Source organism: Protopterus annectens, chromosome 10.part0 (genome assembly GCF_019279795.1).
Source record: "Protopterus annectens isolate FY-2018-M chromosome 10.part0, PAN1.0, whole genome shotgun sequence".
Lineage (NCBI taxonomy): Eukaryota > Metazoa > Chordata > Ceratodontiformes > Protopteridae > Protopterus > Protopterus annectens.
This window is the reverse complement of record NC_056744.1, coordinates 892,784,086-892,928,264: the sequence shown is the minus strand read 5'-3', so window position 1 is coordinate 892,928,264 and position 144,179 is coordinate 892,784,086. Positions and strand designations below refer to the sequence as shown.

Sequence of the window (144,179 nt, the reverse complement as noted above, 5' to 3'; positions counted from 1 at the left end):
ATTTAATATGAGTTGGTTATCTGAGAGTCAGGTTTCGACAGAGGAAAAGGTTTGTTGAGTGAGAGCTAGTAGATCAGGAATGTTGTGGGCAGAGATAATGAGGGTGGAGTCGTCAGCGTACTGTAGAAGTGTAGAGAGGTTAGTAGCAGAGTGAAGTTTATTAGTGAACATATTAAACAAAAGGGGGCCTAGAATTGATCCTTGGAGAGCTCCAGTATTAACAGGGAGGAATGGAGAGAAAACAGTTTGTCAGCGAATGGATTGCTACCTGCCGGAGAGATAGCTACAGAACCAGTTGATGGAGGACGTAGAGAGATGTAGGTTTGAGAGTTTAGTTAGAAGTTTAGAATGAGAGACATTATCAAAGGCCTTTGAAAGATCAAGGAAAAGACTGGAGACGAGGAGGTTATTGTCACGGGCTTCAGCTATTATTTGGGTAAATGACAGTAATGCAGTAGAAGTGCTATGGTGGGGCCTAAACCATGTTGGTAGGAGTGAGGAGATTGTTATCGAGAAGGTGTTTGAGTAACTGAACATGGATGCACTTTTCCAAGATTTTGGATAGGGGGACAGGATAATAAATGGTCCAAAGCTAGAGGGATCTGTACAGTTGCCGCCTTTGTGAAGAGGGATAGTATAGAAGGATTTCCAAATGTCAGGGACCAGGGCTTCTGAGATGGAATGGATAATAAGAATAGAGACAGGGCAGGCAATGGATTGTGCAGCTATTTTTAGGAAATTATGGGGTAGTTGGTCTGCTGAGGGAGAGCAGGGTTTAACTTTGTTAAGGAGAGATTTAATTGTAGCAATTGGGACTGGTTAGAAAGAAAAAGCATCAGGGAGAGTTTTGTTATGGGGTAGTGGAGGTGTTGAGTGAGATGTACTGTTTTGTGTATTAAGTGTGAGGTTTTGAAAAGTTTCTTTGAAATAGTTGTTAAGGAGGGAGGCAGTTTTAGAAGCAGTGTTGCTTCAGTTGCGGCTGTTTTAACATGTCAGGAAAGTATTCATACTGTAACTATAGATTTAAAGTACGTTCAGCCCACAACATCAGCTTGCTCAAAGCATCCAGCTGTACAACAAATTCTTTGCTGTAATCTGGACTGGCTAACACAGGGGGTCCTCCCAAAGCTTCTTTAAGCTCCTGGAATGACTGCGCACATGCTGGGGTCCACACTACCTTATCTGGCCTGTTCTTCCTTGTCATGTCTGTGAGGGGAGCAGCTATGGTACTATAACTGGGGATGAACTTTCTGTAGTACCCTGCTGTCCCTAAGAATGCCCTCACCTGCTTTTTGGTAACAGGTGCAGGCCATGCTTGAATGGCTTCTACTTTGGCAGGTTCTGGCCTGATCTTACCACTCCCCACTCAATGTCCCAGATAGGAGACCTCTGCCATACCCATCTGATATTTATTCGGCTTAATGGTCAACCTTCCCTCTGTCATCTGCCCAGCACCTCCCTGACATGTTGAAGGTGCTCTGTCCAGTAATGGCTGTAGATGGCAGTATCATCTAGGTAAGCAAGGGCAAACTCTCCCGCTAGGTTATGATCTACCAGCCTCTGGAAAGTCACTGGGGCATTTTTCATCCCAAAGGGCATCTTTGTGAACTCATACAAGCCAAAAGGAGTCGCAAAGGCTGACCTCTATCTAGCACTGGTAGTCAAGGGCACCTGCCAGTAACCCTTGGTAAGATCAATGGTTGTAAGATACTTAGCCCCACCCAGCTGCTCTAGGGCCTCATCTGTCCTAGGCACAGGGTAAGCATCTGACTCTGTGTGACTATTTAATTTTCTGTAGTCCACACAGAACCTGGTGCTGCCATCCTTCTTTGGCACCAGCACCACTGGGGAGGCCCATGGACTGTTGAATTACCCCTAGTTCCAACATTTCCTGTATCTCCTCCCTCAGAGTCTGTTTGACTCTCTCAGACACCCTATATTGGGCCTGCCTAATGAACATGTCCCCAAACTCCTGTAACACTGCTCAGATTTCTCGAACCTGGGTAGGAGATAGCTGCCGGGGCATTGCTACCCCTTCCACTGAGGTGTCAGTCTGAGCCTCACTGAGGAGATCAGTCACCAGATCTCCCTCAGACTCCTCCTGCAATCCACTGCAAATGCTCAGCACAAGGGCCTCCCTATTATGGTAAGGTTTCATGTTAACATGATACAATTTGTGCCCCTGCCTCCTGCCTAGCAGTTCCACCATGTAGTTAACAGCACTTACATTTCTTACCACCTTGTAGGTCCCTCCCAAGCTGCTTGCAGCTTATGTCTGACAGAACTGAGAACCATTACCTGCTGCCTCACAGCATACTCTATAGCTCAAGCATTCCTGTCATACCATACCTCTTTCTGTTGTTGAGCTTCTGCCAGGTTCTCCTGGGCCAAGCCCATGAATTCTCTGAGCCTTGCCCTGAGGTTTAGGACATATGCTACAACAGACTCCTTGTGAGGTTCAGACTCACCTTCCCACTCATCACAAATTAAATCTAGAGATCCCCTCACCCTATGCCCATACAGCAACTCAAAGGGTAAAAAACCTGTGGATTCCTGGGGAACCTCTCTGTAAGCAAACAACAGATGGGCCAAATATTTGTCTCACTCCCTCTTAAACTGATCTGCAAATGCCCATAGCATGGACTTGATTGTAGAGTTTAACCTCTCAACAAGACCATTAGTCTGGGGATAGTAGGGGGTAGTCCTCATGTGCTTCACCCCACAGTACTTCTACAGACAATCCGGTCTGACATGAAATTGGCACCTCTATCAGTCAGTATTTCTTTTGGGAAATCTACCCTGCTGAAAATCTCTAACAAAGCATTTGCCACCTTTTCTACCTCAATGGTGGACAGAGACACTGCCTAAGGGTATCGTGTAGAATAATTCACTACCACTAGGATATACTTTTTCCCTGTGGGACTTGGGGTACTCAGAAGCCCCACAATATCCATTGCTATCCTCTGAAATGGCTCCTCAATCACAGGCAAAGGCATCACAGGAGCTCTCACCTTGTCAACTGCCTTGCCTACCTTTTGCCACTGCTTACAGGTCCTGCGGTACCCTGCTACAGCTCTGGAAATTTCAGGCCAATAGAAGTTCTGCATAATATGTCTCTTTGTATTTTTTATGCCCATATGACCTGCAAATCGAATATCATGGGCTATGGCTAGTAGTGCCAGACAGTAAGCTCTAGGTACTACCAACTGCTGTACCCTCTCACCTTCTAGCCCTCCCTCAGGGGTCCATGCTCTATACAGTAACCCTTTGTCCCAGTATACAGATCCCCCTTCCCTTGAGAATCAGATGCCTCACTAGCTACCTGCCTCAGGCCTTGCAATTTAGGGTCTGAGAGCTGAGCCTGTCTCAACTCTCTCTTTGTAACCCTTCCACAGGAAGTCTGGCATCCTCTGACAGTGGTGCCTCACTGTCAGCTTGGGTACTACTACTCACCTCTACCTTTGCAGTCCCTCTGTCCAAGGGAACATCAGTATCCACAAGCAGCTGTGGCTCACCTTCAGTTTCACTGCTACAGAGTAGCTCCCTCCCTGAAGTAACCACCTCACCAGTCCTGGCTGCAAGTATACAGTCTGTCTGGGTCTTCCCCAGGCTACCAGACCCACATGCTTGTCTCCTAGCCTGACTGCGTGAAACTGCATAAGCACATGTTACTGCCTCATCCAAATCCTTCCCTATCTGGATATCTGCAGGATGGTAGTTTGGTACCCTTGTTGTCTCAAGACAACCTACTATTGGCATTTTGTCTTTCCCACTTACTGGCTCTCTCACCTTGTGTTCCCCACCTTGCCTTTGTGGAAATCTGTATGCCATATGGCCCCACTGGTTGCATTCAAAACATTTAACCCTAGGTCCTGGATGTGTACCTGGACTAGTGGCGTCTCTGCTAATGGCAGATTCTATTGGGGCAGTCTGTGATGCCCACCATGGGTTCCTTTAGACCCATGAGAAGTATTGGGAGCTCCTTTCCTGTGCAGGGATGCCCTACTTGTTAGGTATAGGTCTCCCTTCTTCCCCAACTCATCTGAAGTAGAACATTGTCTATTAACTAACCAGATCCTCATGTCCTCAGGCAAAGTGATAAAGGCTTGTTCCCTCACCAAAAGGTATGCCAGCCCTTCAAAAGTGGTGACCTGACATCCACTCACCCACCTATGAAAATAAGTGCTCAGTTTTGCAACATATTCATACACATTTTCATCTGCCTTGTGTCTATGCTCACGAAACATTTTCCTATATGTTTCAGGTGTTAGCTTAAAACATTCTAACAAGTGATTTTTAACAGCAGTATAATCAAAATTTTCACAGCCAGCAAGTTTAGACAACACAGTTACAGCTTTACCATATAGTAAGGGGGTCAGCAGCCATACCCAGAGCCTTTGGTCAACACCATACTGCTTACATACCCTCTCAAACATATGAATGAAACTATCAAAATTATTCCCCTCTTTAAACCGTGGAAGAAATTTACTGACCTTTTGTCCTTCTGGGGTCCAGTTACTCCCTTCCCCATTACTTCCATGACTCTGGGGAAAAGTCAGCATCTCCTTCTCATGCTGCCTCTGCCTCTCCTTTTCTTCAGCTTCCAGGCGTAGCAGTTTCTCATTCTCCTCAGCCTGCAACCGTCGCAGTTTCTCATTGTCCTCACTCTCTAGATGCCTCAGTCTCAGCTGTTTCTATTTCCAAACGCCTGGCCTCCAACACAAGTCTCTTTAGCTTCAGATGGATTTTTAAGTCCTCTGCAGAAAGGTTGAGCTGTCCATTATCTGAGTGTGGTACGTCTCCACTGCCAGTCTGATCGTCCTCCTGGTTGCTGTTTTCTGATACAGCTGTGACCAAAGCTGCAATCATGTCTGCCTTAGTCAGGTTTCCATGTACCAGTCCCCTAGCCTGGCACATCTCAGTCAGCTGGCTCCTTGTCAGCTTTCCGTACTCCACTGCTGACATGCTGCCTGGTCTCCCTGACTAACTAAGCTAACAAAAGAAATAAAACAATTGTGATCTGAACTCTGAGTATGCACTGTGTGGCTGGTTTAGAGTACAAAACACCTTCAGTGATCACTGTACACAAGCTACAGGAATTCACTCTACCCACACCACTACAAGCCAAGTAGTATTTGCCAACCAATTAATATGTGGTGTGGATATCCCACCACTGCCAAACAATTAATATGTGATGCCTGTGCACTGGCCCAGCAATCAAGGAGCCTCAACCCTCACCACTAACACCAGTGAGGGGGGCCCATATAGGGAAAGGATAATGAATATACACACACACAGTAAAGTACAATTTCCCTTAAGAGCACACAGAGTTCACAGTCAGTCTGGGGCTGGTTGCTCCCTTTCTCTCCAGGTCCCCAATAAGACTCCCCACTGGCACAGCTATAGGATCCAGATCTCAGCCTAGTGGGCAAGCTAAAACCTCCAGCACCCTCTCTGTCCAACCAGTGCTTCGTGTCCCTGCCCAAGTAGCTGACAAACACACACTTTGAGATAAGAGTTTATACAACCACACAGACACACCTGGGGAAGGCTGGCACAGGTTGTCCATCTTTTCTGCCCAGTCTAAAAGGTAGTACCAGCTGCCACCACCCACTGATATCAGCTACTCAAAGGCCCTTCTGAAAGGGTGTCCAATTATTACTGTGCAATATTATTATCCAAATGGTAAGTGTGACTGAACAGTCAAGCCTTATTAGAGTGACTTGGTACAGTATCAATATATGCATACAATGTACTCTAGAGCTTAAATGAACTCTATATAAAACAGCCACAGTTGAAAGGTTTAAAAATATTTAATAATAATAAAAACCCAAGACAATACTTCTTACTATACAGTGCTTGTCAAAAGTTCAGAGATCACAGAGAAATACTTAAACAATACCATAGAAAAGTTCTGACATCAACACAGAAAAACACTTAGTCTGATCTTCCTATTTCCTAGCTATACCTAAGAGAAACACTAAAGTCTAAGATCCTACTTACATATAGAAAACAAGCAGAGTGGTGAGTTGGATGTTCTCAAGACAAATGCTCTCATGCTCTCATTCTTTCTCTCCTTAAATTGATAACACAGTACCACTGATTCATTTCAGATGACATAATTTCTTTCTGGTGCCCAGGCTAACAGACTCTCAGAGGTTAATAGTCCCTTTGATCTTGCAGCTGGTCAGGAACCAGGGCAATAAAAGAAACTATACATGCAAATTCTAGCCATTAACTCTGGCCTCAAAACAATAGGCAGAATTCCTTCATCCAGACATATCGGCTCCGAGTTTTGACATCAAAGAATTGATTGGTCAGCTTTGTTACAGCAGAGTGCACTGTTGTTACATTTTTGCAATTCCATATTTAACACCATTTATTCCCATTTAAGAGAACAAGCCTGTGGCTTATACTAATATTTACAAATGACAGAATTATCTACAAAATTCTATCTGGCTAGGCTGGCAGCCTTTACCTATCTTCACACAGCCCACAACATTGGATTTTTTTAATGCACTTCATTATCTCCAGTTTGCTATGTATTTCATTGTTATTTGTTTTAAAAGCCTATTGTAATTGTTTTATTAAACAGTTATGTCAAATACAGAATTCAACAGTCTTCAGTTTGCAATACCTCTACTAAAGTGAAACAGTATTCACTTACACTGTGTGGCCTTTTAACCTTAAATTGATAATAGCGTAGCTCTTAATCAATCAGTGACAAATCTGAACAAAATCTAGCAGCTTACCTCTCTAACCTGTCCAGATTTTCGCATGTCCAGACTTTTAACTCATATTTTTGGTCTGCTCCTCATAATATTTGTGAATTTTTTTTTTGAGGCATATCAGTGAGGATTGAATTCACTAATGACAGGTATTTGAGTTTGAGACTTTATATCCTTCAGAAAATGCATGATAACACAATTTTATTCTAAAAACTTTCTAGGTTTATAAGAGCAATATTTAAAATTTGTCCGTATTTTGGGAGCACTTTCCCTCATTACTTTCTGCTTTGTCCAAATTTTTTCTTCTAAGAGGTTGAGAATTATGCCTGGGAGAAATCCATAGAAAATCATCAGGAACAAGTTTGTTTATTTATTTGCAGTTTGTTAACCGGGAAAGTCCACTGGGCCGTACAGAGCCCATTTTCAGTGGAGGCCCGGCAAGAAAAGCTCCTCAATGCAATAAGAGCATTCAAATAAAACTATATACATTGCTAGTATACCATAATGTAACCATATTGGGTTCTAAAGTTGAAAGACACATTCTGTACAATAAGCAAAACAATTAACTAAAATTACGTACTTGGTAGTATGCCATTATCCAATTATATTGCTATATTATAATATAATATATTGAAAGCAGATTTAGCAAATTCAGAGGCTAGACAATTACTATTGTTTATAGTTATTAATGTAAACTATAGTTTACAGTACTGCTACCCTGATACATTGACATATTAAGAGACAAATAATTAATACACATTTCATGAAGAAAAGGAAGTTTATAACTCGGTTATTGTCATTATTAAGTGTAGTGTAGCTCATCACCATTTTTCCCTCGGAAGTCAGAAGTTATAGGAGGGATTAAGAAGGACTGTGCTAAAACGTGATTTATAATAACAAGGGACAGTCAAGAGGTATGGCTAACAGCTTAAAAAAAGAATGCACACCGTAAACTCTGGAATGCAGAAAACTGTACCAACCTAAATGCGCATTGTGACAGGGACATCCTTTGTCTAATTGTAAAATTAATATTAATAAAAATAATAATAAATAAAATTTTCGACTCCGCCGGGACTCGAACCCGGAACCTTTGAATTACTTATGCATTCACTAGAAGTCCAATGCGCTATCCATTGCGCCACGGAGCCACCTGTTGGACATTTTGTTTTTCTTGTATCTATCATAAGAAAACGTGATGACGTATCACTATTGTAATGGTGTACTTCTATAACGATTGGTGCCGTCCACTGAAAGTACAACAGCGTTTCAAAAACCACTAAGAAAAGGGCTTACAGAAGTTGTTTTACTAGCAACAGTTCATTCTAATCAAAAACTTTCTGCAACCAATTCGTGAAAAATACCTAAACACAAATATTTACTCCTGATGAAAGTTAATAGTTATGTACTAACCTCGATGGATGTGTATGCTACAGCGGCGGGTAGTAAAGTCACAAATATGTCGCTGTTTGTGTAAAGTAAAACTAATGTATAGTGTTAAATCAAAGTTATTTAGGTCAATGAATACATGGTAAAAAGAGAAGGCTGTTGAGCAATGAGTGCGTTTCACGGGTTGGGTGAGCATGTATAAAGCGCAGCTTCTGAATTGACTGGAGAACAGTGCTACTTTGTTAGTTACGCCGATTTAATTCTCCTTGTATGATCGCATTTAAAATAGTCATGTTCGTCCTTAGTGAAAACGATTAACAGAGATTAGACATTAACGTTAAACAGAGATGCCCAAGTGTTTAACGCGTTTCTCGGAATGGCTTCACACACACAGACACACACACACATTTTCCTTACGCTTCCTCACCATTAATATGCGGTTTGCTGTAGTAAGCGGGGTATATATACCATTTTCTGTCATAGCTCTGAAGTGTCGACCTTTTGCTTCCTGAATTGCAACCAAAACAAAAATAAGACGCGGAAGGCACTTTAAATACTGCACGCACTAAATCAGTCTTTAAATACTGCTCATCTTGGTCCTGGTTTTGTCTGGTATCTTTGCCCTGTACCTGGTAAAGTACAGTTTTTGTTAAGTCACTGAGGATTACAATCAGTGATTGCAGACATAGTGTACTTCTTCAGAAAATGCACGTTGATGCAAAGCGTGCCATTCTACGTGCATTTTCTGAAGAATGATTCTATTGACTTTATAAGTGCGTAAGAGCAGTGTTTGAAATTTATCCTTGATTTGGGGCCTTTGTCCTTCATTATTTTTGTCTTTGTACCCAATTCTTGAGCAAATAAGTTCAAAGGTATTGCATTAACGATTGCTGCAAAACGAAGATGTGAATTAAATATAGATGTATCCCACCTGTGCGTGTACAGCATAATATGTCAGTGATCTATACGTATACCTGTATGAAAAGTCAAAGCAATAGTGCTATATTTCTAACCACTGTAAAAATGTTACAATTCTAATTGCTGTAAAAATGCTTTTAAAAAATGTTGCAATCTGAATTTCAAAAACTGTGTGTGCGCGCGTGTGGAGCTTTTCTCTCCGGTTCTCTGCGGAACTGAAAAATCAAAGTAATAGTGTTACATTTCTAACCTCTGTAAAATGCTTCAGTTCTACTTGCTATAAAATGTTTAAAAATGTTGCAATTATACTTTTCAACCTGTTAGTGCAGAAAGTCTGGACGAAGAATGGCATAGTGGGGGAACAAAGGTCCAAAAATAGGGACACATTTTAAATGTTGCTTTTATAAACTTAAAAAGTTGCCTGAATAACTGGATCTGTCTTAGCATGCACTTTTTCTGAAGGATATGAAGTCTGAAACTCGAATGTGTTGTTATTTAGTAACTTTATTCCCCAATGATTTGCCAGAAAACCACACATTTTTAAGAGGAACAGGCAAAAAATATCAGTCAAAAATCTGGACAGCTGAGATGTATAGATGCAATCTGAATTTCAAAAACGCTGTGGGGGTGCTTTCCTTCCTGGATCTCTGTGGAAAAATGGAACTGTTCCAGTTAGACTTTCCCGGTAAACATTTTTTAAGTAACAATGGTTGCGTTTAGTGAGTGTAATCCATTATATTTTCTTTTTTTTTTGAATATAGGAGGGATGGAACACATTTTTCGGTTATTATTAGGGACATCTCAGAAAAGTAAAAAAAAATGCTGAGATGATTTGCATAACCAACGTTGCATGAACTATACTTGTTCTCGTTTTGTATAAACCCCAAAAAGATACTAAGTATAATGTAATGCAGTAGCGCCTGTTTTTTTTCGGATATGACGTAATCGGATACAATTAGTAAGTTTTTTGCATAGATTAGCAGCGCTTTAACTTTAGTGGTTTTACGAAACGGGCTAATTTACATACATGTCGTTTTGGGAAAGGGAAATATGACAGAATCTATAGAAATTACGTTAAAAGAATCCCGACTCCGCCGGGACTCGAACCCGGAACCTTTGAATCACTTCATGATTTGTCTAGAAGTCCAATGCGCTATCCATTGCGCCACGGAGCCACCTGTTGGTTGTTCACGTGATGTTGTATATCTTTCTGAATTTATGCCATTCCACTGTGAATGTATGTGTTTATTTTAGTAAGTTAATGGCTATGTCCTGTTTTGCTCAGCGTCTTACCAGAGCTGTAAACTATCTAAAAGTCCCCACTCTGGAGTTCGGCTGCTTTTCAAACTATGGCGATTTTCATTTCATTGTAATTCATTTCATTGTAACCGTTATAAGCGCAAAAAGGCGACGCACAGCTGAACTGTCAATACTTTCGTTACTAAGGCTTTTCTGTGGGTTTTTTGTATAGGTTGCTGCGCGTTATAACGGTATCTGGCAACAATCACAGCACTGCATTGCGTCTTCTACTACTAAGACGGTTTCGTTATCTTTAAACTGGGTTATGGGTACAGTTTATTAAAATGGTTGTGGGAGAGTGGGTTGTATGGAAGTAGAAATTAGATTGACGGGTGTATCAAGTGAGTTCTGTCTTGTGTTCGCTGCGGACAGGTTTCCATGCTGTTTGGTAGTGCACAAAAGTACAGTACACCACAAAGTGAAATGTAAATCCAAGCTGTTTACGCGACGAAAACGGCAAATTTGCATCCTTCCTTATTATTGTATCGGTACATTAGCTGCAGATACAATCATGTATGTATTGTTAGTTGCTTTTGAACCATTTACGCATAACTCTGTTACCTGGTCAAGAAAGAAATACAGATAACTCAGTTTCTAATGTTTTGACCTTGTATTGTTCACTTTTTGTATCACAGGTTCAGGATAATCACTAATATGTATACATTTCCAAAATTAGGGACACATTCAGATAATAATCAGGACACATGTTCCTGGGACACTGTGTAAATACTAGTGCCACTGACTTAGAAGGGTGATACAATTAGAGAAAGTGAATTGACAAGCATTTTGTGAAACAAAATTACTAATGACTGCCATAATTTTTATGTAGGCCACAACATTTTGCTGCACAAACTTGAGCCAAAATCAGGGACATCCCTTGATTTTAAGGTATAGTTTAGGGTTGCCACCTTTTCAAATGCCCAAAGTGGGACATTGTTTGTAGAAACGTGCAATTTTGCAGGACTGACATGCCCACGGGGAGTGCAAAGGACAGAACTTCACAGTTTTTGTCCAAATAAAAGCTTTTTCTTGTAGTATACAAGTTGCTTATGCTATTTCATATAATGTTTAGATGTTTCAGATACAAAATAACTGTTTTATGCAATTATTAAAGAAAACTTAGTAAATTTTTTTTGGCTTAATATCTCAGGACATTTGTCATTTTTTAGATTTTTTCTCAGGACAAAACTACCCAAAGTGGGACTGTCCCTCACAAAGAGGGACAGGTGGCAACCCTAGTATAGTTCCATATGCATACATGTGTGAAGCTAGGAAACCGACTATAGTCCTAGACTTAACTAACCAGCTCTTACTGTCCTGCAGATGATGGTAATTTTTAATTAAGCAGTATATAATGAAAGAAAGTGGGTAATGCATCATTAAACTGTAATAGTATGGGTACATTTTTGGCCTGTGGTCTTGCATGCCTCTATTCTCATTCCTAAACTGTACCAGTCACTTCCAGACCACTTTAAAGACATGCAGGTAGGTGCGTGCGTGAATGGGTGTGCCATCTTTGAAGGTTGGGCATTGGGCTGGCAACTCGGTACTGTAAAAACAACTGCCAATCATTAGCGGACAGGAGTTCCGATGTGGCAACCCCTAACCGGGAATAGTCGAAAGACTTTTTATGGACTACAACCACTTCGGACCTCAGTTCAAATGGTATCTGTTGGAGAAAATGTCAGACTGCAGGCCAGATCACCTAACTCTATTCGTCCAGTAAATCATTTACTGTTCACTGTTTCATTTCATCACACAGTCTTTTCTTCTTTGGTTTCAGTTTTAATATTTCGCACCTTCTTTCCAACATCCCCTCCTCTAAGCTTTACTTCTTTTACCCATTCTATACTTTACTTTTTACTACGCTTCACACTTTATTGTAACTCGCCTTCAAACCCTTCCCACTTCACTTCACTTGCTAAATTTCTACTTACTCTTTGGGTCAACATTTCAAAATATACAACGTAACAATTTTTTTTTTATCTATTAAATACATTGATTAAATATGAAATCCTGTGCCATGGCATTTAAATGAGTGTACTTCAGTTACACTCCTTTGCAAGCATTGTGATCATTACTAGTAAATGTGCAGTTAAACTTTTTTACTAATAGTAAATGACCACAGGTCCACAGCATGACTTTCTTGTTTGTAACATGGGCTGAGTTTTCAGTTGGACAGATGTGATCAGTTGTCCACACATGTAACCAATATTAAAATAAATAAAAATAAATTGTGATTAAGCAGACAGATAATTATGTATTAGTATTGTGCTGGTTTATTTTGATGTATTATATATTTTTATTTTTGTGGCTTTCTGAAATAAGTGTTTTCACTGCACACTTGAGAATCCTTGAAAAAGCTAAAGAGAGGATAAGATAAAGGCCCAAATCAGGGATACTATCAGTCAGAAATGAACATTGGCTTGGATATACGTTTTAATTTTGATAATGCTTATGCTTATTTTTTAGGAGTTGCTTCTTGTTGAAAGACTTACAACTTAACATTGGAGTTAAATCAGATTTCAATGTGTTTGGCTAAGCTGGCGAAATCTTTGTATAATGAGGTACAAGCAACATAGAGCATTATCTGTTTTTATTTATTTATTTTGCAGAATGTCTGCAGTTACTGCATACCTCCCATCTGGATGCCCCCCCCCCCCCATTCTTTTCTTCTCTTCTACCCATTATCAAATATACCACCTTTACTGAAAAGGTAAAGATATTATGAAGGGAATGCCATGATACTTTCAATGCTTGACAAATATCTTTGCTTTTTTTGGCATCAACTATACTCCAGTTAAGTTAGTTAATTACATATTAGAATGTTGATATATTTCAGGTGGCATGTTGAGACTGAGGAGTTGCAAGAGTTCCTTGATATCCTTAAAACGTGTGTTCGAATTCCTGTGTTTCTTCTGTGCTTCAGTAGAGGTCTAGAACTCTTCACCTTGACTATGGTGCTCATACATCCTGACACTATTTTACCCAAGACCTGTCTGTAGGCTGTCACCTTTTCTCAGTCTGGTTTTCTGACCTATACATCTTTGATCTTAGTCATAAAAACATCCCCGTCTGAACCAGGAACATCATTTTGCATCCCTTTTTGATGGGGATGTGAGCCATCTTGACTCTGTGGGATCCAATAGTTTCTTATCTATGGTCCACAAAGGTTGCCTGTTGAAGCTACCTGAGGTTGGTGTATAATTGCTTAATGGAAAACCGTCCCAGAGGTCTGTTGTAGTTCTAGCTTTGCACTGTTGGTGGTGATATCTGTATGTAGTTTCCTTAAAGCCCTTTTGTGAAAACTAAGGATTTGGTTTTGAAGGCCATCTGATTTCCATAGTTTAGGCTGTCATTAGCCAAGGCGAGGATTAAGGGTGAGTTGATTAACCTCTGTTTTCCTAAAGTTTTAGGCAGTTTAATCATCTCTCTGCTGAGACTGATGAACCTGTAATTGACATCATTGTCATTTCCCCATGTGTTTGCAAACTTTTCCTATGCCTGGGGCATGAACTAGCTTTTCATTTACCATTTGGTGGTCAACAAAGGTAGTAAGTGGAGGACAGCATGGACATCATCCTCTGGTACATTGACATTTGGGACTTCTCACTGCAACCTGATGCATCTATTTGTGCTTGCCTTCTTGGACTATCAGGATGGTTTTGGGGCCTCCTCTCCCCACTCAAGCAAGACTGTTGTAGAAATTACCAAAATTGATGTTCTGAGTGATATCCATATGAAACCTATTAACTTCTTTTGCTGCTTTGACATAGATGATAATACAGACTTTCAGAGTGCAGTCTTACCAGCTGTAACAATGTGCTGCTTGTATCTTGGCTGTTCTTTGATTCATGTCAGTTGTGCACATAGGCAAAACACTGTTGTACAGATCATCTCACTTGTCCATTGATAAGGCAAGCATAATAATGTCTAGGACAGCCTGTATAGCTCATACTCCTCTACTGGGCATGTGGATGAGTAAATCTTGTCTATCCCATGTAGCTTACAAGATAGAGATGTGTGGAAAGAGGATTTTATAATTTCATTTCTCAAACAATAAAGAGGTTGCACAAGGGGCACTACTGTTTAGCTAAAATTGTAAGACCATCTCTCTTTCTTTTCTTCCTGTGAAGCCCCTCAAAAAGACTGTTAAGACACATAAAATGCCATTTTTAATACCCCTACCCCTCAAAAAAAATCTGTTGTATTCTGCCTTTTTGTTGCAGTCATCACCTATTTCCTCCTTCTTAAACTGGCGTAGCACTCCCAGCGGATATACACCAAAGCATAGCCTCACAACCTATTGCAGGTTTCCAACACCTTTTTGGTAAAAAGATGTTTCAGTTATTCTTGAATATCGTCTTACAGCTGTCACCATGCATTCTTCTGCTCATTTCTGTATTATTTCCTCATTTGAACTCTTGTTTGCAATGAAGTAAGTTCTAGGCAGATCCTTCATCAAAAGTACATACAAGCAGAGCTTGTTTTCCTTATTCTGGAACCTCCTTTATTACTCTTGCCTTAGTTGCTTACTTACTTTGCACCCTGTTTTCTAATAAAGTTGAATGCACCTTATAAAATACCGAGAACTAAACATAATTAGTGTAGAAAATATGTCCGTATCATCGGGTTCAAGATATTAATAACTTAATCTCTATAACTAGATCTGTATCCCACCAAGTCATTGACCTTACTTGCCAAGTGCTTCCTGCTTCAGTACAGAAGTGAATGCAACTACATTTTCTTCCCTTCCTATTTACCAGTAGAGTCGCTCTCCAGCCTAATTTCCTATCATAGCTGTGCTCTTACTAAGGTGTATTTATTATGTTGCACCACTGTACATTAACCCCCTATCAGCTGCCATTTTTCCTGCCCATATTTTAATACCATACCAATGCAGTCTTTAAAAAAATCTACAGAAACATTAATTCATTATTCAAAATTGTTTGTAATATCAGGCATAAATGCTGAAACATGAAATAGCTGCAGGAGAGAGGCCTGAGGTATCTTTGTAGCAATGCATCTTTTGCTAGTAACTGCACTGATTTTAACCGGGGCCACTGGAAATTCTGAACAGTTTTACCAAAAATGCAGAAGTATTTTTAAAAAAGGAGAAAATTGAGGGCTTTAATAACTAACCTTGCTACCCATACCTCTCAGCCTCTTACCTCCAGAATCATGGACAAATCCAGAAATAATCAGAAGCACTACTTTAAAACATATGTCTCAGTTGTCCGTGATTTCCTGAAATTTTGACTGAAATTTTACCTCTGTCCTTCATCATCTTCTCCTTTCGGCTTTTCCCTTTAGGGGTTGCCACAGTGGAACAATGGTCTGCAGAATGATTGGCAGTGACGTTTTTCGGTGTCGAGTTGCCAGCCAGGCGCCCACCCTTCCACAGAAGGCACACATGCGCGAGCACACACACAGCAAGGGTTAATTTAGTGACCGATCCACCTGCAGCATTTCTGTCCCTCATAATCTCTCTTAAAATTTGTGAAATCTGGAGAATTACCCCTAATACATAATGACATTAATTAGAGTTGCAGACTTCTTTTACTTCAGAAAATGTATTTCAAATCCACACCATCTTATTCTGTCAATGCTTCCAGTTAACAATAATAAAGCGTCCCTTAATATTTCTGAATTTGTCCCTGGTTCTGTTGAGATTTGTCCCTGATTGGTTGAGAGGTGTGCTTTAAAATATTAGTGTTATTAATCTGAAAAGTGACAGAATGAGATGGTATGGGTTTATATGCATTTTCTGAAGTAAAAGAAGTCTAATTCTTGTCATTATTAGCTAAGTGTAAACTACCAGCTTTTCTCTCCAAATTGCCAGTTTCAAGAAGAATTAAGATGGAGAGAACAAATGTTTGTATCCCAAACTCAGGGCCAGGAATGGTATGTTGCTTCCCTCTAATGGTTTGTTATATTCTGCAGCTTTTTATATACTGCAGCTTGTATTACTTAAATGAATTACTACACTGATGTGCTGTCATGCCTAGGTGCTTTCATTTTGTTTTCCTTAAATGCAGTGTAGACTTCACAACATGCCTTTAAGGCCTCTAAAAGTCACAAGCTGTGCAACCCATGTATAATAGTCATTAAAGTACTCCCATCTAGAACAGATTATATTGGAAACCTAATTACCTGTGCCTGTTTGTTGAAATGCATTTATAAATCGGTCAGTGAGCTCAAACACCCCCCTCCATAATACATGTAGCAGTGAAATTGAATCCCCAAACCTCTTAAATATTGACAAAAAATGTGATAAGGACACTCTTCATAAATATGGTCATTTGTAAAAATGTTAGTATCTGTTTCTTTAAATTTTATAATTGTGCATTTAGGGCACTTAAAACACCATGGAATCACTGAATTCAACTCCCTTGAACATATTCAGCATTCTAAACAGCCAAGTCATTTAACTTCTCATATGTTTAAAGTAACATTTAGGATGAAACATTAATAGAGAACCTCAGCCTAAAACTTGGTAGTCACTGTCTTGTCCATCTGAATGGGGACATTTTCACAGTTTCTTAACTTGCTGTTTAATTTTCTTTATTGCCAAAAAGTTCTTTCCTCCTGTTTTAACTCTGGGTTCATGTGGTCAAGCTCTAAAACATTGCTTAATAGGTTCATAGGTAGGTACTAGGCTATCTACCCGAAGGCATTTATAAGCCTAGCCGGAATTGTGTTGGCTTTCGCTGCCCCCTTAGATTAGTTCCCTGTGCCTCTGTCCAGCAGAGCTATTGAAGTGATCCCTGGGGTAAACTTTCTATTTCCCATCCACTCGTCGAAGTTTCACTTGAAGAGGGTTAGCGAGGAGCTCTGCCTAATGTAGATTGAAATCTTGTTCCAGAGCATGGGAAGTCTCTGGGACAGGAATCTATCCCTCCAGCATGTCCTATTTATTGTTTTGGTGAGGTTTACATCCCTAGAGCGTGTGGCTCGAGGGGATATGGTTTTCTTTAGGTGGAGCATGTCCATCAATTCTGGGTTGGACATGGCCTTGTATGTCAGGCATAGATCACCTTTGAGTAGGCAGTATGCAACCAAGTACAGCTGGAGTTTCTTCAGTTGAGCTGCATAGGGCATCTGTTTGAGGCCAGTGATCCTCTTCATGAGGTACTTCTGTGGTCTTTCCAGCTGTTGCAGGTGTCTTGTAAGGTACATCCCAAATGGGGCGTTGTACTCTATGATAGGTCTGATGAGTGATGCGTCGAGGGGCACAATGACCTCTTTTGATCTGGATGCAAACCCTTTTGTGATTAGGTGGGCCACATAGAAGGATTTTCTAACCACTTTGGCAATGTGATTATCAAAGGAGAGATTACTATCCACTTGGGTCCCAATGATGATGGAATCTCTACTATACATCCTTACATTTCCAAACTAAAACCAAAGGGTGGTTTGTGGTGCTGATACACCAAGCAAAGTCTGTTTTTCAATGCAGTTTTAAACCATGAAATAAAATCTGCTCTAAAAATACAATCACAATAAAACGTTCAACTAACAGATTTAGTCTTCTACAATATTATATAGCAGTGCAGTACATGTATATCTTACATACATACATTTTTCATCTATTTTATTGTAGAATAGGTTCTTATTTAATCATATATTTTATATTTAATGGTATAGTATTGCATATAGGTATTTATTTTTATTAGGCAGCTGCGTGTATAGTTGTATACAAAATGCTGTTTGTTTCTTTCTGTAGATACAATGTATCTTTAAGAGTTCAAATGATCACATGACTGGAAAAGTTATAAAAGAGTTTAGCGGCATTGTATCTGAAGAAAGTACAGTTGTGTGAAATCTTACCATGATGGTAAAGGTATGCACAGAAGTCCGGGTAGCAGCTTCAAGAATAGTGCCTTCACCACTGCAGTATTCATTACAAATGGGGATTCCTTGCCATAAAACCCACCGTCCAGCCAGTTTACCAAAGTCTACCATTACTTTAAGGTACGCAGAACATCACTTGCACTCTCCTTGTGTAGCGTAACTCATAAAGGTGACGTTCAGCATACCAAACTTAGAACTGATTGCCCCAGTAGGAACAGCAGTCCAAGGAAAACCAAGGAGAACCTGCACATCCAGGAAGGAAAAATGACTAGGGGGATGGAGGGATGGAGTGAATACTGCAGCGGTGAAGGCAACCACATCTATCGTTATGGTAAGATTTTACACAACTGTACTTACTGCAGTGGGGAAGGTAAGGACATCTACCGTTATGGTAAGATTTTACACAACTGTACTATGTCCTTGCATTCATTGCTGCAGTAGTCATTACAAACGGGAGAGGCCAAAGCTCAAGAAGAAATTGGGAGGAGGAGGCAGCAGCAGAGCCCTCTAAGAAGCCATGGAGAATGGCAGCAGCAAAACCAGCTCTGTCTCTGGAGATACCATCCAGCTGGTAATGTTTGGTAAAGGTATGCACAGAAGTCCAGGTAGCAGCTTCAAGAATAGAAATAGTGTCTAAGCCTTTGAAAAAAAACACCAGAAGAAGCCACAGCTCTAGTAGAATGAGTCTTTACAGAAGAAAGAATGTTCTCACCATGAAAAGTGTAACAAAAGGCAATAGCCTTTGAAATCCAAGTGGAAATAGTTTGCTTGGAAACAGCCCAACCTAAAGACCTAGGATGAAATGAAACAAACAACTGGTCAGATTTCCTGATAGCTTTAGTTTTATCAAAATAAAATCTGAGGTGTCTGTGTACATCTAAGGTATGCAGCACCCTCTCACTATCAGATTCCAGAGAGGGGGAAAAAAGTAGGCAAATTAATAGACTGATTAAGTGACAACTCATTAACCACCTTGGGCATGAAAGAAAGATTAGCATGGAAGGACACCCTGTCCTCATGAAATATCAAAAAAGGTGGACAAGCCATAAGGGCTTGCAACTCAGACACCTGTCTGGCAAGAGTAAGAGCTAACAAAAGAACTGTCTTCCAAGAACAATGTTGCAAAGAAGCTGGAACAGCAGGCTCAAAAGGAGCCTGAGTCAATTTTTTTCAGAATGAAATTAAGATCCCAGGGAGGAGGAACAGGCTTCCTGGGAAGTCTAATATTAAGGACACCTTTAAGAAATTGCTTAGCCCCAAATGTAGAAGCTAATGGAGGAGATAAAGGCAGACAAGCAGAAAAAGCAGATAAGTGGACCTTAGTAGAAGAATAGGCCAAACCAGTATTGAGCAACTCACACAAATAAGAAAGAACCAAAGGAACATCCACAGAAAGTGGGTCCAGGTCACAAGAAAGACACCAAATAGAAAACCTCTTCCATTTAGACAAGTAGGATTTCCTAGTAGTAGGTTTTCTGGCCTCCTGCAGCATGTCCTCAGAAAAAAGGTGTCTATGAGGAATCAAAACCCTATCACCCACAGTGTCAGTTGAAGTGTGGACAGGTGGGGATGGATAAGAGGCCCCTTGTCTTATGTGAGGAGGTCCACCCTCTGAGGTAACATGTGATGATTGCCCTTGCCTAGATGCAGAAGTAGAGGGAACCAGTACTGTCGCGATCAAAAGGGAGTCACCAACAAGATTTTGGGAGTATCCTGTTGAATCTTCAACAGGACTCTCAGAATGAGAGGAAGGAGAGGGAATGCATAAAGAAACATCCCCTTCCAAGAAAATGAGAGGGCATCCACCTTCCATACCAGAGGACCTGGGACTCTGGCTCAAAACAGAGAAAGTTGTCAGTTCAGAGGATAGGCAAAGAGATCTACTTGAGGAGTACCCTACTGGTGAACAATGTCCAGAAACACATCCCTGTAAAGCATCCATTCATGGGATCGAGTGAAGGACCTGCTCAGATTGTCTGCCACGATGTTCTGATCTGAAGAGTCACTTGATACTTGATAGCCAGATTCCATACCAGAAGTGCCAGCCGGCAAAGACGGTAAGATCTTGTACCTTCCCTGTTTGTTGATATACCATATAACCGTGGTATTATTTGTGAATACCTTGAGAGGCCCTGGAGAGAAGAGAGGAGAGGATGAAAGGCCTGAAAAGCCAGCATAAGAGCTCTCATCTCTTTGATGTCGATGTGGTCCTTCTGCTGATGAGGCAGCCACACTCCCTGAACCCTCAGGGAGCCAAACATTGCTCCTCATCCCCATCCCACATCTGAAACATGTGTGAACAGATCCTGAGAGGGAAGAGGAGGTTGAAAAGGGAGCACTGGATTCAGAGACAACTGCTGAATCCACTACAGAAGTTCTTTCTTGAGACATGAGAGAAGATGAACTGTAAAGACTAGAGGATGTGCATGCTGGAGCCACTCTGACTTCAGAAACTACTTGAACTTCCTCACATAGATTTTGGCCAGAGGGAGCATTGGAATGGTGGAAGCTATGAACCCCAGAGCTCTTAGAAACTCCCTGGCTATAATGCAGGCCTGAGAAAGAAGAGTTTGAAGGAAATAAATGAGAGTTAAGACCTTTGGAGGAGGCAGGGATGCCAGCATTGGCACCATTTGAATCTTGCAACCAAGAAAGACATAATCCTGAGAAGGAGTCAGGGAAGACTTTTTGAGGTTTATCGTGAACCCTAGGCTCTGAAGAAGAGAAATGGTAAAACAAAGATTTTGCAAAAGGACTTCTGGAGAGGATGCCTGAATTAGCAGGTCATCCAAATAAGGAAATATTTAGATCCCTTGCAGCCTGCAAAAAGCAATCACAGGAGCAAGGCATTTGGTGAATACCCTTGGGAAGTAGAAAAGCCAAAGGGTAAAGCACAGAACTGAAAATGCCAGGAAGCAAGAAAGAAAAGCAAAAATCTCCTGAAAAGAGGATGGATCGGAATATGAAGATAAGCATCCTTGAGAGCCAGAGACACCAGAAAGGCCTGAGGGAGCAAGAGAGAAAAAAGGGACTGAAGGGACAACATCCGAAAGGAAGGAACCTTCAGAAAGGTGTTTAGATAAGAGAGGTCTAGAATAGGTCTCCAAGTACTTTCTTTTCTGGACACAAGAAACATTCTTGAATAAAACCCTTTCCCCCTTTGGGACACAGGCACCTCTTGAATAGTACCCTGAGACAAGAGGTCCCGAAGAACCTCTGGGAAAAAGGAAGTTGTTCCCAAGTAGGTTCAGGAATGCCCATAAAAGAAGGGTGGGAAATCCAGACCATGAAGTACCCCTGCCAAATGATTGACAGAACCCAAGAATCCTAGGTGATTCGGAGCCAAACAGGAAGAGAAAGAGAAAGGCAAAGAGAAAGAGGAATGTGGCTGGAAACAGGTTGATAGTCAGACAGCACATGGTTTGTCAGGAAAGGAAGGCTTTAGAATCCCTGCAGTCTGAGTGGACTTAGCAGGAGTCTGTTTATCACCCTTCTTACCTTTAGAAGGATGGCGAGATTGCCTGTGAACAAAGTCTGGCTTAGAAAGGTAGTTTCACTGAAATTTAGGCACAGAAGAAACAAAGACATATTTAAGCCCTGTAAAGCCTTTCCCTTGTCCTAAAGAGACTTAAATAAACCAGCAGCCACTTCCCCAAAAGAAAGTTTATTATCCAGAGGAGCACATCCATCAACTTAGCCTTAATATCATCAGGTAAAGGTTGAAGCATAAGCCAAGAATACCTCCTCAGAACTGAACCAAAAGCAGCAGCCTTAGAAGAGGCATCTGCTGCATCATAACTACATTTGATAGAATGATGAACTACTTGAGAAGAAGTCACTAGCAAGGAAAGAGGAGAAGATTTACTCTGAGTCTGGAAGATCAGAAAAATGCTGACAAGCCTGAGAAAGAAGAGCCAACACATACCTAGAGATATGAGTCTGGTAATTAATAGCCCTAAAAGCTAGGATAGCTGAAGTATAAACCTTCTTACCCAGCCTATCCATAGTTCTACTGTCCTTGTCAGAAGGCAGTAACTTGGACGAAGGAAGCAATTGAGATGGCTTATTAGAGGCAACAGACACCACAGTGGGGTCAGCAGCAGGATATTTAACCAAAAAGGAACAATCCTCAGGCACCCTATGAAACCTATCAGACTTCTTGGGTGCAGAGGGCAGAGAATCCAGCGCTTTAGAGGCATTGGAAAAAAAACATATCCAATAAAGCAGCTAAGACAGGAGGAATGGACGCAAGTTTAGGAGATTTCATCTGTAGTAACTCATAGTACCTCTTATGAATATCTGAAACCTGGGCACAATCCCACTTAAAAAAATTCCATCATCCTAGAGTTTGTGTCCCCAAAGTAAATTTCCTCAGAAGGATTACCTAGAGTATGAGAGTCCTCCTCCTCAGACCGTCTAAAGGAGAAGAAATCTGAGTGGAATAAGCAAGGGATTCTTCATCAGAATCCAGCTCTTTCTCAGGAAAATTCAATTCTTGGGGCCTTTTAGGGGAAGAAGAGGACCAAGGTGGAGCAGGAACCAAAAACCCTTGAGGATTTAATGACAGTAAAGCGTTAAATAATCCCTGAATAAAGGCCTGCCACTCACTTTGTGGATCTCTAGGAGCAGAAGAAACATGACCAGTTTTCTGTTTCTTTTTTAAGGGGACTTCCGTCCTAGAAACCTGAGAAAGCCCTGACTCAGGATGGCATTCCACAACTGTAGTAGGAACATCTTCCCTAAAGAGAAACTGTGGAACCCCTCTAGACTCCCCAGAAACAATCAACTGTGGTTCCCCCTGAACACCAGAAATGGATGCCTGCAAAGCCTTGTCAGACATGCTGCCCACCAGATCCTCATCGGCCTCCAACCCAGATACGGTAGAGGAATCTGACAACACAACCAGGCAAGTCTCCGGGTTTGTAATAATCTCAGGAGAAACTCCCGGCAGAGGCTAGACAGCAGAAGATTTCAGTCTTACCTTATGCACCATCTTCTTCCTTGTTGGCTGACACTTGGAATAGAAAGTTCCATCCATAGTGTCTTTAGCAAAAAGCTTAACATGCTGGTTCTCAAGATACAATGAAAGGGCCTACTACGAAGAGTTTTAGGGACAAACGCCTGACCAATTGAACAAGAAATATGGTAGTGAGCAGCACCTAGACAAAAAAGACACTTTTCATGGCAGTTTTTATGGGGAATCAGTCTCCCACACTGGTATTGTATTTACCCTTCCTGGATGACATTAATCCCCCAAACAGCACAAAACAATCGGAAAAAGAATAAAAAAAAACAACTGAATACTTATCTGCAAAGGTGAAGACTTCAGCAAACAGGAGTAATCACTGGAATGCCAACAAACAGAAAAAACGCAAAAAAAAAAATGGACGGAGGTAACAGACCAGTTAAAAACAGCATTCGGACTGGCTGCAAACAAGTTCTGAGGTTGGTACGCCTGAACGTCACCTTTATGCCCTGTGCTATGCAAGGAGTGTGTAGGTGATATTCACTGTACCTTAAAGAAATGGTAGACTTTGGTAAACTAGTGGATGGTGGGCTTCATGGCAAGGAATCCCCATTTGTAATGAATACTGCAGTGGTGAATGTAAGGACATGTATGAATATATTAGGAAGAAAATGCTTATCAGCGCGATTTACTCATGTACGTTAATTGAATGTTTTACCGGCATTGTGTTATCAGCACGATTCATTTATGTATGTTATTTGAATGTCTTATTGGTATTGTGTTTTTAGATTAGATTTTTATTTCCCGGATTAAAATTGTGTTTAACTAACGGACTTTGCTTGGTGTATTCGTACTGTAAACCATCTGGTGTATTTGTTTGAATGATGAAACCTGACATAAATTAAAACACTTGAAAAATTACTTGCCCTGGCTTTCCTTGCATTTTACATTTAACATTTTAACATTTTGTTAAACTGTTGCAGTAGTTTGCTCCATATAATTGAATATGTAAATAGTTTCAGCATTAATAGTCAAAATATGTCTTAACTTAAAGTTAAAATTGAAGAAATTGAGGAACATTGTGGGTGTAATTTTCCAGTGGCCCTGATTATAGCACCTTTCTTCCTGCTTGTCAAAAAACTTCTTGCCCCACAGTAGTATTGTTGGCCCACTGCCATACCTCTGACTCTTTGTTTGATCCCATACCATGTCCTTGTATGTTTCCACTACTCTTTCAGGCACTCTGCCAGATGTCATTTTAAAATTCAATTAAAAAACATCTGCTGAATCTCCTGTACCTATCTCATGAATAAATCAGATCTAGAATTATTTCATATTGTACATGCCCAATATCTGTGACCCCATGCTGATGTTCGTTCACCAAATGAATCACTTTGTGGAACTCAACCAGCTTAGCTTCAATTTTTTAACTAACGCTCCAGAAAATAAATAAAGGGTTTGTGATCCCAGTCTGTGCTGTTACTGTAAAATAAATACTATGTGGAGTCATCCACAAAAACCCTATACATTTATGTACATAGCTACAAAGAGGCAGTGATACCTACCCAGAATAAGCCCAGGACTAACTCTTAAAAAACAAACAGGTCACCCAGGTGGAATTCCAACATTAACAGGTTGTATAACAAAAGGAAGAAAATCATGGACAAAAACTGAAAATGCAATGTCCAGCAAGGATAAGAGCTCACTTATCAAACTAAACAACTTAGGGGACTAATTAAGTCTACTAAAGCTGAATGTGAGGTAAAAGTAGCTGCCCATGCTATGGACAACCACAAGTCATTCTTTTGTTATGTCTGACACCTTACAGGCAATACACATAACTGTGTTGAGCTAATTGTAAATAGAGTCACTTGTACTGAGCCAGATATAGTGGTCCATGAAAAGAAGGCAAAAGTAGCATTGATCATTGAAATCACCACACCCAGTGACTACAGTGTCTTGCATACAGAGAGACACAAAGTCATACAATATCAGGATCTATAGGCAGAAATGAGGGCAATGTAGAAGAAAGATACCCAGACAGGTCCAATAGTAATAGGAGCAACAGGCCTTATAAAAAAAGAATCTACAATTGTATTTAGATATGTTATGATATCAACAATAAATTAGAACAGAAGGAGACTTTGTGGCAGTTAATATTAGGGGCTGATTCTTCCCCAGGGCTAAACGACACTATAAACATAAAATGTTTTCTATTATATAGGTAGTTTCAACAAATATAATAGATTATGTACATGATTAATTATTTTTCGCATTCATTATGTCCATAGGTTGGTCGTTTAGGCTCCATTTGGAGTCATGAACTCATAGATCCATTAGTTGATAGTAGAAGGGGCATTAGAAAATCAAATGTTTGTGTATTTTCCAAGTTTGGACAATTTGGCAATTATGAAATTTATAAGTTCATAATTTATACATGTAGGATTAGGAACATTTGATAAATTCAAATTAATTTTATATCATTATTCATAGTGAATGTATTCTGGTAGTTTGTACATTTAATTATTCATTTAAAATAAGTATATATATGTTTGCATCTAGATTTCTAATAGATAGATACAAGTTTAATTTGGTCATGAGTGGAAATTCACAACATTCATTATATAAAGATGAATGAATTAGTCTCACACAGGTGTTGTAGATTTATATATATAAAAACATACATCTTGTAAACAAGGTCAAAACATAATAATTTTTATAGCAATGTTTTCATTATGAGAGAACATAAGTAATGGTTTGTATTATTTTAACGACGTTTTTATGACATATTGTATCAATGATGGTTCAAAAATAATTCAATTTTTTTTGAAAAAATAATAACTATTAATTTTATTCATTAGTCATTTTACATCATTTCCTGTCTCGTATAAAAACGGGAACATGGGAGAGTTCCCATTTTTCTGATGAAGTCCATGTTTTTAAATAAAGTGGAAGAAAGCGCTAAAATTACATCTACTTGGTAGTCATCTTTTTGCAAAGCCCGAGCCTTCTGTTCTTTTGTTTGTGGTTCTGTCATTTAGATATGTTATCAACACATGTAGCTCCGTACAAACTGTAGGAGGAATCATTACAGGGCACATTGCAAGTGCTGCAAAGAGCACTTTTGGCTGACATCAAAGATTGAAACAATACTAGTTTCATGAACTTTAATCGTACTTTGACTTAGGAATGGGGTCCATTCCTGTCATGGTATTAGAAACCCAAAAGATTTGGAGAAATTAAAAAAAGCCAGAGACTATAGCAAATCTACTGGGCAATAAATTCAACTCCAGTATTACCCCTATTCAACAACTCTCAGGAAATGCTGCTCAACACAGCTTCCCCAACTGCCCCTAGGGAACAAGTCCATTGTGCCCTCCAAAGCCAAGAATAAGTATCAATGGGACCTAATAACATCACAGGATGCTTCATTAATAGCACAAAACATGACTTATTGGGCCCATTAGAAGCACTATTCACTCATGGCCTCCAAACGGCTTATTGCCAATTAAATGGAGGACTGCACTTGTTATCTCTCTACACAAGGGCAGGACATCATGGACCCAGAAAACCATTGGCTCATAAATCTGACTAGTTTCATATTTAAGACCATCATTGACATGCTAAAAAAAAAAAAACAGCATAGGAAATCTTCAGACATTGGATCCAACCCAGTTTAGTTTTGTCGGGGATAGGTCATGCCTACTCAGTCTGTTAAATTTCATAGAGAAGGTCACCAAAACAATGGACAAGGGCAAAACGTTTCATGCTTCCTATCTCAACCTAGCCAAAGTATTCAAAACAGTATCTCACTTGGCATTGCAGGTACGCTCATGAAACTAGGTACAAACCTCTGTCACCCACTGGATAGCAAGCTCACTCACAGATAAGACACAGGAGGTCAGGATAGGTGTGCCTATGTCCACAAAAAGGGCAGTCACTAGTAGTCCTCTAGGGCTCGGTACTGGGGCCATTCCTTTTTGGCATGTACTTCTCTGCAGTCAGTGCCAGCATCTTAAGTCCTTGGACCGATCAAGTCTACAGATGATTGCATACCCGGCACAGTCAAAGAATCCCCTAAAGATGCAAACATCTTCCAAGAAGTCCAGAGACAGACTAATAACTGGTGCCAGAGCCACAGTCTAAAACTCAGTTCCCAAAAACATGATAACATCTTTTGGAAAGATTGTATTGGGAAATTACTGCATTGATAATACATTCCTAAGAGATGACCCTGTGGTTAGGGATTTGGGAATGCATGTAGACAGTGACTTGGCCTTTGACCATGTGTTTGCTGTAGTAGGAAATCATTCTACATTGTGTATTATATAAGCGAGAGTATGACATCTAAGTCCAAATATGTCATTGTTCTATGCATTCTGCAATCATTAAGTACAGTGCCCCTTTCAGTATGTACCTGACCAGGCGTATGCAACAACTGGAGCATCCTCGGAGGATCCTCATAAAGAGAATAAATGGACTAGAAAACATGTCCTATGTGGACCACCTCAAAGCTTTATTCTTGCACTCAGTCAAATACAGACTGCTGAGGGATAATCTATGCCTCACCTTCAAAGCAGCCTCTGATCCAGCCGTATGGACCTGTTGCACATCCATAAAACAAATATCATCAAAAACACCCAGTTTAGGGACCCGAACCTGTTCTGCAACATAACTAAGATGTTGGAGGGACAGGTGTGTGTCAGAGACTATCCCTTCCCTGAAACAGGCTTCCCATCTATGTGAAGCATAGTTCCTCCCTGTAGATGTTCAAATGTAACTTGTATCAGTGGATGGATAATCGTAAGTTTACACCTGGTCTTCTACCCATATCCCTGTTAGAAAGAGGAAATGCACGACCACTCATACCCAAATTGTAACCCGTTTAAAATGAGTGGTATCATAAGCTGTCAAATACAGTTTGGAAGCATGGCTAGACTTCAAAAGACCCTTTAGGGTTATTAGCCTAATAATCACTTATGAGCAAAGGCAGAGAATATTGGTGTAAGCCGTTTACTGACTGCAGCTCTACATCTGTCGTAATTTAGTACAGTGACTGTATGATGCATTTAATTTTAAAAAGGCAGGTGGTATGTCTGACATCCACATTCTGGAACACACAAAGAATGTTAGGAATCACAGGCATTGTCATGTGTACACACTATAAACTACCATGTTAAAGTTTCTTTCAAGTAGGAGCATCAAGGTCTCGCATCACGAGAAGCTCCTTACTACTTCGGTAATCCTGTTAATATACTAGTAGACCTAATTGCCTGGACTGGAGCTACTACTTTTTGCTTTGCAATTATTACAGGAAACACCCATATTGACACTTTTTACAGAGTATAGTGCATAAGTGCTATAACCGAAATAGCTGTCAAATATCAGGATTTACAGCTATTAAATCTGTCAAACTGTAAAGCTATAAAATGCAGTTTCAGCAATGTGTACATAACATCTGTTTTTCCACTTAAGTGTCTGCTGTCCTTTGCTTTTAACTTAAGTGCAATGCAGATGTCACAACTTCAACCTGCCCTCCACCCCATGTCATAGCTGTAAAAGAAATGCAGAAGTATAATTCAGTTATACTACTAGTACCGAGAACAGCATTCTAACCATGAATGTATGTGTGTTCTGTGTCTGTGTTACATCAGTAAGATGCAAAACAGAAAGTCTCGGCTTCAGACAAGATTGAAAAGTATGCCAATGCCAAATGCTCCTTTACAGAATTATTTTCATATGCCCTATGTTACATGTGCCTTGTTATAAGGAAATGTCAGCTTCCTCTGGGCATGCCCACTGTGTCAGATCCAGTTTAAGTTTTGGGTGTTTCAGACTGGGGTTTATTTAAAATGCAAAACTGCATGTCTACCACCAGTCAGGTTAGATACTGTAGTACGCTGCTTATAGGGATAAGGCAGAACACACATAGCCCCCCCCCCCACAATCAAACGTACATATACAGGTACAGGTTCTGATTCTTTCCACCTCCATTTGCCTACTTCATGACTTGGAGCAAGTCACTTAATCAGATAGTGCTTCCATGTCATCCCTTAAAATTGGCATTTGTGGCCAGTGGCCTTGTATTACCTGGATAAGAGATTTTGTGTCTTTTAAATTTTAAAGATATTACCTGCACACAAGTAGTAGCTTTGGTTCCATAGCCATGGAAATTGCTATGGTATGTATCTGTCACATTTTTTCTGTTATTTGTACTGTATAAGTGTTAGCTAACACCATTCAGGGAATCTGCCTCCTAGCAGTACATTCCAGCCATAGGGTGGTATTCATAGCCCCAAGCTTTGTACTTGCACAGTGGCTGTAGATGAACTGAGCACCGGCTAAATGCAAAAGCCTGTGTGAAGGAATGCCTACTTTCTACAACTGCTTAAAATGGGGAAATTGTTTAGTTATGTGTGCACTAATCTGTATATGTGTAAGTCTCAATTAATTTGAGATATTTTTGAAGGTTGTGGTCCAGATCAGCACTGCGCATGCCTGATTAAGTACTGGAGGTAGTTAAGGTAAGCTGTGCTCAACATGGCCATTCAGAATAAATTTTAAAAAAGATAAAGGGGTTATGTGTTGACAGTAGGGTTGTTCTTCTGTGAACACCCTGATGGGTTGTTTGAAAAGAGTGAAAGGGGAAGCTAGGAAAGCTAAAAAATGGGGAGAAATAACATAAGGTACGCGGAGAATGAAGACATTGAGATGGTTAAGCTGGAGGAGGGAAGATATGAGAGATGCTATCTTTTTGCCAGTTGTAGCCCTCTTTTTTTTCCAATTTTTTTTTTTATTTGAGAGGGAAGTTGGGGAGGAAATTAGGAAAGAGGGTGTAGGAGAGAGGATTATGAAGGAAGGAGGTGAAGAGCTGGAGCAGTGCTCACCCTGGTCCAGAGGACCTCAAATGTTTCCAGTGCCTGATGACATGGGGGAGGACAACTCTAGAGGCTTGGTTGTTGGAGCCATCTAGGACAGCGAGTGTTGCACCCCCAAAGAAGGCCTTGCATGGGCCAAAGGTGCCTCTCCACAGCCCACTCAACAACATCCTTGACCAGCTCCCAAAATGCACACCTTCCATGCCTTTCCAGGCTGTGCCATGTCAGGATGACTATAGGGCAGGAGTAACTTCCCTGACCCTGTGAGGATGCCCCTGAGTGGGCAAAAGGTGATCTTGCCTGTTCCATGACTTGAGAGGAACTTGTTTAGGCTACTCCTGGGATCTTGGGAACATTAAGGCAAGAGAGAGAGAGAGAGAATACAAAATAAAGCATAATTAAAATAGAACTAAAACATAGAGGGGGAAGGAGAAAGGCACATACACTGGAAACAAATACATTTGTACATAATGAAGTGTTCCATCACTATATACGGTTGGTGTAGCAGTTAATGTTGTGAGCTGTAGTTCCTATGGTACAGGGTTTGATTCCCACTTAACCAGGCATTGCTCTTGGGTCACCCATGATAAGGATTTGTGTGTCCAGTGGACCTACTGGGTTAAACATACAACGTAATTATAGCAGATAGAAAACGCAAAAAAGGAGGAATTGTAGTCTTTTACCCTAATTACACCTTATTCTAAACTATTTGCTAGTGCAGAAGTACTCATCTCATTTCTAAAACTAAACAGTACAAAAACCTATGTATTTCAGTCCTGTATATCCCTTCTGCCCAAAATATTCCCATCCAAGAACATTTATTTTCATGGATAGCCAATGACACACACACACACAGAAACAATCATATTAGGTGATGTTAACATTAACTGGCTACATTTCTCCTCAGACTTCCCAACAGCTAGTATAAACCTATTTGGATTCTCTCAACTCATCTCAATCTCAACCATTTATGACAAAAATACTAACCAAGGTTCCACTCTAGATTGGATTATTGTCTCCGATCCTAATAAATACTTAAAAACTGGAACTCTTCTTTAATTTTTAAGAGATAACCCTGTAGAATAAGTCCCTACATACAGAAACAACACCAATATAAAATCATCCTTAACCTATTTTAATCAAAATACCTTTGTTGACATGTTGAAATCAGTTATATCTCTTGATGAAGCAGTCAATTACTTTAATATTACTTTTCTAGACACTCTGAACAGTGTAGCCTTCTGTACGTAGAAAAAGAATCAACACTAAACATGCCCCTTGGTTAACTAAACACTGTAAACAAATCATGATCACCAGAGACAGGGCATGGAAAGAATGGTTAAGATGCAAACCAATACTCTCATACATTTAGATACCTGTGCAATCAAGTCAAAAGCCAATTAAAAAAAAGATAAAAAAGAGTTTTATACACTGTTCCAGAATAAACATACAAATAATCCCAAAGAGTTCTGGTCAACTATTATCTCACTACTTAGTGTTGGCTCCAAATGTGATCCCTGTCTACATCCAAATAAATCCCCACTTCATATAGCTACCTTATTTAATAACTATTTTATTGACTTCATAGCCAGCATAACCAGTAACATAAATCATTCATCCCCCACTCTCCATATAAACCATCAGAGTACCAGCTCCTTCCAACTTACCCCTCACTTTTCACTTGACCCTGGACAAGCTACCACAACATACCATTCGATTTTTTTCCCTAAAACCTCTGCATACCAACCAATATAATAAAGAAAAATGATCTCTAAACTTAAAATTAGCTCTCCCTCGGCAAATAATCTCCCTGCAGAGTACTTAAAACTTGTAACAGAAGCAGTAGCATATTCTGTCAGTATACTTAAAAGTAAATCCATCAGTGAATTCTGTGTTCCATACATATGGAAAGAATCTTATGTTATCCTTCTACACAAAGGAGGTAATTTAGTTGATACATCTAATTTTAGGCCTGCTGCCATCTTGTCTGCACTTGCCAAATTACTTGAAAAATGTGTCCACAACCGACGACTTCAATACCTCTTAGCTACCCAACATGGCTTTAGGCCTACACATAGCACTACAACTACATTGCTTTGGTTTACTGAAACTATCAACAATGCCAGAAACTCTGGAAAACCTGTCTCGTCACTATTTTTGGATCTCTCAAAGGCTTTTTGATACCGTTTCTCATAAAAAAAGAAAAAAAAAAACTTTTGCAGTGTCTCTCTGACCTAGGCTTATCACTTCCATCAGGCCAATGGTTTACTAGCTACTTGTCTAATAGGTGACAGTTTGTAAAAATGGCAAGTCTCCAATTCATCATATCTACCTAATACTACTGGTATACCACAAGATTGCATTCTTGGTCCTGTCTTGTTTAATGTCTTTATTACAGATCTTCATATGTTTTGTCATCCAGTCTCCCTTATACAATATGCTGATGATTCTATTCTCATCTGCTCATCCAACAGTCTTACCCACAGATTACCCAGAAGCTTTCTCTTCTGTTAAACTCCCGCTTTCCAACTTGCAGCTCCTGCTCAGACCTAAAAAGACTAAAGTTCTCCTTTTTACCCACACAATGCTTACTGATAAAAACACAATAGTTAAAGATCAATTCACAGAATAATGGTACAATTGAAGTAGTTCCCCATACTAAACCCTTAGGAGTAACAATTAATGAAAATCTTAAATTTGATCTACACATACAGGATAGTATAAAAAACATCAGATATTAGGACTGCTGCATAGACATAAATCCTATCTAAATACAGCCACAAAAAAACAATGTCCCTCAACACCTACCTTCTGCCATCACTATTATATGGTGCTGCTATTCTTACAAATCTGAACATCTCCCAGAAATTAAACTAGACTCACGCTACAGCAAATAGCAAATGTTGCCACAAATTCAGCCTGCCATAGCCATCACTCTAAGCTGGTTAGAAGTTCCACAACATCTTAAATACTTGCAGCTGTTAATTGTACACAAAATAATTTATAAATCCAACAACTGCCCCACTTTTCCTTGCATATTTCTCAACTGTATACCCAATAGATCCCTTAGGTCAGAGACTCAGTATGTGCTTGCTGTACATAAACCTAGTAGAACTGCATGCCAGAGCCTGTACTCATGTTCATTAGCCAAGATGTGGAATAACTTGCCTATAAATATCAGAACTAACCCAAACCTTCCTTCAAACAATCACTAAAGGAATATCTCACCAAATCTTGGAACTGCTCTTGCTGTCAACCTGGCTAAAGCTGTATATGACTTCAGCTAATTACCTGCTGTTAAGCACTTCTGACAATTCTTTTTCACTGCTCCTGTCTCCCACCCCAGTAACATTTCTTTACTATTTCAAGTCACTCTTCTATCTTCCATCTGCTCTTCTCCTTCTCTCAAATTACCCCTACCATCTCTACCTATCTCTCATAATTTTTTCTAATAATTCTCAACTAATCTGCTCTTCCTCCCTTAGTTAACTTAAACCTAACTTCTCTGACAACATCCTTCCTTGCTAATAATATTTTAATATCGGTCCTTTACTGATAAAAATGTAAACAATTAAAACAAACATCAGGTATACCTGTCATTATGTTGTGTCTTTCGTCTTTTCCCAGTTAGGGGTCGCCACAGCGGAACTCCGGACCGCTAATGATTGGCAGTAGATTTTTACCTGCTGGCTTGCCAGCCTAACGCACAACCTTCAATGAAGGAACGCCCATTCATGCATGTTGCCACACAGAAGACGATCTAACTGAGAATCGAATGGGCAATGTCTAACTGTGAGGCGACAACACTACAGCTGCACCACCACCACAGTATACCTGTCATTATGTACTGTTCTCAAATAACAACTGTTCATTTTCATATATTGAACTGCAGTGCTTATACTTTTGCAATTTTCCTGTGTAAATTACTTGTGTAAATTTTTTTACTGTCTTTATTTTTCTGGAACTCTTCTCCACAGGTTTCCACTGAAAATGGGTACCTTTGGACCAAGTTGGACATTCTGGAAAACAAATGGAAAATAAATAAAAATAAAATAAAAATAAATTTGTCTGCATAGCTGTGTAAGACAGTTGTTTTTTAAACCAGATATAAAACTGTTAATAAACAGTTCATTTGGCCTTCATAACCTAAGTGTAAATTGCTAACAATGATGACTGATTTCTGTGTATTTACTGACAAGTTTTTACTTCATGTTACTGGTTTTTCTTAACTTTATTATGACCAAATGCTGCAGAATGTAATGTCTTCCTCAACGTTGATAAATTTGTACTGACACCAGCTTGTATCTTTAGGGGTGAGATACAGCTTACAACTGTTGCATTGATATATTTATATATTTTACTTTTAACTGTGTACCCTGCAGTATACTTTGCATAAAACACCTGTGTTTTCCTGATTTAATATCAGGGAAACTAGCTGTAAAGAAGGCAGTATTATTAATTTGTGCAGAAAAAAAAAAAAAGAACAGTTCAGCCTGCAGTAAATTGTACTTAGGTCATTCAATTGCTAGTTTGTCCCAACACCCACTCTGCTTTGGGTACGGTGGCTAACTCTGATCAGCATACCTCTTAACTGCTATGATTTTGGCCCTCAAATGTAGCCATTCTCCTCCTAGATTTACGATGTTCCTCGTAAACTCATACCTATTTATGGTTACATACTTATTAAATACATAATGCAAAGGTACGCCACCAATTACTGTATAACGTCTAGCAAAAAGAGATCTTTTATTGTGAAAAATAAAAAGAGTTTCTGACCCTGTGCTATCACTTTAGCATGTCAGTGCTATGATTTTTAATGCTTGGAGGTTGGGAGGCATGCTGGTCAGCCATCTTGTATGTGGATGAACTATTATAGAAATAATGACTGTCTTGCAAAAAAAAAAAAACAGCAAAAAAATGAATTCCTGTCATCTATCCATCCATATGCACATTCCTTTCCGTAATAAGTATTACAACCACCCGTCGGTATAAACTTTGGCTGATGATGACACGTCATGCCTAATCCCTAATGCTAAAATGGGGAAAAGGGGATTGAGGATGGATGTGTGTGTGTGTGTGTGTGTGTGTGTGTGTGTGTGTGTGTGTGTGTGTGTGTGTGTAAATACATAACATCTAAATAAGTGTGTGTACTGGAATGCACTAAAACTGTCAAATGTCGATGTTTGTTTAAAAGTGACAGTTGTGATGTTGACACCCAGTATGCATGCTCAAAGTATAATCTGGGAACATGCAGAGACAACAACATTTTTTTTTTGCAGGAGGGCAAACCTTTCCACAAACTGTGCCAATTATATATATTAGCTCAGCAGTTGTGTAATCCCTAGGGAAGTAGCATATCCCTGAACCCTGTAAACTTTCAATCTTGCATACCTATTGGCTCATCTGTTTAGTTGACCAAAGTGTGTCAGAAAAACATATGTTGACACTTAAGATTTTCACTTCTGTCTCTCTCTCTATGTGTATGTATGTATGTATATATATATATATATATATATATATATATATATATATATATATATGTATATATATATATACACACACACACAGACACACGTGTGTGTGTGTGTGTGTGTGTGTGTATATGCAATTATACATATATCAATTTATCTCTATATCTATATTTATACACAGATAAATATGTGTGTGTGTGTGTGTGTGTGTGTGTGTGTGTGTGTATATATATATATATATATATATATATATATATATATATATATATATATATATATATATATGTATATGTGTGTGTATAGATCATATATTGAAATATCTGAAGATATGATCTGATGTTCGTAGGATCATAGGAAGTTACTAGGCTAACAGCCCTAGGGCCCTTACAAGCCTAGCCAAGTTCTTACCCTTATTTCCTCGATCAGCACCTATTGCCCTTGTCCAAGAGGGACACAGGTGGAACCCCCGGGGAGAATATACGGTCACCCATCCAACGTTGTCAGTTTTCATTCTATCCTCAACTGTTGGGTTTGGATCCGATCCTTGGATCTGACTCGGCCGTTACTTTAACTTGTGGCCGCCAAAAAGCTCTTGACCTCCTCCCTTACCCATAATACACCAACCCCTAACATACTTCAGATCTTGTTTGCTGCTTTTTGCAAAAAGACATGGTCAGGCTGAGCTGTCGAGTCTTCTAACAATAAGTGTTTTCTTTTCATAGTTTCTCTCTCTTAAATCTTATTATTATATTACTCCCTTACCTTTTACATTTGGTGTAATACTTTACTACCATCATTGGTAACTATTCTTTCTCTTTCTGCTATTTTTTACACGTTAGTGTATTCTTTGATACCATTGCTGGTATCCTTTTCCTTTATTCTCTTATCTTAAAAAAATACATTTCCTTTCTTTTTGTTGCTGGTATGTCTGATAAAGGGCTTTCTGGTTTTAAAAAATGCCAAAAGTGCGGGCACAAATTGCCCTTTTCCAATGCCCATGCTTTATGTGTTTACTGTTTGGGCTTGGGTCATCTCCAAGGAGATTTTTTGTTATGCAAAAACCTCAACCCTAGAGCCATATTGGACAGAAATAATAAACTGATATTAAAACCGTTGCTTTCTTCATCCATTTCTGGGGCTCAATCAACCAAGACTAAATCTAAGGAGTCTTTGACTAAGTCTCCAAGACCTTCTGCTTCATTGACTCCATCTTTGGAGCCTCTTAAAAAAAAAAAGCCAAGGCCAGATCCAAAGCCAGTTCCAATCCACTCTCCTTTGGATATGACCAAAAAATCTACAGATCCAAGCAATTTGGATCTGAAGATCCTACCCACGACAAGGTACTCATGATCATTGGACCCGGTACCTTCCAGGGTTCCCTCTCCTTTTTTGGAGAGATCGTGTTCCAGGTCACCACTCCTGGCCTCATCTCATTCTTCCAGAAGTTTGACTGAAGAAGACATGGACAGAATGATGAGGAGATTTCTCCTGGCACAGGTTCAGATAGTTGTTCTTACTGCTCCTACCCCCTCGGGTCAGGATGCCCATCCATCTACCATACCCCCTTTAGCTGCTTGTTCTCTGATCCAACCAGCTGTTTCAGTGTCCCCAGATCTGAACCTTCCAGGTACATCTGGTTTGAATCTGAAAATACTTTTATCTTCAAATCTTAAGCTTTCTCTGAGTGTACTAGCTCCAACATCTTTGGATCTGGATGACTCTCAGTGCTGAAGCGTTCTTGTTGGATCTGTGGCATTGCAGGCCACTCAGAAGATTTTGGAGCCTTGGCATTGGACAGCTCAGCTCCGAATTCTGCCTCCTAGAGATTGCTCTTGGGGCACAGGGAAGCAATGGTCCAGAAGCTTGCCTTCTTGGATCCATTGTCTTCTTTCTCCCTGGAGCGATCTGCCTTTGATGTAGTGAAGAGAGTGTTTCCTGCTCTGGCAGGATGGACAAATCCAACCTCCTTGAATTTCCCATCTGGTTCCCAGATGTCTATGCACTTAGAGCCACATCATTCTATGGGGTCTATATTATAACATCGAATTTTATAAAGTTTGAATGTTATAATAGCGAAACAGTTTTGTCGAATGCTAAAAACAGCAAAGGTGCAGGACACCAAATTCTTTCCCAGGGAAAGAATTTGGTGGGCCGTTGCTATGGCTTCGCTGTTTTCAGCATTCGATATGTTGGAATGTTACGAGTCGGGTTCAGGTAAGTGTGCGATTGTGTGTAGGTTAGGGTTTGGGGGCGGGTTAGGTGAGTTAGGGTTAGGGAGTGGGTCAGGAAAGTGTGCGGTTGTGTGTCGGTTAGGGTTGTGAGCGGTTTAGGGTTAGGGCGCGGGCGAGGTGAGTGTGTGTTAGTGACGGACCTTAGGGTTAGGGTTGGGTTAAGGTAAGTGGATAGCTAGTAGTGTATGTAAAGTTTAGTTTAGGTGTAGGTTTTTAAGTGTATGTGTGTGGATTGCTGTTTTTTGTGTCTGTTTGTGTTGTGTGTATGTTTCTCGGAATAGCGATTTTTTTCCCCTGAGAAAAAAAATCGCTATTCTGACTGTTTGATGTTTGCAGATTTTGGTGTTTAGGGTTCGATATTATAACATTTGAGCTTTGTAGATTTCGATGTTATAATATAGACCCCATTCTATGCCACAGGGGCAGCCAGCTCAAAGCCCCCCAGACCACCTAGCAGGGTTTTACGATCTCTTCTGATAATTTCCCAGAACATCCAACTGAGAAGGAGCCTAGGAAGAGGAAGTGCAAGAGGAGGCACTTGGACTCACTGCAAGAGTCAGTCACTGAGGATACTGATTTTGATGAAGAAGAGCCCCCATGATCACCTCTGGGAGACATCTCACTTGGAGACTTTCTTGGGATTCTTAAGCAAAGAAGTGGTTGGTCCTCCAACAAGCCTTCACCAGAAGAATCTGTGGTTCTGGAAGCCTTTGCTGCTGACCCTTCTACCTCCTAGGTTACTCTGCCTGTTGATGAGCTCATTGGTGTAGTCTCTAGGCGGGCGTGGAAGGAACCTGATTAAGTTGAGCCAATCCCTAAGAGGCCAGATCGGATTCCACCTCCACCTATCGGGAAAGAATTCTGGAGTAAGGGGGTTCCCATGGATTCTATGGTCATGGCAGCAGCCACCAAGAAGGAAATTGCTGAACAAAGTTCCTCTGTCCATCCCCGTAACAGGGAGTCTAGGGCAATGGACAGATTTGGGAAGCATGTGGATACTTCAGCTACCTTTACCTTTAGGTTGCTGAACTATTTGGCACACTTTACCAGACTACAAATGGACTTGACCAAGGAACTTTCAAAATCCCTTTCGGGGACCACTATTGCTGACACTTAGTCTTCTGTGGCCTCACAGTTGGCTACCCTTCAATCTGTTTCAAATTTGTCCATGAGGCTTATCTTGCATGCAGTTGAAGGTGCCTCAAAGGCAGCAAATTCAGGCATTTCCATTAGGAGGCATGCCTGGATGCGCTTATGTGATATTGTGGAGCCTTTCAAGTCCTTTGATGGCAGTTCATTGCTTGGCCCAAAAGTGAAGGATACACTCTCCTTTCTGCAGTGGGTGTATATTTTTCCACCCCCCCCCCCAAAGATCTTTTTCTAGGAATCAATGGGGTGGATGAAAGATGTGGTTCAGGAAGTCTCAGGGTCCTTTCCAGGATTCACATGGAGATACTTCCTGTAGGGGCAGAGGCTCAAATGGATTATGATGCCCACGGGGCAGAGGAGGCCATCAGAACCAAGTGTCCAGAGATTCTTTCTCTTATAGACCCTATCAGTGCTGCTGAAAGGAGGCCCAATTGTCCTCTGTAGGCAATTGGGGTTCAACTATCCTTGCCCCAGAGGACCTGGCTAGATATAACAAAAGATATTGGGTGCAGGAGATTATTTCCAGAGGTTATTTATTCTCTCTTCCCTTCTACCTCCATCTGTGAACAAATTTCCCAGTGTTCCACCCAGTCAGAAGAAAACATCAGCATTAGAAATCCAAAAGCTGCAAGTCATCCAAGAGGTCCCACCAAGCCGGGTCTATATCAGAACATTGAAGTTTCAAAACTTCGAATGTTCTAATATCGACCCCTATTCAGCGAATGCTTACAACATCGAACATGCAGAACAGCAAATTTTTTCCTAGGGAAAAAATTTGCTGTTCCAAAACACGTGCACACAGCACAGGCACACCAAACAAACAGAAATCCGCACACATACACCTAAAATCTTACATATAACCCTACACTAAACTGTGCATACACCACTAACTATCCACTTACCTTAACCCAAACCCTAACCCTAAGGTCTGTCACTATTGCACACTCACCTCACCCGTGCCCTAACCCTAACTCACCTACCCTGCCCTAACCCTCACATCCACACAATCGCACACTTACCTGACCCGTGCCCTAACCCTAACTTACCTAACCCGCCCTAACCCTCATGTCCACACAATCGCACACATACCTAACCCACACCCTAACCCTAACTCACCTAACCTGCACCCAATCGCACACTTACCTGAACCTGACCTGTAACCTTCCACCACAGCACTGAAATAGCGAAGCGACAGAAACAGACAACCAAATTCTTTCCCTAGGAAAAAATTCAGTTTTCTGTAGCTTCGCTATTTTCAGTGTTCACTGAATAGGGGTCGATATCGAAGTTTTGAAACTTCGATGTTCTAATATAGATCCCACCAGACCAGATAGAGTCCTTAACATACTCAAGATTCTTTTTGGTGCCAATGAAAATAGGGGATTGGAGACAGATTTTGGATCTCAGACACTTTAACAAGTCAGTTCAACACACAGAGTTTCGGATGGAAACGATTCAATCCATTCTGCCCTTTTTGGGCAAGGATGACTGGATATGGTCGATAGACCTTCAAGATGTGTACTATCACATATAAATGAACAGAGAATCCAGAAGGTATTTACACTTCTGGCTGGGAGCCAGTCATTATCAGTACAGAGTACAGCTCTTTGGCCTCACAACAACCCCCAGGGTGTACACCAAGTGCATGGCAGTGGTAGCAGTTCATTTGAGACTCCAGGGATTCCGAGTGTTTGCATACTTACATGACTGGCTCATTACCTCTCTAATCAGGCATCTACTCATAAGAGCAAGAGATTATGTACTCCAAACTTGTTCTCATCTGTGGATATCCATAAATTACAACAAATCTCAGTTGCAACTGACTCAAACATTGGAATTTATAGGGGCAGTGTTCGACATGGTATCAGTGACAGCTTCTCTTCCTCTAGCAAGTGTGCAAACTATCAGATTCCAGGTCACGAAAATAGTTTACAGTACCAAAATTTCAGCCTGGTTGATTCTTAAAGCCTTGGGGTCAATGTCAGCTGCCATAATTTTGGTTCCCGTAGCAAGATTTCATATGAGAATTCTTCAACGGATGCTAGTGACACAATGGTTGATTCTTTATCATCGAATGTCAGCCCAAATAAGAATCACACAGGCATGCAAGAAATACCTTTGGTGGTGGATTTGATCAGATCATGTTCTACAAGATTGTCCTTTCATTCTCCCTCAACCCAAGGCCATGGTGACCATGGGGGCATGCCAGATTGGGTGATGGGATCAATTCCTGAGGAAAACAGTTCAAGGCACTTTGCCCCCTGAAGAGGCTAACACACATATTGATGTTTTCAAAATGAGAGCAGTGCTCTTAGAGTTACAGGCCTTCCAAGCCTCTCTCCCTTTTGGGACAGTTGTGATTCAAACAGACAATATGTCAGTAGTTTAGCACATCAATAAATAAGGAGGAACTAAGTCTTACCCCTTGTGTTGAGAAGCCCTTAGACTGTGGCAATGGAAGATCTCATCCAACCACTTTCTGATACCAATTCACATTCTGGGGAAGTCCAACGTGATAGCAGACAAATTGAGCAGGTCCATTCTACTACCTCATGAATATTCTCTCAACATGAACATGACAGAAATTATTTTCTGTCAATGGGACAGCCTTGCTGCAATCTTTTTGCTTCTCCCCTAAACAACAAGTGCAGTATCTTCTTTGCCCTGATCCACCCTCCAGGGGAATCACCAAGGGACACTCTACTCCACGACTGGCTCCCCGGTCTCCTCTCTGCTTATCGTCTGACTTCCTTGAGCCCCAAATTTCTGCAGAAAGCTGCCAGGTTGAAGAGCAGAGTCATATTTGTTACACTTTACTGGCCTCAAAAGATTTGATTCCCTTTCCTTTGGCCTCATCTGCTTTACCCACCTTGGATTCTGGATCCGATTCCAGATCTCCTGTCTCACTCGAGAGTCATGATTTATCCGGATATCTCAAACCTCAAGCTAACAGCATGGTTTCTCCAATTCCTTTAATAGCTAGACAACCGGTGCTCTCTTCTCCTGTCTGTCACATACTTTTATCTTCCCATAAGGCTTCTACAAGAAAACTTTACAGAAGTAAATGGAAAAGGTTTGTTGGGCACAGCAGAAACACATTGACCACTACATAGCTCCTGTACAAAGTGTTCTTAAATTTTTGGCAACAGTGTAACTGTTGAGCTAGTTTCCTCATTAAAGAGTTCACTTAGCAGCAATCCCTAATTTTCATATTGGATTTGAAAATTCTTCCTTGGCTTCATTTAAGCTTTGTAAAGCCTTTTTGCAAACACCCTCCTGCTGAGACCTCCATTTAAAGATCTACTCCACCATGGGATTTAAATTTGGTGGTGCTGCAGGCCTTCATTCATTCTCCGTTTGAACCAGCAGCTAAATGTGATCGTAAATTTCTGACCTGGAAGAATATCTTTTTAGTGGCCATTACCTCTGCTAGAAGAATTTCAGAACTTCAAGCATTGTCCTGTAAACTTCCCTGCTTGATTTTTCTTAAGGATAGAGTAACATTATATACCAATGCTTCTTTCTTAAGCTGGTATCAGAATCCAATATTGACCAGTCCATTAATCTGCCATTTTTTTCCCCTTAAAGTTGCAAACAAAGGTGAATATATGATGTGATGTTGTCCTATCTTGCCTTCATTCTTACAAGGTTGCGGGTTTGGATCCAATCCTCGGATCCATCTTGGCCTTTACTTTCAAGCTCGAGGTCCTCTGCCAACTCATTGCTAACTCCCTATCTCAGCATGCACCAGAACTATCTCCAGATCTCGTTTGCCACTATACAAGATTGAGTGTTCGCCTGCTAGCTCTGGCTAAGTACAATTCTTTTTGATTACCTTTTGGTCTATAATTCTCAGAATTTTTGTAGAATTGGATATTTTAACCTTTATAGCCGAGTGTGTCTACTTGTGACTAGATAATTCTCGTATTTGAGCTGTTTCTGATTTTGGCCATTGTTTATTCGCTAGGCCTTGCATTTTCCCTTCCCAGCTTGTGTTAATGTGTAGTTGCCCTGTTAGTGGAACAGTTTGTGTAACTCGGAGAACTGTTACAGAGCCCGTTCTTAGTTAGGGGCCTTTGGACCTGCTGTTCTTGCCTTTCCTTCCCAGTTTGTTATTAGTGCAGTTGCCATTGTTCTTTACCTTAAAAATGTCTGGCAAGGAATCAAAGCCAATTGGTTTTAAAAAATGTGACAAGTGTAGCAAAAAGATGCCCCTTAGCAATAAACACACTGTTTGTGTTTATTGTCTTGGAGCTGTCCATCTCCAGGAGTCATACTCCATTTGCCATTCGTTTAATCATAGAGCCCTTCTGGAGAGGAAAATTAAGTTGATCCTAAAATGTCTTCTTAAAACCCCCTTCTCAGAGGCATCGGAAGAAGGTCTGGGTTAATCTAGATTGGATATGTCTCCTTTTGCTAAATCTGACAAATCTGGAAAAAGACCTTCCTCTTCTACATCATTGGATCCGGCATACAAAATATCTAGAATGTCCTACTTGGATCTGAAGGCTACTGGATCAGACAAAGATCCATCAGTTCCAATACCTTCTTGCTCAGTGCCAGTGGAGTTTGAACTTAGGAGCTGGTCTCCCCTATTTTGAGATCTCCCATACTACAAAAGACTAAATCTCCCACTCTCTCGACCCAGTCTTCTAGGAGCCTTTCCAATGATGACATGGATCGGGTGGTACAGAAGCTCTTACAGACACCAATGCTGGCCAAATTACTGTTAGATCCGACCCCCAGGGCTTCAGATCCCTTGACATCTACCTCCTCTGTTCCAAGTCCTCCTCCAATCCAACCTCTGGCTTCGAAGTCGGAAGGTCCAGAGTTGGTATTAGTGGAATTGTCGGATCCGAGACCCACACGGGCTCCTCAGATCTGACCTTGGCTCGGACATCCTCAGCTCCATTGGAGCTGGAGGAGTCTAGGAGCTGACACTATCTGGTTGGGTCCAGGGAGGGGGCGAGTCAGATCAGACAGCTGTCAGATCTGACTTTGCCTCTCAGGGGGTCAGCACAGGTGAGTTTGGGTACTACCTCAGCCTCAGATCCGTCGTGTTTGGTTCCAGGGGGTCCTTCAGCTTCTTCAGATCCATGGATATCCTCAGATTAGAGATGGGGGTGGCTTTTGAGGTAATGATGAGGGTGCTGTGTCCACAGACAGGTCTACCGACCTCTCCGGATATTCCGTCCTCCAAAGCATCAGTGCCTGCCTCTTTACCCCTGCATCCACAGGGATGCAGAGAACCTAGGCTTCAGGATGTCCCACAGGGCACCCCCTACTCTTCCAAAACCTCCCCAGAGTACCCTTCTAGGGAGATCCCTCTTAAGAGACTGTGCAAGAGGAAGCATTTAGACTCCCTAGAGGAGTCCATCACTTCCGATATGGACCTCGGTGAGGCAGAAGGGTCCCCACGGTCACCTCCTGATGATCTCTCCTTTGGAGACATCCTGGAAATACTAAAGCAGAGAGGTGGGTAGAAGTCCACTAACCCTTCGGTGGTGGATTCCATATACCTGTAGGCCTTTGGGTCTCACCCTTCCACCTCTTGGATGTCTTCATCTTTCGATGAGCTCCTTGAGCTGGTTTCTCGAAAGGTGTGGGAGTCCTCAGATTCCATGGAGCCTTTTCTAGGAGGCCAAACAAATTTATTACATCCCCCTCAGGCAAATCCTTTTTAACAAAAGGAGTCACAGTTGATGCCATGGTCATAGCGGCGGCCACTAAGAAGGAACTCTCAGAGACATCTTCTTCTGTCCACCCCAAACAAGGAATCCAGGACTGTGGACAGGTAGGGAAAGTGCATGTTTTCCTCAGTGACTTTTTCTCTCAGATCGCTGAACTATCTTACCCATTTTACAAGACTACATAGAGATCTCCTGAAAGAGTTAGGCGATACCCTGCAAAGTTCAGTAGTTGAAGGGGTTGCTGACAAAGTATCTTCTCAGCTCGCTACCTTAAACTCAGTTGTTAACACATCCATGAAGCTCATATCCTATGCAGCTGATGGAGTGGGTAGAGCAGTGTGTTCTGGAATTTTCCTAAAGAGACATTCTTGGATGCGCTTATGTGACTTTGCTGAACCCTTTAAGTCTTCCTTCATAAATGCCCCATTTGATGGCTTGTCCTTATTCGGGCCTAACGTAAAGGACACACTCACCAGGTGTGAACAGGAAGGAAAGACTCTGTCTGCCATAGCAGTCCATTTTTCCATGCCTACTAGACCTTATCCCAAGGGTCAGAGAGGTAGTGCTAAGATGTAATTCCGAAAATCACATAGATCTTTTCAGGACACATGTGCTGAAACTTCTCCCAGAGGCAGAGGTGGAAGTAATAATGGAAGACGCTGACCTCATGGCAGAGGGGGTCTGCAAAATCAGGGTGATAGATAATTCTTTTTAGGTAGGCTCTTTCAGTAGTACTGAAAGGAGGCTCATCTGTCCAGCTCTGGAGGCAGTCAGGGGTCTCTTATCTTTGTACCCAGAGGCCTGGTGACAATTAACAATAGACAAATGGGTACAAAGCATCATATCCAGAGGTTACATCATCCTGTTTTCCCATCTCTCCACCAAAGATGACAAAAGTTCCGGACGTTCCACCAAGTCAAAAGGAACAGGCAATGCTAGAAATTCAAAAATTGCTAGACAAAAGAGTAATCCAAGAAGCCCCTGCAACCAATTAGGATCCAAAACTTACTCAAGATTCATTTTAGTTGCAAAGAAAACAGGAGACTGGAGATCAATTCTGGATTTTAGCATTCTAAACAAGTTAGTAAAAAAGAACAAGTTCTGGATGGTGGCACTGCAGTCGATGCTCTCATTCCTGGGAAAAGAAGATTGGATGTGTTCTTTAGATCTTCAGGATGCATACTACCACATATAAATGGAAAGGTGATCCAGGAGACACTTGCACTTTTGGCTGGGAGTCAGTCACTACCAGTTTCGACCTCTGCCCTTTGGCCTCACTACAGACCCCAGACTGTTCACCAAATGTATGGCAGTAGTAATGGCTCACTTGAGACGTCTAGGATTCTGGCTGTTTCCATATCTGGATGACTGGCTCATAACCACCATGACCAGGCATCTGCTAATCAAGGCCAGAAATACAACCTTGCAACTCTGCTCCCACCTAGGGATTATCATAAACTACGAAAAATCTGCCTTAGTGCCTTCTCAGCATGTAGTTTTCATAGGGGAAGAATTAGACTCAACACAAAATATGGTGAGACTGCCACCAGAAAGGGTCGAATCTCTAAAGTACCAGGTGAGATATCTTTTAAGAAGAAAGAAATCTCCAGCACAGATAGTCCTCAAAGCTATGGGGATCATGGCAACAGCAAAAGTTTTGGTCCTCCTGACACATCTGCATATGAGGATTCTTCAGTGGTTGCTATCCACTCAGTGGTCGATGCAAAAACTGCCAATATCTCACAATATAGTCATAACAAAAACTTGCAAGAAGGATCTTCGATGGTGGCTAAACTCCACTCAGGTGACTCTAGGTCGACCATTTGTTCATTCCCAACCAGTGGCTATGGTGACCACGGACACCTCTCAGGTAGGGTGGGGGGAGGCATTATCTGGGAATGACAGTCCAAGGCACCTAGCAGAATCACGAGGCTCGCTTGCACATCAGTGTCCTAGAGATGAGAGCGGTGCTTTTAGCATTGCAAGCATTCGAGGACTCTCACCCCCTGGGAACCATTGCAATCCAGACAGTCAACATGTCAGTTGTATGGTAAATAAACAAACAAGGAGAAACCAGATCTTACCCTCTTTGTCGAGAGGCCCTGAGAATATGGCAATGGGCAACCTCCTCCCAACATTTTCTGATAGCAATGCACATCCGGTGAAATCCAACGTGATAGCAGACAGACTCAGCAGAGTGATTCTGATGCCTCACATGTGGTCCCTGAAAAAGGAAGTAGCAGAAAAAAATTTCTGAAAAGGGGACCGGCCTTGCTGTGACCTCTTTGCAATATCCACGGATGCCAAATGCAGCAGCTACTTTGCCATCATCCCTCCTTGGGGGGAGTCACCAAGGGATGCACTTGTACACAATTGGCCCCCGGGCCTCCTCTCCCCCCTTCCACTAATTCCCAAAGTCCTGCAGAAAGCCAGTTGTTTGGGATAGGACTTGATACTCATCACTTCATACTGGCCTCGCCAAATTTGGTTCCCCTTCCTGTGGCCTCATCTTCAGGAGGAGTCATGGATTCTGGACCTGGTTCCGGACATTCTGACTCAGGTGTCAGGAATGCTCCACCCATCCCTTCAGGCCATCAAACTGACAGTGTGGCTGCTCCAATTCCAATCGTAGTCAGGTTTCCAACCCTCTCCTCTTGAATTAAACACATTCTAATTTCTTCTCATAAAGCTTCAACGAGAAAGATTTATAAAAGCAAATGGAAGAGATTCTGTTTATGGGCTGCCTATAATGATATTGATCCCTTTTCTGCTCCTATTAGTTTCATTCTGGACTTCCTAGCAAAACATTTCAATGAGGGTGCAGCTGCAGCTACGATTAAGGTTCAGCTAGCAGCAATCTCAAACTTTAATTTCAGGAGAGTATGGCTCTAATGTAATGTCTCATAAGCTATATAAGGCTTTTCTCAAAGGTACTGTGTTATTAAGACTGCCTATCATAAACCCTCCAGCGCCATGGGACATGAATTTTGTTCTGTCTCGCATAGTTTTTTCCTCCCTCCGAACCAGCATCATCTTGCAAATTAAAGTTTTTAACATGGAAAACTATTTTTTTAATAGCAATCACCTCTGCTAGAAGGGTGTCAGAGTTGCAAGCATTGCCCATAAAGCCACCATTTTGCTTTTCCATAGTGACAGGGTATCTGTGAACAACCCCCTCCTTTTTACCTAAGGTGGTTTCAGAAACAAATCTGAATCAAAGTATTGAGTTACCTGTTTTCTTCCCAAATTATGAAAATAAAGCAGAGTACATGTTACTTCAACTGGGTGTACATAGACAGTTATACTTTTACCTACACAGAACTGCAAAATTCAAAAAATCTGATCAGTTTTGTTTATTTTTCAGATTCAAAGAAAGGATCCTCTGTCTATCAGATTGTATAAAGTTTACAAGTCTCAAAATAACAAACTTCCGAAAAAAGTTAAGGCCCATTTTACAAAAGCCATTGCTACTTCGTCAGCATTTCTGGCTAAGGTACCAATTGGCACTATTTGTGCTGCAGCAACATGGGCTAAACTACATACTTTTATCACTCATTACAAAGTTGATTTGGCCTCCAGGAATAGGGCCTCATTTTGATCTATGGTTCTGAGGAATATTCTCCCATGAGCCACCCAAGAATCAATGTGCTAGGGATGCTGTCCCAACCTAGTAAGAATGAAGGTGAGATAGGACAACATCACATAAAGAAGTTATGTATTCACCATAACATTCCGTGTGTGTTGTCCATCTTCGCCTTCATTCTTACATCCCACTGTCCTTCACCCTTTCCTTTCTTTCACTCTTATAAGACTGGGTCTAGCCAAATTGGATCCCCTTGACCTCTGTCCTTCTTCAGCAGCCTCTGAATCCTTCCTTGGAGTTAGGCATGCCTGTATAAATTTAGGGCAAACAAGATTTGGGGACAGTTCCAGTGCATGCTGGGATAGGAACTTAGCCACGAGCTGGCAGTGGACCTCTAGTTTGAAAATAAAGGCCGAGATGGATCCGAGGATTGGATCCAAACCCCCAACCTAGAAAGAATTAAGGCGAAGCTGGACAATGCACATACAACATTATGGTGAGTACATAATTTCTTTTTACATTTATTGGATGGCCACAGACAATTATGCATTTACCTACATAGAATGAAAGAAATTAGAAAGACAGACCAATTACTTGTGTCCTTAGCAGATTATAAATTGGAAAAATCAGTTGCAAAGGTAACTTTAGCCAGATGGCTAATGGATAGCATATGATTTATCTACAACAGATTGGGTTTATCCTTACCAAAACCTCTTAAGAGCTCATTCAACAAGGTCCATGACAGCTTTTTCATTGTCACTTTTCTAGGGCTTCCATGGCCGATATCTGCAGCTGCAACCTGGGCCATTCCTCATACTTTTATTACTCATTATAAACTAGATCTGGTCTCGAAGGGAAGAGCAGCCTTTGGCTCAGCTGTGCTCAGGAATAATTTTCCGTAGAGTCCATCCAGGAATTTAGGTAGCTGGAACCTCTGTCCCAACAGTTGAGGATAGAATAAAAATTGACAACATTGGATAAAGAAGTTATGTACTCACCATAACATTTCATCTGTGTTGTCCATTTTTATTCTTCCTCAACTCTCCACCCACCAGCCCTCAACCTTTTTTCACAGTGGATTTCTGGAATAACAAGCATTAATAAGAACACAGCTGTCCTTCATGTTGAGCTCCAGATATAGCTACTTCTGTTAAGAATTTTATAGTAGTACTTCCTACTTTATGTCAAACAGCAAACAAGATCTGAGGTATGTTAGGGGTTGGTCCATTGTGGTAAGGGAGGAGCTTGAAAGCTTTTAGGTAGTCATGAGCTAAAGTAGCGGCCAGGTCGGATCCAAGGATTGGATCGAAACCCAACAGTTGAAGAAGAATAAAAATGGACAACATAGATGGAATTTTATGGTGAGTACATAACTTCTTTTTTATGAATGTATTTACTTTTATATTTATACATATATGTTTGCATGAAAAGATACACTTCTAGGTGCACATGCCTGCATTTATTTAATATACTTCACACTGTTATCCTAACATTAGTTACAAACCTATTTAGAAACATAAGGAAATGAAGAGGTAAAAAGAGCAAGTGAAAATAGTTGCTGTAGAATTCTGGTCTTCTCTCCTGAACCTGAAATACCCACTGGACCGACTGGTTGCCCCTCTGTCCTGCTGGTGTTCATACCTTTGTCCAGAGTATGGGATCCCTATTGGGGATGATGGATGGTTCCCCAACTCCTCTCTGATGCCAGTTTTCTTCTTCTCAGTGCTGGTGTCTGTATGTTCAAGCTTCTGCAGGTATGAGTCTTGCAAGAAGCAGACAGTGGTTTTGGTCTCCTTATCTGACGAGCTTAGAGAGTGAACCCAGGCCTTTATAGCTGCTGCCGCCATCCTATGAAGTGCCAAAGCAAAAGTGAGGAATGCAAGTTCAAGGCAGAGAATCTGAAGGTGTCATACCCTTAGCTGTGTGACATCAGAATACCCAACCCATGCAGTTATATAGGGGTATTGCTCATGGAAGTGATAACCATGTCAAGTTTGGGTTACTAATTGTATTGAATCAGTCGCACAGACTTCCACTTTTTTTTTCTTTTAGATATACCTTATTTTGCTCTGTGAAGAGATATTGATGTCAGTCCATTCATTTAACATGTGTTTCATTGTGTATTTCTTTATATGAGGAATGTTCTGATCCAGATTCTAACAGTGTCACTATGGTGACTTATTAATAGGTTATGGCAGCATGACTGTAAATGTATAGCTATTGGTATTGCTTTCATAACTGCTGTTTTGTAACCACATTACATTAATGACATATATAAATTGTGTTTCTGGTTTCATTCAAATTAAGTGACTGTTAGAAAGTGAAAAGGTGCAGCGTAGTTCGAAAGTGCTAAGGTGAGGCGTAGTTAGAAGATGCTAAGGTGTGGCATAGTTAGAAGGTGCTAAAGTGCAGTGTAGTTAGAGGCGTAGGTCTCAACCTGCTAAGGGGCCAATGTGAATACAGACCATATCAATGTGTGACAGTCAAACTGTGAACACCCTATTTTCGCACTGAGCGAAAAGCGCACCTGGAACATGGCTATGGTCTTTCAACCAAAATATACATGTGGACCACACACACCTTGTTATACCTCTCAACTGCCCAGAATTTTGCAGAATGCTCAAATTTTTCCGTCATATTTTTGGTCTGTTCCTCATGAAGTATGTAGTTTTCTGACAAATCACAGAGGAATGAAATAAAGTAATGAAAGAAATTTGAGTTTCAGACATCATATCCTTCAGAACATGTATAGTTACACAAAGCCAGCCTGTTATTTTGGCAACTTTTTAATATTTAAAAATCAGTTCCTTTTTTGGGCCTTTGTCTCCCCCTCCCTATTAATTAAGGTTATGTCCAGTTTTCTTGTGCTAAGAGATTGAGAGCTATGGCAATGACAAGTCTGAGAAAACATCTGTAGTTGGAATGTGCCTTAGGCATGTGTAAGTGTAGGAAAACTCAGCATGTTTTTGATTCCTTTATTGAGATTTTAAGCACAGAAATGGTTGTAAATGGTTTTGGTTTTTGTTCTTGTATCCTCATCAGCTTTTGGCTTATTCATTCCAGTTTTTGAATAATATCCCTTCCTGCACTCAGAAACCCCCCAACACACACACACACACACACACACACACACACACACACACACACACACACACACACACACACACACACACACACACACACACATATTGGTTTAAAGAGAGGGGAAAAAATAAAACAGAAGCAAAACAGTATCAAAGTAAATAACTGCAATACCAGCAAAAGGATTCCTTTTAACTGGTGGTACTGCAGTTATTTACTTTGGTGTTGTTTTGCTTCTAATTTATTTTTTCTTCATCTCTTTAAATACGATTTTCACAACCATTCGTACACGAATGGTCACGTGTTTGGGAACTATCATTGGCTGCTGTCTGCAGGAACAGTTATTTGATTGATTCCCATACTGCAATGGCAATTCACTGTAATTGCCGAATACTAGCCAATCAAAAACTGCGCAGCACAGCCAATGCTGTTCAATGCGGAACAGCAGAGTAGCTATTTGATTGGTTTGTATACCTCAATGCTGATTGGCAGTAATTGTGGTATACAAAACAAAGACCAGGTAGCAGAGCCAAAGCTGTTCAGTACAGAATAGCGGAACAGTGGGTTTGCTCATGGTCATGCACAGATATAACCATTGTAGACAATGCATCAATAAGCCCAATGTATTGTTTACATTTTCAAGTAATATGCAGCAATTTTGTGAAGTTATTAGAAGGTAAAGTCAAAAGAAACACTGCTGAGGTTGGATTCACCACTGACACTTTATTTGAAAAAACAATAAAAATGATTGAGCGCTTTCTTCCCTTTCATAGGGATTTCATCATCAATGCACAATCCCATCATCCTTCTTTTATACCTTGTGGCTATGACATCATAATTAATTCATATTTAAAATTCAAAATCCTAAACCAACAATGTAAAATGAAAACACTTTAACTTAATTTACCATGTGTACAACCATAAAATACATTATAAAAAACATCTAAAAATATTACAAAGTGTGTTTTCTACCTCTAAAAATCATTTTCCAGTTATGGCTTTTTTATTTAAAATAGGTTTAATTGAAATTACTTCATTCAACCCTGGCAGTTGACAAGCTTGTAGTTTAATTTGCCACCGTGTTTCCCTCTCTTCTAAGTTATTAGAAGGAATTGGCCTATTCTGACAGCTGACAATAAAGTGGGGCGGATTGTAGGTGAATGCCCAGGTTTTGTTTTTAGGAGCAGTATGAACATTAAGATGCTGTTATGTTATGGACCTAAACGTCTGGGGTACTTTTCCTTGTGGTACCTGTAAAGCCTGTTCCTCCATTTCCTTAAATATTCAGTTCACTCATCCAGTGACTGAACGTGTCTTCTCGATTAGATTTATGGCTACATGCAGGAGTAAGAACTTAAGTTTATTCAGCCAACTGCTATGCATGTAAGTGTTTTCACGTGGGAAAACTGCACGACAGTTAAGAGAACGTATTTTAGAACATCCAGGTAATATTCGTAATAGGGTTCTTACTAATGCATTGGCTAGTCATGCAGCTTCAACAGGACATAATGTTTTTCATTTTAGGGTCTTGCAACTAGCAGTACTTAGCAATAAGAGAGGTAATGTTAATAATGAAGTGGAAATGCTTGAAGCTAAATGGATTATATCTCTACAGGCACATAGGCCTTCAGGTTTAAACTCTGGTATTCCTCTCAGACCAGCCTTAATTAAGAGGCGGTGATCTTTCCTAATTGTTTTATTAATGCAAATTGTTGATTGGTTGCATTCTCTTTTTTCTCCTTTTATATAGAATGTGTTTTGTGATTTTATCATTCTTGTTTTGGATCTGATGAAGCGGTAACCCCTCAAAAGCACTAATCCTTGGAATAAAAACACCTTTTGGACTCTTGGACTAATTGTTTCTTGGCTGGCTATGTTGGTGTGCTCACATTTGCATTTTTTCTAAGTGTAGGCAAACTCAGCATGATTTTGATTCCTTTATTGAGATTTTAAGCACAGAAATGGTTGTAAATGGTTTTGTTTTTTGTTATTTTATCCTCATCAGCTTTTGGTTTATTCACTCATAATCCAGAGCACTTGGCTGCTCAGGTTAAAGGGATGTATGAGGTCTACTGTTCAGTATACTCCTACCACTGCAGGTATATATTCCAATGCTCTGGCATACTTATGCTTGATGGATATGCACTGTTGCCCAATCCTGTGTGTTCAGCATAATGTGTCCATAACTAATCAAAGTCATTTAATGCCAGTGAATCCACATACGCCAACTTGGCTGAGCTTCATTTGTATAAGAATTGCATCAATGGGACACAGTTTTCACCAATAGTTATACAGCTGCCATTATTTAACTGCACTCAACTAAGCTCAGTGGCAACTGCTTTGGGATAGTACAGAATTGTTAAAGTAAGCTAACAAGTACTTTAAACTTAATTATTGTAGAAGTATGAAATTTCAATTTAGTGGACAATTTTTACTCTGCAGAAACTCATTGGTTTTAGGGTAAAGTGAGGTTAATATGTAATGTCTGAACACTGATGTCAGTAGCAGGAGACTGGAGCTGTACATGTGAAGTGTTATTTATTAGTTGTGGATACATGGCTGTGTAATGTGTTCAGGAAAGTTAAAGGGAGAGAACATTGAACATTTTATTCTGTGTTGATCAGGTTATGACAAATACATGCTGTTACTAGAAATGTTTACAGTAGTGCTTTCATTTATGGATGATGCTATAGTGGGTACTTGAGGAAAAGGTTAACAGTACATAAAATAAGTATGTGTGGAAGTCTGCTTTACTTTACTTCATTAATATGAATGTTATCTGCTGTCAGGATACTGCACTGAAATTAGTACAACTCTTGTATTATTTCATTCTCTTAATAATGGTATGTTTTTGCTCTGAACTCTGGTTTCAGGGTTCTTTTTTATGTTGTTGCAAGCACAGCTGGAAGGTTGCAAGCACAGCTGGAAGTTATCAACAGCAAAATGGCTGTCGATAACATAACAGTCATATTTATGACACAGCCTGGGGACAGTGACACACATTTACCCCACAATAGGTACATAACTCTGCAGGAAGTGACACAAGGTCACATAGTCAAGCAGAAAGGACATTACATTGCAGTTGGCATAGGGAGAGACACAATGAACCTCAACACCAGTATTTCCTCAACCACAGGAGCACCTTCAGGAGGGTGGTATGATCTCATATGCAACAATATTCACTATAACCACTGTAAAAAGGAGTGCTAAGTGTTGGAACATGTCACAGCTACCTCAAGACATACAAAAAGGATTGGCTGCCTAGCCTAATGCCCATGATCTTGAGGAAGTACTAGTATGTCAGCTTGATGCTGACTTGCTGTGATGATGTGACCTACAGGATGCAGGTGATTGTACAGATAGTTATCACAGTGCTGTGACCCACACCTTGAATTAGAAGTTCTGCGAAATGTTAATGAATGCTGATGGGTCCTGATTTCCTTCATGCTATGTCACCCTCCACACACACTTTTCCCAGAATCACTTGGTGTGTGATCTGGTATGTCCCTAAGCATCCAGACAGTACCCTGTCCTCATCCATATCCATCACTGTTTCCTACTTGACTATGGTAGGTCCTGACTAGTGTGACCAGAGCATTATCCCTTCTCTCTACCACTTCTCATAGACTGGTGGAAATCCTCAAGTACACACTGCAGTACTCTGACCATTTCTAGATGACGCTCTGTGGCAGTGTACTGAGCCTGAACAATGTCTCAGCACATCTGCTTGAGTAGTTGCTGAAATACTGTAAATTGTTTACAAAACATTACGAACTTAACAGTTACTGTATTTACTGTGACTAGATGGAGGTCAGATATCAATGCAGTTGTGTTTACAGTTGTGTCAGCATTAAGATGAAATCTTTTAATATTCCATAGGTGACATGATTTTGGAATTATTAACGCAAATATGAACAAGCAATATTTGACACCTAGAGGAGTCAGTAGGATGTAACTGCAGAAACACCTGGAGGCATCTCTCACCTTTCATGAGTTAAAGGTAGGAGAAACTGTCTGATGTACAATGATAGTATACCTTGCACCACACAGTAAATATTGTACTGCATGCATCAATTATACTCTTTTAATGAAGGTGACACTAACCTGAATGTCGAGGTCCATAGCTGTGGACTAGATGCTGCCTTTTTTTATGCATTTGTATAACATGCATGAGCCTGCTGCATGGTGTTCCTTACTTCTGATGCCAGCTGGTCAGCAGCACTATTGTCAGTAGTGAAAGGACCTATATTGGGAGCTGCAGTATCAACCATGGGGCAGTACACCACTAGACTGGGGCACGATGATGTTGTACAGAGTGCAACAAGCAGTAAACATCCTGCATGCAGTAGCAGGATCATACTGAATTGCACCCCCAGATTCTTCCAGACAATGGAAACTGGCTTTTAGTAGGCCAAACACTTGCTGAATGACATTCTATGTGTGGGTCAGGATGGTGGTGTACCTTTCTTTGGCAGCTCCTGTAGGGTTCTACATAGGAGTCATCAACCAGAGCTTGAGTGGGTTTCCTGCATCACCTGGAATACACAAGAAAGGAGTAGGGGAGAGCGATGGTTATGTGGAGGGTGGTTTAGAATTAAGCAGTACATTACCAAGGTGTAACTAACAAATTATTGTAAAAATGTCAATTTTTCAATTTCCACTTGCCAGCAAGGTGAGCATGGGGCATCCTACCATTGAGGAAGACATGATAGAGTGAGTTTGTGTACTGTATAGGAAAATCATGGGCATTGCCACTATGCAATGCACACTACCGGACAGTTGATGGAATGGTAGCCCTTCCTATTTCAGTAATGATTCCCCTGTGGTCCTGTTGGGGCTATAATGACAACATGGGTGCAACCTGTTGCACTGTTATAGTCTAAATAAATATCATTAAGAATTTACCTTTTATGTCTTCAGTCAGGAACAACACTTCAGGACGTGCAAACAGAAATTTTATTATTACAAGCGCTGTTGATAAGTCAGTCTCTCTGAAGAGAGACAAACTACATCTTTTATAGACATGGTGATATTAATAAGTTAGAAACTAAAAAATATGAATGGATTATATGCATGCAAGCAGATGTATACCCAGGTTTAAATAAACAAGTAACATTAAAACCAATATTAAAATCTAAACAGAATATGATTAAATAATTCATATTTTTAAGTATAAATGTATATATTTCTGTTATTGCTATGTAAATATGTGTTTTTTAATGGAGAACATTTTATATGTTTAGCATGTTTGATTATGAATATTTAACTGTGATTGATGTTTTATATGATAGGTTAGGCTGTGTCACATGATTTGTTCTTATGTTCTTAAAAGGAGGATTGTTCCTTAAATGAAAGTAACACTGAGGAAGGACTGGATTTCTGAAAGCTTTGTTATACTTGATTAAAAGGTTCTGCATTGTGAAGTGTGCTTTGTTTTTTTCTTGTTGGATATTTTGCACTGCTTCACTTTACCATCTTGCTCATCTTTTTCGTTTTGATAGTCTAAATAAATAACATTAAGAATTTACCTTTTATGCCTTCAGTCAGGAATAACACTTCAGAATGTGCAAACAGAAATTTTATTCTTACAGCACTGGGAGAAAATCTTCATAGCCATTGATGAAGGGGTCTATATTATAACATCGGAGTTCTCTAACATCGAATGTTATAATATGAACCCGTAATGTCGAACGCTGAAAACAGCGAAGGTGCAGGACACTGAATTCTTTCTCAGGGAAAGAATTTGGTGGGCCCTTGCTGTGGCTTCGCTGTTTTCAGCGTTCGATATTTTGGAGCGTTACGGGTCAGGTTCAGGTAAGTGTGCGATTTTGTGTAGGTTAGGGTTAGGGGCGGGTTAGGTGAGTTAGGGTTAGGGAGCGGGTCAGGTAAGTGTGCGGTTGTGTGGACGTTAGTGTTAGGGTGTGGGTTCAGTTAAGCGTGCGATTGTGTGTAGGTTTGGGTTAGGGGCGGGTTAGGTGAGTTAGGGTTAGGGCACGGGTCAGGTAAGTGTGCGATTGTGTGTAGGTTAGGGTTAGGGGGCGGGTTAGGTGAGTTAGGGTTAGGGCGCAGGTGAGGTGAGTGTGCGATAGTGACAGACCTTAGGGTTAGGGTTGGGTTAAGGTAAGTGGATAGCTAGTACTGTATGTAAAGTTTAGTTTGGGTGTAGAATTTTAAGTGTATGTGTGTGGATGGCTGTTTTTTGTGTGTGTTTGTGCTGTGTGTATGCTTCTCGGAATAGCGAATTTTTTCCCTGGGAAAAGATTCGCTATTCTGACTGTTCGATGTTTTCACACTTCAGTTTTTAGAGTTCGATATTATAACATTCAATGTTAGAGAACTTCGATATTATGATATAGACCCGATAAATCAATCCCTCTGAAGAGAGAAAAACTACATCTTTTATACATTTTCTTATCAAAACTGGTCATGCAGTTTTATTACGTTACAATGATTCTGACTAATAAAAAACTTTGCAAATGTCCTCATCCCTTGAGATTTTCACCTCAGACTTCACGTGAACACCTTTCTATACATGATCCACCTGCTTTCAAGGGGTCTTGTTTCTGATCTTGGATGTTTCAAACTTTCCCTAGCAACAATGCACTACTAACCTGGAGAAGTCAGGCTAACAAATTCCTTTTTGTAGTAACTAACATGCCTCGACTTCATGCTACACTTACTTTTTCCTTATTACATATTAAAAGAATGCAGTTAGGACACAGTAATAATTTTAGCTTATGAAGCTGTATTTTTCCCAGCCTGCATACAAATTTTATTTGCTTTTTAACAATCATATTATAGCATCATTAATAAACTGAAATTAATATACATTTTAATAAGCTGATCTTGTCCCATAACAGTTTCCTCCCTCTGACACTATCAGTGTCATACCATACATGTAATTATATTTTTATTTTTCTTAACTTGATAAAGTATGCCTCTGCATCATAGTATTTGTCATCATTTTCTATCAAAATAGAACTGTCATTGATTTGTGCTTGCAGTGGCATTTCATGTGCAGGTGAGAGTAAACATCTTATAATCACAGCCTTTAAAATAGAAAATACCAAAATGATCACAAATATAATAAAAAGTACAATGACAATACCCTGGATTATGCTAGTTCCTAGGTTACCAAAAATACTGCCTAACCATCCAAAAAGTGTCCATTGTTTTGATGTGCTGTCCATATTTTTGGCCCTTTGCTCCATGAAATTTGCCAGTTTTTCCTGTTCATCATAATAGTCACTAATATATGAACAGCAACGGCTCCCTATGAGGGCACATAACCCCCCCCCCTTTTGCAGCAAGCATTATATCAAGTGCCATTCGATTCTGTAATACCACAGTTCGCATTTTAGTCATTTCTCAATTTGCCATCCTGATGTGATGTGAAGTTTCGTTGGCCATCTCCTGTACAATTTGAGCAAGCATGGTGATTTCAAGCATTGTCCTTTGCACTCTATACCCAGGATTAAAAATTGAAAATACTTGCTCTGCCCAGTGGATTGCTTGCTTATTTCTCAATCTACCTGCTGGTGGGTGTTCAAACATTTGAATAGCAGGAGTAATATAGCCTAAAAGTAACATCCAGACCAGTTTGTAGGCATCCATGGGTAGGCACGATTACCACAGATGTAGTAATGGTCACTTATCATGCCATGCCATGCCCCCAGTCATAGCTTTTTAAGTGCAAAGAGTCTAACACACTTTCATGCCTGGTGTCATTACATTTGCTTTTTCCTATTGGTACAATCCCATTTCTGGCATAACATGTATATCCATGATGTGTGGTTGCAAGTTGTAGAGACACAACCTTTGAAAAATCAGTTACATTATGCCAGGTTAAGCTGATGTCATTAAGGTCCTTTTCAAATGACACCTGTTATGCAGGGATAGGAATCATAGGAATCCCTGCCTTAGAATGATAAGGTATATGTGAACATATCCAGCAGTTTGTTTTGTTTAGATTTTTGGCATACTGCTGAAGGACCGGCAAGAAACTGTTTTCTCTTGACCAGTTTATAGAAGGAAACCGCAGCAGAAGCAAAGCAAAAGTACCTGTTTTCATTGGAATCATCATGGACTGCTACTGAAGTTGGCCTTCTCACTGAGCAGATGATTTATCTGTCGCACCTTGATCTCTATTGGCTGCGATGATTCGTCTGGGGTCCCCACACAGCAGGTCTTCTTGCAATGAGATGAATAGATCCATGTTGGCAGTCCTGCACAGCGAACTGCAGTCAAAGTTGTTAGCAGGACCTGTAAAGGGCCCTTCCACCTCAGGCTAAGGGAGTTTTTCCTCTGAAAATTTTCATGAAGACCCAATCACCCAGTTGTAGTTGATGACAGGGCTGGTCAGGAGGCTTTGGTAATGCTGCTCTTACTGTTCAGTGATATTGCTGCAAGACATGAAGGAGTTTCCTGCAGCAAGAAACCATAACATCATCTGACAAAGTTAAATCAATATTTCCCACAGGAGGGGTAGCTGGAAGGGCCATGGGTCTCCCTGTTAATATTTCATACAGACTCAACTAACTGGTGGCATTCAGTGAGGCCCTCTTACTCATTAATGCTAAGGGAAGGGCTTCGGGCCACTTAAGTGTGTTTCAGCACAAATCTTTGAAATTTAATTTTTAAGGGTCCTGTTTACCCTTTCCACTAATCCAGATGACTGGGGATGGTTGGAACAATGAAGACTCAACTTAGTATTAAAAGCTTTACATAACTCTTTAAACAGATTATTATTAAAATATATTTCCTGGTCACTGTTAATGATGGGTATACCAAATCTCAGTATATAATCAGATAACAATTTTTTAATAACTGTGACTGCAGCAGCTTTGTGACATGAGTAAGCTTCCACCTAAGCTGAGAACATACATACCACCACCAAAATAAATTGCAAATTATTAATCTTAGGCATCTGGATGAAATCCAGCTGTATGTTAAAAAAAGGTCCCCAGGGTGGAGGTAAACATGCAGATTTGCTGTTGGCATGTTTGCTTATGTTATACTCCAAACAGATACTACAATTTTTAACATACTGAAGTGTCAAAGAGGAGACATGAGGGGCATACCAATTTTGAGTAATTTGATTAAATAAAGCTGTCTACCTATATGGGCCGGTAGATGTCATGCCCATACTAGGTAAGGTAGCAAAGAGACAGGTGTCACCAGTCGGCCATCCGGATGTCACCATATGCCGTCAGAGGATTTTCTACATCCATCCTTGAGCCACCTCAGAACTTCTCCCTGTGATGCTTCAGCTTGAAAGGCTGACAACTTTTCAAAATCACACACATCATTACTGTTGGAGTTTGTTACTGTTAACATACAAAGATGTTTACAACAATTTACTACTGCTTGTTTAGCAGCTTGGTCTGCCAAATTCTTACCTTTGGTAAGAACATTCTGTCCCTTTTGATGTGCAAAACATTTGATTACAGACAGCCTCTTAGGTAGCAAAAGTGCATCTAACAATTGGAGTTTGTTACTGTTAACATACAAAGATGTTTACAACAATTTACTACTGCTTGTTTAGCAGCTTGGTCTGCCAAATTCTTACCTTTGGTAAGAACATTCTGTCCCTTTTGATGTGCACAACATTTGATTACAGACAGCCTCTTAGGTAGCAAAAGTGCATCTAACAACGATTTTATGTACCCTGAATTTTTTATTTGATTTCCTGAAGAGGTCAAAAACCTTCTCTCTTTCCAAAGTTGCCCAAAATCACGTACCACCCCGAAAGCATAACAGCTGTCTGTAAAAATACTGGCCACCTTGTCTTTGGCTAACTCACAGACTTTTTGCAAAGCCACTAGCTCAGCTTTTTGAGCAGAGTGAACACCCTCTAATCTTTGTTGCAACAATATTATTTCTTCAGTGCAGACTGCTATTCCCGAGATCAACTTTCCTGTTTGGTTTCTGCTGCAGGAGCCATCTACAAACAAATTCAACTCAGCATTGGGTATAGCAGTGTCTTTTAAGTCCTCTCTAGGAGAAAGCAAATAGTTACACACACACACACACACACACACACACACACACACACACACACACACACACACACACACACACACACACACACACACACAATCATGCTCTTCACCATCCTCAGCAGTAGGCAACAGAGATGCAGGATTTAGAACAGGACAGTGGATCAGAGAAATGGATGGATCAGAAAGAAGTGTAAGTTCATATCTAGTTAGACGTGCAGTCGAGTGTGGTTGAGTTTTCATTTTAAGCAAAAGAGGTGATACAGAATGAGGGACAGCTACTGTGAGATCATGCCCAAGCACCAACAATTGTGCCAGATTTACTAGAATGGCAGCAGCGGCAACTGCCCTTAAACAGGATGAAAATCTTTTTCAAAGGAATCAAGTGCTGTGATGTAATAAGCTAATAGACAATAGCTGTCCCCATGTTTTTGTGCAAGTACTCCTTGAGCAAATCCATTTCTTTCATGACTGAATAAAATAAAAGGTTTATTATAATCTGGTAACCCTAAAACTGGGGCAGTAGCTAAAGCTTGCTTCAAGTTCTGAAATTAATTTTCCTCTTCACTATTCCAAAGGAGAGGCTCTGCTGTATCCTGCTTTAAAAAATTTGTCAAAGGTTTGGCAATTTCTGAGTAGTTAGGGATCCACTGTCTGCAGTATCCTGTCATACCTAGGAAAGACCTAAGTTGTCGCTGAGTAGTCGGACGTGGGGCCTTAGATATTGCACCAATACGAGATGGTAACACTTGCCTGCTACCCTGGGATATTAAATGACCAAGATATAACGTACCTGAAATGGCCACAGTTGTAGTTTTTCTCTAGACACTTTGTGTCTCCTTTCTGCAGGGATAGTCAGAAGATGCAGGGTATCCTGCTGACATTGCTGAAAGGAGTTTGATTCTGTCAGTAAATCATCTACATATTGTACTAATACATATCCACTCGGAAATGTCACATTCTCTAAATCTTTTTTTAGAATTTGAGAAAATAATGAAGGAGATCCAGTATATCCTTGTGGCAACCATGTCCAGGTATATTGTTGTCCCTGATAAGTAAAAGCAAACAGAAATTGACTTTCAGGACGAATTGGTATAGAAAAGAATGCTGAACATAAATCTATTACAGAAAAGTAACTAGCTGTAGGTGGTATGCAACTCAGTATTGTTGCTGGATTTGGAACAACAGGAAAAGTGGACAGTACTGCATTATTTACAGCCCCTAAGAACAAATCTATAAGTATCCTTTCCTGGCTTTTTCACTGGAAAAATAGGAGTATTATAAGGGCTTTTAGCTGGTATTATTATTCCTTGCTCTATTAGAGACTGAATTACAGGTTTGATTCCCTGCTCTGCTTCTGACTTTAGTGGATATTGCGGAACTCTAGAGAGAGGTTTTGATGGATTTAATTTTATTTTTACTGGTTCTGCTGATTTCAGTATACCTACTTCATTTGAATGCTGAGCCCATAAGTTAGCAGGTACCTGCTGTAGTAACTCTCCATCTGCCTGTATGCTTTTAGTTGGCTGTTCCTTAGCTTCTGCTAAAACTGCCAGTACTTGCCCCTCTGATTCTTTTGGAACATTTAGATACACCTCACCTCTTCTAGGGTACAGTAAATAGTACAACCCAGCTTGCATAACAAATCTCTTCCTAGTAGGTTTACTGGTGCAGTAGTACTCAAAAGAAAGAATGCTTTTCTTCAATCGGACCTAAAGAAATGGGGATAGGTTCTGAAACAGGATATGTAATCTTAGTATTTGTTACTCAAACTGCCTTGACTTTATGCTCTGATACGGCTATTTGGCTATCTGAAGTAATTTTTAACACTGACCTAGTGGCTCCAGTGTCCACCAGAAATGGGGTTTTCTTTGAATTTATTTTCATATTAACGTAGGGTCCAGTTTGATTTATTGGCAGTAGAGGGTTAAGATTTACTTCTGTATTATTTCCTTGACCTAGTCAGTATGGAGCTTCCTGTCCCCTTCCAATCTGAAGAGGTGGTGGGGGAAAATTGCATTATTATAATTTGGTTGCTATTCAGTCCAAGTATCTTGGACTCTTTGCATTTGCCTGTGTGGGCATTCCCCTCTCCAATGTCCTGCTTCTCCACAATTGAAGCAAGATGTGTTAGATGAAACTGGAGGGGCACTTACAGCTCATTGTTGCCGGCCAGCTGCACCTTGTTCCCCTCGACCAGCACTTTTGCTAAATCCTCTAGCAATTCCTCTTCCCCTTCCTCTGCTTCTGCCTCGACCTCTTGGGTTTTCCAGCTGCCTGATTTGTAAAGTTAACAGCTTATCCTCAGTATCCTTCCTTTGTTTCTCCTGATACTCTGTACAGTGATTTGCAGCACTTAATAAAGACTCTAAGTCCTTCCCTTGCCAGTCTATGAACACTTGCTTTATTTGATTTTGTACGGGGGCTTGCAGACCCTGCACAAAGGCTGCTGCAATGGCTGGCTTAGCTTGCTCTTCTGGGTCTGGTATTCCTGAATGTCTAGCAAATACTGTTTTAAGGTGACTCATAGTCTGCAGGGGCTTCCCCTTTATTTTGTTTGCATGCCTGTATTTTAGACCAGTCAGTGCTAACTTGACACACATCCATAATCTTGTTTAACAATACTGTTCGTTTATCTGTTAATGCATTCCCAATGAGAGTGAAGTCTGTTATCTCAGCCTTTTCCAGTAACTGCTTTCTTATTTCTTCTGAAGTAACTACCCTCAGCAGTAGATTTAAATTGGCCAAATTAAATTTGTAACATTCTATTACAGTTTTAATTCTTCTTTGAATTTTAATGGATCTTCGCTAATATTTGGAAAATTTTTAGACATAGTATGCAAATCAGCAGGAGTCCAGGGATGATGAACAAGTTCCCTATTGTTAGCCCCCAAAATTTCCCTGAGAGGTGCCAATAGATCCCCTCCAGAGGTAGTAATCTCCTGTTGTACTCTATCATGTGAGCGTGTATGGTGAGATACAGGAGTGTCAAATACTAATGTCCCTGTTGGGAAAGTAGAAGCTATCTGAGAGGGATAGGAAGAACCCCCCTCAACTGCAGATGCCTGTTCAGAAGATAAAGATTGAACAGGGGAACCAGTCTGAGATGTGCCAGTATCACCTGAACTGGATGACCAATGGACAGTGGACCAAAAAGTAGGGGTCTTGGAAACAGCAGAGTCTTGTATAGGAGGTACCCGTACCTATATGGGGATGGGGTGCCCTAGCTACTGGAGGATTATCATCCTCTTCAGAAGTTTCTGCCTTTTGACCATCCTCATTTCATTCCAAACCTGCCAAGACAGGATAAGGGGATCCCCTTTTATGGGTCTGTACTGCCTTTTTAACCTCTTTTACTTGTTGCAACAATTTCTTATTAACATCCTGTAACCATCTTAATGCTGACTCCTTTTCCCTTTTAAGTGCTTCACTGTACCAAGAATAAAATGCTGTAATTTGTTCCCCACTTACTTTGCTTTTCTTTTCTTCCAACATACCTTTGAATGTCAGCAATTTAGTCTTATCATAAGTTCCATTTAATGGAAATACCCCACCAGCACAATTCTTAGTAAGCTGAAACCAGTCATGCAAATATTTACAATTTTCCTTCCCATAGTTAAAATACATAAAACATGCAGGTGTTCCCTTTTCAGGGATTTAATCTTGCTTGCTTATCTGCTCCAATTTTTCTTATTTTATAAATAAGTAATAATAAAAATGTTAGGCTTACCTTACAACTCCCGGATCCTGGCAGTTACGAAGATGGAAAATAACTGTAGTAATCCACACATCATACAGGGAGGGAAGGGTAGGAAGTCTGTTGGCGTGCAGCAACAAAGGAGAGGTTTCGATCAACCTTTTCCCATAGCACCCCCTTGCTTTCATCCCGGCATGAGCTCAAAAGTTAAAGCTCCAGCATTGTGGTCGGGATAAAGGGACAGATAGGTACTGTGTCTGGAACTGACCACTCTTTCGGACCCTCTAAGGGTACTTCCACACAATCGCACTTGTAAGGCCCAGCATGCTTTGGGCTCATGAATTTATTTTAACAACGTGTACCTCTCCGTCCTGTCATACGGTAGGTTCAGAATTTGTTTTAACAGTATATAGTCTACGTCCCAATCATGTGATGGACTCATGAACTTGTTTTAACAGTATATAGTCTACGTCTCAATCATGCGGTGGGCTTATGAACTTGTTTTAACTTTGACTATTAACTTTTTTCTTTTTTTTCTCTCATACATTCATACATTTACAAAATAAAACATCTTTCATACTTCTTACCTTTCAATCCTGAGGGTACCGCCCTCGACACAAGGCACCTTATTGTGTTAATTTGTCCTTTACTGTATGTGCACATACATTTACTATTCTCATTTGCTGTGGAGTCCTCCCACTATTACTGGTATACCTTACAAACAACTCAGTCAAACAAAAACACAGTCATGCCCTTCTTCTACAAACACAGTCATGCACTTATCCTACATTTACTAAAATTGTCTAAAAGAGAGAGAGAAAAAAAAAAACAACCCTTTCCCCTTACAAAACAATTTCCCTGCCAAGGCTAGTATGTTTGCACACCCTGAATAGCTGCACATCCGAGTCTCTGACTATTCCATACAAAGCAGTGTGGAATTCTCAGAAAATCTGTGATGAGCCCTATTCCAGAACTGCCCTGCAGCAATACCAAAGTTCAGATTCAGGGAACAGCTCCAAATTGTTATAGTCTAAATAACATTAAGAATTTACTTTTGTGCCTTCAATCAGGAACAACACTTCAGGATGTGCAAATAGAAATTTTATTCGTATAGTACTGGGAGACGATCTTCATAGCCGTTGATAAATCAATCTCTGAAGAGAGACAAATTACATTGTTTATACATTTTCTTATCAAAACTGGTCATGCAGTTTTATTACGTTACAATGATTCTGACTAATAAAAAACTTTGCAAATGTCCTCATCCCTTGTGATTTTCACTTCAGACATCACGTGAACACCTTTCTATACATGATCCACCTGCTTTTAAGGGACCTTGTTTCTGACCTTGGAAGTTTCAAACTTTCCCTAGCAACAATGCACTCCCAGCCTAGAGGAGTCAGGCTAACAAATTCCTTTTTGTATTAACTAACATGCCTCGACTTCATGCTACATGTACCTTTTCCTTATTACATATTAAAATAATGCAGTTAAGACACAGTAATAATTTTAGTTTATGAAGCTGTATTTTTTCCAGCCCTGCATACAAATTATATTTCCTTTTTAACAATCATATTGCAGCATCATTAATAAACTGAAATTAATATACATTTTAAAAAGCTGATCTTGTCCAATAACACCAAACATCTCTGGGAATCTTCCCATCCCACAGAAAAAAAATGCATGGTTCTGACTCAGTCCTGTGATGACACTGTCAGATAAATATATTAATTCACATGTGCCAAGAGTATGCCAAGGAACTGCTGAAATATCCTCAAGATGGAAACCTGAGAAATACCCTGCATGTCCCCAGTTTGTCCCTGTAAGCCCCCCATGGCAAGTGTAATGCGGACTATACATACCTCACTATCACAGGTATAAAAAGGCCATGCTCCCTCCCAGTTCCCAATCTGTGGGCCTTACAATATCCCAGTCCACTCTAAATCTGTGATGAATTTCTTGATTACAAAAGTTATGAGTTATTCTTTGTCTATAATTTTGCCTTCATGGTCGGCAAGCACAGCAAGGTAATAAACAGCATGCAGTGGTTACTATAATATACACTGAATACTTCAGTGCTTCAACCATGGTTTGGTGTACAGCAGTTGTGATGCCACTCTACAAGGGCTGCCCATATGGATCATGTCAATTACAGACTCAGCAGCCTGATGAGCCCCATATGTAAGACCATGGAACAGGTCATAAAATATGTGATAAACTTTGGTATTAAAAAGACTTATAAAACTTGACCCCTACAGTTTGTCTTTGTTAAGGTGAGATTCTGTCTAATTAGTCTAGTGAGGGTTTTTTTTTGAGAAAGTAATGCTGCGGTTGCATTGTCGCCTCACAACAAGACGTTGTCGCATTCGATTCTCAGCTAGAGCATCTTCTGTGTGGAGGCATGCGTGAATGAGCATGCCTTCGTTGAAGGTTGTGCGTCAGGGCTGGTAACTCGGCACGTAAAAATCAACTACCAAACATTAGCGGACCGGAGTTCCGCTGTGGCGACCCCTAACCGGGATAAGCCAAAAGACACAACAAAGTGCAAGCTTTAGACAATGGTCATTCTGTTAATAACAACATACTTAGACATTGCCAAAACACTGGCTACCATACAACACATTGATAAATATGCTCCACATTGACCTCTAATATAGTTAGATGGATAGCTTGTTGGCTGAGGGGCAGATTCAAACAGTGAGGGTCAGGAGCATCCTCTGAGAGTATGTCAGCAACCAGTGGGGTACCACAGAGATCTCTGCTAGGACATCTGTTGTTTGGAATATACTTCTCTGATCTCCAAATCAAAAAAGAATGGTTAATTAAGTTTGCAGATGAAAACCTGGGTGCTATATTTTAATCTGCATCTGATATGGAGATGCTACAAAGTGAACAAAACTACACAGGTAAATAACTGGTGCTTTGAAACAGGCTAAAACTCAGGCTAAAAATACAATATTTTTATTTTAATTTTGGCAAACATCAGTTCATTGTTTAATAACGTTACATTCACAAGTTTTCTCTTTCAGTTTTCTGATATAATTAAAGCCCTTGGGATCAGGCAGAGTTCATATATAGTGGTGTGATTTGGTAAGAATCATAATCTGAACTTTAGACACTTTTATAACTATAGTAAGTTTTAAAACTCATTAGTAATACTTTGGCTCAATTTTTGTGGTTCAACCAGTGTGTTTGTTTTATTTTTTATTTTTCCTATTTGTCTTTTCCTATTTGTCTTTTGTTTGTTCATGAATGTAGAAATTACCCATATCATAGAACTCCTTGATAGTATCATGAGCAAATTTATGGTTTACTATCAAAATGTTGATCACCCATCGTCGAATGCACATACTGTCGACTCCCTAATGCGAAAGCCGTAATGCCGATTCCTCAAAATATCGAAAAAACACTGAACGTCGACATTTCTGACTGCTCCACACCACAAAACAAGTGCTACCATGGGTCAAAAGGGGGGCGCGATTTTGCATTTCAGAATATCAGTGTTCGATATTATCAACAGTTGCAGTTCGGAGTTCGCGTTAGTGTTGTTGGCAAGGGGTGATCGACATTTTGATAGTAAACTCAAATTTATTTGGGTAATTGAGGCTAGTACCATTACTGCCTCATAATTTTTACTGGTAAAGTCTGGGGAGAAGTGTTATTCCTATTTGAGTTTGGTTTTACTCAGGTTAAAGATAATGGCATCATGATCTGGCTTGATTAGAGTGGAAACAACCATCTAACAATGAAGAAAGAACAGAAAGAGCTTAGCTTTCTTGATATGCTATCCAAAGTAGAACTATAGCTAGTTTATCTGGCACCTTGGGCATTTTTCCAAAATTGCACCCCCCCCCCCGACTTAAAGTTCAGAAAAAAAAACCTCCTGCACTCCAACAAGCTGCTTGCTGCAACTCTATAAAAAGCACCTTCCTGGAGTTATTACAATATGCACTGAGTACATCATTGCTTCAGCCATGGTTTGGTGTACAGCATTTATGATGCTACTCCACAAGGGCTGCCCACATAGACCATGGTAATTACAGACCCAGCAGCCTGATGAGCCTCATATGTAAGGCCATGGAACAGGTCATAAAAGATTTAATAAACTTTGATATAAAAAAGTATTATAAAGCTTGACCCCTACAGTTTGGCTTTGTTAAGAAGAGATCCTATCTGATGAATCTGGTGATTTTTTTTTGAGAGGGTAAAAGAAGCTGTAGACAATGGTCATGCTGTTATTAACCACATACTTAGACCTTGCCAAGGCACTGGATATCATACATGCCAACATTGTGGACAAGCTAAATGTGCTCCAAATTGATCCCTAGTTAGATGGACAGCTAATTGGCTGAAGGACAGACCCCTCCACAGTGAAGGTGTCAGGAGCATGATGGAATAGGCACAAGGTGCAGACTTTGATAGGCTTAAAATGGCCTACAAAGGCAGTTAGCCTATTACTCATCTATGAACCTATGATTAGCCAAGTTAGCAGATGACAACTGGGTGTTAAAACTGTTTCTGATATGCAGAAGCTACAAAGTAAACATACAATACTTCCGCGGTGGTACAGCGGTAATGTTGTTGCCTCACAGCAAGAGGTTCTCCCGTTAAGTTCTTGGCTGGAGTGCCTTCTGTGTGGAGTCTGCATGTCCTCCCCGCGGTTGGGTGGGCGTTCAAAAGACATGCATAAATGGGTGTACCTTCATTGAAGGTTGAACATCGAGCTGGCACCTCGGCATTCGTAAAAATCTACTGCCAATCATTAGCGGATCGGAGTTCCGCTGTGGCGACCTCTAACCGGGAAAAGCCGAACTGCAACAACAACAACAAAGTAAACATACACATGCAAATAGCTGGTGCTCTAAAACAGGCCAAAACTCATGCTAAAAATGCAAGTTTGTTTCTGGCAAGCAAACCCTCCACCCAGCTTGTAGTGCAGAAAACACCCCACTCCAAAATGAAGATATTGAAGAACCTTGGAATATGGGTAGATTACTTGCTGTCGTTTGACCATCATGTTGCATTAGTGGTCATGAAACCCTGTCTGGTACAGCTAATATTTTCTGTAGATCCAAAGAAGTCCTTACCCCTCTAGATTTATCTTAAAAAGCATTTCACGCAGTTGGAGACCCCAAAGGTTCTTGGCAAAAATGATCATGAGCCTAAAGAACTTGAGTTACTAAGAGAGGCCTAAGGCCATGTCCCTATATTCTGTGTCCTACAGACTCCTTAGGAGTAATCTGTGCCTTACCTTCCAGGCTGTTAGGGAACTGGCAGTCCAAGAGCTCTTATTGGGTTCCTAACAGTTCGTTGAAACTTCAGTAGTTCGAACACCATATGTTCGAACTGTGAAGTTCGAAAACTGATTATCGTGAAGCCGCAGAACACTGAATTCTTTCCCAGGGAAAGAATTTGGTGGGCCGTTTCTGTGGCTTCACGATTTTCAGCACTGTGGTGGAAAGTTACGGGTCGGGTTCGGGTAAGTGTGCGATTGTGTGGATGGTAGGGTTAGGGCGCGGGTTAGATGAGTTAAGGTTAGGGCACGGGTGAGGTGGGTGTGCGATAGTGACAGACTTTAGGGTTAGGGTGGGATAGGTGAGTTAGGGTTAGGGCATGGGTCAGGTGAGTGTGCAATAGTGATGGACCTTAGGGTTAGGGTTTGGGTTAAGGTAAGTGGATAGATAGTAGTGTATGTACAGTTTAGTGTAGGGTTAGATGTAGGATTTTAAGTGTATGTGTGTGGATTGCTGTTTTTTTTGGTGTGCTTGTGTTGTGTGTGTGCTTCTTGGAAAAGCAATTTTTTTCCCTGGGAAAAAAATCGCTGTTCTAAGCCTTCGATGATTTTGCACTTTGAGGTTAGAAGTTCGAACATATGGTGTTCGAACTTCTGCCATTTCGACGAAGTGATATATATTTACCCCTCTTATTTTCCAAAAATGACAGTCTAGAGAACTCAAGAAACAGAGATCCGACCCCACTTCAGCAAATACATTCACAGTGAAAGGACAGATTTGTCACCCAAAGACTCCTGTTTCTGAGGGGTCCACCACTACTACAAAGTTTAATACTTTTTTCTGGGATACCAAAGACACATTTCGAACTGACTTAAAATCCTCATAAGGCTGTACCGAATCATAGAAGTGAAAGGACAGTATTAGCTCTCATTTGGACTCTAAACAAGACCTCTAGCGTACTCTCTGGAGTCAGTATCACTGGACCAACAAGAGCATCTGGCCAGATTGGTATTGGGTTTTCCCTTAAGAGCTTTATCCTTTCAGCTCGGAAACCACCAGCATGATGGGGATCAAGGTCAAATTATAAATACACACACATGCGCACACACAGTGAATGCCCTGTGCTTAGGCACTGTTAAAATCACAAAAGTGAAAGGATGATGATGGGTCTCATTTGAGACAAAATCTCAAGACCTCTGGCATTTCATGCTGCTGTCACTTCTCTGGAAACATTAGGAACCCCTTGCTGGTTAGGTGTTGAATTTTCATTTCAGCTAGGAGATCACTAGCATGGTGATTTAAGGTTAAATTACATACTAGTTGGGCCAGCAGCACTGGGGCAGCATGAAATATTGAAGGTCTTGGGTTTGAGTCTTTTCACGTCTATTATTCTAACAGTATCTAAGCAAAGGCTTTTTTCTATATTTGTGTGTTGTATGTCTCTAATTTGGCACAAGGTTTTGCAGACGAATATAACTTAAGAATCCAAAAATAATTTTCTATCCCTGTTAAAAGACTGGGTACTTGTAATCAAGGCTTGATTGTTGAGGATAATGTTCTAATAATGACTCAGTAATAGGAAACGAGAAGGTCGCATTACTGCCACATGCTCATTCTATAAAATGTACTAAGGAGGAGAGAAACTGAGACAAGGCTGATAAAAGGAGCCCTTCAGTCCTAGGCCCCGTTGCTCACTTGGCTTCCCAAAATACTGTCTTGTTACCACAGACCATTTGACAGGGGTGCTAGCAGGTAATGGCACAGACATGGGAGAAATGTCAAGGAAAAGGAATCAGTGGTAAAGCAAGAGGGCAGTAGACTTCCAAGGATAAAAAGCAAGAAAAACTCCAAGACTTCAGCTCAGAATACACACTCATGACTTGAGTTTTTTTTTCTATTTACTTGACTTTATTGAATAATTGTATTTATACATGCATATAAAATGGCTTTACTTCATAAGATGCATGCACTGTATGGTAGTTAAACACTGCAAAGGAGATATACCATTATAAACATGCTTGTTTGCTATTTATTTGCATACATACATTTCTAGGTACACACACTTGCATTTATTGAACATACTTTCATACTATTATCCTAACATTAGTTACAAACATATGGAAATGAAGAGGAAAAAAGAGCAAGTAAAAATACTTGCTGTAGAGTTCTGGCCTTCTCTCCTGAACCTGTATTACCCACTGGGCCTGGTGGTTGCCCCTCTGCTGGTGATCATACCTGTGCCAATGTTGCTGTCCATAGCAGTGGAGCCCCCATCTCCTCTTGGATGTCAAATTTCAATGCCGGCATTTGCATGTTCAGGTTTTTGCAGGTATGACTCCTGCAAGAAGCAGACCGTGATTTTGGTCGCCTTACCCAACTAGCTTAGAGAATGACCTCAGGCATTTACAGTTGCTGTTGCTATCCTACAAAATGCCAAAACAAAAGTGAGGAATATAAGTGCAAGACAGATGATCAGAGGGTGATACATCCATTCAGCTGCAGCATTAGCATACTCAACACATGCAACCATATAGAGATATTGCCCATAGAAGTGATGTCATTGTCAAGTTTGGTTTAATAATTGTATTGAGGCAAGCCACAATGACTTTTTTTGTTTATGAATTAAACTAATTTTGCTCTGTGAAGAGAAATCAGTGATAAAACCATTCAGTTTAACATGTGTTTCGGTGTGTATTTCTTTACATAAAGGAATGTTCATAGGTTCATAGGTTCATAGGTTCATACTAGGCTATCTGCCCAAGGGCATTTATAAGCCTAGCCCATAGTTATGTGGCTTTCGCCACCCCTTTAGTTTGAATAAAAACTATGCCTATCATTTTTCTGTGCCTCTGTCAAGCAGTGACACTGAAGTAATCCCTGGGGTATATCTGCGATCTCCCATCCATTGGTCAAGATTCCTCTTGAACAAGGCCAGCGAGGTGCTCTGCCTCACATGTACCGGGATTTTGTTCCACAGCATAGGGAGTCTCTGGGTGATGAATCTGTCCCTCCAGCACGTTCTATTTATAACCGTGTCAAGGTTTAAGTCTCCGCCCTTGTGGTTCTGAGGGATCTAGATTTTTGAGGTGAAGCATATTCATCAAATCTGGGTTTGACATGGCCTTATATGTCAGGCACAGGTCACCTCTGAGCAAGCGGTATGAGACTGAATAAAGCTGGAGTTCTTTCAGTCGGGCAGCATAAGACATATTTTGAGACCCTTTATCCTTTTGGTGAGGAACTTTTGGGGCCTTTCAAGCTGCATCAGGTGTCTGGTCAGATACATTCGAGCAGGGCATTGTACTCAATCATAGGTCTAATGAGTGATGAGTACAGGGGATGATGACCTCCCTTGATCTAGATGTGAATCCCTTCATGATCAGGTGGGCGATATAGAAGGTTTTCCTAACTACTTTAGCAACATGAGTGTCAAGCGAAGACTACTGTCAACTTGGGTCCCCAGATCCCTGATGACTTTTCTGTGCTCAGTGGATTGTCACCTATATGGTAGCTAGGGGTAACCTTGTTTTTCCGAAGGGTATGACTATGCATTTTTGGCGTTTAACTTCAGGCCATGGCTCTGGCACCAGTTATCCGTTTCTGTGAGGCCCTTCTGGAGGATATCTGTGTCAGATGTGTTTTCGACTATGGCCCAGTTTGCAGTCATCTGCAAACTTTGTCAGCCATAACCCTCCTGTGTTTGCTTGTACTTCAGAAAAGTAGATGCCGAACAAGAGTGGACCCAGGACTGAGCCCTGTGGGACACCACTTGTGACAGGCTTTGAGTCTGACATGGCTCCAGCAACTCTGACCCTGTGGGTTCTGTCGCTTAGCCAGTTTGCAACCCATCTTGTGATGTATGGGTTTACATTCAAGCTGATGAGTTTTTCGATGATACCTGAGTGGGGTATTGTGTCGAAGGCCTTTGCCAGGTCGAGGTAGGCTGTATGGACTGCCTTTCCCTCATCAATGGCCTTGGTGACTGTCTCGAAAAAGTCAACCAAGTTTAAGAGGCAGGATCTGCCTTTGACAAAGCCAAACTGGGTTGGATCCAAAGTCTGCAAGTTCCCTATGTCTTTATTTATGAGTTCCATTATGATCCTCTCCATGGCTTTGCAGATAAGGCTTGTCAAGCTAATGGGGCAGTAATTTCCAGGGTCTGTGGAGGCACCGCCCTTATGAAGTGGGACCACAGTTGCCGTGCGACACTCCTTGGGTATGTATCCTGAGGTGAGGCTAAGATTAAACAGCTGTCCTAACTGTGGGTTTAATTCCTCGTTGAGTTCATGAAGCACACAGCCGGGGACACCATCCGGTCCCATGGATGCTGTGTTTTTTGCCTTAGTGAGGGCAGTTCTCACCTGGGCGTTGGAGATGTTTGGGGCTACAATCCTCTGGAATAGATATCTCTCCTTTTGGGGGAGGGGAGAAGTTTGCACTGAACCTGTCAGCCAGTATGTTAGCAATGTGTGTAGGTTCAGTAATTTTCACATCATTTTGAACTAATTCTGAGCATATCTGGGAGTTTCCTCCTAGGTTTCTAACATAGCTAAAGAAGGCCTTATGATTGTCTTTAGAGTCCTTGGTGATTTTTCTCTCAAAATTTGCCTTTGATGATTTTATGAGAGCTCTTAGTTTTTTACTTATAATGATCAAAGGTGTCTTACCTTTCAAGGATTTTGCTCTATCTTGTAGTAGCTTCCTCCTTTTGTTGTAGAGCTTGTTTATGGCTGGGGTCCACCAGACTGGACGCTTGCCTTTGGTACAGAGAGTCTTAGTTTTGTTTGGGATTGCCTGATCCATGCAGTCCTGTAGGTGCTGGTAGAAGGCATTTGTAAGTGATTCAGCGGTTTGAGTAATGTTTACCACTGGCTCAGGGGCCTTAAAGGAGACCACACTAGTTTTTAGAAGTGTGAAATCGGCTTTTGAGAAGTTTTTCACTGTGGTCTTTTTGTTTCAGGTGGGGCGGGATGAGGACCTCCAGCGAGATTAGTTTATGATCTGATCTCACCAGTGAGGGGTATACTTCCGGTGTTGAACATTTTGATCCCATGTTCGTGATGATGAGATCAAGTATGTTTTCACCTCTTGTGGGGATGGTGACTAGTTGTTCCATGGCATTTGAGTTTATGAGCTCCAGGAATCTTTGGGTTAGAGTGTTCGGGCTTGAGTAGTGTTCCCAGTCTATATTAGGGTAGTTGAAGTCACCTAGTGTGATGGTGTTTGGAGATACATTTATCCCCTCCAATGTTTTCAGGAAGGCCATGTGAGGTTCCTGAGTTTGAGAGGGTGGCCTGTAACATGCTACAAACTGCAGAGCAGTCTTGCCTATGGTTAATTGCACCTGGATGGTCTCCGATGCATCGTCGTTGCCACCAACCTTGAGGTGTGGGTGTCCTTTATGAATATGGACACCCCCCTCCTTTCTTGGTGTTGTCCGGATTTTGGGTCGGAATGCATGATATGAGGTGAAACCTGTTAGTGCTGGGGTGCTCTCAGGAGCCTTGAACCAGGTTTCTGTCACAGCACAGACATCAATGTTCTCCATATTGAGAAGGGCCTCGAGTGCGTGCATCTTGAGATTGAGACTTCTGGCATTGAGCAGCATTACCCTTAGTTTTTTTCCTTTTTGGTGTTCTAGGGTGGTAGGTTTAGAATTTGAGCCTTGCCTAAAAAAGGCACTATGGCGGTGGCAAGAGCCTTTGCCAATATCCGGAAGCCCAGGGTGACAGGTGCAAGCCGTCCCTTGCGAGCAGCGTGGCTTGTCCAGCATGTCATCCCAGGCAGACAGACATTGGATCCCCTTTGAATGACACCAGAATTTAAGCCAATTATTAAAGCTGATCATCTTATCACTGTATTGTGGCATCATTCTAGGTGAAGGTAGGATACTGCTCAAGGACAGGGTCATACCTGCCTGGGCTACATAATCAGAGAGCTCCTCGACGTCCCTTTTCATGTAGTCCAAGGAGGTACGTCTCAGGTCGTTGACACCAGCGTGGACAATGACTGAGTCGTACTTGTACCTGCTGTTGAGAGACCTGAGTGCTTGTGTTATGTGGCGGATTCTAGCGCCCGACAGGCAGCTTACTGTGACCTTCTCCTTACTCAGTCTGGTGGCGGGGCGTCAGTGTGTCTGACTATGGAATCACCAATGACAAGTGTGTCTGGCATTTTGTTTGGCCTTAAGGGCTGTGACTGTTTGACACTCTGACTGTGTGGTCTATGTGTTGCATGTGTTGGGTCGTGAGGTGGTAGTTGTTTGGGTGTCTGCTTTGGTGGCCTCTGCTGTTTTGGTAAATTTTTGATCAGAGCCTCCGAGTATGTCTTTGTGTGAGTATGTGTATGATTTGAAGTTGTGATGGTACCATGTGTGACTGGGTATGTATTGTGTGTGGTTACCTTCTCCTCCTGTCTGGTCTTGCCAGTCCTATGTTGAGAGAGCTCAGCCTCCAGTTTGGCCGTATAGTTGCATCTCTCGCATGTATTTGTGTTTTGTGGGAGAAGGAGAGGATTGTCTGTGTACATGAGGCAATTGTAACATTGCCTCAATATTCCCAGGTTCACCAGTTGAGCTGGAGAGGACACTAGCAACTGATCCCTCGACATACTAGAAGTAGTAGATAAAGAACTTTCAAAGGACTCCGGGGGAAGTGGGTTTTAGGCTGGTGGGGTACTATCTATAATAAGAGTGCTTTATCAAGGTGCAAGTACTGTAGGAGTAAGTGCTAGGCTTTACAGATAGAGAATAGTCTACTTGGGAATCAAGTAGAGATGAACTTTTCAGTTATAGGATATGCTGGTTAGATCAGCAGTACAGTTTAGCATGTTTTATAGCAGGGGGCTGAAGGGAGCTAGGAATTGGATTCCACAATGTCTTTATGGTGGCTTAGTAATAAGTTATGGAAACATGATTTTAAAAGTATTGCTGTTGGTATTCCTTTCATAATTAATATTGTATAACTACATTACATTAATAACCTGTTTTAAATTGTATTTCTGGTTTCTTTTAAAGTAATTGACTGGTATAAAGTGATAGGGTGTGACATAGTTTTTGGGATGCATGTGGACTAGGGTTCAATACACTCCAACTTAAATGTTAAGTCACTGCAGGTATATATTTCAGTGTTTTGGCATACGTATGCTTGATGAACTGCTCCATACTCTCAATCTAAGTGCTGCTCAGAGCAATGTGTCCAAGACTACCCAAAATTGTGTAATGCCAATACAACTCATAGCTCTCAATGAATCCGGGACAAATTCAGAAATAATCAGAGGTACTTTTAAAATATTAGTACTATTGATGTGAGAGCGTGACAGAATAAGACAAATGTGAATTGGTATACATTTTCTGAAGTAAAAGAAATCTATAGCTTTAATTAGTGTCATTTATTAAGTGTAATGCACCACCTTGTCTACAAAAGTCATCAGTTTTAGCAGGGATTAAGAGAGACAGTGATAAAATCTGTCAAAATCAGGCACATCCCTGACAATTGGCTACAGGTGAGAGGTGTGATGAAACACATAAACCAAAAAGCAAGACTGTTATTCATAGATCAACTTGGTTGAGATTTATTTGCATAAGAATGTGTACATTTCTTACCAGCAGTTATATGGCTGCCATATTTGACTGCACTCAGCTAAGCCCAGTGGCAATGGATGTGGGAAAGCTCAAAATTGTTCAAGTACTTTAAACATAATTACTTGAAATCTATGGAATTTCAATTCACTGGATAATTTTAGTACACAGAAACTCATTGGTTGTAGGGTACAGTGAAGTTAATATGTACTTTCTGAATGATAATGCCAATGGCAGGAGTGGTAAAGGCAAGAGCTGTAGATGTTAAGTCTCATTTATTAGTAGTGCACACATGGCTGTGTAATGTGTCCAGGAAAGTTAAGGGGAGCCAACACTGAATATTTTATTCTGTGTTGATCATGTTCTGACAAATACATGCTGATATTGGAAATGATGCTTTTAGCATTGCTTTCATTAATGGACGATGCTGTACATGGCACGTGAGGGAAAGGTTAACAGTACATAGAATAAGAAGTATGTGTGGAAGCCTGCTTTACTTTTTAAACATGAATGTTAGGATGCAGTAACAAAATTAGTACAACTGTATTAATTCCTTATGCTAATAATGGGATGCTTTTGCTTTGAACTTGCGGTTCTGGGATCTTTTTTATGTTGCTGCAAGCATAGCTAGAAGATGTCAACAGTAGAATGGCTGTTGTGATATTTATGACACAACCTCAGGACAGTGGCATACAGTCACCAAGTGTAATGGCAGGATCACACACCCTACAGCATATACACAACTCTGTGGGAAGTGACATGGGGTCACACTGTCAAGTAGAACAGAACATTACATTGCAGGCACTACAGGGAGAGTTCCCATGTACCTCAAAACCATTGTTTCCTCAATCACAGAAACACCTTCAGGAGGATAATATGATCTTATAGATAGCAATGTTGACTGTAACAACTGTAAAAAGTGGTGCCAGGTGCAGGTTCATATCATAGGTATCTCAAGACATACGAAAAGTATTGGTTGCCCAACAGTAGATGTCCTGAGACATTGTTCAGGCTCAATACACTGCCACAGAGAGTAATCTGGAAATGGTCAGACTACAGCAGTATGTACTAGTGGATTTCCACCAGTTTATGGAAGTGGTAGAGAGTACGGATAATGCTATGGTCACACTCATGCACAGTATGGTGACACACACAGCAGCCATCTCTACCTCCATGAGTACACTAATCAGGACCTACCAGACTCAAGTATGAAACAGTGGTGGATGGGGATGAGGACAGGGTACTTTGTGGACACATGGGGGCATAGTAGGCTGCACACCACATAATTCTCAGGAACATACTGGAAAAAAAGGTAGGGGGAGCATATCATGAAGGATGTAATCTCTCAACAGCATTCATCTACATTTAGTAGAACATCTTATTCAAAGTCAGTCAGACAGCACTATCAGATCACTACCCGTAGGTCACATCATCACAGCAAGTCAGCATCAAGCTTACATGCTAGCACTTCTTCATGATCAAGTGCACCCTTACCCATGCTACCCTTAGGTGGTGTTGTGTGTGATACACTTAACCTATTGTAATTCAGGGTGTATGATGCATCTAGTGGAATATGAGTTGTCATAATTCACCAGCATGTGTTTTACTAGAGGAATGCCACTGGTTAAAATAAAAGGAAATGTAAAAAAAGAGTATTAGGTGCATATTCAGCCGCTTGTGTTTGACTTGAGTAATGCTAATGCTTGCAATAAAAGGAAAAATATAAAAAAAGCTTTAAAAAAGGGGGGAGGAAGCAGCAGCCTGCAATAAAGAAAATCATTAAGGGCTTGACATGCAGGGGAAATTAATGATTATAGGAGTAACACAAATCCTGCCATCTAGATAGCACTGTTGCCACTTCACTCTCTGCACTGTACAAATAATGATTACATTTACTCCTGATGACACAAGGGTTGGTGCCTGATAGAATGAATTAATCTGTTGTGTATTACCTTACAAGAAAAAAAAAATATTTATCAGAAAGGAGTACAAAAAAATTAAACACGCCACCAGACATCTTATACAGTTTTCCTTCCTGGTGGAAGGGAGCACCTCATGAAAAATGCAAGATGGAATAAAAGGCAGCAATACATAGTGAAGTATTTACACACATCTTCAAGCTACTAAGTTACATAGTGCAATTACATTTATCAGTTAATGAACATTCCAGCAGAAGCAATACCTGCACATTTCACTGCAGTCCCCAAACAAAACACATGCAGAAATATAGTACAAAGTTACATATTCCTTAAATGGGTCTATATTAGCAAATCAAAGGAACTGAAACATGAATACCATTTCATCGACACATATGTGTCAAACTCACAGGTAACCGAACGGCCACATCACCCATGCAGGACAACTACACACGACACACCAGTACAAACATTATAAAGTGGGGGGCTTTTCCCTCCATCCCCCAACTAAATATACTAACTCTGAGATTGCACTACAGTGGGGAAAAGGGCAAATTCACAACGATGGCCAACCGATTTTTTCTTCCTAGGAAAAAAAAAGCGGTCATCTGGCCGTTTGGTTACTTGTGAGTTCGACACATATTTGTTGATGAAATGGTATTTGCGTTTCTGTTCCTTCAGTTTGCTAATATAGACCCCCTTAAATGCTGCCAGTGTCATCACTACATAAATCTCGGTGAACAGTGAGACATGACTGTGACTATATAGTGGCAATAAACAGAAGAGCTATATAAACCGTATGAGTAACTGTACTTATAGGTTCATAGGTAGGTACTAGGCTATCTGCCCAAAGGCATTTATAAGTCTAGCCAGAATGTGTTGGCTTTTGCCGCCCCCTTAGATTAGTTCCCTGTGCCTCTATCCAGCAGAGCCATTGAAGTGATCCCTGGGGTAAACTTTCTGTTTCCCATCCATTCGTCAAGGTTTCTCTTGAAGAGGGTTAGCAAGGAGCTCTGCCTAATGTAGATTAGAATCTTGTTCCAGAGCATGGGAAGTCTCTGGGACAGGAATCTACCCCTCCAGCATGTCCTATTTATTGTTGTGGTGAGGTTTAGATCCCTGGAGCGTGTGGCTCGAGGGGATATGGTTTTCTTTAGATGGAGCATGTCCATCAATTCTGGGTTGGACATGGCCTTGTATGTCAGGCAGAGATCACCTGTGAGTAGGTGGTATGCAACCAAGTACAGCTGGAGTTTCTTCAGTTGAGCTGCATAGGGCATCTGCTTGAGGCCAGTGATCCTCTTGGTGAGGTACTTCTGTGGTCTTTCCAGTTGTTGCAGGTGTCTTGTAAGGTACATCCCAAATGGGGCATTGTATTCTATGATGGGTCTGATGAGTGATGTGTAGAAGGGCCCAATGACCTCTTTCGATCTGGATGCAAACCCTTTTGTAATTAGATGGGTCACATAGAAGGATTTTCTAACCACTTTGGCAATGTGATTATCAAAGGAGAGGTTACTGTCTACTTAGGTCCCCAGATCCCTTATTACATCTTCTGTATTTAGGGGGCTACCACCTATGTGGTAGTTTGTGGGTACTTTGTTTTTTCCAAAGGGGATGACTATGCACTTTTTGGCATTTAGCTTGAGGCCATGGTTTTGACACCAGGTATCTGTCTCAGTGAGACCCTTTTGGAGGATGTCTGTGTCAGCCAGAGAGTCAATTATAGCCCCTAGTTTGCAGTCATCTGTGAACTTGGTCAGCCATAGTCCTCCTGTGCTTGCCTGTACCTCTGAGAGGTATATGCCAAACAGGCAGGGTCCTAGGACTGAGCCCTGGGGAATGCCACTTGTAACCGGTTTAGAGTCAGACCTAGCTCCTGCAACTCTTACCATGTGGGTTCTGTCCGTGAGTCAGTTGGCAACCCATCTCATGACATAGGGGCTTCTGTTTATGCTGGTGAGCTTGTCTATAATACCTGTGTGGGGAATGGTGTCGAAGGCCTTTGCGAGGTCTAGGTAGGCTGTGTGGACCACCTTTCCCTCGTCTATAGCCTTGATAGCTGTCTCAAAGAAGTCCACCAGGTTTAGGAGGCATGATCTGCCCTTAACAAAGCTGAACTGGGTAGGGTCCAGTGTTTGGAAGTTCCCAATGTCTCTGTTAATGAGATCCATGATAATGCACTCCATAGCTTTGCAGATCAAGCTAGTCAGGCTTATAGGGTGATAGTTCCCAGGGTATGTTGTGACTCCACCTTTGTGGAGCAGAATAACTGTTGCTGTGTGCCACTCTGTGGGCACATAGCCTGTGGAGAGGCTGAGTTTAAACAGTGTGTTTAGGTGAGGAGTTAGTTCATCTTTGAGAGCATGTAGGATGCAGCCTGGAACACCGTTCGGTCCCATTGATGCTGTGTTTTTAGCTTTGGAGAGGGCTGTTTTAACCTGAGTGTCTGTAATTTCAGGGGCACTACATTCTTCTGGTATAGTTATGGGCCCTTTTGGGGGTGAGAGGTGTGGGTGAAGTTTGCACTGAACCTGTCTGCCAGGATGTTAGCTATATCGGTTGGTTCAGTGTATTTTGTGCCATTCTGCACTAACTCTGAGCAGATCTGAGAATTGCCACTTAGATTCTTGACATAGCTAAAGAATGCCTTGTGGTTATCTTTGGAGTCCATGGCAATTTTTCTTTCAAAGCTAGCCTTGGATGATTTTATGAGGGAACATAGTTTCTTGCTGATACTGATCAGGGATGTCTTTCCTTCTTGGGATTTTACTCTTTTCTGTACTAGTTTCCTCCTTCTATTGTATAGCTTGTTTATGGCAGGGGTCCACCAGACTGGTTTCTTTTTTTTGGAGGAGTGAGTCTTGGTTTTGTTTGGGATAGCACAATCCATGCATTCTTGAAGGTGTCCATAGAGTGCACTAGTAAAGGATTTTGCAGCTTGGACAGCGTTATCCTTTAGCATGGGGGCTTTGAAATGTCCCATCTCGGTCTTAAGTAATGTGAAGTTTGCTTTTGAAAAGTTTTTCATGGTGGTTTCTTTGACCGAGGGTGGTGGCGGAATGTGGATATCCAGAGTGATTAGTTTATGGTCAGATCTAACCAGCAAGAGGTTGACCTCCAGTGTGGAACACCGGTCACCCATGTTGGTGATGACCAGGTCCAGTATGTTGTCACCTCTGGTGGGGGTATTGACCAGTTGATCCAGGGGGTTTGAGTTTATAAATTCTAGGAAATGTTGGGCAAGGGAGTTTGTGCTTGAGTAGTTCTCCCAGTTAATGTTTGGTTACTTGAAATCACCCAATATCAGGGTGTTTGGTAGGACCTTTATGTTTCCCAGTGTTTCCAGGAATGTGGAATAGGGGTCCTGGGACATGGTGGGTGATCTGTAGCAAGCTATAATTTGAATAGCAGTTTTGCCCATTGTTAGTTGCACATGGATGATCACTGAAGCATCATGCTGTGCCACTAATCTGGAGGTGTGGGTATCCTTGATGACTATGGATACTCCCCCGCCTTTTGTATTTTGGTCCGGGTTTTGTGACTGAAATGTATGGTATGAGTTGTAGCCTGGTGGTGCTGGGGTGATCTCTGATGCCTTAAACCAGGTTTCTGTTACTGCACATATATCAATTTTCTCCATACTGAGGAGTGCCTCGAGTGCATGAATTTTGAGGTTTAGACTTCTGGCATTGAGTAGCATAACCCTCAGTTTTTTGTTACTTGTGCTATTTACAATGGTGGGTTTGTCTTTTGAGCCTTGCCTAAAAAAGGCACTATAGGGGTGGCAAGAGCCTTGGCCAATATTCAAAAGCCTAAGGGTGACAGGTGCAAGCAGTCTCTAGCGAAGCAACGTGGCTTGTCAAGCATGTCATCCCAGGCTGACAGACACTGGATCCCCTTTGAATGACACCAGAAGCTTAGCCAATTGTTGAAATTGATAATTTTTTCTCTATACCGTAGTATCATTCTTGGTGAGAGCAGGATGCTACTCAAGGTCAGGGTCATACTGGCCTGGGCTACATGATCAGAGAGCTCCTCCATGTCTCTTTTCATGTAGTCCAGGGAGGTATGGCTCAGGTCATTCACACCAACATGGACAATGACAGAGTCATATTTGTACTTGTTCTGGAGTGACCTGAGTGCTTGTGTTATGTGGCACATTCTGGCACCTAACAGACAGCTAACAGTAACCTTCTCCTTGTTCAGCCTAGTGAGTGGGACGTCAATGTGCCTGACTATAGAGTCACCTATTACTAGTGGGTTGTGTATGTTATTTTGCCTTAAGGGTTGTGATTGCATGGCACACTGGTTTTGTGAAGTATGTGTTTCATGGTTTGTGTTGGGGGGTGGAGGTTGCTTGGATGTCTGCTTTGGAGTACTCTGTTGCTTTTGCAGATTTTTATTTAAAGCATCCGAGTATGTTTTTGTGTATTTGTGTGTGTTTTTTGACGGTGCTGGTTTCATAGGTCTATGTGAGACTGGTGGTCTAACGGGTAACGACAACAACACAAAACAACTCACAACACAACACACCAACAGATACACAACCACCAGTAGTTTAACATTTTAATAAGTAATATTCAGGAGTCATCGAGTTAAAATGTTGTTCCGGTTGTTGTCAGAGTGACAGATAGCATGCAAGAACAAAGACAGATTCTACCAAAGAACTGCAACACCTTCAAACAACCACCAATGCAAGGTTTGAAGAAGATGGCGTGAGAGTGGCGGTTGTTTTGGTGCAGTTGATTAATTGTTCTGATGAAGTGTATTCCTATGATGAAGCAACTCAACAACTACATCTGAGGATCGGGAGGATTTCCCTCTGATTTTTTTTTTTTAATTAAACTACTGTGTGTGGTGTCTATCTGTGAGACTGGTGGTGTAATGCAAGTAATTCCCTTCTCCTTTTGACTGCCTGGTCCAGTCTTGGGATGAGGGAGCTTACCCTCCAGTTTGGCTGTGTAATTGCATCTCTCGAATGTATTAGTGTTTGGTGGAAGGAGGAGAGGGTTGTCTGTGTACATGAGGCAATTGTAACATTGCCTCAAAATGCCCATATTCACAAGTTGGACCATTGAGTACACCTAAAACTGCCCTTTGGACATGCCTGGACAGGTACCATGAACTGTTTTACTGATTGGGTGGTAAGGCCGAATAGAGAGCCTTGTCCTTCTCTACAGTATAGGGGGGTCTAGTGCTAAGGTTTATCAGTGCTTGCTTGCTATGAGTTTTGAGCAAGTGCCGGGATGAGAAGTGAATGGTTTGAGTGCTTAAGTTGAAAGTTTGTCTAGTTCCAAGGGAAAAATTGAAGAATAGACTTTGTGGAGCCAGGAATAGTTATACCCTAGCTAACCAGTGCTGCCCGGCATGCAAAACCGCACAAATGCAGGTTTTATAGCAGGGAAATGAAAGAGATAGAAATTAGCCCAAAATGGCCAACAAACTACTAATTTCTGGGCTGAAACCAATCCTCCAGGGACAGATAGGCTGCTCAAAGCTCCCTCTCTCACAGTGAACAGAGAAACTTCCTTCTATCCAAGTAAGGTATGGGCAAACACAGAAACTTGTAACACAGCCCTGAATTCAGCACTAACCTGAAAACTGGATTATACTAGCTTAGAAAGGTGGGAAAACAAGTATATATATATATTTTTTTTCAGAAAATAAAGCAGATACAATCAAAATAATACTTTAAATGCACAGAAATGGCTATCACACTTGAATGTGTAGCCTACAACAGTTAAACAGGTAATTTAAACAGAAAATTACTTTGTTAAAATGCAGGCAGTAAAATAAGTACAATATGTAGCTGAAACAAGCTTTTTAAATCACAGAAACTCAAGAAAATTGACGTTTTAGGTGGAATTAGCTAAAGGTAGTAAGAAAATGCAGAAAAATTAAACTTAATCACTCCAAAGTCTCTCTTTTGTCTCTCTGTTGCTGTAGAACTCTGCGGGGCACCAGGCAAGAGCTTGCTGAGCTGCATACTAGTGCAAAAACCTCGTAAATGCGGGTTTTATAGCAGGGAAATGAAAGAGATAGAAATTAGCTCAAAATGGCCAATAAACTACTTATTTCTGGGCTGAAACCACTCCTCCAGGGACAGATAGGCTGCTCAAAGCTCCTTCTTTCACAGTGAACAAAGAAACTTCCTTCTATCCAAGTAAGGTATGGGCAAACACAGAAATGTGTAACACAGCCCTGAATTCAGCACTAACCTGAAAACTGAACTATACTAGCTTAGAAAGGTGGGAAAACAAGTATTTTTTGTTTTTTTTTCAGAAAATAAAGCAGATACAATAAAAAACACTTTAAATGCACAGAAATGGCTATCACACTTGAGTATGTAGCCTTATAAATAAATAAATAAAAAGTTTTAAAGGTAAGCGGGAGAGACTGTCTGATGGATCATGATAATAGGCCCTGCACCAGTCTATATTAGATGATCAAAATTTTAAAAGTTTGAATGTCATGTGGTCGACACCATATGATTGAACTTTTAAAAGTTCGAAAATCTAATAAAAAAAAAAACACAGAAAAAACCTTCCTGAACATTTTAAGAAGGGGGCAAGCCTCCCTGCAGCCCCCACACTCCACACTCTTTAAATATACCGACTCTGAAATCTTTCCTTTCCACACTGTACGGAGATCTCTGTTGAAACATTCAAACTTTTAAAAGTTCAATCATATGGTGTCGACCATATGACTTTCAAAGTTTAAAAAGTTTGATAATGTAATATAGACCCCCTTGCACCACATAGCATAGTCCACACATAACACTGCATACATCAGTTATACTGTTTTTTTTCCCTACACATCTGTATGCCATGCATGAGCCTGCAGCATGGGGTTCCTTATTACTGCTGCCAGCTGGCCATCAATACTATTTTTAGTGGTGGAAGGGCCTATACTGGGAGTTATAGTACCACCATTGGGCAGTTGACCACCAGACTGGTGCATGATGATGATGTACAAAGTGCAACATGCAGTAAACATCCTGTATGCAGTACCAGGATCTTACTGAAGGGCACCCCCAGATTGTTCCAACCAACAGAAACTGGCTTTCTGCAGGCCAAATACTTGCTCAGTGGCAATCTGTGTCTGGGACGGGATGGTAGTGTGCCTTCCTTTGGCAGCTTCTGTAGGGTTCTGTATAGGTGTCATCAACCAGGGCTTGAGTGGGTATCCTGCATCACCTGGAATACATAAGAAAAGAGTAGGGGAAGAGAGACAACAAGGACAGGGTGGTATTGAACTAAGCAGTACATTTGCTAAGGCGTAACTAATTGTACACATTTCCACTTGCCAACAAGGTGACTATGGGGCATCCTACCATGGAAGAAGAGGTGATAGAGTGAGTTTATGTACCATAAAGGAGAATCATGGGCACCACAACAATGTTAGGCCAACATGTTGATGATGCATCCCCATGTAGCATGCACTGCCTGCCATTTGATGGAATGGTAGCCCTTTCTATTTCAGTAACGCTCCCCACTGTTGTCCTTATGGGATCCTGATGGCAACATGGATGACATGGATGAGGTGCAGCCTATCACATCAAGCATCTCAAGGTATCATGCCATCCCATAGAAGACATGGATGGTTCTGGCTTTGTCCTGCGGTGACATTGGCAGATAAATATACTAATTCACATGTGCTAAGAATGTGTCATGTAACTGTTGAAGTATCCTCTAGATAGAGGCATGATAAATGCCCAGAGTGTTCCTAATCGGTCTCTAGAAGGGCCCCATGGCCAGTATATTGAGGAATATACATACCTTAGTATCCACAGATATAGGAAGGCCACATGTGCTCCCACCCGTTCCTGTCTATGGGCCTTACAATATCCCAGTCCACTCTAAATCTGTCAAGAATTTCTTGATTATGAAAGTTGTTGCGGGTTGCTGTTTGTCTGTATCTTGCCAAGAGCAGATGGGCACAACCAGTTTTGGCTCTGCCAAGACCAGCACCTCATAGTGAGAAATAGCTATACTGGCAGCAACAAAAAAAGCATTTTCACCAAATGCAAAGTAGATATAGAAGGAATAATTTTTGCCTTTTAAAAATGCTTCAGTGTATGGCAAGGGAATGTTATTGATTCCAAACAGATAAATAGAGGGTTTACTAACAAATTCTAAACTATTTCTCATTTAGATTTCATTAATTCTTCATTTTCATATGTTCATTGAAAGCTGCCTTGCATAAATGCAACTGGTTTCTACAAATTGTGCCATGGCTGCACTTAGGTGCAATCTCTACAGATAGTCCTTATGTCTAAGTGCAATGACTATGAATACCACCATAAAAATTTATGCAGAAATAGCTAAGATCTGGTCTTAAAAATAAGCCCAACATTCACAAAGCCTTTTTAAAGTTTTTTTTTTCTGTTCACTTGTTTTATTGTCTAGTAGGGAGTGGTATATGTTTTCTAACTTTCTCCAAATCGCTATTTCAAGTTCTGTAAACTTCAGTATTTTATTCGACTGTCAGACTACTGAGAGATCATGTGGTACACTTGCCTCTTTCTGGTGTGACCAGACCTGCCACAAAAGAAAAGATCCTGGTTGGAACCCTATGAGACTATGGGATACATAGTCTCCACCATGATCTGCTGTGCCTTGTTGCTCAACTAGTAGTTTGCCACTGAATTACAAATTGATTGATATTTATTGCTCTTAAGTTGTACATTTTCCCCCCTTAAGAGAAATAGCGGATATGCAGCATACTGTTAGTTTTTCATCAAAGGCAGTTGCTGCCTCCTCAAAGAAAGCCACAAGTGGAAATAAAGGCAGACTTATTCCTTCACATATCTGTAGTATTATTTAGCTAGAAGTATGTCTACTGCATCTGTTTAGGTAAGCTGCACTGTGGCTTAAGGTCCACTATGATTCCATACATAATTTACGTAAATACTCATTACGCTTATGGGACTAAAATTGTCTGTGACTAGATGTAAATTCCCTCTTTGTGAATCAGTACATCTTCAGCCTACTTCAGAAGCCAGGGACATGTCAATATGTTTATTTTTTTATTTAACATGATTGGTAGGATATTTTGTTTTTCTTAATTTGTGCAGGAAACTGCTGAGTATTTTGCCAGATAGCATTAATTATATCTATAATTTTATAAGTGGTATGTCTCGTTCTCACTGCATCTCTCTCGCACATCTTTGCCAACTATGAAGTTTGCATATAATTTGAATGCAAGTTTATTTGATGTGTCCTGCTACTGGTTTATCAGTTCATTGTTTATTAACATGTTACATTCACAAGTTTTCCTTTCAGTTTTCTGATGTAATTAAAGCCCTTGGGATCAGGCTGAGTCCCTATATAGCTGTGTGATTTGATAAGAATTGTAATCTGTACTTTAAACTTAAGTTTTAAAACTTCATTAGTACTTCTTTGTCTTAATTTTTATGGTTCAACCAAAGTGTTTTTTTAGTTTTCCTATTTGTGTTTTAATAGCATGTGTTCATGAATGTAGACATTAACCATATTGTAGAACACCTTGATAGTATCGTGATCATATTTATTTGGGTCATTGAGGATAATACCCTTACTGCATCATAGTTTTCATTGGTAAAGTCTGGGAAGTATTATTTATGACTGAGTTTGGTTTTACTCAGGTTAAAGATAATGGTATCATGATCTACACTGATTACAGTGGGTACAAACATATTAGTAAGGAACAGAAAGATCCTAGCTTTCTTGATATGCTATCCAAGGCAGAGCTATAGCTAGTCTATCTGGACCTTGGGCATTTTCCCAAAGTCCCCCCCTCCAAATTAAAGTTCAGAAAAAACCCTCCTACACTCCCAACAAGCTGTTTTGCTGCAACTGTATAAAAAGCAGCTTGCTGCAGTTACTACAATGCACACTGAGTATGTCTGTCTGTCAGCCATGGTTTGGTGTACAGCATTTGGGATGCCACTCCACAAGGGCTGTCCACATGGACCACGAGAATTACAGACCCAGCAGCTTGATGAGACTCACATGTAAGTCCATGGAGCAGGTCATAAAGGCTTGATAAACTCTGGCATAAAAAAAAAAAATCTTAAAAGACTTGACCCCTTCAGTTTGACATTAAGGAGAGATCCTATCTAATGAATCTGGTGATTTTCTTTTTTTCTGAGAGTGTAACTGAAGCGGTAGATGATGGTCATGCTCTTAATAACTGCATAATTAGACCTTGCCAAGGCATTGGATATTATACAACACGCCAGCATTATGAGCAAGCTAAACTGATCCCAATTAGATGGATAGCCAATTGGCTGAGGGAAAAGAACCCCCACAGTGAGTGGCAGGAGAGTGAGGGAATAGTTAACCAAGTTTGCAGATGAAAACTAGTTGTTAAATTTAAATCCGCATCTGATATGCAGAAGCTGTAATGTGAGCATACATATGTAAATAGCTGGTGCTCTGAAACAGGCTAAAGAAATGCATTTTTTTTCTAGCAAACAGACCCTTCACCCAGCTTTATAGTATAGAGAACACCCCATTCCAAAATGAGCATGTTGAAGGACCTTGGAACATGGGTAAATTACTTGCTCACTTTTTCTTGATAATCTTGATGCAACAGTGGTCACTAAACCCTATCTGGTATAGCTGATATTTTCTGCAGATCACAAAGTCCTTACCCCTCTATATTCTGCACTGCTCAGGGAAGTTATTGACTACAATGCTGTCTTTGGGATGTATCTTTAAAAGCATATCAAGCAGTTGTGGAAACCCCAAAGGCTCCTGACAGAAAATATCTTGGACCTAAAGAACCTGAGCTACCAAGAGAAGCCAAAAGCCATGCTCCTATTTTCAGTGTCATACAGACTCCTTAGGGACAATCTTTGCCTTGCCTTCCAGGCAATTACAGATCTGGCAGTCCAATATAGTTATTTCTCCCCAAATGAAACAGTCCAGCAAACAAGAATGATAGACCTGACCTTACTAAAGGGACAGATTTGTCACGTGATGACTACCCCATCTCTGAAGCAAACTTCCTCTCCAGATAAACAGTGCAATGCACTATGTTCCTTTAAAAATGAATTAAAATGTTGGATGGGTATTCATAAACTCACAAGTATAACTGGCCTTTTGTTTCTTGAAATGGAGGAAAGCGTAAGGGTGGATGGCCAACAAACTACTAATTTCTGGGCTGAAACCAATCCTCCAGGGACAGATAGGCTGCTCAAAGCTCCATCTCTCACAGTGAACAGAGAAACTTCCTTCTATCCAAGTAAGGTATGGGCAAACACAGAAACTTGTAACACAGCCCTGAATTCAGCACTAACCTGAAAACTGGATTATACTAGCTTAGAAAGGTGGAAAAACAAGTATATATTTTTTTTTTCATAAAATAAAGCAGATACAATCAAAATAATACTTTAAATGCACAGAAATGGCTATCACACTTGACTGTGTAGCCTACAACAGTTAAACAGGTAATTTAAACAGAAAATGACTTTGTTAAAGTGCTGGCAGTAAAATAAGTACAATATGTAGCTGAAACAAGCTTTTTAAATCACAGAAACTCAAGAAAATTGACGTTTTAGGTGGAATTAGCTAAAGGCAGTAAGAAAATGCAGAAAAATGATACTTAATCACTCCAAAGTCTCTCTTTTGACTCTCTGTTACTGTAGAACTCTGCAGGGCACCAGGCAAGAGCTTGCTGAGCTGCATACTAGTGCAAAAACCTCGCAAATGCAGGTTTTATAGCAGGGAAATGAAAGAGATAGAAATTAGCTCAAAATGGCCAATAAACTACTAATTTCTGGGCTGAAACCACTCCTCCAGGGACAGATAGGCTGCTCAAAGCTCCTTCTTTCACAGTGAACAAAGAAACTTCCTTCTATCCAAGTAAGGTATGGGCAAACACAGAAACGTGTAACACAGCCCTGAATTCAGCACTAACCTAAAAACTGAACTATACTAGCTTAGAAAGGTGGGAAAACAAGTATTTTTTTGTTTTTTTTCAGAAAATAAAGCAGATAGAATAAAAAACACTTTAAATGCACAGAAATGGCTATCACACTTGAGTATGTAATCTTATAAATAAATAAATAAAAAGTTTTAAAGGTAAGCGGGAGAGACTGTCTGATGGATCATGATAACAGGCCTTGCACCACATAGCATAGCTCACACATAGCACTGCATACATCAATTATAAGAGAGAGAGAGAGAGAGAGAGAGAGAGAGACTGTCTGATGTATAATGATAATAGGCCCTGCACCAGTCTATATTAGATGATCGAAATTTTGAAAGTTTGAATGTCATGTGGTCGACACCATATGACTGAACTTTTAAAAGTTCGAAAATCTAATGATAAAAAAAGAAAAACACAGAAAAAACCTACCTGAACATTTTAAAAAGGGGGCAAGCCCCCCTGCAGCCCCCACACTCCCCACTCTTTAAATATACCGACTCTGAAATCTTTCCTTTCCACACTGTACGGAGATCTCTGTTGAAACATTCAAACTTTTAAAAGTTCGATCATATGGTGTCGACCATATGACTTTCAAAGTTTAAAAAGTTTGATAACGTAATATAGACCCCCTTGCACCACATAGCATAGTCCACACATAACACTGTATACATCAGTTATACTGTTTTTTTTTCCTACACATCTGTATGCCATGCATGAGCCTGCAGCATGGGGTTCCTTATTACTGCAGCCAGCTGGCCATCAATACTATTTTTAGTGGTGGAAGGGCCTATACTTGGAGTTATAGTACCACCATTGGGCAGTTGACCACCAGACTGGTGCATGGTGATGATGTACAAAGTGCAACATGCAGTAAACATCCTGTATGCAGTACCAGGATCTTACTGAAGGGCACCCCCAGATTGTTCCAAACAATAGAAACTGGCTTTCAGCAGGCTAAATACTTGCTCAGTGGCAATCTGTGCCTGGGACAGGATGGTAGTGTGCCTTCCTTTGGCAGCTTCTGTAGGGTTCTGTATAGGTGTCATCAGCCAGGGCTTGAGTGGGTATCCTGCATCACCTGGAATACATAAGAAAAGAGTAGGGGAAGAGAGACAACAAGGAGAGGGTGGTATCGAACTAAGCAGTACATTTGCTAAGGCGTAACTAATTGTACAAATTTCCACTTGCCAACAAGGTGACTATGGGGCATCCTACCATGGAAGAAGAGGTGATAGAGTGAGTTTATGTACCATATAGGAGAATCATGGGCACCACAACAATGTTAGGCCAACATGTTGATGATGCATCCCCATGTAGCATGCACTGCCTGCCAGTTGATGGAATGGTAGCCCTTTCTATTTCAGTAACGCTCCCCACTGTTGTCCTTATGGGATCCTGATGGCAACATGGATGACATGGATGTGGTGCAGCCTATCACATCAAGCATCTCAAGGTATCATGCCATCCCATAGAAGACATGGATGGTTCTGGCTTTGTCCTGCAGTGACATTGGCAGATAAATATACTAATTCACATGTGCTAAGAATGTGTCATGGAACTGTTGAAGTATCCTCTAGATAGAGACATGAGAAATGCCTAGAGTGTTCCTAATCGGTCTCTAGAAGGGCCCCATGGCCAGTATATTGAGGAATATACATACCTTAGTATCCACAGATATAGGAAGGCCACATGTGCCCCCACCCGTTCCTGTCTATGGGCCTTACAATATCCCAGTCCACTCTAAATCTGTCAAGAATTTCTTGATTATCAAAGTTGTTGCTGGTTGCTGTTTGTCTGTATCTTGCCAAGAGCAGATGGGCACAACCAGTTTTGGCTCTGCCAAGACCAGCACCTCATAGTGAGAAATAGCTAGACTGGCAGCAACAAAAAAAGCATTTTCACCAAATGCAAAGTAGATATAAAAGGAATGATTTTTGCCTTTTAAGAATGCTTCAGTGTACGGCAAGGGAATGCATCAAAAATGATTATTGATTCCAAACAGATAAATAGAGGGTTTACTAACAAATTCTAAACTATTTCTCATTTAGATTTCATTAATTCTTCATTTTCATATGTTCATTGAAAGCTGCCTTGCATAAATGCAACTGGTTTCTACAAATTGTGCCATGGCTGCGCTTAGGTGCAATCTCTACAGATAGTCCTTATGTCTAAGTGCAATGACTATGAATACCATCATAAAAATGTACACAGAAATAGCTAAGATCTGGTCTTACAAATAAGCCCAACATTCACAAAGCCTTTTTAAAGTTTTTTTTCTGTTTACTTGTTTGGTTGTCTAGTAGGGAGTGGTATATGTTTTCTAACTTTCTCCAAATCGCTATTTCAAGTTCTGTAAACTTCAGTATTTTATTCGACTGTCAGACTACTGAGAGATCATGTGGTACACTTGCCTCTTTCTGGTGTGACCAGACCTGCCACAAAAGAAAAGATCCTGGTTGGAAACCTATGAGACTATGGGATACATAGTCTCCACCATGATCTGCTGTGCCTTGTTGCTCAACTAGTAGTTTGCCACTGAATTACAAATTGATTGGTATTTATTGCTCTTAAGTTGTAAATTTTTCCCCATAAAGAGAAATAGCGGATATGCAGCATACTGTTAGTTTTTCATCAAAGGCAGTTGCTGCCTCCTCAAAGAAAGCCACAAGTGGAAATAAAGGCAGTCTTATTCCTTCACATATCTGTAGTATTCTTTAGCTAGAAGTATGTCTTCTGCATCTGTTTAGGTAAGCTGCACTGTGGCTTAAGGTCCACTATGATTCCATACATGATTTACGTAAATACTCATTACACTTATGGGACTAAAATTGTCTGTGACTAGATATAAATTCCATCTTTGTGAATCAGTACATCTTCAGCCTACTTCAGAAGCCAGGGACATGTCAATATGTTTATTTTTTTATTTAACATGATTGGTAGGATATTTTGTTTTTCTTAATTTGTGCAGGAAACTGCTGAGTATTTTGCCAGACAGCATTAATTATATCTGTAATTTTATAAGTGGTATGTCTCGTTCTCACTGCATCTCTCTCGCACATCTTTGTCAACTATGAAGTTTGCATATAATTTGAATGCAAGTTTATTTGATGTGTCCTGCTACTGGTTTATCAGTTCATTGTTTATTAACATGTTACATTCACAAGTTTTCCTTTCCGTTTTCTGATGTAATTAAAGCCCTTGGGATCAGGCCGAGTCCCTATATAGCTGTGTGATTTGATAAGAATTGTAATCTGTACTTTAAACTTAAGTTTTAAAACTTCATTAGTACTTCTTTGTCTTAATTTTTATGGTTCAACCAAAGTGTTTTTTTAGTTTTCCTATTTGTGTTTTAATAGCATGTGTTCATGAATGTAGACATTAACCATATTGTAGAACACCTTGATAGTATCACGATCAAATTTATTTGGGTCATTGAGGATAATCTCCTTATTGCATCATAGCTTTCATTGGTAAAGTCTGGGAAGTATTATTTCTGACTGAGTTTGGTTTTACTCAGGTTAAAGATAATGGTATCATGATCTACACTGATTACAGTGGGTACAAACATATTAGTAAGGAACAGAAAGATCCTAGTTTCTTGATATGCTATCCAAGGAAGAGCTATAGCTAGTCTATCTGGACCTTGGGCATTTTCCCAAAGCCCCCCCCTCCAAATTTAAGTTCAGAAAAAACCCTCCTACACTCCCTACAAGCTGTTTTGCTGCAACTGTATAAAAAGCAGCTTGCTGCAGTTACTACAATGCACGCTGAGTATGTCTGTCTGTCAGCCATGGTTTGGTGTACAGCAGTTGGGATGCCACTCCACAAGGGCTGTCCACATGGACCACGAGAATTACAGACCCAGCAGCTTGATGAGACTCACATGTAAGTCCATGGAGCAGGTCATAAAGGCTTGATAAACTCTGGCATAAAAAAAAATTTAAAAGACTTGACCCCTTCAGTTTGACATTGAGGAGAGATCCTATCTAATGAATCTGGTGATTTTTTTTTTTCTGAGAGTGTAACTTGAAGCTGTAGATGATGGTCATGCTGTTAATAATTGCATAATTAGACCTTGCCAAGGCATTGGATATTATACAACATGCCAGCATTATGAACAACTAAACTGATCCCAATTAGATGGATAGCCAATTGGCTGAGGGAAAAAAAACCCCACAGTGAGTGGCAGGAGAGTGTGGGAATAGTTAACCAAGTTTGCAGATGAAAACTAGTTATTAAATTTAAATCCGCATCTGATATGCAGAAGCTGTAATGTGAACATACATATGTAAATAGCTGGTGCTCTGAAACAGACTAAAGAAATGCATTTTTTTTCTGGCAAACAGACTCTCCACCCAGCTTTATAGTATAGAAAACACCCCATTCCAAAATGGGGATGTTGAAGGACCTTGGAACATAGGTAAATTACTTGCTCACTTTCTCTTGATAATCTTGATGCAACAGTGGTCACTAAACCCTATCTGGTATAGCTGATATTTTCTGCAGATCACAAAGTCCTTACCCCTCTATATTCTGCACTGCTCAGGGAAGTTATTGACTACAATGCTGTCTTTGGGATGTATCTTTAAAAGCATATCAAGCAGTTGTGGAAACCCCAAAGGTTCCTGACAGAAAATATCTTGGACCTAAAGAACCTGAGCTACCAAGAGAAGCCTAAAGCCATGCTCCTATTTTCAGTGTCATACAGACTCCTTAGGGACAATCTTTGCCTTGCCTTCCAGGCAATTACAGATCTGGCAGTCCAATATAGTTATTTCTCCCCAAATGAAACAGTCCAGCAAACAAGAATGATAGACCTGACCTTACTAAAGGGACAGATTTGTCACGTGATGACTACCCCATCTCTGAAGCAAACTTCCTCTCCAGATAAACAGTGCAATGCACTATGTTCCTTTAAAAATGAATTAAAATGTTGGATGGGTATTCATAAACTCACAAGTATAACTGGCCTTTTGTTTCTTGAAATGGAGGAAAGCGTAAGGGTGGGTACAGGCAAGACAGAAATGGCCACATGGTCCAGTTAACTTGTAGATTCTGTGATTCATTCCAGATTGTTTTGACTAACGCAACCAAATAACACTTGGGCACATTTATCTGACACAGAGTTGCTGTCCTCCATAAGAATTGTGTCTCCGTAATCCTTGTATTTCTTTAACATTTTTGCAACCAGGAGATTAGTCCACAAAATCTGCAGGAGACATAGTGTATCAGCACTTCTATTCCTGAATTTATTTATTTTTTTAAAGAAATAATTATCCAATTGGATCTACAGCAATAAATGGAAGTATACCCTGCAAGTTGTTTGTGTGTGTTATAAATCTTTAAGCCATTTTTTTAATAATTATGTAGATATTAACATCATCTAAGCAGAAGAAAGCTTCTAAATCACCCCTTTTCCTTGTTGAGACTTCTGGCATTTTGCATAGCCACCTTAATATCACTTAGACAATGCGTTTTCTCCCTTGCTGGCAGTGGCACTGCATGGAATTATGTGGAATATAACTTGCCCTGGAGGGGGATGCAGTATGACTTGTGTGAGTATGGGTAATAAATTCCTGGTTATACCTCTGTTAGCCATGATATATTTACCAATGTACTTAGTAAACTTATTAGAGTGGCAGATTACTTAACTGTTAAGTTACTTCACATGAAATCTGGCAGTGTTACTTAGATACTCGAGGTAGATCAGATCTTCCTGACAAATTTTCCATTGGGTCCAGTTTGAGGCTGACCCTGTCAAGAAGTTGTCATTTGATAATTTGATTATAATCTGCAATGCATGCCTGAATGGAACAGGAATTTTTTTGTATGTATATTTTACAATTTTTTTTTTTTTGTATTTGATGAAGGAAGGGTATGTATATATTTGAATGCAATTCTCCTTCTTTTGTAATTTGTGCACAGTAGTCTTGCTGGCTGTTACTTTATGAATTTGATACTCCAGCATGAAGATAACATTAGCTTTTTTTAGTGGAAATATGAAAATTAAAATGTTTATTTTCCACAATAGTCTACATTTGATTTTAACTTATACATTATATCAGTGAGTAGGGCAGTTACTTCTTGAAACGATGGCTTATTTGGTACTACAGATATTAAAGCTTAGTGTAGATAAGCAGTCTGAATCACTCTGGAAGGGCCTGTCATGCTTCTGTTTTATTCTCTAGTATACAAAGTAGTGCTCACTTTAATGGGGGATTCCAGTGCATTAATACAAATCCATTGTCATTCTGAACCAGTAACAGGGCTATGTACTTCTAATTATTCATTTCACAGTGATAGATATTGACTGATGATTCCCAGTGCAATCAGGCAGCCAGTGATGACTTGACTAAATGGTGGTGGTGGTGGTGGGTGTCCACCAGCTACAAAGTTTAATACTTTTTTGTCTAAGATGGCAAAGACCTATTTAGAGAAGACTTCAATCCCCATAAGGCTGTGCAGAGTCATAGAAGTGACAGGACATATTAGCCCTTATTTTTACTCTAATCAAGACCTCCAGCATACTGTGCTGGAGTCACTGGCACTGGGCTGACAAGAGCCTCTGGTCAGAAAGGTGTTTGGTTTTTCCTTAAGAGCTTTATCCTTTCAGCTAGGAAACCACCAGCATGATGGGGATCAGAGTCGAATTACATGCACACACACACATACACACAGTGAATGCCCTCTGCTCAGTCACTGTTAAAATCACAAAAGTGAAAGGAATATAATAGTTCTCCTTTGAGACTCAAACTCAAGACCTCTGGCATATCGTGCTGGTGTCATTCCAATGGAAAATCAAGAACGTCTGCCCAGTTAAGTGTTGACTTTTCCCCTGAGAGCTTTATCCTTTCAGCTAAGAGATCTCCAGCATGGTGATTAAGCTCAAACTATAAACTGGTTGGTTCAGCAGCATGACATTGTGGAGGTCTTAGGTTTGAGTCCCAAATAAGAGCCATTATCTTCCTTTCACATCTATTATTCTAACAGCATCTAAACAAAGGATCTGATGTTGTCAATCTTCATTCCATCCTTGACAGATGGAGTTCAGTTCCGATATTGGAATTGACTTGGCTGTTACTACAGCTTGCACCAGCAAAAAACTCTTGAGCTTCACCTCTACCCAGAATCCCTCTCTTTCAATTATCTCAGATCTCGTTTGCCACTTTCCGAAATGGTCGTGTTTAGCTGATACTCTTGAGTGTTTGTGAGATTAAGTAAAATTTTTGTATCCTTCTTTCAAATTTCTTTTTCTTCATCTCCATCTCTTTCGTTACACTTTGTGCAATCTTTGTATCATCATTTGATGTGGTTTTTCCTTTACACTATTGTGTAATCCCCAACTATTATTGTTGATAGTTCCCTGTCTCTCTCTTTCTTTCAATAATCGTTCCCTTCCCATACACATTTGTTTATCTCTTAGCTATCATTGTTGATAGTCATTTCCTTTTCTTTGTTATAAAGTATATATTTCCCTTTCTTTCTGTACAGGTTTTTCCTTGTTCTCTCCCTCTGCTATGACTGACAAGGGTAAGACCCCCTTCTGGTTTCAAAAAGTGCCAGAAGTGTGGTCATAAAATTCCCTCTTCTGACTTTTATTCTTTATGCATGTATTGTCTTGGCCCCCTCCATTTAGAGGAAGATTGTAGCATCTGCCATGCCTTCTGCCACAGGGCCCCAGTAGAGAGGCGCAACATGTTAATTTTAAAAGGACTCTACCAGCAGTCTTTTGAGAAGCCTTATCCACTGCAGATAAAGTAAAGACAGATATTTCTTCTCTTTCCTGTTTATCTGCTGGCAAAGCTAAAAAGAGAAGTTAATTGGTTCCGACCTCCCCATCAGTTCCGAAGCTCAAAAAGTTAAAGACCTCAGTTCCAAAAGTTCTGTCTGAACCAAAGGCCTCTGCTACTGACACTCCAGAGCCGACAACTTCCGTTTCATCATCGATTACAATTTCGAGTCCTTTCACGTCGAAGGCCTCGACTCAAGAACTGGATTTTATATTTCAAACTAAGATTTTGGTGCCTAGAGCTTCTTACTCTCTTTCAATAGATCCATTTGCTGGGGAATTACCTGAAGTGTTTTTGCAGAGGCCTAAGCCTCCTTCCACTTCTGTCTGCTCTACCAAAAGCCTTTCAGAACTGGACGTGGAGAGGCTGGTAAATAAGATTTTGTGAGCTAGAGGATTTCAGGTCCACCTTCAGTACCCATTCCTTCTGATCTTGTTACCAAAACATTCTTAACTCTGTTGACTACATCTCCTCTAATCTCCTTGGAGGTTTTAGAGTCCTCTGTTCCAGTTTTCCCAGGTCCGACTGTGTCGGCTCCAGAGTTGTTCACTTCTGCGGAGCTGGCAGTTACCCTGAGCTGTTCAGTTATCTCTGAACTAGAGACTTCCTGGAGCCGTGGCTACCCTGTCGGCTTCGGGGAGCAGGTCTAATCTCCAGGTTTTTCTGAGCTGTCCCTGCTGTTTGGAGCTTTGGCTCAAGTTTGTTTTCTTGAGGGTTAGTTCTTTGGAGCGGGGAGTGACCCTGGTCCTGAGGCAGTCTTTCTCAGTTCTGGGCTCCCTTCCCTCTTCAGGGGGACAGGCCTTTGAAGCTATGCAGAGGGCCATTTCTGTAGCAGAGATGCAGCTGGTGCCTACGCCATTGGAACAGATGCCCCCATCTAGCTCTACTATTCCACCCGGCTCTCCAGTGGGACAGTGGGTGCTGAAGCCTGAGGTGTCACAACCACAGGTACAGTCATCCTGTGCTATCTTCCCAGATTAATCCTCTGAGGAGGTTCCTCACAAAAAGAAGTGCAAGAGGAAGCACTTGGATTCCTCCCAGGAATCAGTCACCGAAGATACAGATTTCGATGAGGGGAAGGTGCCCCCCACAGTCACCCCTGAAGATGTTGCCTGTGGACACATCTTGGAAATTCTAAAGCAGAGGGGTAGCTGGAAGTCCCAAAACCCTTCCTTTGAGGAGTCTGTTAACTTGCAGGCATTCGGCACCCACCCATTTACCTCTTGGGTGTCTCCACCTGCTGATGAGCTCATTCAGTTGATTTCACAGCAGGCATGGACACCCCCTGCCTTCATCGAGCCCATCGCCAAGAGACCAGACAAGATGCTTTCAGCACCTGAAATCAACCAGTTTTGGACTAAGGGTCTTACAGTTGATGCTATGGTCATAGCAGCCACCACTAAAAAGAAACTGGCTAAGGAGAGTTCCTCTGTACATCCTCCCAACAAAGAGTCTCAGGTTATGGACAGATTCGGGAAGTGGGTCTATGCTTCATCGATCTTCTCCATAAGGTCCTTGAACTACATGGCATATTTCACCAGACTCCAACAGGATCTGATCAAGGAATTATCAGACACCCTGGCAGGAGCTGTAGCTGAGGGAGACCAAATGAAAGTGTTTTCCCAGTTAGCCACCATGGAGTCTGTGTCCAGTTTGTCCATGAGGCTGATCACACATGCAGCTGAAGAGACATTTAGAGCGGGTATAGGTGTAGCCATTAGGAGACATGCGTGGATGCATCTTTGTGATTTTGTGGAACCATTCAAGTCTTCTTTCATCAGTGCTCCTTTTGATGGAACATCCTTGTTTGGCCCGAAAGTGAAAGAAACTTTATCCAGGTGTGAGAAAGATGGTAACGCCCTTTCTGCTGTGGGCGCACATCCCTCCCCCAAAGGTCTTTTTCTGGGAACCAGAGGAGTGGTGGAAAAATGTGGTTCAAAAAATCCCAAGGGACTTTCCAAGACACTTGTGGAGGGAGTTCTCCCAGGGGAAGTGGGAGGAACCAAAACAGAAGACGCTGCCCTCACAGCAGAGGTGGTCCGCAAAACCAAGGCTTCAGGGATTCCTTCCCAGGCAAGTCTTTTTGGTGCTCCTGAAGGGAGGCCCAATTGTCTTCCTCTGGAGGCAGTTGGGGGATGTTTATCCTTGCACCTAAATGCCTGGTTAAACATAACAGATTCTTGGATACAATGGATCATATCCAGAGGTTATACCATTCCCTTTTCTCAACCTCACCCTGTTTACAATAAAATCCTGGATGTTCCACCCAATCAGAGGGATTCAGCAGTACAAAAAATCCAAAAACTGCTGGATAAAAGAGTCATCCAGCAAGTCCCACCAGACCAAGAAGGATCTGAAACCTACTCAAGATTCTTTTTAGTGCCAAAAAAGACAGGGGACTGGAGACCAATTTTGGATCTTAGTGTACTGAATAAATTAGTTTGGCAAACAAAGTTCTGGATGGTCATGGTACAGTCTATCCTTCAATTTCTGAAGAAAGATGACTGGATGTGCTCAACAGACCTTCAGGATGTGTATTACCATATAAAAATGGGCAAAAGCTCCAGAAGGTTTCTCCACTTCCATCTGGGAGCCAGTCATTACCAATTCAGATTACTGCTCTTTGGACTCACCACAGCTGTCAGGGTGTTCACCAAATGCATGGCAATAGTAGCAGCTCACTTGACACTACAAGGAGTCCATATGTTTCCATACTTGGACGACTGGCTCATAACTGTTTCAACCAAGCATCAGTTGATAACAGACAGGGACTAGACCCTCAACATCTGTGCCTATCTAGGGATCACAGTAAATTTAGAAAAGTCACGTTTAACCCCAACACAAAACTTAGAATTTGTAGGGGCAGTACTGAATACTCATACAAAGATAGCAACTCTCCCTCCAGAACGTCACCAGAGAATTGTGGTTCGGGTTCAAAATTTAACCGACAAAAAGAAGGTTCCAGCATGTTTAGTCTTACAAGCTCTAGGATCCATGGCAGCTTCTTTTACTCTAGTGCCACAAGCTAGGTTACACATGAAAATTCTGCAATGGCTACTCACCTCCCAGTGGTCCATACTTCATCACCCATTGTCAGAAGTCCTGATCAATAACCGTGTGGTGGATGCACTCTGATCAAGTTCTTCATGGTCGTCCTTTTGTTTTTCTGGAGCCCATGGCCATAGTGACCACAGATGCCTCCCAGATGGGGTGGGGGGCATTATCTGGGCAAAAGGGTCCAAGGCATTTGACCCCCAATAAAGGCCAATTTGTACATTAGTGTCCTAGAGATAAGAGCAGTGCTTCTTGCGTTGCAGGCCTTTCAGACAGCTCTTCATCAAGGGACTATTGCCATTCAAATGGACAATATGCCTGTAGTTTGGTACATCAACAAACAGGGAGGAACCAAGCCTTACCCCCTTTGTCGAGAAACCCTCAGAGTGTGGCAGTGGGTGATCTCTTCCATTTCTTCCATCTCTTTTCTAATACCAACACACATACCAGGGAGTTCAATGTGATTGTGGACAAGCTGAGCACATGCATCCTTCAGCCTCACAAGTGGTCTCTCAATCTAAAAGTGGTGAAAATGATTTTCCACCTTTGGGGTCAGCCTTGCCGTGGCCTGTTCACAGCTGTCCTAAACAACAAATGCAGCAACTATTTTGCCCTGATTCCCCCCTCCAGGAAAGTCACTGAGAAACACTGTCCTCCACAATTCGCCACCCTTTCTCCTATATGTCTTCCCCCAGATACCTCTAATTCCCAAATTTTACAGAAAGCACTCAGGTTGAAGAGCACAGTGCTCCTCATTGCTCATTTTTGGCCTCAATAGGTTTGGTTCCCCTTCCTTTGGCCTTACTTAACTCAACAACCCTTGATTCTGGACCCAGTGCCAGATCTCCTGTCCCATTCAAATGCTCTTGTTCACCCAAACATTTTCAACCTCAAGCTGACTGCATGGTTGCTCCAATTACATTAATTGCCAGGCATTCAAATATTTCCTCCCCAGTATGCCACATTCTTTTATTGGCACACAAACCTTCCACTAGAAAACTATACACCAGTAAGCAGAAGAGATTTACCATCTGGGCCCTTGAAAAGGGCTTCCATGGAACATGGTCTTGATTTTTTAGCCACTCTATTTAATGTTGGAGCTTCTCCTTCTCCTTCTACCATCAAAATACAATTAGCTGCTATCTCTAATTTTCATAATGGCTTGGATGAATGTTCTTTAGCCTCTCATAGACTTGGTAAATTGTTCCTAAGAGGCTCTCTACTGTTAAAGCTCCTGTTCAAAGATCCACCCCCCTCCTTGGGACTTGAACCTAGTTCTTCAGGCAGTGATACATTCTCGTTTTGAACCCTCTGTGGAATGTGACTTGAAGTTTTTATCCTGGAAGACATTCTTTTTGGTAGCCATTACCTCTGCCAGAAGGATCTCAGAGATCCAGGCCTTATCATCCGAATCTCCTTACCTTATTTTTCACAGGGATAAGGTGTCTTTGCAAATGAACCCCTCCTTTTTGCCCAGGGCTGTATCAGAGACTAATATTAACCAGACAATTAATTTACCAGCTTTCTTCCCTAACCATTCTACCAAAGGAGAGTACGCCTTGCATTTATTAGACATCCATAGACAGCTACGTTTACATCCTCACAGAACAAAAAAGATAAGATGCTCTACTCAAGTATTTGTTTCCTTCTCCACTGCAAAGTTGGGCAAGGCAGTCAGCAAGATTACACTCTCTAAGTGGCTGAAAGACTAAATTTCATTCATTTGTGATAAGAATAATTTAACCTTAACTAAACCAGTCAAAGCATATTCTACAAGGTCTATATCCACTTCAGCTGTCTTTCAATCCAGAGCTTCAATGGATGACATATGTGCAGTAGCTACTTGGGCTACTACCCATACCTTTATTACTCATTACAAATTGGACCTAGTCTCTAGGGGACAATCGTCCTTTGGCACAGTGGTGCTCAGGAATATCCTTCCATGACTCCACCCAAGATTTTAGGTAGCTGGGGACTCTGTCCCATCTATCAAGGATGGACTGAAGATTGACAACATCAGATAAAGTAGTTATAAGTTAACGTTTCATCTGTGTTGTCCATCTTCATTCATTCTTGACCCCCCATCCCCAAACCTTAAAGATTTTTGGTGGAGTGGATCAAACTCACTTGAACTATTATCTTGTCCAACCACAGTAGATGAGGCTTCCTCCTGGCTTACCTTACACATATCTGTATGTATATGTATATACCATTGATATGTTTCGATATTTTTCTGCAAACTCGGTCTGAGGTAATTCAGAGAGGGGGATTCTGGGTATAGGTGAAGCTTGAGTGTTTTTGGCTGGTGCGAGCTGTAGTAACGGCCGAGTCGGTTCCAATATCTGTACCGAACCCCATCTATCAAGGATGAATGAAGATGACAACATAGATAGAACATCAGGGTGAGTACTTCATTAGATAGACAACATAGACAGAACATCAGGGTGAGTACTTCAATAGATAGACAACATAGATAGAACATCAGGGTGAGTACTTCATTAGATAGACAACATAGATAGAACATCAGGGTGAGTACTTCATTAGATAGACAACATAGACAAAACATCAGGGTGAGTACTTCAATAGATAGACAACATAGATAGAACATCAGGGTGAGTACTTCATTAGATAGACAACATAGATAGAACATCAGGGTGAGTACTTCATTAGATAGACAACATAGATAGAACATCAGGGTGAGTACTTCATTAGATAGACAACATAGACAGAACATCAGGGTGAGTACTTCAATAGATAGACAACATAGATAGAACATCAGGGTGAGTACTTCATTAGATAGACAACATAGACAGAACATCAGGGTGAGTACTTCATTAGATAGACAACATAGACAGAACATCAGGGTGAGTACTTCAATAGATAGACAACATAGACAGAACATCAGGGTGAGTACTTCATTAGATAGACAACATAGATAGAACATCAGGGTGAGTACTTCATTAGATAGACAACATAGATAGAACATCAGGGTGAGTACTTCATTAGATAGACAACATAGATAGAACATCAGGGTGAGTACTTCATTAGATAGACAACATAGACAGAACATCAGGGTGAGTACTTCAATAGATAGACAACATAGATAGAACATCAGGGTGAGTACTTTATTAGATAGACAACATAGATAGAACATCAGGGTGAGTACGTCATTAGATAGACAACATAGATGGAACATCAGGGTGAGTACTTCATTAGATAGACAACATAGATAGAACATCAGGGTGAGTACTTGAGTACTTAATTTCTTTTTTCTCTGTATTTCTGTGTTGTATGTCTGTCTGTCTGTAATGTGGCACAAGCCTTTGCAAATGAGTGGAACCTAAGAATCCAGAAATGGTTTTCTGTCCTCGAAAAAGACTGGGTACTTGTCATCAAGGCTTGACTGTAGCTGATAATGTTTCAATAATGACCCACTAAATGAAAATGAGAATATTGTATTACTGCCACTTGTCCATTCCCTAAAAATGCACTAAGGAAGAGAGAAATTGAGACAAAACTGATAAAAAAAATCCCTTCAGTCTTAGTCCCTGTTGCTCACTTGGCTTCGCAAAATACTATCTTGTTACCACAGACCATTTGACTGGGGTGCTAGCAGGTAATGGCACAGACATGGGAGAAATGTCAAGGAAAAGGAATCAGTGGTAAAGCAAGAGGGCAGTAGACTTCCAAGGATAAAAAGCAAGAAAAACTCCAAGGCTTCAGCTCAGAATACTCACTCTTTGATGTTGGATCAGAGAAATTTCATGACTTGACTGTTTTATATTTACTTGATTTTATTGAATTGTATGTTCATTGGAGGTTACTAGGCTAACAGCCCTAGAGCCCTTACAAGCCTAGCCATATTTATCCTGAGTTGCCACAGTTGTCGATGGTTAAGTGAGTCACGTTCGCAGAGGTAAGGGTCTATGATAGTTATTATACCATGATCCCCCCAAAACGTGCACGCTGATTGGCCAGCGTGCCCGTTGTAAATCGAGTTATACTAATGGAAAAAGGTCCGGTCGCCCGGACTTTTTTCCATTAGTATAACTTGGTTTTTTAAAACACTGTCTCGCTATGTTAAACCCATTTAACATAGCGAGACAGTGTTTTAAAAAAAGCAACGGAGAAAGCAAGATCTCCGTTGCTTTTTTTAGTGTTTCGTTATGTTAAATGAGTTTAACATAGCGAGACAGTTTTAAAATAAGCAACGGAGATCTCCGCTGTTATTTTAAACTGTCTCGCCATGTTAAACTCATTTAACATAGCGAACACTAAAAAGCAACGGAGATCTTGCTTTCTCCGCTTTGCTCAAGCTCTGATGTACTGCGCAGGCGCGCAGTACATCAGAACCGCGGATGCCAGACATCTGCGGAAGGGCAGTAAACAGGCATTATACTATGCCATTATTTAAGAAAAGTAATAGTTTCTTTTCTTAAATAATGTCATGATATAGCAATAACCACGCTTGTGGGTAATGCTAAATTACCACGGTTGGCTTTGTTTGGTCCTCGGGCTTCGCCCTCGGGACCAAACCACGCCAACCATGGGTAAATTTAGCATTACCCACACCCAGGCATGGGTTATTGCTATAATACTGCCCTCCTCTGGCCATGAGGAACATGGGCTCCACCCTAGGAGTGAATTTGCAGTATTTATACACGCAAATGGCTTTATTTCTTAAGATACATGCATTATATGGCAGTTAAATACTGCAAAGGATATATACCATTATAACCCTGCTTGCTTGCTATTCATTTCTGGTGGTATAAGCAGAAATAAAATGTATCATTTTAATTTATTACCATTAGAAGAAAATATTTTTTTTCTTCTTGTCTTTACATGGCATAGGGTGAATAAGATACCTTTTCACAGTCTAATTCAATACCAGTTCTTTAGCATTTTTCTTCATAAATACTGAAAAATTTTGTTTAAAATGAATTAATTATAGACATTTATGCACTGTATGCCTGGAACTAACAAGTATACACCCACTTTCATGTCAGGCATTTCTTGATGGGTGTGAGACAGTTTTTAGACTAGTTGCAAACTGATACAAGCGCGTGCGTGCACGCGCACACACACACACACACACACACACACACACACACACACACACACACACACACACACACACACACATATGCACCATAAATGACTGGATGAGATCTTGATTAATCAAATAGTGTACAGAATTTTCACCTGCAAGTGCTTCAGTGGGAACCAAATGCCTTTTACCATCCTACTACATAAATATTCCAACACATGGGGAAAATAAATGTTTTCCAGAAAAATCAAATTCCTGTTTTGCTAAAAACGCTCATGTAAGTTTTGGTGACATTGTAATTGAACCAACCACTTTTGATTACTTGTGCTTTGCAAGCCAGGTGTTCAAAACTGAGTTTTTATCCCATTCTTAAATGATTGCAAAAAGTGTTGTGTGTAAGTAATTTCTAAATCAGATGTCTGTTAGATAAATTCAGCAGCTTACTGGTTGTCTGTTAGTCTGGTATATAAATAACAGTAACATTCCATATTTCTATTGTACCGCTTCATCTTTTTAAGAAAAATTGTGCTCACCAAACTGTTTCGTAATATATTTTCCTCCTGGACATATGTGTGTCTAAGAGAATTTTGGAGGATCATATAAACTTACTCTTTCATAGTTCAGAATGTGATCAAACATTTTGCAGAAATAGGTTTCTTTTCGGCATTTCAAAACAAAATTATCAATTATTTTATGTGGATGGTGGTTTCTGAGCCAGTCTTTTGAAGATGCTGTAGTGTTATGTCTCATGATTTAACGTGATCGCTTTTACTTTCTCCGTATTTCCATTCTCATGGTTTTGGTTAATGTACAGACCATCATCTTCTAGCAAATACTTCATAATAAATCCATATAAGGGTCTGCCACTAGATGGCACCAGCTGCTTTGGTAATGTCTGGGCCCTAAACAATACTCTTGTTTTCAGTTAGTGTCCTTATTGACTAGATGAAATCTAGAATTCTTGCCATATGTGCTCATGCACAAAAGGTTTTTATTAATGTCTGACATGACAAAGCTAAAAAAAAAAAAATCTGAACTCTTGCTGGATTTGGTGTTTCAGTTTCACTAGAGAAGTAAAACCCAAATGAAATGTGAATTTTACTAAATCTACTTTCTTGCCTCGTAATATTCTAAGGGCTTTAAAATATTAGCCTCATAAAAGCATCATTCCATACCATAAACTTTTTATTGACTATAAGTACATCTAGTCTGTTCTTAAACATTCATATTTTCTATGCTTAAACATTCATATTTTCTCTAAGTGATAATGAAAACTTGTAGTCAATTATAAAAGCATGATATTTGTTGAGTTACACACCTGTTTTTTTTTTCTTTTTGTACTGTTGATGCAGGTTTTAAGATATTTTTTACAGGGGATTTTTAATAGTTCATTTATTACCTTTTGTTCAGTGAGATAACTACTACTGGCAAACCACATTCACAATGCAATTTCATGTAGGTTAATAAATGTGAAGTATTTGCAAGTCATTAAACACTCCAAAATGTGAAAATATATTCATCGGTACTGACGAGATAGATGGTGATTACATGTATAATGTATGCTTTGTGTACCTTTTTTTTAGTTGCTGTTTGGAGTTATAAAACATTCTTGTCAAAATCCATTTTTTGTTCATAGAATTAATTAAAACTGAGTCCTACTGGCTAAACAGAATAGGAGAGAGATTTTGTGTAATAAAATTTGTAAACGAAAACGTCGAATGTGAGTAATAAATAGAACATGTGCAGAATAACAACAAACAGCAAAGGAAGTAAGCGAGCTTAGTCTTAGCATATTCTCCAAGTAACGACACAGATGTGAATGTAATGACTTGAGATTTTATAATATTTGTTCACTACTGAAAGGAAAATAAAAAGGAAACAAGATGATGCCATGATGGGGTGTTTACATTACCATTCTATTTAGTGGGCAGTACATTACTATCAAAATCATGTGCTGTTTTTGTGGTGTTTAGAAGACTGGCAGAAGGTGATGTGATGGATCTTAAAGACGTGCAATGTAACAAAGTTAGGGCACTGGGCATTATTTACTAATGTTATCTGTGAAAAGCAGTTGCCTGAGAGATACTTGTGAAATTCATCCAACCGATGGACTTCAAGGTTACACAGTGGTTGTAGAGATGTGGCCACTCTGATGTAAGCTTTTTCCATCTGATATACTGAGGAGGTTTACCTAACATGAGGGTTCCAAATAATACTTTGTACAGACTTATTGCCTTGCAACAGCTGACCACAATTCTGTTGTCAGGAATTTGTATTTGACTGTCTTGAGACCACTAATTGTTTGTTATACATGCATCACAGTTATATCTACATGCATCCAGTATGAAAGATTGTGGACAATGTAGAAACACGTGTTTCAGTGTAGTAACAACTTACAGCCAATGTGAGGGGATAGACAATTTCAGAAGTAGAGCAAACACCATTTGGAGTATACTTTCTATAGAAAGCCATTATTTTCATCTCTTCTCTTTCTGTAATTGGCCAGTCGTTTTTGTTTTGAGAGGTTAAGACTTGTTTGTACTGAATCAATTAGTAATGGGCAAGTCCTAGCTCAGCACTTCTTTGCTGTGACATCAGTGACTATATAAAAAACAGTTCTGCAATTCTAATTTGTCTGCTTCAAGTATAAAGTAAAAAGTAAGGGTCCTACTATTTACATTATGGTTTAGAATTATTGTTCTGTGAAGCATACCTCTCAACCTCTTGGCACAAGAATTTTGGACAGAATCAAAAATAATGGGGGGTGGCAAAGGCCAAAAATCAGGGCCAGATTTTAAATATTACTCATAAACTTAGAAATATGATAGAATAACAGGTTTTGTATTAGGGTGTATTTTCTGAAGGATATAAAGCCTGAAACTAAAATGCCTGTTATTGTTTAGTCACTTCAGTCCTCAATGTTTAACCAGAAAAATCACAAATTTTATGAGGAACTAGTCAAAATATGAGGCAAAAACTTGGTCATTCTGTAAAATTCTGAACAGTTGAGAGGTATGCTTCCAAGTTACACTGTCTATTCTGTCCTGTTGGGCAAGTACCGTTCCATCAGTATTAGAGCAGATGGCCCAAAATATGTCATTCAGACATTGAAATGATGCAGTGTCAAATGCAACCCACGAAAAAGACTTTGACCTATTTTTATTATTTATTTTTAGCAGTTTAGGGAAATAAATTATTTCAGAAAATTAAGCTTTTAGTTTTTCACTTCTCATTGTAACTGAAGAAGCATGCTTCATAAAACAGCAGACTTTTTTTACAGCGCTAACTTTTGGTATCTATCTTTACATTAGGGGCCATTTTCATACTGTAGATGAAAATGAGTACTCAGAGGTTGTGTACCTGGGGTGGTTGGGGAAAATACTTCAGAGCTATGGAGATATGATGTGATATATGCTGTGTGACATTCTTCTATATCTTGAGAGAGAGGGTGACATAATTCTGTATCTGTTTGAGTACATGCCACTATGTTTTTAGCACTGCATTTCAGAAGCAATGCAGTTTTAACATTATTTCAAAATTATGTTTAATGTCAGCATGAAGCAAGCATGAATCTTTTGAAGATATCATTGCTGGAGCCTTCCTGTGTCCTGACAACTGAGTGCTCCTCAAACTATCTGGAGATATACAGAGCTAAGTATATTTTTCTGGCACTTCAGAGTTGTGTACTGTTAATTGTTGCTTGACTAATTTTATATCATTGCTGGCTGACTTCAGAGTTGTGCACTGTTATTTTTGCTTCACTGTATAATTTTTCAGATCTCTGCCGAAGGTGTTGTCTTTCCCCTACCCATCCTCCCTATTCTTGTCTTATTTAAATTTGGAGGCTTTTGCATTTGCCCGCCCCCACTGTAGATTTGATCTGGGACACTCCCCCCCCCCCCACTAGTTCCATCTCTTTACCTCATTCTACCTAATAGACTCCTTCTGCACTTTTTTTAGTCATTTTTAATTTAATTGCATTTTTTCAAACTGTTTGGTCTAACACTGCTACATACTCAAGTGTGCTAGCTTGCACTGCATTTGAATTGTTTTTACTGCTATTTTAGCTACTTTTCGTATAAAAAAAAAATCTAAGCCTGTTTCCTACCTTTCCTGTAACTAATGTAGTCCAGATTCAGATTTGCTGTATCCAGGACTGTATGTAAGCTTCTGAGCCCCCCAAGCCTTCTGTGTTGGAGGGAAGCCTTCTAGCTTATCAGTGGGAGTGGTAAGCACTAGGTAACCTATCTACCACATAAGGAGTGGTTCTGGCCCAGAAATTGTAGTTATTGGCTGTTTGGGCAGTTTTTCCATCTCTCTCAACTTTCTGATTTAAAAGCCCGCATTTGCACTTGTTCCCCCCCCCCCCCTTTCCTGTAACTAGTTTAGTCCAGGTACAAATTCTTAGTTTTAGTACTTGTTCATGATCAGCACTTATTTGGAACTTGTTGTAAGCACTAGATAAGCTATTAATTGCTGCAGCACTCAACCTTCCTCATTACCTAGAGGAAAACAGTTTTGGTACTTACGTTCCTCACTTGCTTAGAGAAAAACAGCTCTTGTACTCACTTTCCTCACTTATCTAGAGGAAAATAGTTTTTTATTCAGGCATGTTCAAGGGTCAGCTCCCAGTGTTCTCTCCTGTCTATCTGATGAATCTGGGCATCTTGGGGCAATGTAGAAATTGCCTCATGTACACAGACAACCCTCTCCTCCTACCACCCAACATTACAACCTGTGAGAGATGCACTTATCTAGCCAAACTGGAGGTAAAGCTCTCTCCAACAAGACTGAACTTGACAGTCAAGAGGAGTAGGTAAACACTTGCACCATACCACACTCATCACATAGTCTCACTAAATCTACACCACCAAAATCCACACATAGAAACGCAAAAACATTCACTGAGGCTCTCAATAATAATCTGCTCAAGCAACAGAGACCTCCAAAGCAGAAATGCAAGCAACCTCCACCCCCAACACAACCCAAATGACACATAGCCCGCAGAATCAGTGTGCCACTCAACCACAGCCAATAAGGCAAAACAATGTACCCAACACACTAGTCAAAGGTGACTCTATAGTCAGGCACACTGATGTCACACTCACCAGGCTAAACAAGGAGAAGGTTACTGTCATCTGCCTGTCGGGTGCCAGGATCCACCACATAACCCATGCACTCAGGTCACTCCACAACAAGTACAAATATGACTCTGTCATTGTCCATGTTGGTGTGAACAACTTGAGACGTACCTCCCTGGACTACATGAAAAGAGACATGGAAGAGCTCTCCGATCTTGTAGCCCAGGCAGGTATGACCCTAGCCCTGAGTAGCATTCTGCCATCACCCAGAATGATACCGCAGTACAAGGACAAAATGATTGACTTCAACAATTGGCTAAGCTTCTGGTGTCATTCTAAGGGGATCCAGTATCTGTCTGCCTGGGATGACATGGTTGACAGACCATGATGTTTTGCCAGAGGTGGCCTGCACCTGTCACCCCTGGGATTACGGATACTGGCTAAGGTTCTTGCCACCCCTATAGTGCCTTTTTTAGGCACGGTTCAAATGGCAAATTTGCCACCATAACAGGAACAGGCAAGCAAAAGCTGAGGGTGATGCTACTCAGTGCTAGAAGTCTAAATCTCAAAATGCACTCACTCGAGGCACTCCTTAAAATTGAGGACATCGATATCTGTGCAGTGACTGAGACCTGGTTCAAGGCTCCAGAGAGCACCCCTGCACTATCAGGCTATAACTCGTACCACGCTTTTCAGCCATGTAACCTGGACTGGAACAGTAAAGGCGAAGGTGTATCCATATTCATAATGGATATCCACACCTCCAGGCTAGTTGCTCAGAATAATGCATCCGAGGTTATCCAAGTGCGACTAACTCTGGGCAAAACTGCAATCCAAATTGTAGCTTGCAACAGATCCCCCACCATGTCCCAGGATTCCCACTCCTCTTTTCATGATGTATTGGAAAATATTAGGGTTCAACCAAACACCCTAATAATGGGCGATTTCAACTACCCCACTATTAACTGGGAAAATTATTCATGTACCAACTCCTTCACTCAACACTTTCTGGAATGCATAAACTCCAATGCCCTGGATCAACTTATCCACACCCTCACCAGGGGCAACAATATCCTAGATCTAGTCATTACCAACATGAGTGACCGGTGTTCCACACCTGAAGTCAACGCCTCATTGGTCCGATCTGACCATAAGCTAATCACCCTAGATATCCATATCCTGCCCACACCCCCCCATTAAGGAAACCATGGCAAAAAAATTCTCCAAAGCCAACTTCATGCTTCTTAAGACAGAAGTGGTGAACTTCATGACATCCATGCAGATGGACAATACAGTTACAACTACTGAAGCCTACACAATTGCACTATATAAGCACTTACACAAGTGCATGGATCGTACTATCCCAAACAGAACCAAGATGCCATCCTCCAAAAAAGGAAGCCAATCTGGTGGTCCCCTGCCATAAACAAACTGTACAACAGAAGGAAGAAACTGTTGCAAAAGAGAGTAAAATCCCAAGAGTGGAGGAGCTCCCTGGTCAGCCTCAGTGAGAAGCTGCAATCCCTGATAAAATCCTCCAAAGCTAGTTACGAAAACAAAATCACCACTGATTCTAAAGACAACCACAAAGCATTCTATAGCTATGTCAAGAATCTCAATGGCAACACTCAGATCTGCTCTGAGTTACAGCACAATGGCACTAAATATACAGACCCAACTGATATTGCCAACATCCTGGCAGATAGGTTCAGTGCTAACTTTACCCCCCTCTCACCCCCTAAAGGGCCCATCTCTATACCAGAAGAATGCAAAGTTCCTGTAATCACGGCTGCACAGGTAAAAACCATACTCTCCAAAGCCAAGAACACAGCATTCATGGGACCAGACAACATCCCAGGCTGGTTTCTACACAAACTACAGAACAAACTGGCACCCCACCTAAGTACCATGTTCAATCATAGCCTCATCTCAGGCTTTGTGCCCACTGAATGGTACACAGCGACAGTTATCCCACTCCACAAGGGGGGAGCCACCACGGACCCTGGGAACTACTGCCCCATTAGCCTGATGATCCTGGTCTGCAAGTCCATGAAATGTATCATCATGGAACTTATAAACAAAGACACTGGTAATCTCCAAACTCTGGACCCCACCCATTTCGGGTTTGTAAAACGCAGATCATGTCTCCTAAACCTGATAGACTTCTTTGAAGCAGTCACCAAAGCCGTAGACCAGGGTAGGGTGGTTCACACAGCCTATCTAGATCTTGCCAAGACTTTCAATACCATCCCCCACTCTGGAATTATAGATAAGCTCACTAAACTAGGTATAAATCCCTATGTCACAAAATGGGTTGTCAACTGGCTCACTGACAGAACCCACACTGTGAAAGTAGCAAGACTCCAAATCCGACATCAGACCAGTGACAAGTGGAGTACCACAGGGTTCAGTCCTGGGTCCTCTCCTGTTTGGTATCTACTTTTCTGAAGTACAGGCTAACACAGAAGGTCTTTGGCTAACAAAGTTCGCAGATGACTGTAAACTAGGAGCCATAATCGAAACACCTAACGATGTGGACATCCTACAAAAGGGCCTCACTGAGACAGATGCCTGCTGTCAAAGCCATGGCCTCAAGCTCAATGCCAAAAAGTGCATTGTCACCCCCTTTGGTAAAAACTCTATACCCATGAACTACAACATAGGCAGTAGTATACTTATCACCGAAAGTGTGATAAAAGACCTTGGGACACAGGTGGACAGTAGTCTCTCCTTTGATAATCACATCACCACAATAGTCAGGAAATCCTTCTATGTGGCACACCTCATCACAAAAGGTTTCTCATCCAGAAAAAAAGAGGTCATTGTTCCCTTCTACTCATCACCCATTAGACCCATTATACAGTACAATGCCCCTTTTGGTATGTACCTCACAAGACATCTACAACAACTGGAAAGGCTGCAGAAATACCTCACAATGAGGATTACTGGCCTCAAACAGATGCCCTATGCAAACCGTCTAAAAAAACTCCAGCTTTACTCCATCGCATATCGCCTACTCAGAGGTGATCTCTTCCTAACATACAAAGCTATGTCAAACCGAGTGCGGTTGGACATGCTTCACTTAAAGAAATCCCAATCCCTCCAAGCTATACGCTCTAGGGACCTAAACCTTGTCACCACAATAAACAGAACATGCTGGAGGGATAGATTCCTGTCCCAGAGACTTCCCGTACTCTGGCATAAACTACCTATCTATATCAAACAAAGCTCCTCATTAGCATTCTTCAAGAAAAATCTTGATGATAGGATGGGAAATAGGAAATTCACCCTGGGGATCACTTCTGTGGCTCTGCTCGACAGTGGCACAGGAAAATAATTTTCTTGGGTGGCAAACGCCATGGTACCTTTTTGGCTGGGCTTGTATAGTCCCTAGGGCCGATAGCCTAGTACCTACCTATGAACCTATGAACCTGTGTGTAAGGCAATTGTTTGAGTTTTGCAATGAAGAAATCTATGCTGGATTCTGTTGCTCATAAACCTAGACTGCTGTGACCCACAAGACCAATGGATCCCTCCATCCATCCTTGCATCTATCCATTCATTTTTTATATCTGTTTTAATCAAATCATGGGTGGCCAGCGCCTGTCCTGACAAGATGAGATAAGCCCCAGATGGGATTCCTGCCTGTGAAGACTGGTAGAGATGGGTGAAGGCTGCCAACCTAGCCAGGTAGAATTTTATAGATAATTCTATCATTTGTAAATATGAATGTTGAACTACAAGCTTGTTGTCTTAAATGCAAAAAATGATGTTACAAAATGTGGTAACATTGCCCTCTGCTGTAAAGAAAGCTAAGTCAAGCATTTCTTGTTGGCCCTTTGAAATTAAAGTTATTTCATCACTGCCTTTCATGTTTTACAAGTCAGCTCCAGTCCGCCTATATGAAGGCTTCCTGCCTATTGTTTTAAGGCTAAAGTTAATGGGTCTATATTAGAACATTGAATATTTAACAGTTCGAATCACTAAAGGTTGACCTTTAGTGATCAAACTGTTAAAACATTGAATGTTCAGAAAAAAAAAAAACAACAACAAAAAAAAAAACTAAATGGTGCAGGCAGGGGGGCAAGCCAAAGGAGGTGGGATTACATCAAGGATCAGCTCTGAACCCTTTCTTATTTGCAATGGTGATGGACAGGTTGACAGACGAGATCAAACAGGAGTCCCCGTGGACTATGATGTTTGCATATGACACTGTGATCTGTAGTGAGAGTAGGGAACAGGTGGAGGAGACCCTGGAGAGGTGGAGATATGCTCTAGAGAGAAGAGGAATGAAGGTCAGCATGACTAAGACAGAATATATGTGTGTGAATGAGAGGGAGGATAGAGGAATGGTGAGGATGCAGGGAGTAGAGGTGGCAAAGGTGGATGAGTTTAAATACTTGGGATCAATAGTTCAGAGTAATGGTGAGTGTGGAGCAGAGGTGAAGAAGAGAGTACAGACAGGATGGAGTGGGTGGAGAAGAGTGTCAGGAGTGATTTGTGACAAACGAGTACCAGTAAGAGTGAAAGGGAAGGTCTACAAGAGGGTAGTGAGACCAGCTATGTTATATGGGTTGGAGACAGTGGCACTGACAAAAAGGCAGGAGTCAGAGCTGGACGTGGCTGAGTTAAAGATGTTAAGATTTGCACTGGGCGTGATGAGGGTGGTCAGGATTAGGAATAAGTATATTAGAGGGTCAGCCCAGGTTGGAAGGTTTGGAGACAAAGCCAGAGAGGCAAGATTACATTGGTTTGGGCATCTGCTGAGGAGGGATACAGAGTATATTGGGAAAAAGATGATAAGGATGAAGCTGCCAGGTAACTGGAAAAGAGGAAGGCCTAAGATAAGGTTTATGGATGTGGTGAGAGAAGACATGCAGGTGGTTGGTGTGACAGATCAAGATGCAGAGGACAGGAAGAAATGAAAACACATGATCCGCTGTGGCGAACCCTAACGAGAACAGCCAAAAGAAGAAGAGGAGTCCTTCTAGAGTTATGTTTTTTTTTTTTACACTGACCATCAAGAACTGCAGGACAAGAAATGAGCAGTAATTATGTTAATTATAGTGTTCAAGAGAACTAAAATCAACATTGCATGGATTACATGCAAATATAAACCATACAAAGGAAACTGTAAAAGCAGGCAGTTGAGAGATGTTGGTATGAGGCAGTGCAGGCCAGAAATACTGCAATAAGAAACATAAATGTATTTATTATTATTTTTATTTTTATTTTACATTTGATTACCAGGTAATTGTCCTGCTGGACTGGAAGCTCATTTTCAGCAGAGACCCAAAGAGAAAAGCTTCAATATACAGCAAACAGTTTTACATTTATACAGAATAATTCAAAAACAAAAACTTAAAAGCAAATAGCAAACAATTAGACAATGGTGACACAAACAACTAGTTGGGAATTGGAATTACAAAAGTGCAGTAAATATACATAATTGAATGGAGTTAGCCATCAGTTATTTTACAGCAGAATTAGTTTAGAGTATACATAAATCTGATAGACTGAACTAGTAGGCATGCAATAATGGTGGACCCAGCATCTGAGGCAAGCAAAATAATATAGAAAGTTAGTCGGGGTTGGAGCAAGGACAGAGCCAGTGATTGGACAGATGTTCTCTGAGACTTTGTTTGAATTTGTAGGTTATGTTTAGATTGAGGATGTGCTGAGGTAATAGGTTCCAAGACTTGGATATTGTGTTGGAGTACAGTGAGTCGCTGAAACTGTTTAAAGAGTTGATAACTTTTAGCAGAAGGTTGTCAGAGGATCAAAGGTCTCTGATGTTATTGTTAGCTTAAACCAGGTCTTTTAGGTCAGGGCAGTTATCTGGTTTGGTTAGGATAGTATGGGTAATAGTGAGTTGGATGAATTGAAGTAAATTTGGTAGCTCCATCCAGTTGAGTGTTTTTAGAGCTAGGCAGTGGTGGTCCCTATAGGGAATGTTGGCTGCAAATTTGGCTATTTTATTATAGCATGACTCAAGGAGATTTAGATCAGTCTTACGTAGGTTAGTGAAGATTTGTGAGGAGTAGAGGAGGGTGGAAAGAAGAAATGACCTGGCAGTGGTTTGTCTGGAGGTGTTGGTGAGATAGGGTTTAGCTCTATAGAGTTGCCCTAATTTTATATGGACTTTTTTATAGTCATTGCTATGTGTTTGTCAAGTTTTAGTTGATTATGATGCCAAGGAATTTGGTCTGTTCTACAGGTTCGATTTCAGTCTGTTTGGAGGAATAGATGGTGAGTGGAAGGTTACTGTTAATGGACTTGTTTTTGGAGAAGTCCATGAGCTTTGTTTTATTTATGTTGAGGATGTTTATTTTCAGCCAGGTAGGTTTCTATGTCTAGTCGGGATTTTTGTGTTTTGTCCTGACGTTTGCGGATGGTGGGAGTAGAGTAGATAAGGGTGTCATCATCTGTGCACTGGACTAAGTTGGCATGCTTAGTGGTGGAGCAGAGGTCATTAGTGAAGATGGTGAAAAGAAGGGGTCCTAAAACTGAGCCTTGTAGAACTCCTACAGAGATAGGCTGAAGGGGTGAGAGGGTGTTCCAAGTGAATGAAGTTGGCAATTTAGAATTAAGGATGTGAGCTGCTGAAAAGCTTCTTCCTGTAGACCTGGGTTTGGTTGTCTCTGTCTCCATGTGCCTGTTCTCTGATTCTGAGACAGTCACTTAACTAGACATTGCACTCAGTTTTTCACTGAAAAGAGGTGCCTGTAGCCAACAGATTTGACCAATTAACAAATAAAGTAAAAGCTGTTACAGTGCACCATCAGAGAAAATACAAGATGTCCACTGAGACTAAGCCAGAAGACAGTTACTATTTCAACATATAAATAATACTTGGCGCCAAACATCGCTAGAAACTAGCCCTCAGATGCTGTGTTCACTTAAGAGACAGTGACATTTTTCAATTAGTCTGTGGCTCTGCCATATCCATTCGATTTAGTTTTGAAATCCTCATCAGTTTTTCTTCCACTACATCCTCCACTAGCATGCTGTTTTTTCCTTTTTTTTCCAAAATGTTTTTATTCATTTTATAACACAATACCATAACAGTACAGTAAAAAGGAAAAAAAACAAACTATATACAACGCTTATAGCAACTGAACAAGCAATATACATAGGAGAACACTTAATATTTCTGTAACAGATTAGACAGTTTTGCCAAAGCGATTAAACAGTGAGTTGTGTTGTTAATCATTGCTTTTATAGTAGCAATCTCATTCTTACAAATGTATTTCACAAGATCTTTAAAGACAGGCATAGATTGGGATTTCCAATTTTTAGTAACAATTTTCCTTGCTATAGAGAGGATAGAGCATAGTAAAAATGTTTGGGTTTTAGGAATGACTTTAGGGACAGGAATATTGAAAAGGATAACGGAGTCAGAAATTATACAGTTGTCATTCCACAGAGCTTTACAAAGATATTTAAAATCTAACTAAAATAGGGAAATTATTTTGCAATTAATAACCATACCCGCGGTAGTGGTGCTGCGGTAACGTTGTCGCCTCACAGCAAGACGTTGTCACGTTCGATTCTCAGCTAGAACGTCTTCTGTGTGGAGGCATGCATGAATGGGTGTGCCTTCGTTGAAGGTTCTGCGTCAGGGCTGGTAACTCGGCACATAAAAATCCACTACCAAACATTAGCAGACCGGAGTTCCCTAACCGGGATAAGCCGAAAGACACAACATTTTACAATTAATAACCATATGTATTCAGTCAGCAATCAGGGTATCCACATCTTCAGCATTTTATTTCATCTTTCTTGTACAGTAATGCTAGCCTATGTGGGGTGAATAAACATCTATGTAAAAATTTCCATGTGTATACATGTCAGAACAGGGAAGATGTTGACTCCTTCATGGACTGTAAACAACATTTTTTTATCTTTTTCCTGAGAATACTTGTCTATTAACTTCACTTGAATAATTCCAAAAAGAAACGTCTGTTTTTGCTAAAATCATTTCTGAGAATTTTATAAATAACAGATGTGTATGAAGTGTTCTTGGGTGAGCGATTAATAATTGTTGAGATAAAATCCAAGATTTTTAAGTTACTCTTATTGTATGCCTCTAATGAGGGTACGAGCTTAGTATGCATAAAATCCTTACAAGTTTGGATGTCCAGCCAGTTTCAATTTTGCAGACTATATCTGCTGATCAAATAGTCTGCAGAACTTATTGTATTAGCTGAGAGATATTGATTCCAAAATAGGTCATCCTTCTTATATAACATTTTCTGAGTATCAAAAGATATCAAACATTCATTTATGTAAGCAACAGGAAACATAATTATTAATTAATTCTTAATTAATTGATTAGAAAACATAAGCTTTTTAAACAACAGCAATATTTGGTTTATAAGAGGTGTGAGAACAAGTTTTGACCTTTCACTTTGAATGTATATTTTTAAAATCCATATAAAGATGTTTGTATGTATTTAAGTATATGGTTCAAGCTATGCTTTTAACCACTACCTTATGCTCAAAGATAAACATCCATGGGTCTTGCCAATAACTGCATTTTCTAATTTTGTAACATTTGGAATCCACAAAGACAGGCACAAGAAGAACCAATACCAGCTAAAAGCCTGAACGCAGGTTTATTGAGTAACAACAGACAGCGTTTTCGCTACAGAAAAAAGTAGCTTCTTCAGAGGTTTACAAAATTCAAAAAAGCAACAGCCTTATAGCTCCATTCCAACAGATTTAATAATTACATCACTTCCGTTTGGGAAGGAGCGTCATCACAAATTATAAATTCAAAATACACTATTAAGTAAAACAAGTACCTTTCAATTCAAATAAAAATTGTATTAAATGTCCCAAACATTATTGTGAATTAAACATAAAAAGTAGATACTTGTATCCATGTCGCAAGGTTATTTAAACCACATTTAAATGTGTATAAGCACGTTGTTATAGTGCCTATTATTACACTTTTAACATGGACAATATTTTGTTCAGTGCATACCTCATAGACAAAAGTCTATATACATATTTAAAACATATGCAACCAAAGTGACATAAATGTGGGATATATATATATCTATGTATATAAATAATGACTCTATAAAGTACTTAATTTAAATATATACCCATATACATTATTCAGCTGTCTATTTTTATATTTATTCTATTTTTATTTTTACTTATACACTTTAATACATTAACTTAATCAGCCCTTAGTTCACAACTCTCAAAAACATTAAAAGGACTTCATTTCACAAATTGCTTGAACAAACTAAAACCTAAAACTATTCAAACATTCATAGAATAAGTCTCCTATCAGTAAGGCACTACTTTTAAAAACAAGGGCATACTTTTTAACAATTCAATCCCTAACATAGTTGTTAAAATAAAAACAGCCGTAGTGTTAAACCTTATTATAAATACCATCCTATCTCATATAAGATTTTAATTTCAAATATGGAGCTATATTACAGCTTTCATTTAAGCCTGGGAAGTTAAAGGCATCTAATTTTAGTTGCCATAATAATTCCCTGGTCTCTAAAATGATAGATGTCGGACCTCCTCTTACAGGTGTAGGTAAATGTTCAACCCCCATGAATTGGAATGAATGTCCCGGATAATTTATTACGTGTTTAGCAAGTGCATTTTCACATTTTGCATTTTTAACTGCATAATTATGTTGGTAAATACGTTGTTTAAACTTTCTATCTGTCTTACCAACATAAAATCCAGGGCAACAAGTGCAAAAAGCAATATAGATGATAGATATTGTATCACAGTTTATTCTGTGATTGATATAATATTTATTGCCCAAAACGCTAAATGTGCTCCCCGTCTTTATGTGTGAGCAATAATTACATGCTCCACACGTAAAAGACCCCTTAGATCTCCTACTCACTAACGCTGAAGAGTAGGTTTGCAACAGTTCCTTCATGTTTTTAGCTCTCCTAAACACTGTGTAAGGTTTATCACCCAGTTTATTAACCACAGAAGCATATGAAGATAAGTAGAACCAGTTTTTATTTAGAATCTCCAAAATTGCCTTACAATTCAAACCAAATGTCATAATGAATTTGCAAGGCGGGTTTTTACTATCTAAAGCTCCTGTTAAGGGGGGAACTTCTATAGGTGAAGAAGTTGTAGACAAAACACCATTCTCAGCGTTTTGCTTGTCAATTTGTGATGACCCTAAAAGAAGTGGTTTGTAAAACCCATTATTCCTCTTTGCAGTAACCTCCACAATCAGGTCATCAATTAGCTGGTGTGGGTAGTCGCGATTCAAAAAGAGGTCCCTTAGAAATTCACTTTCAAGGATATAGTCATTTACATCACTACACATTCTCACCGCTCTCACGAGCTGCCCTTTTACAATTGCCTTTTTCTGTTTGAAAGGGTGAGAACTACTGTAGTGAAGATAGGAATTTACATAAGTATCTTTCCTAAAAATGGTAGATTTCAAGTAGCCAGTAGTGGCATCCCTAGAAAGTTTAACATCCAAATAGTTGGCTTGCTTGGTGTCAAAGTAGTACGTAAATTTCAAGAAAGATGTTGTTGAATTTAAGAACTCTACAAACATGTGAGCCATTAAAGCATCTCCCTTGAAAAGTATAAACGCATCGTCTAAAAAGCGTGTATAAAAAACAATTTTGTCCTTCCAAGCCGGATTGTTCAAGACAAAATGTCTTTCCCAATATGCCATGAATAGATTGGCTACCGCTGCGCCACACGGGGAGCCCATGGCTACCCCTTTTTTCTGTAAGTAAATATCTCCTTCAAAAGAGAAAAAGTTAGAAGACAATATAATGTCCAATAATTCAGTGACATTATCAATGTCACTTTTGGTGGCACCTATGTCAAGCAGCAGGAGTTCAATCCATTCCAAAGCTTCTAGATGTGGGATTGATGTATATAAATCCACCACATCGATGGTTAAAAAGTTAGTATGTTCATCTACTAACATGGCATTCATATCGGATAGGAAGGACCAAGAGTCTTTGCATATACTCGATATGCATTTCACGTACTTAGCAAGCAACAAGTCAACATATTTGGAACAAGGGTATGTGGTGGAAGATCTACCATCAATTAAAGCTCATAGGCGGATCCCCAAGATTTTTATGCAACTTGGGGATACCAAACATCACAGGTGTTTTAGGATACAGTATGTCAATATAGTCCAAAGTGTCTTTGTCTATTCTTCCTGATATGAACAAGTCCTTGAAGTAACCTCTTATTCTATTAGAACTACAGTTCATTTCATTGATCGATGATAACTCATAAGCAGGAGTGTTTATCACACTACACATTCTCCCTACGTACTCTGTCTGTTCAAAAATAGCTAGGCCACCACCCTTATCTGGCTTGATGATCCTGACCGTAGATGCCCGAAGCTTGTTAAGGGCAACAATTTGATCTTTGGTAATGTTAAACTGGTTGGACTTGACCTTAGTTGTCTTAACAGCATGTCTAATATCAAGTTCGCATGCGTTCTCGAAAATCTTTAAAGCCACAAGCAATGGCAGATTAAACACACTTGGAAGCTTAAGTTTAAACAAAGATGGTGCAGGTGATTCATTAAACATTAGTTTCAAATTAAGCCTCCTCACATAACATTTCAGGTCCAACAGAACTTTAGCAACATCACACTTTACTGTTGGCACAAATGTATTACCTAACGCTAAAAGTTCTACCAGCTCAGGCTCTAGAGTAAGCAAAGAGAAATTATATATGGTAAAATCGCCCCTTTTATTCAAAATGATGTTGGGTGGACGTTTACTAGATAAACCTATATTCAGGGGATCTAATTCCATTTTGCATTCTTCCTCCTCTGTCTTTGATTGGTCGGCTTCCCTAAAAAAGTTTGATCTGAATTAAAGTCATTATCAGGGATACCGGCCAAAGTGGGAGTAAAAGTTTCCTCATAACCACTGTTCTGATCTTGTCTATTCCTATTTCTGTTACTTCTCCTCAATGGTGGGTTATTACCATCATTTGTGTTGTGATTCCTATTATTCCTTGAATTCACATTACTCCCATCTTCTATTACTTCTGAGTCCACATTACTCCTAGGAGCCTGTGTCGTGTTACATAAATTAGGGAAGGCTTTATCATTTGCATAAGCCAATCTATCCCTATACAGTTTTTTAGATTTATTGGTTTTAAGCTTGACCATGTATGTATCAATGCTAGAAAAGATCCGTGCATGGTCAAACTTAAATTGCAAGAAAGCACCATCAACCTTAATTTCCTCATCCAAAAGGCAAACCTCTTTAATTAATTCATCAATACTAATAGTGTAATGTTTAATTAACAATTCCAACAACTGTAAACCTTGTGTTTGAAACAAGAGTTTTAAATCTGGAAGAAAATTAACACTATTAACCAGATTAGATGGAACAAATACATTCCGGAGGCCCTTAGGGACAATCCCCTCATTTAAGCTTTGCTTGAAGTATGCAACTTCAAGCTGCAATTTTCTCAGTTTAAACATTTTAGTGTCCAAAAGTTTCAGTTTATCAGAAACAGTCATCAAACAGTTAGAAGCAACAGCATTATTACGCACCGACGTGCTATCAGCAAAAGGTTTCACAAACTGCATAAAGTCACCTGTATTATGTATCCAGTCTGATATTGAAGCCACGCCAATAAGTGCCTTATTTCTCACACTCTCCTCGTTTAATGTGTTCAAGTTCTCCATCCCATTTTCAGTTCTTAATGAATTAGAATGAGGAGCAGCGGTTTTAGCGGGTTGAGCTGCTGTAATTGAAACATTTGCCTCCGTAGATTGACCGCTAACCGTTAACCGAGCAGCTGAAGGATCCACTTGAATAGGCGGCCATAAAGCACACGCATTCTCTAAGGACAAGAAGCGGTCATTCAACGCTTCTGTTTTAGCCGTTAAAGCTGACAGCAAGTTAGACACGTCCGTAGCACCTGGTTTAGATGAACCGAATATATTAGGGCTGGTAGGGCTCTCCATGAGCGCAAAAACAGACCGCTGAAGTAAACAAAAAGAAGCACCAGTTGGAATCCACAAAGACAGGCACAAGAAGAACCAATACCAGCTAAAAGCCTGAACGCAGGTTTATTGAGTAACAACAGACAGCGTTTTCGCTACAGAAAAAAGTAGCTTCTTCAGAGGTTTACAAAATTCAAAAAAGCAACAGCCTTATAGCTCCATTCCAACAGATTTAATAATTACATCACTTCCGTTTGGGAAGGAGCGTCATCACAAATTATAAATTCAAAATACACTATTAAGTAAAACAAGTACCTTTCAATTCAAATAAAAATTGTATTAAATGTCCCAAACATTATTGTGAATTAAACATAAAAAGTAGATACTTGTATCCATGTCGCAAGGTTATTTAAACCACATTTAAATGTGTATAAGCACGTTGTTATAGTGCCTATTATTACACTTTTAACATGGACAATATTTTGTTCAGTGCATACCTCATAGACAAAAGTCTATATACATATTTAAAACATATGCAACCAAAGTGACATAAATGTGGGATATATATATATCTATGTATATAAATAATGACTCTATAAAGTACTTAATTTAAATATATACCCATATACAGTATTCGGCTGTCTATTTTTATATTTATTCTATTTTTATTTTTACTTATACACTTTAATACATTAACTTAATCAGCCCTTAGTTCACAACTCTCAAAAACATTAAAAGGACTTCATTTCACAAATTGCTTGAACAAACTAAAACCTAAAACTATTCAAACATTCATAGAATAAGTCCCCTATCAGTAAGGCACTACTTTTAAAAACAAGGGCATACTTTTTAACAATTCAATCCCTAACATAGTTGTTAAAATAAAAACAGTCGTAGTGTTAAACCTTATTATAAATACCATCCTATCTCGTATAAGATTTTAATTTTAAATATGGAGCTATATTACAGCTTTCATTTAAGCCTGGGAAGTTAAAGGCATCAAATTTTAGTTTCCATAATAATTCCCTGGTCTCTAAAATGATAGATGTCGGACCTCCTCTTACAGGTGTAGGTAAATGTTCAACCCCCATGAATTGGAATGAATGTCCCGGATAATTTATTATGTGTTTAGCAAGTGCATTTTCACATTTTGCGTTTTTAATTGCATAATTATGTTGGTAAATACGTTGTTTAAACTTTCTATCTGTCTTACTAACATAAAATCCAGGGCAACAAGTGCAAAAAGCAATATAGATGATAGACATTGTATCACAGTTTATTCTGTGATTGATATAATATTTATTGCCCAAAACGCTAAATGTGCTCCCCGTCTTTATGTGTGAGCAATAATTACATGCTCCACATTTAAAAGACCCCTTAGATCTCCTACTCACTAACGCTGAAGAGTAGGTTTGCAACAGTTCCTTCATGTTTTTAGCTCTCCTAAACACTGTGTAAGGTTTATCACCCAGTTTATTAACCACAGAAGCATATGAAGATAAGTAGAACCAGTTTTTATTTAGAATCTCCAAAATTGCCTTACAATTCAAACCAAATGTCATAATGAATTTGCAAGGCGGGCTTTTACTATCTAAAGCTCCTGTTAAGGGGGGAACTTCTATAGGTGAAGAAGTTGTAGACAAAACACCATTCTCAGCGTTTTGCTTGTCAATTTGTGATGACCCTAAAAGAAGTGGTTTGTAAAACCCATTATTCCTCTTTGCAGTAACCTCCACAATCAGGTCATCAATTAGCTGGTGTGGGTAGTCGCGATTCAAAAAGAGGTCCCTTAGAAATTCACTTTCAAGGATATAGTCATTTACATCACTACACATTCTCACCGCTCTCACGAGCTGCCCTTTTACAATTGCCTTTTTCTGTTTGAAAGGGTGAGAACTACTGTAGTGAAGATAGGAATTTACATAAGTATCTTTCCTAAAAATGGTAGATTTCAAGTAGCCAGTAGTGGCATCCCTAGAAAGTTTAACATCCAAGTAGTTGGCTTGCTTGGTGTCAAAGTAGTACGTAAATTTCAAGAAAGATGTTGTTGAATTTAAGAACTCTACAAACATGTGAGCCATTAAAGCATCTCCCTTGAAAAGTATAAACGCATCGTCTAAAAAGCGTGTATAAAAAACAATTTTGTCCTTCCAAGCTGGATTGTTCAAGACAAAATGTCTTTCCCAATATGCCATGAATAGATTGGCTACCGCTGCGCCACACGGGGAGCCCATGGCTACCCCTTTTTTCTGTAAGTAAATATCTCCTTCAAAAGAGAAAAAGTTAGAAGACAATATAATGTCCAATAATTCAGTGACATTATCAATGTCACTTTTGGTGGCACCTATGTCAAGCAGCAGGAGTTCAATCCATTCCAAAGCTTCTAGATGTGGGATTGATGTATATAAATCCACCACATCGATGGTTAAAAAGTTAGTATGTTCATCTACTAACATGGCATTCATATCGGATAGGAAGGACCAAGAGTCTTTGCATATACTCAATATGCATTTCACGTACTTAGCAAGCAACAAGTCAACATATTTGGAACAAGGGTATGTGGTGGAAGATCTACCATCAATTAAAGCTCTCATAGGCGGATCCCCAAGATTTTTATGCAACTTGGGGATACCAAACATCACAGGTGTTTTAGGATACAGTATGTCAATATAGTCCAAAGTGTCTTTGTCTATTCTTCCTGATATGATCAAGTCCTTGAAGTAACCTCTTATTCTATTAGAACTACAGTTCATTTCATTGATCGATGATAACTCATAAGCAGGAGTGTTTATCACACTACACATTCTCTCTACGTACTCTGTCTGTTCAAAAATAGCTAGGCCACCACCCTTATCTGGCTTGATGATCCTGACCGTAGATGCCCGAAGCTTGTTAAGGGCAACAATTTGATCTTTGGTAATGTTAAACTGGTTGGACTTGACCTTAGTTGTCTTAACAGCATGTCTAATATCAAGTTCGCATGCGTTCTCGAAAATCTTTAAAGCCACATGCAATGGCGGATTAAACACACTTGGAAGCTTAAGTTTAAACAAAGATGGTGCAGGTGATTCATTAAACATTAGTTTCAAATTAAGCCTCCTCACATAACATTTCACTACTTATCTTCATATGCTTCTGTGGTTAATAAACTGGGTGATAAACCTTACACAGTGTTTAGGAGAGCTAAAAACATGAAGGAACTGTTGCAAACCTACTCTTCAGCGTTAGTGAGTAGGAGATCTAAGGGGTCTTTTACGTGTGGAGCATGTAATTATTGCTCACACATAAAGACGGGGAGCACATTTAGCATTTTGGGCAATAAATATTATATCAATCACAGAATAAACTGTGATACAATGTCTATCATCTATATTGCTTTTTGCACTTGTTGCCCTGGATTTTATGTTGGTAAGACAGATAGAAAGTTTAAACAACGTATTTACCAACATAATTATGCAATTAAAAACGCAAAATGTGAAAATGCACTTGCTAAACACGTAATAAATTATCCGGGACATTCATTCCAATTCATGGGGGTTGAACATTTACCTACACCTGTAAGAGGAGGTCCGACATCTATCATTTTAGAGACCAGGGAATTATTATGGCAACTAAAATTAGATGCCTTTAACTTCCCAGGCTTAAATGAAAGCTGTAATATAGCTCCATATTTGAAATTAAAATCTTATATGAGATAGGATGGTATTTATAATAAGGTTTAACACTACGGCTGTTTTTATTTTAACAACTATGTTAGGGATTGAATTGTTAAAAAGTATGCCCTTGTTTTTAAAAGTAGTGCCTTACTAATAGGGGACTTATTCTATGAATGTTTGAATAGTTTTAGGTTTTAGTTTGTTCAAGCAATTTGTGAAATGAAGTCCTTTTAATGTTTTTGAGAGTTGTGAACTAAGGGCTGATTAAGTTAATGTATTAAAGTGTATAAGTAAAAATAAAAATAGAATAAATATAAAAATAGACAGCCGAATGATTTATATTGGTATATATTTAAATTAAGTACTTTACAGAGTCATTATTTATATACATAGATATATATATATCCCACATTTATGTCACTTTGGTTGCATATGTTTTAAATATGTATATAGACTTTTGTCTATGAGGTATGCACTGAACAAAATATTGTCCATGTTAAAAGTGTAATAATAGGCACTATAACAACGTGCTTTTACACATTTAAATGTGGTTTAAATAACCTTGCGACATGGATACAAGTATCTACTTTTTATGTTTAATTCACAATAATGTTTGGGACATTTAATACAATTTTTATTTGAATTGAAAGGTACTTGTTTTACTTAATAGTGTATTTTGAATTTATAATTTGTGATGACGCTCCTTCCCAAACGGAAGTGATGTAATTATTAAATCTGTTGGAATGGAGCTATAAGGCTGTTGCTTTTTTGAATTTTGTAAACCTCTGAAGAAGCTACTTTTTTCTGTAGCGAAAACGCTGTCTGTTGTTACTCAATAAACCTGCGTTCAGGCTTTTAGCTGGTATTGGTTCTTCTTGTGCCTGTCTTTGTGGATTCCAACTGGTGCTTCTTTTTGTTTACTTCAGCGGTCTGTTTTTGCGCTCATGGAGAGCCGTACCAGCCCTAATATATTCGGTTCATCTAAACCAGACGCTACGGTCGTGTCTAACTTGCTGTCAGCTTTAACGGCTAAAATAGAAGCGTTGAATGACCGCTTCTTGTCCTTAGAGAATGCGTGTGCTTTACGGCCGCCTATTCAAGTGGATCCTTCAGCTGCTCGGTTAACGGTTAGCGGTCAATCTACGGAGGCAAATGTTTCAATTACAGCAGCTCAACCCGCTAAAACCGCTGCTCCTCATTCTAATTCATTAAGAACTGAAAATGGGATGGAGAACTTGAACACATTAAACGAGGAGAGTGTGAGAAATAAGGCACTTATTGGCGTGGCTTCAATATCAGACTGGATACATAATACAGGTGACTTTATGCAGTTTGTGAAACCTTTTGCTGATAGCACGTCGGTGCGTAATAATGCTGTTGCTTCTAACTGTTTGATGACTGTTTCTGATAAACTGAAACTTTTGGACGCTAAAATGTTTAAACTGAGAAAATTGCAGCTTGAAGTTGCATACTTCAAGCAAAGCTTAAATGAGGGGATTGTCCCTAAGGGCCTCTGGAATGTATTTGTTCCATCTAATCTGGTTAATAGTGTTAATTTTCTTCCAGATTTAAAACTCTTGTTTCAAACACAAGGTTTACAGTTGTTGGAATTGTTAATTAAACATTACACTATTAGTATTGATGAATTAATTAAAGAGGTTTGCCTTTTGGATGAGGAAATTAAGGTTGATGGTGCTTTCTTGCAATTTAAGTTTGACCATGCACGGATCTTTTCTAGCATTGATACATACATGGTCAAGCTTAAAACCAATAAATCTAAAAACTGTATAGGGATAGATTGGCTTATGCAAATGATAAAGCCTTCCCTAATTTATGTAACACGACACAGGCCCCTAGGAGTAATGTGGACTCAGAAGTAATAGAAGATGGGAGTAATGTGAATTCAAGGAATAATAGGAATCACAACACAAATGATGGTAATAACCCACCATTGAGGAGAAGTAACAGAAATAGGAATAGACAAGATCAGAACAGTGGTTATGAGGAAACTTTTACTCCCACTTTGGCCGGTATCCCTGATAATGACTTTAATTCAGATCAAACTTTTTTAGGGAAGCCGACCAATCAAAGACAGAGGAGGAAGAATGCGAAATGGAATTAGACCCCCTGAATATAGGTTTATCTAGTAAACGTCCACCCGACATCATTTTGAATAAAAGGGGCGATTTTACCATATATAATTTCTCTTTGCTTACTCTAGAGCCTGAGCTGGTAGAACTTTTAGCGTTAGGTAATACATTTGTGCCAACAGTAAAGTGTGATGTTGCTAAAGTTCTGTTGGACCTGAAATGTTATGTGAGGAGGCTTAATTTGAAACTAATGTTTAATGAATCACCTGCACCATCTTTGTTTAAACTTAAGCTTCCAAGTGTGTTTAATCCGCCATTGCATGTGGCTTTAAAGATTTTCGAGAACGCATGCGAACTTGATGTTAGACATGCTGTTAAGACAACTAAGGTCAAGTCCAACCAGTTTAACATTACCAAAGATCAAATTGTTGCCCTTAACAAGCTTCGGGCATCTACGGTCAGGATCATCAAGCCAGATAAGGGTGGTGGCCTAGCTATTTTTGAACAGACAGAGTACGTAGAGAGAATGTGTAGTGTGATAAACACTCCTGCTTATGAGTTATCATCGATCAATGAAATGAACTGTAGTTCTAATAGAATAAGAGGTTACTTCAAGGACTTGTTCATATCAGGAAGAATAGACAAAGACACTTTGGACTATATTGACATACTGTATCCTAAAACACCTGTGATGTTTGGTATCCCCAAGTTGCATAAAAATCTTGGGGATCCGCCTATGAGAGCTTTAATTGATGGTAGATCTTCCACCACATACCCTTGTTCCAAATATGTTGACTTGTTGCTTGCTAAGTACGTGAAATGCATATCGAGTATATGCAAAGACTCTTGGTCCTTCCTATCCGATATGAATGCCATGTTAGTAGATGAACATACTAACTTTTTAACCATCGATGTGGTGGATTTATATACATCAATCCCACATCTAGAAGCTTTGGAATGGATTGAACTCCTGCTGCTTGACATAGGTGCCACCAAAAGTGACATTGATAATGTCACTGAATTATTGGACATTATATTGTCTTCTAACTTTTTCTCTTTTGAAGGAGATATTTACTTACAGAAAAAAGGGGTAGCCATGGGCTCCCCGTGTGGCGCAGCGGTAGCCAATCTATTCATGGCATATTGGGAAAGACATTTTGTCTTGAACAGTCCGGCTTGGAAGGACAAAATTGTTTTTTATACACGCTTTTTAGACAATGCGTTTATACTTTTCAAGGGAGATGCTTTAATGGCTCACATGTTTGTAGAGTTCTTAAATTCAACAACATCTTTCTTGAAATTTACGTACTACTTTGACACCAAGCAAGCCAACTATTTGGATGTTAAACTTTCTAGGGATGCCACTACTGGCTACTTGAAATCTACCATTTTTAGGAAAGATACTTATGTAAATTCCTATCTTCACTACAGTAGTTCTCACCCTTTCAAACAGAAAAAGGCAATTGTAAAAGGGCAGCTCGTGAGAGCGGTGAGAATGTGTAGTGATGTAAATGACTATATCCTTGAAAGTGAATTTCTAAGGGACCTCTTTTTGAATCGCGACTACCCACACCAGCTAATTGATGACCTGATTGTGGAGGTTACTGCAAAGAGGAATAATGGGTTTTACAAACCACTTCTTTTAGGGTCATCACAAATTGACAAGCAAAACGCTGAGAATGGTGTTTTGTCTACAACTTCTTCACCTATAGAAGTTCCCCCCTTAACAGGAGCTTTAGATAGTAAAAGCCCGCCTTGCAAATTCATTATGACATTTGGTTTGAATTGTAAGGCAATTTTGGAGATTCTAAATAAAAACTGGTTCTACTTATCTTCATATGCTTCTGTGGTTAATAAACTGGGTGATAAACCTTACACAGTGTTTAGGAGAGCTAAAAACATGAAGGAACTGTTGCAAACCTACTCTTCAGCGTTAGTGAGTAGGAGATCTAAGGGGTCTTTTACGTGTGGAGCATGTAATTATTGCTCACACATAAAGACGGGGAGCACATTTAGCGTTTTGGGCAATAAATATTATATCAATCACAGAATAAACTGTGATACAATGTCTATCATCTATATTGCTTTTTGCACTTGTTGCCCTGGATTTTATGTTGGTAAGACAGATAGAAAGTTTAAACAACGTATTTACCAACATAATTATGCAATTAAAAATGCAAAATGTGAAAATGCACTTGCTAAACACATAATAAATTATCCGGGACATTCATTCCAATTCATGGGGGTTGAACATTTACCTACACCTGTAAGAGGAGGTCCGACATTTATCATTTTAGAGACCAAGGAATTATTATGGCAACTAAAATTAGATGCCTTTAACTTCCCAGGCTTAAATGAAAGCTGTAATATAGCTCCATATTTGAAATTAAAATCTTATATGAGATAGGATGGTATTTATAATAAGGTTTAACACTACGGCTGTTTTTATTTTAACAACTATGCTAGGGATTGAATTGTTAAAAAGTATGCCCTTGTTTTTAAAAGTAGTGCCTTACTGATAGGGGACTTATTCTATGAATGTTTGAATAGTTTTAGGTTTTAGTTTGTTCAAGCAATTTGTGAAATGAAGTCCTTTTAATGTTTTTGAGAGTTGTGAACTAAGGGCTGATTAAGTTAATGTATTAAAGTGTATAAGTAAAAATAAAAATAGAATAAATATAAAAATAGACAGCCGAATGATGTATATGGGTATATATTTAAATTAAGTACTTTATAGAGTCATTATTTATATACATAGATATATATATATATCCCACATTTATGTCACTTTGGTTGCATATGTTTTAAATATGTATATAGACTTTTGTCTATGAGGTATGCACTGAACAAAATATTGTCCATGTTAAAAGTGTAATAATAGGCACTATAACAACGTGCTTATACACATTTAAATGTGGTTTAAATAACCTTGCGACATGGATACAAGTATCTACTTTTTATGTTTAATTCACAATAATGTTTGGGACATTTAATACTTTTTATTTGAATTGAAAGGTACTTGTTTTACTTAATAGTGTATTTTGAATTTATAATTTGTGATGACGCTCCTTCCCAAACGGAAGTGATGTAATTATTAAATCTGTTGGAATGGAGCTATAAGGCTGTTGCTTTTTTGAATTTTGTAAACCTCTGAAGAAGCTACTTTTTTCTGTAGCGAAAACGCTGTCTGTTGTTACTCAATAAACCTGCGTTCAGGCTTTTAGCTGGTATTGGTTCTTCTTGTGCCTGTCTTTGTGGATTCCAACTGGTGCTTCTTTTTGTTTACTTAATTTTGTAACATGGTAACTTATTTGCGCGCTGTTTTTTGATTAAATAATCCACTCCTGCAACTTCTCTCTGTTTACCAGGGTAGAGCACTGACCATTTACAGGCCCAAACCAGGTAATGAGTGCAACAGACATAGGCATAGTATATGCACACAAAGGAAAAATAACATTTCAAACATTTACTGCCTTGGGTGTGCATAGCTAAGTATTGATATCAAGGACATGCCTACAGCAAAATCTAGAAGAGAAGAATGAGAGGAAAAACAAAATTAATGGGTATTTGTATAAATGCAGGAGTGTTTTCCCTGTAGGAAGAGATTTTACTGTGAAAAGAATAGAGATTTAAAAAGTACTGGAGGTTAGGTGATATAGCCAAATGTTTTGCATTTACACTTGCCTTCATTAAAACAAAAGCCTTTGAATTGTGGCCTATACTTTGCATAGGTAGAGTTCCTTATGGAGTGATGGAAGAGATTGATTTCTTGTCCTATTCTGTTTTCTCATGCCACATAAGGAACACTGTTAGCCTTTTGTTACAGACTTTGATGCAGAAACCACACTACTCTGCTGGAATTCACATGGATTGCCACTGTACTACTTGTATCTCTTACAAAGAAGGTCTACAAAACTCGACATGCTGTAAATGGTGATACTAGAGCATAAGTCTAGAGATATCAGCTCTTCTGACCTTCTATTTCTTTTTGCCCCCATGACTTTTTGTTCTATCAAATAAGGTGTACTATGCTTTAATAAGAAAAAAGGCAGGATCCTATAGGGTTGCCACCTTTTCAGATGCCCAAAGTGGGACATTTTTGGTACAAACGTCAGATTTTGCAGGCCGAAACATACCCACAGCCAGTACAAAGGACAGAACTTCACTTTTTTGCCTAAATAAAAGCTTATTCTTGTAGCAGTTTAGTTGCTTATTCTGTTTCTTATTACATTTAGGTGTTTCAGATACAGAATAACTGTTTTATGCAACTATTACATAAAATATAGGAAATAATTCTGTCCTAAAATCTCAGGATATTTCCCATTTTTACAACTTTTTTTCAGGACACAACTGCCCAAAGAGAGACTGTCCCTCGTAAAGTGGGACAAGTGGTAACCCTAGGATCCTGGTTAGAGTAGCTAGCCCTATAAATCCAAAAAAAAGAGAAGCAGATGCACCTGCATTGCAACAAGTAATATACTCCCCAAAACAGTGAACCAAAGCAGCTTCTAATGAAGTTTGATGAAGCATCAAAGCTGATGCTGTCAATTTCTAACTGCAGATGTTGTTCTCCCCATCAGAGTGTGTAACATTACAGATAAAGTGTGCAACAAGTGACAGTTGTAGTCCAGGTTTCATTATATTTTAGACTGTATGTTTATTTAATCCCTGTCTTTTTATACTTTACTGTCAGTACCCTTTAGTCATCAGGTATGTTTACTACAGCACCGTTGTTGTCACTATCATTATATGATGCACTTCAGTCTTGACTTTAATGTGCCGCAGGTCTGTTTTTTAAGTTTCCTTCAAACAAATATCTAGATGCATACATTTTCCTGTTTATTCAACCTTTTTAGGTCTTTATAATTCTGTTCCACTCCTTCCATCTTGTCACTATCAATTGTTTTCATAAATTGCAAAAAGGGGATCTCTTTTTCACTTTACTGTGATATAGGAGTTATAAAGTCAAGTGTGTATAAACATGACACTTGTTGCAGATAAGTATCATTGCAACTGAATCAGCTGCTGTTATGACTTATAAAAAAACAGTTGGTTTCAAGTGTTGTTCATGAATGCAAGCAAAGTGGAAGAGGTGATGAGGCATGCTGAAGGCAATGGAATTGCCTGGCCAACAAAAAAATCAAAGTATATTGCAATAAATCAAAGTATATTGCAATTATCATATGTGAAGACATTAATAAAATAATCCGATAATAGAACAGTCATCCCATATTTTATTACCAGTCATCCCATGTTTAATTTTATTTCAAATATCAAAATGATGTCATTAGTCACTGCGGTGGTGGTGCTGTGGTAGCGTTGTCACCTCACAGTAAGACTTGTCCTGTTCGATTCTCAGCTAGAGCATCTTCTGTGTGGAGGCATGCGTGAATGGGCGTACCTTCGTTGAAGGTTGTGCGTCAGGCCCGGCAACTCAGCACGTAAAAATCTACTGCCAATCATTAGTGGACCGGAGTTCCACTGTGGCAAGCCCTAAACGGGAAAAGCCGAAAGACACAACAACAACAAAATGATGTCATTATACTGCCAACTGCTTTCTCTTTGGGTAATCCTTTCATCTTCAAGCACAGAAACAAATCTTGCTATATGATAATGAATGTTTATTTTATTTAACAGTTTAATTACTGGGTGAGTGAGCTGGTGCACGGACCCTTTTCAGTCACAACCCAGGTACAACGCAATATACATACTACAAAATCAAGTCATACAATGTACATAGAAAACTAGACATGATATTTCACTTTTTCATAAGGGAACATTAAAGAAAAAATATACAAAGTATACAAGTGGAGAGTAATTCATATACAAGGTTTTAAGAATAGTAGTTGACAGTTTGGTAAGGTGCTGTCAGAAAGTTACATTTGTCAAAGAGAATATCTATATCAAAGGTGCTAGTTTTACCAGTCTCTTGGAAGCAAGTGCACTTGGCCTTTTGGTGTAAAGATTCCTTCAAGGATATTTTGAAGGATTCTAGAATTTTATTGTTTATCTGTGTTGAAAGGTTCTTCCTTATTGCTGGGCCTAATCTAGATAATGCTTTCTTACCACTTGCTAGCTTATAGGGGATCTGACTAATTGGCTCCCTCTTCATGAATAGTGTCATTCTTTGAGGGTTTTTTTTCCCTTAGGGGTGGGCAGTAGCTGATATGTAGTAATTTCAATAATAAGGTGCCTCAGGGACATGTTCTTGCTCTTCCTTTACTACAGTATCTTGCAGCTAACTAAATACTTGACCACACATGTAAGTCTCTGCTTGGGTTTCCTGGGCTTGTGCACTGCTCCCTGTAATTCTGATTTTCCCTCTTTCAGCTTCTGTTTTACACTGTTCAACTCATACAGTTAACTATATCTGGAAAGCATCCCACCTTTTGCCATAGCCAAAGCTTATTGCTTTCTTTTTATCAACACTGTTAACTTTGCTGATTCAGTGGTTGGGCCCCTCTCTGTTTGTCCTCACTACATTCGGGCTCACTCCGCTCCCCTACCCAACCACCCATTCCTACCCACCCCCTTCTAATGTACATTTAAAATATCCAAACTCCATCCTTAATACTTCTTCCTACTTGTCTCTGCATCAAAGCAATCAGAACATAATCCAGTCACAGTTGCCCTACACTTGCTACTTAAAGTGCTGCCACCCAGCTTACCCTTTTAGAAGTTATACTGCAGTAAATATAGCTACTCTTGTCCCATAACATTTTACAGTGCAAACTAATAGCTTCAGCAAAATCTAACTTACATATTTTACAAAATGACTCTGACTCAAACCCTAGTAGTGTGCTTTTTGAGCATATTAGCACTCTTTATCAACTACCATACCTCCCACATAAATTAACTTTCATACAAACTCATACTCACTACACCAAGAGTTACCAAGTCTATCAATTACCACAGCACCCACACTGTACCAGCAAACCTTCTTAGTTTTTTTCAGTTACAGGTATCTTAAAACTAAGTATGTTACCATACATAATCCAGTAAAACTAAATACTTTCCTTCATAAAGTTTTTACCCACACCCTGGTCCCACACAACAGCACAGTATTAAATGAACTATTTTCTTTTCCTCTCCCATCCCTCAATTCCAGCCATCACAATTTAAGTACCAATCTTAGAAACATATGTAAAAAATCCAGGACATGCATGCTTATATTGCCCCATAATCCTCACGTAATCATAGCTACAGAAACATTGCTGAGAAAAGACCTGAACGACAATGAAATTACCCTACCTGGTTTCAGTATAATTAAGAAAACAAACAAGGGCCAGCAAAGCAGTTCCAAAAGCTTTATTTGGCAAACTGAATGGTGCATAAATTACACCATATTATTCTATATTATTCAATATAATGTCAAGTCCTCATACTAGTTTCGGTGTAAACCTTCAGTGAGGAACAGTACAGAACAGTTGGTTTTTTACTGTTCCTCACTGAAGAAGGTTTACACCGAAACTAGTATGAGGACTTGACATTATATTGAATAATATAGAATAATATGGTGTAATTTATGCACCATTCAGTTTGCCAAATAAAGCTTTTGGAACTGCTTTGCTGGCCCTTGTTTGTTTTCTGCATTTGTATTGGGTCGTGCAAGCCTTAACGTGCGAGGGTTGGTGTTCTACTTCAGTATAATTAAGCCTGAGAGGAAGAATAAGCAGGCAGGAGGAATATGCATTCTCTACAAGAATTCCCTAAGCATAACTGCATATGCACAAGAGATACCACAGTTTAATAATGCAGAACTACTTACATCCCATTTCAAAATCAATAATAGAAAAACACTTTGTTTAGAAACCATATATATTCCACCAGATAAAAACATTACCACTGAGTAGAATATCCTATAATGGATATCCCACCATATACAACATGAAACAATAATATTAGGAGACCTGTATATAGACTGGCAGTTTATTAATAGCACCACCCCATCTGATTCTACATACCTGTACATCTTTGCAGAGTTAAGAACACTAAACTTCTTTACAACAATGTTTTCACTTCTGCAGTGTCAATCCACTTACGTCCGCAAGATTTTACAGTGGGGCAATTGTATACACTTTTATAATTGTTGATGTAACTACTTTACTGTATATACCTGTCTTGAAATTATGCTTGTTGTTTCAGGAAAAATGTAACCTTTTTTTCTCAGAACTGTCTGAAATTCACTTGTTAATGTAAATGTACTGTGGTAGAACTTTTCTCCCTGGGCTTCTGCTAAAAATGGGCTCTTCCCAGTTAGACTTTCCTGGTTAATAAAGACAAATAAATGTTGCTTTGCTTTTTATGTGGAGCCAGTAGATTTTATGTAGTACATCACAATGATGGGATGTAATATCTGCTAGCAAAGTAAACATATCTTGTCTTTCTGTGTTTTGGAGCTTTAGAGTGTTTGCAAAATAAAGTGTGATCTGGGGTACTGCATAGTTTTAGTTGAGAAAGAACCTTGCCGGTAATATTACGTGTGTGATTTGTAAAGTTGAGGAGAGGCTCTAGAGTAAGTCCTTGATATTTTTGATCTTTAACATTTGGGACAATATTTCCATTTGGGCCTGTAAAATGCAGGGGTGGTACAAATAAGAGCCGCCAAGGTGGAGTAAATGCATGCTGTTAGTTTCTCTCTTTGGGTAATTTGGCTACTCACATAGTGGTGATTTATCTGTAATTGTTTTTGTCTGTTTTTCTGGAATTTCACTGGTGTATATATTTATGGACAGTATTTGAGTTTTGTCCTCTGACAATTTTCTTCCCCCATAATTAACACCTATATGTTCACTGCTGCAGTAGTCTCAACTATATGGGTTATATCCTGCCAAGGATGTAACAGCCAGCCAGCTTCCAAAGCTGCAGGGCACCTTCCACACATCCAAATTGTTAAGCAGCTTCAAATATGGATCCTTCTCGTAAAGTAGTTTCTGGTAAAAGATGGATTCCTGTTTCCGTAAAGAGAGTCAAGATTCTGAATCTGAACAGCAAATACATGGACGGGGTCAGGGTTTTGTCTTCCAATTTCTGATTCAGGCTTTGAGAGCAGCTCACTTTCTGATTCTCCCTGTGGGGGATTTTCTTTCTCTGCAATTATTGCTAGAATACCTCAGTGTTTTAATTGGCAAAACATTGAAGTTCCTCAGTCCCTCAGAAAATACTGAGTTATTACATGAGGATTTTCCAGAAACTACACCCATTCCTCCTTGCCTGTCTGCTTTAGAGGATGTGTGTATTACTGCCTGCAATTTTCCTGATAGTCTGCTAGCTGTTCCTAAAAATGCAGATAGGCTGTATAAAATTCATCAGTCTTTTAAGTTTTTTATACACTATTCTCAAACCTGACCTACCAGCTATAGCCTTAGTTGATCCCACTGCTACTAAGCACATAGTTCATTCCAAAAACACTCTCCCTAATATGCATGAGAAAATTATTGATAGGTATGGGGGGGTAGAATGTGTATACTTCTGCAAATGTGATTTTTCAGAATTTTGAATTGTCAGGCTCATCTATTCAAGTGTGTCCTGAAAATTGTGAAAGTGTGAAGAATGTTTTATTATAGCAATAACCCACGCCTGTGTGTGGGTAATGCTGGATTTACCCACGGTTGGTGTGGTTTGGTCACAAGGGCGAAGCCTGAGTGGCCAAATAAAGACAACCGTGGGTAAATTCAGCATTACCCACACCCAGAAGTGGGTTATTGCTATTATACAATGACATTATTTAAGAAAAAAAATAATTATTTTTCTTAAATAATGGCATTGTATAATGTCTCCTTGCTGCCCTTCCGCAGCTGTCTGGTATTCTGCGGCAGTTCTGATGTACTGCGCATGTGTATGCTTATGCAGTACATCAGAGCTGTGGGCAGAAGCAATGGAGAAAGCAAGATCTCCATTGCTTTTTACAAACTGTCTCGCTATGTTAAAGGAGTTTAACATAGCGAGACAGCTTTAAAAAAAGCAATGGAGAATCTCCGTTGCTTTTTTTAAAGCTGTCTCTCTATGTTAAACCCATTTAACATAGCAAGACACCTTTAAAAAAGCAACGGAGATAGCAAGATCTCCGTTACTTTTTTAAAGCTGTCTCGCTATGTTAAACTTGTTTAACATAGCGAGACAGTGTATAAAAAGCAATGCAGATCTTGTGTTCTCCGTTGTTGTAAAAAAAGGGTTATACTAATGGAAAAAGTCCGGGCGACTGGATCTTTTTCCATTACTATAACTCTGATTTACAACGTGCATGCTGACCAATCAGCGTGCATGTTTTGGAATATTAATGATAGGTCGTTGCATAATTGTAGTTTTTTCTTGTGAAGAAAAATATGCTTTAAATAACTTAGTTTCTTCTGTTGCACAGGTCCCTACTTGTTATTTGCAGCATGTGTATGACTCGGCTGATATTTCTTCCAGGGCTGTGGCCACTGGTACAGTTTTAGGGAGGTTTGCTTGGCTGCATTCTCAGAACCTCCCAGATTATGTAGAAAATGAGATTTTAAATTCTGCATTGGACAGAGATTGTGTCTGGCCCCTCTGCTGCAAAGGTGTCCAAAAGGTTTGATGAAAAGGGCAAGCTGATCCAGGAAATCTCTAAGATTTTTCAGTCCTCCTTTTCCAAATTGTCCAGGGGGTTTTCTGTTCATCCAGTTCTGCAAGAAAAAAAACAATAAACAGTCTCAACAAAATTCAGGTAAACAGAAGACCAAATGGCAAGGGAGTTCCAAAAAAAAAGTCTCAAACCTCCCAAAACCAAGGATAGTCTAACAAGTTTAATGGTTTAAGAGATCTTGTGACCCCCCCTCCCACCCTGGCCCCTTTTTTCTACCAGAAAGCCTGAATCTCCATTTTTGTCTTTGGCAACAGGGTTCTGAGAGTCATTCATTAAGGTTACAGCTGGCAACAGGAGAAGTCCATCTTTTCAGGGGTCATTCCTCATCCTGCAGATTAGACTTCCTTGTTTCCACCTGTTCTTTATCACATGCTGTCCCAAGGAATGACATACCCCTGGATTCACTAATCCTCCATGCAGGACTAGTCTAGTCCTACACGGAAGCAGCTGTTTAGGAGGTGTACAACAGCAACAGGACATAAAAATAAAAAGAAGTAACCACTGTAATTATTTTTAAAACTCTGAGTACAGCTAACCGTAGGTGCGCGGGTGTGCCCATCGCTTAGCTACGGTTAAAACAGCTTAAAAGGCTGAAGAGGATAACAAGGAAGATATATGCAAATGAAACAGCATAGCAATAGTGTAGTGGTCAGAGTATCTGCCTAATGAGCAGGCATTCCTGATTCGAGTCCCACAGCAGCACATACCATTTTCCATGTGAAATCTGTATACAAACATTTATTTACATGTTATTGCTGTATAACCTACTAAATAACATTTAAATGTGAACTGGAGTACTGCATTAAATGCACATGTGAAGAGTCAGTACCATAACGAATAAGTCAGCAGTAAGCAGGCGTAAGCACAGATAAGCAGTAGTAAGCATATGTAAGCACTAGTAAGCATGTGCAAGTGTGTTTGGGTGGGGTGAAGCACCACCGACACAGATCAAGCAAAGGAGACGCTGCATGTATGACACTGTGACTGGAAGTCAGCAGTGCTAACCCCTGCGCAAACCTGCTTACAACCGCTTGAAAGTGCCTTAAGCACACTGTATCCAATGGCCAGTGTTCTGGCCAGCAACAAAACAAACAGCCTCCGCAAGGCTGGAACCCATGACCATGCACACCATGCACAAAACAATTTACCACTAAGCCATGCCAGATATGCAGAAATTGTATGTTGTTAGAAACATAACCCCAGCCCAGTCATGCAACAGTACAGAGATTTGGTATACCTACAGCTAGATGGACGTGTGTCTACAAATATATCACTAACTAAACGATGCAACATATCTATCGATGTAGTCACATATATATAAATATCCAGAGATATATACATATATATACAAATATATGAATAGATATACATGCAAATGTTGACAACTACACATATATATGTCAACATCTATATGTCCACATATACACATCAAGTGACATATGTACGCAGATATATGTCTCCGTAGATATAGTCCGACATAATTAGACATATGTAAGCAAATATATATACCCACAGAAGTATATATGGCCAGACATCTGTAGATACCAATGCTAGATAAGCAGAAACATATATGTCTACATGCACCATCAATGGGCCTGAGAGGCCCCAAACAATATACGTCACGTACGAATTTGCATAGCCCCCGCCCAGCCAAACATGTCTGCCCTACAATACACTACAAAGCTCATAGTATTGTTCATCTGTCATTGAACTAGGGAATTAAATCAGCCCTCTGTTATGTGTCACATGCCGATATCACATACCCTCTCCCCCACCCACTAGGCGGGCCGAGCAGTACAGGCCCATCCAACCCAGGCTATCCCCAACCTATACATGCATAACCCACAGTTCTGCTTCCCCCCACCCGCAGCACACACACAGCCACCACCCCTACCCTGCTTACCGGCCCATAGCTACCACACCACCACACATTGCCCCCCCTTGGGACCCATCCCTTATGATGTCCTGACCCAAGTATCCTACGTGTGGCACATGCCGGAGACCATGCACATAGCCAGGGGTACCTATGTAACCCTGGGTGTAGACGAAGGTTGAATACCCAATGTTTGGGTTGTTCCGCATGGGATGAATGTATTCCTGGTACTAACAATAGATGTCATGTGTTACTGTGTGTACACCAACGGATTTAGTGGTAGGTATCGCAAAGCATACGTGACACACAAGGTTGGCCGGTATGCACACGAAACACACTATCCAGCAATACCAGTCAACATTACCGGATATGTAGCTAAATATTTAGAGGTATATGTGTTAGTATAAATACCCATAACTAAATAGATATATACCTCCCCCTCTCTGTAGTACAAAT

At 40.0% G+C, this 144,179-nt stretch overlaps 2 non-coding genes across 2 annotated transcripts; both read right to left on the bottom strand.

Moving 5' to 3' along the window:
• Positions 1-7,788: 7,788 nt before the first annotated feature.
• On the bottom strand, positions 7,789-7,876 carry TRNAR-UCU. The gene is given in 2 exon segments: positions 7,789-7,824; positions 7,840-7,876. It is a non-coding gene; the product is annotated as a tRNA-Arg (tRNA).
• A 2,242-nt stretch (positions 7,877-10,118) lies between these two features.
• Positions 10,119-10,207, bottom strand: TRNAR-UCU. The gene is given in 2 exon segments: positions 10,119-10,154; positions 10,171-10,207. It is a non-coding gene; the product is annotated as a tRNA-Arg (tRNA).
• Positions 10,208-144,179: the final 133,972 nt, after the last annotated feature.